This window comes from Symphalangus syndactylus, chromosome 7, assembly GCF_028878055.3.
Source record: "Symphalangus syndactylus isolate Jambi chromosome 7, NHGRI_mSymSyn1-v2.1_pri, whole genome shotgun sequence".
In the NCBI taxonomy this organism is placed as follows: domain Eukaryota; kingdom Metazoa; phylum Chordata; class Mammalia; order Primates; family Hylobatidae; genus Symphalangus; species Symphalangus syndactylus.
Window position 1 is genome coordinate 1,116,470 of NC_072429.2, and position 144,179 is coordinate 1,260,648.

Below are 144,179 nucleotides of genomic sequence, written 5' to 3' on the forward strand. Positions count from 1 at the left end.
TACTACTCTCTTAGCAATCCAAATGTCCAGTTGCATTTTCTACAGAAAGAGTGTTCTGATCTGCTCAATCAAAAGTATGGTTTAACTCTGTTAGCTGATTGCACAGATCAGAAAGAAGTTTCACAGAATGATTCTGTGTAGTTTATATTTGGAGACATTCCTTTTTCCACTATTACCCTCTTAGCGCTCCGAATCTCCACTTGCATTTTCTACAGAAAGAGTGTTTCATAACTGCTCAATCAAAAATATGTTTTATCTGTGTTAACTGAATTTACAGATCAGAAATAAGTTTCACAGAATGCATCTGTGTAGTTTTTATTTGAAGATATTCTTTTTCCCAATATAGGCCTCTTAGCGCTTAGCATGTCCAATTGCAGTTTCTACAGAAAGAGTGTTTCAGAACGGCTCAATCAAAGTAAGGTTCAAATCTGTTAGTTGAATGCACAGAACAGAAAGAAGTTTCATACAATGCTTCTTTGTAGTTTATATTTGAACATATTCTTTTTTCCACTATTACCCACTTAGCGCTACGAATGTCCAGTTGCATTTTCTACAGACAGAGTGTTTCAAAACTGCTCAATCAAAAGTATGGTTTAACTCTGTTAGCTGAATGCTCAGATCAGAAAGAAGTTTCACAGAATGCTTCTGTGTAGTTTATATTTGAATATATTCCTTTTTCCACTACTAGTCTCTTAGCGCTCCAAATGTCCAGTTGCATTTTCTACAGAAAGAGTGTTCAGATCTGCTCAATCAAAGTATGGTTTAACTCTGTTAGCTGAATGCACAGATCAGAAAGAAGTTTCACAGAATGATTCTGTGTAGTTTATATTTGGAGACATTACTTTTTCCACTATTACCCTCTTAGCGCTCCGAATCTCCACTTGCATTTTCTACAGAAAGGGTGTTTCAGAACGGCTCAATCAAAACTAAGGTTCAAATCTTTTAGTTGAACAAACAGAACAGAAAGAAGTTTCACACAATTCTTCTGTGTAGTTTTTATTTGTAGACATTCTTTTTCCCAATATAGGCCTCTTAGCGCTCAGAATGTCCAATTGCAGTTTCTACAGAAAGAGTGTTTCAGAACGGCTCAATCAAACGTAAGGTTCAACTCTGTTAGTTGAATGCACAGAACAGAAAGAAGTTTCATACAATGCTTCTGTGTAGTTTATATTTGAACATATTCTTTTTTCCACTATTACCCACTTAGCGCTAAGAATGTCCAGTTGCATTTTCTACAGACAGAGTGTTTCCAAACTGCTCAATCAAAAGTATGGTTTAACTCTGTTAGCTGAATGCTCAGATCAGAAAGAAGTTTCACAGAATGCTTCTGTGTAGTTTATATTTGAATATATTCCTTTTTCCACTACTACTCTCTTAGGGCTCCAAATGTCCAGTTGCATTTTCTACAGAAAGAGTGTTCAGATCTGCTCAATCAAAAGTATGGTTTAACTCTGTTAGCTGAATGCACAGATCAGAAAGAAGTTTCACAGAATGATTCTGTGTAGTTTATATTTGGAGACATTCCTTTTTCCACTATTACCCACTTAGCGCTCCGAATCTCCACTTGCATTTTCTACAGAAAGAGTGTTTCATAACTGCTCAATCAAAAATATGTTTTATCTCTGTTAACTGAATTTACAGATCAGAAATAAGTTTCACAGAATGCATCTGTGTAGTTTTTATTTGAAGATATTATTTTTCCCAATATAGGCCTCTTAGCGCTTAGCATGTCCAATTGCAGTTTCTACAGAAAGAGTGTTTCAGAACGGCTCAATCAAAAGTAAGGTTCAACTCTGTTAGTTGAATGCACAGAACAGAAAGAATTTTCACTGAATGCTACTGTGTAGTTTATATTTGAATATATTCCTTTTTCCACTATTACCCTCTTAGCGCTCCGAATGTCCACTTGCATTTTCTACAGAAAGAGTGTTCAGAACTGCCCAATCAAAAGTATGGTTTAACTCTGTTAGCTTAATGAACATATCAGAAATAAGTTTCACACAATGCTTCTGTGTAGTTTTTATTTGAAGATATTTTTTTTCCCAATATTGGCCTCTTAGCGCTCAGAATGTCCAATTGCAGTTTCTACAGAAAGAGTGTTTAAGAACGGCTCAATCAAAAGTAAGGTTCAACCCTGTTAGTTGAATGCACAGAACAGAAAGAAGTTTCATACAATGCTTCTCTGTAGTTTATATTTGAACATATTCTTTTTTCCACTATTACCCACTTAGCGCTACGAATGTCCAGTTGCATTTTCTACAGACAGAGTGTTTCAAAACTGCTCAATCAAAAGTATGGTTTAACTCTGTTAGCTGAATGCTCAGATCAGAAAGAAGTTTCACAGAATGCTTCTGTGTAGTTTATATTTGAATATATTCCTTTTTCCACTACTAGTCTCTTAGCGCTCCAAATGTCCAGTTGCATTTTCTACAGAAAGAGTGTTCAGATCTGCTCAATCAAAAGTATGGTTTAACTCTGTTAGCTGAATCCACAGATCAGAAAGAAGTTTCACAGAATGATTCTGTGTAGTTTATATTTGGAGACATTCCTTTTTCCACTATTACCCCCTTAGCGCTCCGAATCTCCACTTGCATTTTCTACAGAAAGGGTGTTTCAGAACGGCTCAATCAAAACTAAGTTTCAACTCTTTTAGTTGAACAAACAGAACAGAAAGAAGTTTCACACAATTCTTCTGTGTAGTTTTTATTTGTAGACATTCTTTTTCCCAATATAGGCCTCTTAGCGCTCAGAATGTCCAATTGCAGTTTCTACAGAAAGAGTGTTTCAGAACGGCTCAATCAAACGTAAGGTTCAACTCTGTTAGTTGAATGCACAGAACAGAAAGAAGTTTCATACAATGCTTCTGTGTAGTTTATATTTGAACATATTCTTTTTTCCACTATTACCCACTTAGCGCTACGAATGTCCAGTTGCATTTCCTACAGACAGAGTGTTTCCAAACTGCTCAATCAAAAGTATGGTTTAACTCTGTTAGCTGAATGCTCAGATCAGAAAGAAGTTTCACAGAATGCTTCTGTGTAGTTTATATTTGAATATATTCCTTTTTCCACTACTACTCTCTTAGGGCTCCAAATGTCCAGTTGCATTTTCTACAGAAAGAGTGTTCAGATCTGCTCAATCAAAAGTATGGTTTAACTCTGTTAGCTGAATGCACAGATCAGAAAGAAGTTTCACAGAATGATTCTGTGTAGTTTATATTTGGAGACATTCCTTTTTCCACTATTACCCACTTAGCGCTCCGAATCTCCACTTGCATTTTCTACAGAAAGAGTGTTTCATAACTGCTCAATCAAAAATATGTTTTATCTCTGTTAACTGAATTTACAGATCAGAAATAAGTTTCACAGAATGCATCTGTGTAGTTTTTATTTGAAGATATTTTTTTTCCCAATATAGGCCTCTTAGCGCTTAGCATGTCCAATTGCAGTTTCTACAGAAAGAGTGTTTCAGAACGGCTCAATCAAAAGTAAGGTTCAACTCTGTTAGTTGAATGCACAGAACAGAAAGAATTTTCACAGAATGCTACTGTGTAGTTTATATTTGAATATATTCCTTTTTCCACTATTACCCTCTTAGCGTTCCGAATGTCCACTTGCATTTTCTACAGAAAGAGTGTTCAGAACTGCCCAATCAAAAGTATGGTTTAACTCTGTTAGCTTAATGAACATATCAGAAATAAGTTTCACACAATGCTTCTGTGTAGTTTTTATTTGAAGATATTATTTTTCCCAATATTGGCCTCTTAGCGCTCAGAATGTCCAATTGCAGTTTCTACAGAAAGAGTGTTTCAGAAAGGCTCAATCAAAAGTAAGGTTCAACTCTGTTAGTTGAATGCACAGAACAGAAAGAAGTTTCATACAATGCTTCTGTGTAGTTTATTTTTGAACATATTCTTTTTTCCACTATTACCCACTTAGCGCTACGAATGTCCAGTTGCATTTTCTACAGACAGAGTGTTTCAAAACTGCTCAATCAAAAGTATGGTTTTACTCTGTTAGCTGAATGCTCAGATCAGAAAGAAGTTTCACAGAATGCTTCTGTGTAGTTTATATTTGAATATATTCCTTTTTCCACTACTACTCTCTTAGCGCTCCAAATGTCCAGTTGCATTTTCTACAGAAAGAGTGTTCAGATCTGCTCAATCAAAAGTATGGTTTAACTCTGTTAGCTGAATGCACAGATCAGAAAGAAGTTTCACAGAATGATTCTGTGTAGTTTATATTTGGAGACATTCCTTTTTCCACTATTACCCTCTTAGCGCTCCGAATCTCCACTTTCATTTTCTACAGAAAGAGTGTTTCAGAACGGCTCAATCAAAACTAAGGTTCAACTCTTTTAGTTGAACAAACAGAACAGAAAGAAGTTTCACACAATTCTTCTGTGTAGTTTTTATTTGTAGACATTCTTTTTCCCAATATTGTCCTCTTAGCGCTGAGAATGTCCAATGGCAGTTACTACAGAAAGAGTGTTTCAGAACGGCTCAATCAAAAGTAAGGTTCAACTCTGTTAGTTGAATGCACAGAACAGAAAGAATTTTCACAGAATGCTACTGTGTAGTTTATATTTGAATATATTCCTTTTTCCACTATTACCCTCTTAGCGCTCCGAATGTCCACTTGCATTTTCTACAGAAAGAGTGTTCAGAACTGCGCAATCAAAAGTATGGTTTAACTCTGTCAGCTTAATGAACATATCAGAAATAAGTTTCACACAATGCTTCTGTGTAGTTTTTATTTGAAGATATTATTTTTCCCAATAGAGGCCTCTTATCGCTCAGAATGTCCAATTGCAGTTTCTACAGAAAGAGTGTTTCAGAAAGGCTCAATCAAAAGTAAGGTTCAACTCTGTTAGTTGAATGCACAGAACAGAAAGAAGTTTCATACAATGCTTCTGTGTAGTTTATATTTGAACATATTCTTTTTTCCACTATTACCCACTTAGCGCTACGAATGTCCAGTTGCATTTTCTACAGACAGAGTGTTTCAAAACTGCTCAATCAAAAGTATGGTTTAACTCTGTTAGCTGAATGCTCAGATCAGAAAGAAGTTTCACAGAATGCTTCTGTGTAGTTTATATTTGAATATATTCCTTTTTCCACTACTACTCTCTTAGCGCCCAAATGTCCAGTTGCATTTTCTACAGAAAGAGTGTTCAGATCTGCTCAATCAAAAGTATGGTTTAACTCTGTTAGCTGAATGCACAGATCAGAAAGAAGTTTCACAGAATGATTCTGTGTAGTTTATATTTGGAGACATTCCTTTTTCCACTATTACCCTCTTAGCGCTCCGAATCGCCACTTGCATTTTCTACAGAAAGAGTGTTTCAGAACGGCTCAATCAAAACTAAGGTTCAACTCTTTTAGTTGAACAAACAGAACAGAAAGAAGTTTCACACAATTCTTCTGTGTAGTTTTTATTTGTAGACATTCTTTTTCCCAATATAGGCCTCTTAGCGCTCAGAATGTCCAATTGCAGTTTCTACAGAAAGAGTGTTTCAGAACGGCTCAATCAAAAGTAAGGTTCAACTCTGTTAGTTGAATGCACAGAACAGAAAGAAGTTTCATACAATGCTTCTGTGTAGTTTATATTTGAACATATTCTTTTTTCCACTATTACCCACTTAGTGCTACGAATGTCCAGTTGCATTTTCTACAGACAGAATGTTTCAAAACTGCTCAATCAAAAGTATGGTTTAACTCTGTTAGCTGAATGCTCAGATCAGAAAAAGGTTTCACAGAATGCTTCTGTGTAGTTTATATTTGAATATATTCCTTTTTCCACTACTACGCTCTTAGCGCTCCAAATGTCCAGTTGCATTTTCTACAGAAAGAGTGTTCAGATCTGCTCAATCAAAAGTATGGTTTAACTCTGTTAGCTGCATGCACAGATCAGAAAGAAGTTTCACCGAATGATTCTGTGTAGTTTATATTTGAAGACATTCCTTTTTCCACTATTACCTTCTTAGCGCTCCGAATCTCCACTTGCATTTTCTACAAAAAGAGTGTTTCATAACTGCTCAATCAAAAATATGTTTTATCTCTGTTAACTGAATTTACAGATCAGAAATAAGTTTCACAGAATGCATCTGTGTAGTTTTTATTTGAAGATATTATTTTTCCCAATAGAGGCCTCTTAGCGCTCAGAATGTCCAATTGCAGTTTCTACAGAAAGAGTGTTTCAGAAAGGCTCAATCAAAAGTAAGGTTCAACTCTGTTAGTTGAATGCACAGAACAGAAAGAAGTTTCATACAATGCTTCTGTGTAGTTTATATTTGAACATATTCTTTTTTCCACTATTACCCACTTAGCGCTACGAATGTCCAGTTGCATTTTCTACAGACAGAGTGTTTCAAAACTGCTCAATCAAAAGTATGGTTTAACTCTGTTAGCTGAATGCTCAGATCAGAAAGAAGTTTCACAGAATGCTTCTGTGTAGTTTATATTTGAATATATTCCTTTTTCCACTACTACTCTCTTAGCAATCCAAATGTCCAGTTGCATTTTCTACAGAAAGTGTGTTCAGATCTGCTCAATCAAAAGTATGGTTTAACTCTGTTAGCTGAATGCACAGATCAGAAAGAAGTTTCACAGAATGATTCTGTGTAATTTATATTTGGAGACATTCCTTTTTCCACTATTACACTCTTAGCGCTCCGAATCTCCACTTGCATTTTCTACAGAAAGAGTGTTTCAGAACGGCTCAATCAAAACTAAGGTTCAACTCTTTTAGTTGAACAAACAGAACAGAAAGAAGTTTCACACAATTCTTCTGTGTAGTTTTTATTTGTAGACATTCTTTTTCCCAATATAGTCCTCTTAGCGCTCAGAATGTCCAATGGCAGTTACTACAGAAAGAGTGTTTCAGAACGGCTCAATCAAAAGTAAGGTTCAACTCTGTTAGTTGAATGCACAGAACAGAAAGAAGTTTCATACAATGCTTCTGTGTAGTTTATATTTGAACATATTCTTTTTTCCACTATTACCCACTTAGCGCTACGAATGTCCAGTTGCATTTTCTACAGACAGAGTGTTTCAAAACTGCTCAATCAAAAGTATGGTTTAACTCTGTTAGCTGAATGCTCAGATCAGAAAGAAGTTTCACAGAATGATTCTGTGTAGTTTATATTTGAATATATTCCTTTTTCCACTACTACGCTCTTAGCGCTCCAAATGTCCAGCTGCATTTTCTACAGAAAGAGTGTTCAGATCTGCTCAATCAAAAGTATGGTTTAACTCTGTTAGCTGAATGCACAGATCAGAAAGAAGTTTCACAGAATGATTCTGTGTAGTTTATATTTGGAGACATTCCTTTTTCCACTATTACCCCCTTAGCGCTCCGAATCTCCACTTGCATTTTCTACAGAAAGAGTGTTTCATAACTGCTCAATCAAAAATATGTTTTATCTCTGTTAACTGAATTTACAGATCAGAAATAAGTTTCACAGAATGCATCTGTGTAGTTTTTATTTGAAGATATTCTTTTTCCCAATATAGGCCTCTTAGCGCTTAGCATGTCCAATTGCAGTTTCTACAGAAAGAGTGTTTCAGAACGGCTCAATCAAAAGTAAGGTTCAACTCCGTTAGTTGAATGCACAGAACAGAAAGAATTTTCACAGAATGCTACTGTGTAGTTTATATTTGAATATATTCCTTTTTCCACTATTACCCTCTTAGCGCTCCGAATGTCCACTTGCATTATCTACAGAAAGAGTGTTCAGAACTGCGCAATCAAAAGTATGGTTTAACTCTGTTAGCTTAATGAACATATCGGAAATAAGTTTCACACAATGCTTCTGTGTAGTTTTTATTTGAAGATATTATTTTTCCCGATATAGGCCTCTTAGCGCTCCGAATGTCCAATTGCAGTTTCTACAGAAAGAGTGTTTCAAAAAGGCTCAATCAAAAGTAAGGTTCAACTCTGTTAGTTGAATGCACAGAACAGAAATAAGTTTCATACAATGCTTCTGTGTAGTTTATATTTGAACATATTCTTTTTTCCACTATTACCCACTTAGCGCTAAGAATGTCCAGTTGCATTTTCTACAGACAGAGTGTTTCAAAACTGCTCAATCAAAAGTATGGTTTAACTCTGTTAGCTGAATGCTCAGATCAGAAAGAAGTTTCACAGAATGCTTCTGTGTAGTTTATATTTGTATATATTCCTTTTTCCACTACTACTCTCTTAGCGCTCCAAATGTCCAGTTGCATTTTCTACAGAAAGAGTGTTCAGATCTGCTCAATCAAAAGTATGGTTTAACTCTGTTAGCTGATTGCACAGATCAGAAAGAAGTTTCACAGAATGATTCTGTGTAGTTTATATTTGGAGACTTTCCTTTTTCCTCTATTACCCTCTTAGCGCTCCGAATCTCCACTTGCATTTTCTACAGAAAGAGTGTTTCATAACTGCTCAATCAAAAATATGTTTTATCTCTGTTAACTGAATTTACGGATCAGAAATAAGTTTCACAGAATGCATCTGTGTAGTTTTTATTTGAAGATATTCTTTTTCCCAATATAGGCCTCTTAGCGCTTAGCTTGTCCAATTGCAGTTTCTACAGAAAGAGTGTTTCAGAACGGCACAATAAAACGTAAGGTTCAACTCTGTTAGTTGAATGCACAGAACAGAAAGAAGTTTCATACAATGCTTCTGTGTAGTTTATATTTGAACATATTCTTTTTTCCACTATTACCCACTTAGCGCTACGAATGTCCAGTTGCATTTTCTACAGACAGAGTGTTTCAAAACTGCTCAATCAAAAGTATGGTTTAACTCTGTTAGCTGAATGCTCAGATCAGAAAGAAGTTTCACAGAATGCTTCTGTGTAGTTTATATTTGAATATATTCCTTTTTCCACTACTACTCTCTTAGCGCCCAAATGTCCAGTTGCATTTTCTACAGAAAGAGTGTTCAGATCTGCTCAATCAAAAGTATGGTTTAACTCTGTTAGCTGAATGCACAGATCAGAAAGAAGTTTCACAGAATGATTCTGTGTAGTTTATATTTGGAGACATTCCTTTTTCCACTATTACCCTCTTAGCGCTCCGAATCGCCACTTGCATTTTCTACAGAAAGAGTGTTTCAGAACGGCTCAATCAAAACTAAGGTTCAACTCTTTTAGTTGAACAAACAGAACAGAAAGAAGTTTCACACAATTCTTCTGTGTAGTTTTTATTTGTAGACATTCTTTTTCCCAATATAGGCCTCTTAGCGCTCAGAATGTCCAATTGCAGTTTCTACAGAAAGAGTGTTTCAGAACGGCTCAATCAAAAGTAAGGTTCAACTCTGTTAGTTGAATGCACAGAACAGAAAGAAGTTTCATACAATGCTTCTGTGTAGTTTATATTTGAACATATTCTTTTTTCCACTATTACCCACTTAGTGCTACGAATGTCCAGTTGCATTTTCTACAGACAGAATGTTTCAAAACTGCTCAATCAAAAGTATGGTTTAACTCTGTTAGCTGAATGCTCAGATCAGAAAAAGGTTTCACAGAATGCTTCTGTGTAGTTTATATTTGAATATATTCCTTTTTCCACTACTACGCTCTTAGCGCTCCAAATGTCCAGTTGCATTTTCTACAGAAAGAGTGTTCAGATCTGCTCAATCAAAAGTATGGTTTAACTCTGTTAGCTGCATGCACAGATCAGAAAGAAGTTTCACCGAATGATTCTGTGTAGTTTATATTTGAAGACATTCCTTTTTCCACTATTACCTTCTTAGCGCTCCGAATCTCCACTTGCATTTTCTACAAAAAGAGTGTTTCATAACTGCTCAATCAAAAATATGTTTTATCTCTGTTAACTGAATTTACAGATCAGAAATAAGTTTCACAGAATGCATCTGTGTAGTTTTTATTTGAAGATATTATTTTTCCCAATAGAGGCCTCTTAGCGCTCAGAATGTCCAATTGCAGTTTCTACAGAAAGAGTGTTTCAGAAAGGCTCAATCAAAAGTAAGGTTCAACTCTGTTAGTTGAATGCACAGAACAGAAAGAAGTTTCATACAATGCTTCTGTGTAGTTTATATTTGAACATATTCTTTTTTCCACTATTACCCACTTAGCGCTACGAATGTCCAGTTGCATTTTCTACAGACAGAGTGTTTCAAAACTGCTCAATCAAAAGTATGGTTTAACTCTGTTAGCTGAATGCTCAGATCAGAAAGAAGTTTCACAGAATGCTTCTGTGTAGTTTATATTTGAATATATTCCTTTTTCCACTACTACTCTCTTAGCAATCCAAATGTCCAGTTGCATTTTCTACAGAAAGTGTGTTCAGATCTGCTCAATCAAAAGTATGGTTTAACTCTGTTAGCTCAATGCACAGATCAGAAAGAAGTTTCACAGAATGATTCTGTGTAATTTATATTTGGAGACATTCCTTTTTCCACTATTACACTCTTAGCGCTCCGAATCTCCACTTGCATTTTCTACAGAAAGAGTGTTTCAGAACGGCTCAATCAAAACTAAGGTTCAACTCTTTTAGTTGAACAAACAGAACAGAAAGAAGTTTCACACAATTCTTCTGTGTAGTTTTTATTTGTAGACATTCTTTTTCCCAATATAGTCCTCTTAGCGCTCAGAATGTCCAATGGCAGTTACTACAGAAAGAGTGTTTCAGAACGGCTCAATCAAAAGTAAGGTTCAACTCTGTTAGTTGAATGCACAGAACAGAAAGAAGTTTCATACAATGCTTCTGTGTAGTTTATATTTGAACATATTCTTTTTTCCACTATTACCCACTTAGCGCTACGAATGTCCAGTTGCATTTTCTACAGACAGAGTGTTTCAAAACTGCTCAATCAAAAGTATGGTTTAACTCTGTTAGCTGAATGCTCAGATCAGAAAGAAGTTTCACAGAATGATTCTGTGTAGTTTATATTTGAATATATTCCTTTTTCCACTACTACGCTCTTAGCGCTCCAAATGTCCAGCTGCATTTTCTACAGAAAGAGTGTTCAGATCTGCTCAATCAAAAGTATGGTTTAACTCTGTTAGCTGAATGCACAGATCAGAAAGAAGTTTCACAGAATGATTCTGTGTAGTTTATATTTGGAGACATTCCTTTTTCCACTATTACCCCCTTAGCGCTCCGAATCTCCACTTGCATTTTCTACAGAAAGAGTGTTTCATAACTGCTCAATCAAAAATATGTTTTATCTCTGTTAACTGAATTTACAGATCAGAAATAAGTTTCACAGAATGCATCTGTGTAGTTTTCATTTGAAGATATTCTTTTTCCCAATGTAAGCCTCTTAGCGCTTAGCATGTCGAATTGCAGTTTCTACAGAAAGAGTGTTTCAGAACGGCTCAATCAAAAGTAAGGTTCAACTCTGTTAGTTGAATGCACAGAACAGAAAGAATTTTCACAGAATGCTACTGTGTAGTTTATATTTGAATATATTCCTTTTTCCACTATTACCCTCTTAGCGCTCCGAATGTCCACTTGCATTTTCTACAGAAAGAGTGTTCAGATCTGCGCAATCAAAAGTATGGTTTAACTCTGTTAGCTTAATGAACCTATCAGAAATAAGTTTCACACAATGCTTCTGTGTAGTTTTTATTTGAAGATATTATTTTTCCCAATATAGGCCTCTTAGCGCTCAGAATGTCCAATTGCAGTTTCTACAGAAAGAGTGTTTCAGAAAGGCTCAATCAAAAGTAAGGTTCAACTCTGTTAGTTGAATGCACAGAACAGAAAGAATTTTCACAGAATGCTACTGTGTAGTTTATATTTGAATATATTCCTTTTTCCACTATTACCCTCTTAGCGCTCCGAATGTCCGCTTGCATTTTCTACAGAAAGAGTGTTCAGAACTGCGCAATCAAAAGTATGGTATAACTCTGTTATCTTAATGAACATATCAGAAATAAGTTTCACACAATGCTTCTGTGTAGTTTTTATTTGAAGATATTATTTTTCCCAATAGAGGCCTCTTAGCGCTCAGAATGTCCAATTGCAGTTTCTACAGAAAGAGTGTTTCAGAAAGGCTCAATCAAAAGTAAGGTTCAACTCTGTTAGTTGAATGCACAGAACAGAAAGAAGTTTCATACAATGCTTCTGTGTAGTTTATATTTGAACATATTCTTTTTTCCACTATTACCCACTTAGCGCTACGAATGGCCAGTTGCATTTTCTTCAGACAGAGTGTTTCAAAACTGCTCAATCAAAAGTATGGTTTAACTCTGTTAGCTGAATGCTCAGATCAGAAAGAAGTTTCACAGAATGCTTCTGTGTAGCTTATATTTGAATATATTCCTTTTTCCACTACTACTCTCTTAGCGCTCCAAAAGTCCAGTTGCATTTTCTACAGAAAGAGTGTTCAGATCTGCTCAATCAAAAGTATGGTTTAACTCTGTTAGCTGAATGCACAGATCAGAAAGAAGTTTCACAGAATGATTCTGTGTAGTTTATATTTGGAGACATTCCTTTTTCCACTATTACCCTCTTAGAGCTCCGAATCTCCACTTGCATTTTCTACAGAAAGAGTGTTTCAGAACGGCTCAATCAAAACTAAGGTTCAACTCTTTTAGTTGAACAAACAGAACAGAAAGAAGTTTCACACAATTCTTCTGTGTAGTTTTTATTTGTAGACATTCTTTTTCCCAATATAGGCCTCTTAGCGCTCAGAATGTCCAATTGCAGTTTCTACAGAAAGAGTGTTTCAGAACGGCTCAATCAAAAGTAAGGTTCAACTCTGTTAGTTGAATGCACAGAACAGAAAGAAGTTTCATACAATGCTTCTGTGTAGTTTATATTTGAACATATTCTTTTTTCCACTATTACCCACTTAGCGCTACGAATGTCCAGTTGCATTTTCTACAGACAGAGTGTTTCAAAACTGCTCAATCAAAAGTATGGTTTAACTCTGTTAGCTGAATGCTCAGATCAGAAAGAAGTTTCACAGAATGCTTCTGTGTAGTTTATATTTGAATATATTCCTTTTTCCACTACTACGCTCTTAGCGCTCCAAATGTCCAGTTGCATTTTCTACAGAAAGAGTGTTCAGATCTGCTCAATCAAAAGTATGGTTTAACTCTGTTAGCTGAATGCACAGATCAGAAAGAAGTTTCACCGAATGATTCTGTGTAGTTTATATTTGAAGACATTCCTTTTTCCACTATTACCCTCTTAGCGCTCCGAATCTCCACTTGCATTTTCTACAAAAAGAGTGTTTCATAACTGCTCAATCAAAAATATGTTTTATCCCTGTTAACTGAATTTACAGATCAGAAATAAGTTTCACAGAATGCATCTGTGTAGTTTTTATTTGAAGATATTCTTTTTCCCAATGTAGGCCTCTTAGCGCTTAGCATGTCGAATTGCAGTTTCTACAGAAAGAGTGTTTCAGAACGGCTCAATCAAAAGTAAGGTTCAACTCTGTTAGTTGAATGCACAGAACAGAAAGAATTTTCACAGAATGCTACTGTGTAGTTTATATTTGAATATATTCCTTTTTCCACTATTACCCTCTTAGCGCTCCGAATGTCCACTTGCATTTTCTACAGAAAGAGTGTTCAGATCTGCGCAATCAAAAGTATGGTTTAACTCTGTTAGCTTAATGAACTTATCAGAAATAAGTTTCACACAATGCTTCTGTGTAGTTTTTATTTGAAGATATTATTTTTCCCAATATAGGCCTCTTAGCGCTCAGAATGTCCAATTGCAGTTTCTACAGAAAGAGTGTTTCAGAAAGGCTCAATCAAAAGTAAGGTTCAACTCTGTTAGTTGAATGCACAGAACAGAAAGAATTTTCACAGAATGCTACTGTGTAGTTTATATTTGAATATATTCCTTTTTCCACTATTACCCTCTTAGCGCTCCGAATGTCCACTTGCATTTTCTACAGAAAGAGTGTTCAGAACTGCGCAATCAAAAGTATGGTTTAACTCTGTTAGCTTAATGAACATATCAGAAATAAGTTTCACACAATGCTTCTGTGTAGTTTTTATTTGAAGATATTATTTTTCCCAATAGAGGCCTCTTAGCGCTCAGAATGTCCAATTGCAGTTTCTACAGAAAGAGTGTTTCAGAAAGGCTCAATCAAAAGTAAGGTTCAACTCTGTTAGTTGAATGCACAGAACAGAAAGAAGTTTCATACAATGCTTCTGTGTAGTTTATATTTGAACATATTCTTTTTTCCACTATTACCCACTTAGCGCTACGAATGGCCAGTTGCATTTTCTACAGACAGAGTGTTTCAAAACTGCTCAATCAAAAGTATGGTTTAACTCTGTTAGCTGAATGCTCAGATCAGAAAGAAGTTTCACAGAATGCTTCTGTGTAGTTTATATTTGAATATATTCCTTTTTCCACTACTACTCTCTTAGCGCTCCAAATGTCCAGTTGCATTTTCTACAGAAAGAGTGTTCAGATCTGCTCAATCAAAAGTATGGTTTAACTCTGTTAGCTGAATGCACAGATCAGAAAGAAGTTTCACAGAATGATTCTGTGTAGTTTATATTTGGAGACATTCCTTTTTCCACTATTACCCTCTTAGAGCTCCGAATCTCCACTTGCATTTTCTACAGAAAGAGTGTTTCAGAACGGCTCAATCAAAACTAAGGTTCAACTCTTTTAGTTGAACAAACAGAACAGAAAGAAGTTTCACACAATTCTTCTGTGTAGTTTTTATTTGTAGACATTCTTTTTCCCAATATAGGCCTCTTAGCGCTCAGAATGTCCAATTGCAGTTTCTACAGAAAGAGTGTTTCAGAACGGCTCAATCAAAAGTAAGGTTCAACTCTGTTAGTTGAATGCACAGGACAGAAAGAAGTTTCACAGAATGCTTCTGTGTAGTTTATATTTGAACATATTCTTTTTTCCACTATTACCCACTTAGCGCTACGAATGTCCAGTTGCATTTTCTACAGACAGAGTGTTTCAAAACTGCTCAATCAAATGTATGGTTTAACTCTGTTAGCTGAATGCTCAGATCAGAAAGAAGTTTCACAGAATGCTTCTGTATAGTTTATATTTGAATATATTCCTTTTTCCACTACTACTCTCTTAGCGCTCCAAATGTCCAGTTGCATTTTCTACAGAAAGAGTGTTCAGATCTGCTCAATCAAAAGTATGGTTTAAATCTGTTAGCTGAATGCACAGATCAGAAAGAAGTTTCACCGAATGATTCTGTGTAGTTTATATTTGGAGACATTCCTTTTTCCACTATTACCCTCTTAGCGCTCCGAATCTCCACTTGCATTTTCTACAAAAAGAGTGTTTCATAACTGCTCAATCAAAAATATGTTTTATCTCTGTTAACTGAATTTACAGATCAGAAATAAGTTTCACAGAATGCATCTGTGTAGTTTTCATTTGAAGATATTCTTTTTCCCAATGTAAGCCTCTTAGCGCTTAGCATGTCGAATTGCAGTTTCTACAGAAAGAGTGTTTCAGAACGGCTCAATCAAAAGTAAGGTTCAACTCTGTTAGTTGAATGCACAGAACAGAAAGAATTTTCACAGAATGCTACTGTGTAGTTTATATTTGAATATATTCCTTTTTCCACTATTACCCTCTTAGCGCTCCGAATGTCCACTTGCATTTTCTACAGAAAGAGTGTTCAGAACTGCGCAATCAAAAGTATGGTTTAACTCTGTTAGCTTAATGAACATATCAGAAATAAGTTTCACACAATGCTTCTGTGTAGTTTTTATTTGAAGATATTATTTTTCCCAATATAGGCCTCTTAGCGCTCAGAATGTCCAATTGCAGTTTCTACAGAAAGAGTGTTTCAGAAAGGCTCAATCAAAAGTAAGGTTCAACTCTGTTAGTTGAATGCACAGAACAGAAAGAATTTTCACAGAATGCTACTGTGTAGTTTATATTTGAATATATTCCTTTTTCCACTATTACCCTCTTAGCGCTCCGAATGTCCACTTGCATTTTCTACAGAAAGAGTGTTCAGAACTGCGCAAACAAAAGTATGGTTTAACTCTGTTAGCTTAATGAACATATCAGAAATAAGTTACACACAATGCTTCTGTGTAGTTTTTATTTGAAGATATTATTTTTCCCAATAGAGTCCTCTTAGCGCTCAGAATGTCCAATTGCAGTTTCTACAGAAAGAGTGTTTCAGAAAGGCTCAATCAAAAGTAAGGTTCAAGTCTGTTAGTTGAATGCACAGAACAGAAAGAAGTTTCATACAATGCTTCTGTGTAGTTTATATTTGAACATATTCTTTTTTCCACTATTACCCACTTAGCGCTACGAATGTCCCGTTGCATTTTCTACAGACAGAGTGTTTCAAAACTGCTCAATCAAAAGTATGGTTTAACTCTGTTAGCTGAATGCTCAGATCAGAAAGAAGTTTCACAGAATGCTTCTGTGTAGTTTATATTTGAATATATTCCTTTTTCCACTACTACTCTCTTAGCGCTCCAAATGTCCAGTTGCATTTTATACAGAAAGAGTGTTCAGATCTGCTCAATCAAAAGTATGTTTTAACTCTGTTAGCTGAATGCACAGATAAGAAAGAAGTTTCACAGAATGATTCCGTGTAGTTTATATTTGGAGACATTCCTTTTTCCACTATTACCCTCTTAGCGCTCCGAATCTCCACTTGCATTTTCTACAGAAAGAGTGTTTCAGAACGGCTCAATCAAAACTAAGGTTCAACTCTTTTAGTTGAACAAACAGAACAGAAAGAAGTTTCACACAATTCTTCTGTGTAGTTTTTATTTGTAGACATTCTTTTTCCCAATATAGGCCTCTTAGCGCTCAGAATGTCCAATTGCAGTTTCTACAGAAAGAGTGTTTCAGAACGGCTCAATCAAAAGTAAGGTTCAACTCTGTTAGTTGAATGCACAGAACAGAAAGAAGTTTCATACAATGCTTCTGTGTAGTTTATATTTGAACATATTCTTTTTTCCACTATTACCCACTTAGCGCTACGAATGTCCAGTTGCATTTTCTACAGACAGAGTGTTTCAAAACTGCTCAATCAAAAGTATGGTTTAACTCTGTTAGCTGAATGCTCAGATCAGAAAGAAGTTTCACAGAATGCTTCTGTGTAGTTTATATTTGAATATATTCCTTTTTCCACTACTACGCTCTTAGCGCTCCAAATGTCCAGTTGCATTTTCTACAGAACGAGTGTTCAGATCTGCTCAATCAAAAGTATGGTTTAACTCTGTTAGCTGAATGCACAGATCAGAAACAAGTTTCACCGAATGATTCTGTGTAGTTTATATTTGAAGACATTCCTTTTTCCAATATTACCCTCTTAGCGCTCCGAATCTCCACTTGCATTTTCTACAAAAAGAGTGTTTCATAACTGCTCAATCAAAAATATATTTTATCCCTGTTAACTGAATTTACAGATCAGAAATAAGTTTCACAGAATGCATCTGTGTAGTTTTTATTTGAAGATATTCTTTTTCCCAATGTAGGCCTCTTAGCGCTTAGCATGTCGAATTGCAGTTTCTACAGAAAGAGTGTTTCAGAACGGCTCAATCAAAAGTAAGGTTCAACTCTGTTAGTTGAATGCACAGAACAGAAAGAATTTTCACAGAATGCTACTGTGTAGTTTATATTTGAATATATTCCTTTTTCCACTATTACCCTCTTAGCGCTCCGAATGTCCACTTGCATTTTCTACAGAAAGAGTGTTCAGATCTGCGCAATCAAAAGTATGGTTTAACCCTGTTAGCTTAATGAACCTATCAGAAATAAGTTTCACACAATGCTTCTGTGTAGTTTTTATTTGAAGATATTATTTTTCCCAATATAGGCCTCTTAGCGCTCAGAATGTCCAATTGCAGTTTCTACAGAAAGAGTGTTTCAGAAAGGCTCAATCAAAAGTAAGGTTCAACTCTGTTAGTTGAATGCACAGAACAGAAAGAATTTTCACAGAATGCTACTGTGTAGTTTATATTTGAATATATTCCTTTTTCCACTATTACCCTCTTAGCGCTCCGAATGTCCACTTGCATTTTCTACAGAAAGAGTGTTCAGAACTGCGCAATCAAAAGTATGGTTTAACTCTGTTAGCTTAATGAACATATCAGAAATAAGTTTCACACAATGCTTCTGTGTAGTTTTTATTTGAAGATATTATTTTTCCCAATAGAGGCCTCTTAGCGCTCAGAATGTCCAATTGCAGTTTCTACAGAAAGAGTGTTTCAGAAAGGCTCAATCAAAAGTAAGGTTCAACTCTGTTAGTTGAATGCACAGAACAGAAAGAAGTTTCATACAATGCTTCTGTGTAGTTTATATTTGAACATATTCTTTTTTCCACTATTACCCACTTAGCGCTACGAATGGCCAGTTGCATTTTCTACAGACAGAGTGTTTCAAAACTGCTCAATCAAAAGTATGGTTTAACTCTGTTAGCTGAATGCTCAGATCAGAAAGAAGTTTCACAGAATGCTTCTGTGTAGTTTATATTTGAATATATTCCTTTTTCCACTACTACTCTCTTAGCGCTCCAAAAGTCCAGTTGCATTTTCTACAGAAAGAGTGTTCAGATCTGCTCAATCAAAAGTATGGTTTAACTCTGTTAGCTGAATGCACAGATCAGAAAGAAGTTTCACAGAATGATTCTGTGTAGTTTATATTTGGAGACATTCCTTTTTCCACTATTACCCTCTTAGAGCTCCGAATCTCCACTTGCATTTTCTACAGAAAGAGTGTTTCAGAACGGCTCAATCAAAACTAAGGTTCAACTCTTTTAGTTGAACAAACAGAACAGAAAGAAGTTTCACACAATTCTTCTGTGTAGTTTTTATTTGTAGACATTCTTTTTCCCAATATAGGCCTCTTAGCGCTCAGAATGTCCAATTGCAGTTTCTACAGAAAGAGTGTTTCAGAACGGCTCAATCAAAAGTAAGGTTCAACTCTGTTAGTTGAATGCACAGAACAGAAAGAAGTTTCATACAATGCTTCTGTGTAGTTTATATTTGAACATATTCTTTTTTCCACTATTACCCACTTAGCGCTACGAATGTCCAGTTGCATTTTCTACAGACAGAGTGTTTCAAAACTGCTCAATCAAAAGTATGGTTTAACTCTGTTAGCTGAATGCTCAGATCAGAAAGAAGTTTCACAGAATGCTTCTGTGTAGTTTATATTTGAATATATTCCTTTTTCCACTACTACGCTCTTAGCGCTCCAAATGTCCAGTTGCATTTTCTACAGAAAGAGTGTTCAGATCTGCTCAATCAAAAGTATGGTTTAACTCTGTTAGCTGAATGCACAGATCAGAAAGAAGTTTCACCGAATGATTCTGTGTAGTTTATATTTGAAGACATTCCTTTTTCCACTATTACCCTCTTAGCGCTCCGAATCTCCACTTGCATTTTCTACAAAAAGAGTGTTTCATAACTGCTCAATCAAAAATATGTTTTATCCCTGTTAACTGAATTTACAGATCAGAAATAAGTTTCACAGAATGCATCTGTGTAGTTTTTATTTGAAGATATTCTTTTTCCCAATGTAGGCCTCTTAGCGCTTAGCATGTCGAATTGCAGTTTCTACAGAAAGAGTGTTTCAGAACGGCTCAATCAAAAGTAAGGTTCAACTCTGTTAGTTGAATGCACAGAACAGAAAGAATTTTCACAGAATGCTACTGTGTAGTTTATATTTGAATATATTCCTTTTTCCACTATTACCCTCTTAGCGCTCCGAATGTCCACTTGCATTTTCTACAGAAAGAGTGTTCAGATCTGCGCAATCAAAAGTATGGTTTAACTCTGTTAGCTTAATGAACTTATCAGAAATAAGTTTCACACAATGCTTCTGTGTAGTTTTTATTTGAAGATATTATTTTTCCCAATATAGGCCTCTTAGCGCTCAGAATGTCCAATTGCAGTTTCTACAGAAAGAGTGTTTCAGAAAGGCTCAATCAAAAGTAAGGTTCAACTCTGTTAGTTGAATGCACAGAACAGAAAGAATTTTCACAGAATGCTACTGTGTAGTTTATATTTGAATATATTCCTTTTTCCACTATTACCCTCTTAGCGCTCCGAATGTCCACTTGCATTTTCTACAGAAAGAGTGTTCAGAACTGCGCAATCAAAAGTATGGTTTAACTCTGTTAGCTTAATGAACATATCAGAAATAAGTTTCACACAATGCTTCTGTGTAGTTTTTATTTGAAGATATTATTTTTCCCAATAGAGGCCTCTTAGCGCTCAGAATGTCCAATTGCAGTTTCTACAGAAAGAGTGTTTCAGAAAGGCTCAATCAAAAGTAAGGTTCAACTCTGTTAGTTGAATGCACAGAACAGAAAGAAGTTTCATACAATGCTTCTGTGTAGTTTATATTTGAACATATTCTTTTTTCCACTATTACCCACTTAGCGCTACGAATGGCCAGTTGCATTTTCTACAGACAGAGTGTTTCAAAACTGCTCAATCAAAAGTATGGTTTAACTCTGTTAGCTGAATGCTCAGATCAGAAAGAAGTTTCACAGAATGCTTCTGTGTAGTTTATATTTGAATATATTCCTTTTTCCACTACTACTCTCTTAGCGCTCCAAATGTCCAGTTGCATTTTCTACAGAAAGAGTGTTCAGATCTGCTCAATCAAAAGTATGGTTTAACTCTGTTAGCTGAATGCACAGATCAGAAAGAAGTTTCACAGAATGATTCTGTGTAGTTTATATTTGGAGACATTCCTTTTTCCACTATTACCCTCTTAGAGCTCCGAATCTCCACTTGCATTTTCTACAGAAAGAGTGTTTCAGAACGGCTCAATCAAAACTAAGGTTCAACTCTTTTAGTTGAACAAACAGAACAGAAAGAAGTTTCACACAATTCTTCTGTGTAGTTTTTATTTGTAGACATTCTTTTTCCCAATATAGGCCTCTTAGCGCTCAGAATGTCCAATTGCAGTTTCTACAGAAAGAGTGTTTCAGAACGGCTCAATCAAAAGTAAGGTTCAACTCTGTTAGTTGAATGCACAGGACAGAAAGAAGTTTCACAGAATGCTTCTGTGTAGTTTATATTTGAACATATTCTTTTTTCCACTATTACCCACTTAGCGCTACGAATGTCCAGTTGCATTTTCTACAGACAGAGTGTTTCAAAACTGCTCAATCAAATGTATGGTTTAACTCTGTTAGCTGAATGCTCAGATCAGAAAGAAGTTTCACAGAATGCTTCTGTATAGTTTATATTTGAATATATTCCTTTTTCCACTACTACGCTCTTAGCGCTCCAAATGTCCAGTTGCATTTTCTACAGAAAGAGTGTTCAGATCTGCTCAATCAAAAGTATGGTTTAACTCTGTTAGCTGAATGCACAGATCAGAAAGAAGTTTCACCGAATGATTCTGTGTAGTTTATATTTGGAGACATTCCTTTTTCCACTATTACCCTCTTAGCGCTCCGAATCTCCACTTGCATTTTCTACAAAAAGAGTGTTTCATAACAGCTCAATCAAAAATATGTTTTATCTCTGTTAACTGAATTTACAGATCAGAAATAAGTTTCACAGAATGCATCTGTGTAGTTTTCATTTGAAGATATTCTTTTTCCCAATGTAAGCCTCTTAGCGCTTAGCATGTCGAATTGCAGTTTCTACAGAAAGAGTGTTTCAGAACGGCTCAATCAAAAGTAAGGTTCAACTCTGTTAGTTGAATGCACAGAACAGAAAGAATTTTCACAGAATGCTACTGTGTAGTTTATATTTGAATATATTCCTTTTTCCACTATTACCCTCTTAGCGCTCCGAATGTCCACTTGCATTTTCTACAGAAAGAGTGTTCAGAACTGCGCAATCAAAAGTATGGTTTAACTCTGTTAGCTTAATGAACATATCAGAAATAAGTTTCACACAATGCTTCTGTGTAGTTTTTATTTGAAGATATTATTTTTCCCAATATAGGCCTCTTAGCGCTCAGAATGTCCAATTGCATTTTCTACAGAAAGAGTGTTTCAGAAAGGCTCAATCAAAGGTAAGGTTCAACTCTGTTAGTTGAATGCACAGAACAGAAAGAATTTTCACAGAATGCTACTGTGTAGTTTATATTTGAATATATTCCTTTTTCCACTATTACCCTCTTAGCGCTCCGAATGTCCACTTGCATTTTCTACAGAAAGAGTGTTCAGAACTGCGCAAACAAAAGTATGGTTTAACTCTGTTAGCTTAATGAACATATCAGAAATAAGTTACACACAATGCTTCTGTGTAGTTTTTATTTGAAGATATTATTTTTCCCAATAGAGTCCTCTTAGCGCTCAGAATGTCCAATTGCAGTTTCTACAGAAAGAGTGTTTCAGAAAGGCTCAATCAAAAGTAAGGTTCAAGTCTGTTAGTTGAATGCACAGAACAGAAAGAAGTTTCATACAATGCTTCTGTGTAGTTTATATTTGAACATATTCTTTTTTCCACTATTACCCTCTTAGCGCTACGAATGTCCCGTTGCATTTTCTACAGACAGAGTGTTTCAAAACTGCTCAATCAAAAGTATGGTTTAACTCTGTTAGCTGAATGCTCAGATCAGAAAGAAGTTTCACAGAATGCTTCTGTGTAGTTTATATTTGAATATATTCCTTTTTCCACTACTACTCTCTTAGCGCTCCAAATGTCCAGTTGCATTTTATACAGAAAGAGTGTTCAGATCTGCTCAATCAAAAGTATGTTTTAACTCTGTTAGCTGAATGCACAGATAAGAAAGAAGTTTCACAGAATGATTCCGTGTAGTTTATATTTGGAGACATTCCTTTTTCCACTATTACCCTCTTAGCGCTCCGAATCTCCACTTGCATTTTCTACAGAAAGAGTGTTTCAGAACGGCTCAATCAAAACTAAGGTTCAACTCTTTTAGTTGAACAAACAGAACAGAAAGAAGTTTCACACAATTCTTCTGTGTAGTTTTTATTTGTAGACATTCTTTTTCCCAATATAGGCCTCTTAGCGCTCAGAATGTCCAATTGCAGTTTCTACAGAAAGAGTGTTTCAGAACGGCTCAATCAAAAGTAAGGTTCAACTCTGTTAGTTGAATGCACAGAACAGAAAGAAGTTTCATACAATGCTTCTGTGTAGTTTATATTTGAACATATTCTTTTTTCCACTATTACCCACTTAGCGCTACGAATGTCCAGTTGCATTTTCTACAGACAGAGTGTTTCAAAACTGCTCAATCAAAAGTATGGTTTAACTCTGTTAGCTGAATGCTCAGATCAGAAAGAAGTTTCACAGAATGCTTCTGTGTAGTTTATATTTGAATATATTCCTTTTTCCACTACTACGCTCTTAGCGCTCCAAATGTCCAGTTGCATTTTCTACAGAACGAGTGTTCAGATCTGCTCAATCAAAAGTATGGTTTAACTCTGTTAGCTGAATGCACAGATCAGAAACAAGTTTCACCGAATGATTCTGTGTAGTTTATATTTGAAGACATTCCTTTTTCCAATATTACCCTCTTAGCGCTCCGAATCTCCACTTGCATTTTCTACAAAAAGAGTGTTTCATAACTGCTCAATCAAAAATATATTTTATCCCTGTTAACTGAATTTACAGATCAGAAATAAGTTTCACAGAATGCATCTGTGTAGTTTTTATTTGAAGATATTCTTTTTCCCAATGTAGGCCTCTTAGCGCTTAGCATGTCGAATTGCAGTTTCTACAGAAAGAGTGTTTCAGAACGGCTCAATCAAAAGTAAGGTTCAACTCTGTTAGTTGAATGCACAGAACAGAAAGAATTTTCACAGAATGCTACTGTGTAGTTTATATTTGAATATATTCCTTTTTCCACTATTACCCTCTTAGCGCTCCGAATGTCCACTTGCATTTTCTACAGAAAGAGTGTTCAGATCTGCGCAATCAAAAGTATGGTTTAACCCTGTTAGCTTAATGAACCTATCAGAAATAAGTTTCACACAATGCTTCTGTGTAGTTTTTATTTGAAGATATTATTTTTCCCAATATAGGCCTCTTAGCGCTCAGAATGTCCAATTGCAGTTTCTACAGAAAGAGTGTTTCAGAAAGGCTCAATCAAAAGTAAGGTTCAACTCTGTTAGTTGAATGCACAGAACAGAAAGAATTTTCACAGAATGCTACTGTGTAGTTTATATTTGAATATATTCCTTTTTCCACTATTACCCTCTTAGCGCTCCGAATGTCCACTTGCATTTTCTACAGAAAGAGTGTTCAGAACTGCGCAATCAAAAGTATGGTTTAACTCTGTTAGCTTAATGAACATATCAGAAATAAGTTTCACACAATGCTTCTGTGTAGTTTTTATTTGAAGATATTATTTTTCCCAATAGAGGCCTCTTAGCGCTCAGAATGTCCAATTGCAGTTTCTACAGAAAGAGTGTTTCAGAAAGGCTCAATCAAAAGTAAGGTTCAACTCTGTTAGTTGAATGCACAGAACAGAAAGAAGTTACATACAATGCTTCTGTGTAGTTTATATTTGAACATATTTTTTTTCCACTATTACCCACTTAGCGCTACGAATGGCCAGTTGCATTTTCTACAGACAGAGTGTTTCAAAACTGCTCAATCAAAAGTATGGTTTAACTCTGTTAGCTGAATGCTCAGATCAGAAAGAAGTTTCACAGAATGCTTCTGTGTAGTTTATATTTGAATATATTCCTTTTTCCACTACTACTCTCTTAGCGCTCCAAATGTCCAGTTGCATTTTCTACAGAAAGAGTGTTCAGATCTGCTCAATCAAAAGTATGGTTTAACTCTGTTAGCTGAATGCACAGATCAGAAAGAAGTTTCACAGAATGATTCTGTGTAGTTTATATTTGGAGACATTCCTTTTTCCACTATTACCCTCTTAGAGCTCCGAATCTCCACTTGCATTTTCTACAGAAAGAGTGTTTCAGAACGGCTCAATCAAAACTAAGGTTCAACTCTTTTAGTTGAACAAACAGAACAGAAAGAAGTTTCACACAATTCTTCTGTGTAGTTTTTATTTGTAGACATTCTTTTTCCCAATATAGGCCTCTTAGCGCTCAGAATGTCCAATTGCAGTTTCTACAGAAAGAGTGTTTCAGAACGGCTCAATCAAAAGTAAGGTTCAACTCTGTTAGTTGAATGCACAGAACAGAAAGTAGTTTCATACAATGCTTCTGTGTAGTTTATATTTGAACATATTCTTTTTTCCACTATTACCCACTTAGCGCTACGAATATCCAGTTGCATTTTCTACAGACAGAGTGTTTCAAAACTGCTCAATCAAAAGTATGGTTTAACTCTGTTAGCTGAATGCTCAGATCAGAAAGAAGTTTCACAGAATGCTTCTGTGTAGTTTATATTTGAATATATTCCTTTTTCCACTACTACTCTCTTAGCGCTCCAAATGTCCAGTTGCATTTTCTACAGAAAGAGTGTTCAGATCTGCTCAATCAAAAGTATGGTTTAACTCTGTTAGCTGAATGCACAGATCAGAAAGAAGTTTCACAGAATGATTCTGTGTAGTTTATATTTGGAGACATTCCTTTTTCCACTATTACCCTCTTAGCGCTCCGAATCTCCACTTGCATTTTCTACAGAAAGAGTGTTTCAGAACGGCTCAATCAAAACTAAGGTTCAACTCTTTTAGTTGAGCAAACAGAACAGAAAGTAGTTTCACACAATTCTTCTGTGTAGTTTTTATTTGTTGACATTCTTTTTCCCAATATAGGCCTCTTAGCGCTCAGAATGTCCAATTGCAGTTTCTACAGAAAGAGTGTCTCAGAACGGCTCAATCAAAAGTAAGGTTCAACTCTGTTAGTTGAATGCACAGAACAGAAAGATGTTTCATACAATGCTTCTGTGTAGTTTATATTTGAACATATTCTTTTTTCCACTATTACCCACTTAGCGCTACGAATGTCCAGTTGCATTTTCTACAGACAGAGTGTTTCAAAACTGCTCAACCAAAAGTATGGTTTAACTCTGTTAGCTGAATGCTCAGATCAGAAAGAAGTTTCACAGAATGCTTCTGTGTAGTTTATATTTGAATATATTCCTTTTTCCACTACTACCCTCTAAGCGCTCAAAATGTCCATTTGCATTTTCTACAGAAAGAGTGTTCAGATCTGCTCAATCAAAAGTATGGTTTAATTCTGTTAGCTGAATGCACAGATCAGAAAGAAGTTTCACCGAATGATTCTGTGTAGTTTATATTTGAAGACATTCCTTTTTCCACTATTACCCACTTAGCGCTCCGAATCTCCACTTGCATTTTCTTCAAAAAGAGTGTTTCATAACTGCTCAATCAAAAATATGTTTTATCTCTGTTAACTGAATTTACAGATCAGAAATAAGTTTCACAGAATGCATCTGTTTAGTTTTTATTTGAAAATATTCTTTTTCCCAATTTAGGCCTCTTAGCGCTTAGCATGTCCAATTGCAGTTTCTACAGAAAGAGTGTTTCAGAACGGCTCAATCAAAAGTAAGGTTCAACTCTGTTAGTTGAATGCACAGAACAGAAAGAATTTTCACAGAATGCTACTGTGTAGTTTATATTTGAATATATTCCTTTTTCCACTATTACCCTCTTAGCGCTCCGAATGTCCACTTGCATTTTCTACAGAAAGAGTGTTCAGAACTGCGCAATCAAAAGTATGGTTTAACTCTGTTAGCCTAATGAGCATATCAGAAATAAGTTTCACACAATGCTTCTGTGTAGTTTTTATTTGAAGATATTATTTTTCCCAATATAGGCCTCTTAGCGCACAGAATGTCCAATTGCAGTTTCTACAGAAAGAGTGTTTCAGAAAGGCTCAATCAAAAGTAAGGTTCAACTCTGTTAGTTGAATGCACAGAACAGAAAGTAGTTTCATACAATGCTTCTGTGTAGTTTATATTTGAACATATTCTTTTTTCCACTATTACCCACTTAGCGCTACGAATGTCCAGTTGCATTTTCTACAGACAGAGTGTTTCAAAACTACTCAATCAAAAGTATGGTTTAACTCTGTTAGCTGAATGCTCAGATCAGAAAGAAGTTTCACAGAATGCTTCTGTGTAGTTTATATTTGAATATATTCCTTTTTCCACTACTACTCTCTTAGCGCTCCAAATGTACAGTTGCATTTTCTACAGAAAGAGTGTTCAGATCTGCTCAATCAAAAGTATGGTTTAACTCTGTTAGCTGAATGCACAGATCAGAAAGATGTTTCACAGAATGATTCTGTGTAGTTTATATTTGGAGACATTCCTTTTTCCACTATTACCCTCTTAGCGCTCCGAATCTCCACTTGCATTTTCTACAGAAAGACTGTTTCAGAACGGCTCAATCAAAACTAAGGTTCAACTCTTTTAGTTGAACAAACAGAACAGAAAGAGGTTTCACACAATTCTTCTGTGTAGTTTTTATTTGTAGACATTCTTTTTCCCAATATAGGCCTCTTAGCGCTCAGAATGTCCAATTGCAGTTTCTACAGAAAGAGTGTCTCAGAACGGCTCAATCAAAAGTAAGGTTCAACTCTGTTAGTTGAATGCACAGAACAGAAAGAATTTTCACAGAATGCTACTGTGTAGTTTATATTTGAATATATTCCTTTTTCCACTATTACCCTCTTAGCGCTCCGAATGTCCACTTGCATTTTCTACAGAAAGAGTGTTCAGAACTGCGTAATCAAAAGTATCATTTAACTCTGTCAGCTTAATGAACATATCAGAAATAAGTTTCACACAATGCTTCTGTGTAGTTTTTATTTGAAGATATTATTTTTCCCAATAGAGGCCTCTTAGCGCTCCGAATGTCCAATTGCAGTTTCTACAGAAAGAGTGTTTCAGAAAGGCTCAATCAAAAGTAAGGTTCAACTCTGTTAGTTGAATGCACAGAACAGAAAGAAGTTTCATACAATGCTTCTGTGTAGTTTCTATTTGAACATATTCTTTTTTCCACTATTACCCACTTAGCGCTACGAATGTCCAGTTGCATTTTCTACAGACAGAGTGTTTCAAAACTGCTCAATCAAAAGTATGGTTTAACTCTGTTAGCTGAATGCTCAGATCAGAAAGAAGTTTCACAGAATGCTTCTGTGTAGTTTCTATTTGAATATATTCCTTTCTCCACTACTACTCTCTTAGCGCTCCAAATGTCCAGTTACATTTTCTACAGAAAGAGTGTTCAGATCTGCTCAATCAAAAGTATGGTTTAACTCTGTTAGCTGAATGCACAGATCAGAAAGAAGTTTCACCGAATGATTCTGTGTAATTTATATTTGGAGACATTCCTTTTTCCACTATTACCCTCTTAGCGCTCCAAATCTCCACCTGCATTTTCTACAGAAAGAGTGTTTCAGAACGGCTCAATCAAAACTAAGGTTCAACTCTTTTAGTTGAACAAACAGAACCGAAAGAAGTTTCACACAATTCTTCTGTGTAGTTTTTATTTGTAGACATTCTTTTTCCCAATATAGGCCTCTTAGCGCTCAGAATGTCCAATTGCAGTTTCTACAGAAAGAGTGTTTCAGAACGGCTCAATCAAAAGTAAGGTTCAACTCTGTTAGTTGAATGCACAGAACAGAAAGAAGTTTCATACAATGATTCTGTGTAGTTTATATTTGAACATATTCTTTTTTCCACTATTACCCACTTAGCGCTACGAATGTCCAGTTGCATTTTCTACAGACAGAGTGTTTCAAAACTCCTCAATCAAAAGTATGGTTTAACTCTGTTAGCTGAATGCTCAGATCAGAAAGAAGTTTCACAGAATGCTTCTGTGTAGTTTATATTTGAATATATTCCTTTTTCCACTACTACGCTCTTAGCGCTCCAAATGTCCAGTTGCATTTTCTACAGAAAGAGTGTTCAGATCTGCTCAATCAAAAGTATGGTTTAACTCTGTTAGCTGAATGCACAGATCAGAAAGAAGTTTCACCGAATGATTCTGTGTAGTTTATATTTGAAGACATTCCTTTTTCCACTATTACCCACTTAGCGCTCCGAATCTCCACTTGCATTTTCTACAAAAAGAGTGTTTAATAACTGCTCAATCAAAAATATGTTTTATCTCTGTTAACTGAATTTACAGATCAGAAATAAGTTTCACAGAATGCATCTGTGTAGTTTTTATTTGAAGATATTCTTTTTCCCAATGTAGGCCTCTTAGCGCTTAGCATGTCCAATTGCAGTTTCTACTGAAAGAGCGTTTCAGAACGGCTCAATCAAAAGTAAGGTTCAACTCTGTTAGTTGAATGCACAGAACAGAAAGAATTTTCACAGAATGCTACTGTGTAGGTTATATTTGAATGTATTCCTTTTTCCACTATTACCCTCTTAGCGCTCCGAATGTCCACTTGCATTTTCTACAGAAAGAGTGTTCAGAACTGCGCAATCAAAAGAATGGTTTAACTCTGTTAGCTTAATGAACATATCAGAAATAAGTTTCACACAATGATTCTGTGTAGTTTTTATTTGAAGATATTACTTTTCCCAATATAGGCCTCTTAGCGCTCAGAATGTCCAATTGCAGTTTCTACAGAAAGAGTGTTTCAGAAAGGCTCAATCAAAAGTAAGGTTCAACTCTGTTAGTTGAATGCACAGAACAGAAAGAAGTTTCATACAATGCTTCTGTGTAGTTTATATTTGAACATATTCTTTTTTCCACTATTACCCACTTAGCGCTACGAATGTCCAGTTGCATTTTCTACAGACAGAGTGTTTCAAATCTGCTCAATCAAAAGTATGGTTTAACTCTGTTAGCTGAATGCTCAGATCAGAAAGAATTTTCACAGAATGCTTCTGTGTAGTTTATATTTGAATATATTCCTTTTTCCACTACTACGCTCTTAGCGCTCCAAATGTCCAGTTGCATTTTCTACAGAAAGAGTGTTCAGATCTGCTCAATCAAAAGTATGGTTTAACTCTGTTAGCTGAATGCACAGATCAGAAAGAAGTTTCACAGAATGTTTCTGTGTAGTTTATATTTGGAGACATTCCTTTTTCCACTATTACCCTCTTAGCGCTCCGAATCTCCACTTGCATTTTCTACAGAAAGAGTGTCTCAGAACGGCTCAATCAAAACTAAGGTTCAACTCTTTTAGTTGAACAAACAGAACAGAAAGAAGTTTCTCACAATTCTTCTGTGTAGTTTTTATTTGTAGACATTCTTTTTCCCAATATAGGCCTCTTAGCGCTCAGAATGTCCAATTACAGTTTCTACAGAAAGAGTGTTTCAGAACGGCTCAATCAAAAGTAAGGTTCAACTCTGTTAGTTGAATGCACAGAACAGAAAGAAGTTTCATACAATGCTTCTGTGTAGTTTATATTTGAACATATTCTTTTTTCCACTATTACCCACTTAGCGCTACGAATGTCCAGTTGCATTTTCTACAGACAGAGTGTTTCAAAACTGCTCAATCAAAAGTATGGTTTAACTCTGTTAGCTGAATGCTCAGATCAGAAAGAAGTTTCACAGAATGCTTCTGTGTAGTTTATATTTGAATATATTCCTTTTTCCACTACTACGCTCTTAGCGCTCCAAATGTCCAGTTGCATTTTCTACAGAAAGAGTGTTCAGATCTGCTCAATCAAAAGTATGGTTTAACTCTGTTAGCTGAATGCACAGATCAGAAAGAAGTTTCACCGAATGATTCTGTGTAGTTTATATTTGAAGACATTCCTTTTTCCACTATTACCCAGTTAGCGCTCCGAATCTCCACTTGCATTTTCTACAAAAAGAGTGTTTCATAACTGCTCAGTCAAAAATATGTTTTATCTCTGTTAACTGAATTTCCAGATCAGAAATAAGTTTCACAGAATGCATCTGTGTAGTTTTAATTTGAAGATATTCTTTTTCCCAATGTAGGCCTCTTAGCGCTTAGCATGTCCAATTGCACTTTCTACTGAAAGAGTGTTTCAGAACGGCTCAATCAAAAGTAAGGTTCAACTCTGTTAGTTGAATGCACAGAACAGAAAGAATTTTCACAGAATGCTACTGTGTAGTTTATATTTGAATATATTCCTTTTTCCACTATTACCCTCTTAGCGCTCCGAATGTCCACTTGCATTTTCTACAGAGAGAGTGTTCAGAACTGCGCAATCAAAAGTATGGTTTAACTCTGTTAGCTTAATGAACATATCAGAAATAAGTTCCACACAATGCTTCTGTGTAGTTTTTATTTGAAGATATTATTTTTCCCAATATAGGCCTCTTAGCGCTCAGAATGTCCAATTGCAGTTTCTACAGAAAGAGTGTTTCAGAAAGGCTCAATCAAAAGTAAGGTTCAACTCTGTTAGTTGAATGCACAGAACAGAAAGAAGTTTCATACAATGCTTCTGTGTAGTTTCTATTTGAACATATTCTTTTTTCCACTATTACCCACTTAGCGCTACGAATGTCCAGTTGCATTTTCTACAGACAGAGTGTTTCAAAACTGCTCAATCAAAAGTATGGTATAACTCTGTTAGCTGAATGCTCAGATCCGAAAGAAGTTTCACAGAATGCTTCTGTGTAGTTTATATTTGAATATATTCCTTTTTCCACTACTACTCTCTTAGCGCTCCAAATGTCCAGTTGCATTTTCTACAGAAAGAGTGTTCAGATCTGCTCAATCAAAAGTATGGTTTAACTCTGTTAGCTGAATGCACAGATCAGAAAGAAGTTTCACAGAATGATTCTTTGTAGTTTATATTTGGAGACATTCCTTTTTCCACTATTACCCTCTTAGCGCTCCGAATCTCCACTTGCATTTCCTACAGAAAGAGTGTTTCAGAACGGCTCAAGCAAAACTAAGGTTCAACTCTTTTAGTTGAACAAACAGAACAAAAGAAGTTTCACACAATTCTTCTGTGTAGTTTTTATTTGTAGACATTCTTTTTCCCAATATAGGCCTCTTAGCGCTCAGAATGTCCAATTGCAGTTTCTACAGAAAGAGTGTTTCAGAACGGCTCAATCAAAAGTAAGGTTCAACTCTGTTAGTTGAATGCACAGAACAGAAAGAAGTTTCATACAATGCTTCTGTGTAGTTTATATTTGAACATATTCTTTTTTCCACTATTACCCACTTAGCGCTACGAATGTCCAGTTGCATTTTCTACAGACAGAGTGTTTCAAAACTGCTCAATCAAAAGTATGGTTTAACTCTGTTAGCTGAATGCTCAGATCAGAAAGAAGTTTCACAGAATGCTTCTGTTTAGTTTATATTTGAATATATTCCTTTTTCCACTATTACGCTCTTAGCTCTCCAAATGTCCAATTGCATTTTCTACAGAAAGTGTGTTCAGATCTGCTCAATCAAAAGTATGGTTTAACTCTGTTAGCTGAATGCACAGATCAGAAAGAAGTTTCACAGAATGCTACTGTGTAGTTTATATTTGAATATATTCCTTTTTCCACTATTACCCTCTTAGCGCTCCGAATGTCCACTTGCATTTTCTACAGAAAGAGTGTTCAGAACTGCGCAATCAAAAGTATGGTTTAACTCTGTTAGCTTAATGAACATATCAGAAATAAGTTTCACACAATGCTTCTGTGTAGTTTTTATTTGAAGATATTATTTTTCCCAATAGAGGCCTCTTAGCGCTCAGAATGTCCAATTGCAGTTTCTACAGAAAGAGTGTTTCAGAAAGGCTCAATCAAAAGTAAGGTTCAACTCTGTTAGTTGAATGCACAGAACAGAAAGAAGTTTCATACAATGCTTCTGTGTAGTTTATATTTGAACATATTCTTTTTTCCACTATTACCCACTTAGCGCTACGAATGTCCAGTTGCATTTTCTACAGACAGAGTGTTTCAAAACTGCTCAATCAAAAGTATGGTTTAACTCTGTTAGCTGAATGCTCAGATCAGAAAGAAGTTTCACAGAATGCTTCTGTGTAGTTTATATTTGAATATATTCCTTTTTCCACTACTACTCTCTTAGCGCTCCAAATGTCCAGTTGCATTTTCTACAGAAAGAGTGTTCAGATCTGCTCAATCAAAAGTATGTTTTAACTCTGTTAGCTGAATGCACAGATCAGAAAGAAGTTTCACAGAATGATTCTGTGTAGTTTATATTTGGAGACATTCCTTTTTCCACTATTACCCTCTTAGAGCTCCGAATCTCCACTTGCATTTTCTACAGAAAGAGTGTTTCAGAACGGCTCAATCAAAACTAAGGTTCAACTCTTTTAGTTGAACAAACAGAACAGAAAGAAGTTTCACACAATTCTTCTGTGTAGTTTTTATTTGTAGACATTCTTTTTCCCAATATAGGCCTCTTAGCGCTCAGAATGTCCAATTGCAGTTTCTACAGAAAGAGTGTTTCAGAACGGCTCAATCAAAAGTAAGGTTCAACTCTGTTAGTTGAATGCACAGAACAGAAAGAAGTTTCATACAATGCTTCTGTGTAGTTTATATTTGAACATATTATTTTTTCCACTATTACCCACTTAGCGCTACGAATGTCCAGTTGCATTTTCTACAGAAAGAGTGTTCAGATCTGCTCAATCAAAAGTATGGTTTAACTCTGTTAGCTGAATGCACAGATCAGAAAGAAGTTTCACCGAATGATTCTGTGTAGTTTATATTTGAAGACATTCCTTTTTCCACTATTACCGAGTTAGCGCTCCGAATCTCCACTTGCATTTTCTACAAAAAGAGTGTTTCATAACTGCTCAATCAAAAATATGTTTTATCTCTGTTAACTGAATTTCCAGATCAGAAATAAGTTTCACAGAATGCATCTGTGTAGTTTTAATTTGAAGATATTCTTTTTCCCAATGTAGGCCTCTTAGCGCTTAGCATGTCCAATTGCACTTTCTACTGAAAGAGTGTTTCAGAACGGCTCAATCAAAAGTAAGGTTCAACTCTGTTAGTTGAATGCACAGAACAGAAAGAATTTTCACAGAATGCTACTGTGTAGTTTATATTTGAATATATTCCTTTTTCCACTATTACCCTCTTAGCGCTCCGAATGTCCACTTGCATTTTCTACAGAAAGAGTGTTCAGAACTGCGCAATCAAAAGTATGGTTTAACTCTGTTAGCTTAATGAACATATCAGAAATAAGTTTCACACAATGCTTCTGTGTAGTTTTTATTTGAAGATATTATTTTTCCCAATATAGGCCTCTTACCGCTCAGAATGTCCAATTGCAGTTTCTACAGAAAGAGTGTTTCAGAAAGGCTCAATCAAAAGTAAGGTTCAACTCTGTTAGTTGAATGCACAGAACAGAAAGAAGTTTCATACAATGCTTCTGTGTAGTTTATATTTGAACATATTCTTTTTTCCACTATTACCCACTTAGCGCTACGAATGTCCAGTTGCATTTTCTACAGACAGAGTGTTTCAAAACTGCTCAATCAAAAGTATGGTATAACTCTGTTAGCTGAATGCTCAGATCAGAAAGAAGTTTCACAGAATGCTTCTGTGTAGTTTATATTTGAATATATTCCTTTTTCCACTACTACTCTCTTAGCGCTCCAAATGTCCAGTTGCATTTTCTACAGAAAGAGTGTTCAGATCTGCTCAATCAAAAGTATGGTTTAACTCTGTTAGCTGAATGCACAGATCAGAAAGAAGTTTCACAGAATGATTCTGTGTAGTTTATATTTGGAGACATTCCTTTTTCCACTATTACCCTCTTAGCGCTCCGAATCTCCACTTGCATTTCCTACAGAAAGAGTGTTTCATTTTTTTTTTTTTTTTTTTTTTTTTGTGTGTGTTTTTTTTTTTTTTTTTTAATTATACTTTAGGGTTTTAGGGTACATGTGCACAATGTGCAGTTTTGTTACATATGTATCCATGTGCCATGTTGATTTCCTGCACCCATTAACTCGTCATTTAGCATTAGGTGTATCTTCTAATGCTGTCCCTCCCCCCTCCCCCCACCCCACAACAGTCCCCGGAGTGTGATGTTCCCCTTCCTGTGTCCATGAGTTCTCATTGTTCAATTCCCACCTATGAGTGAGAACATGCGGTGTTTGGTTTTTTGTCCTTGCGATAGTTTACTGAGAATGATGTTTTCCAGTTTCATCCATGTCCCTACAAAGGACACGAACTCATCATTTTTTATGGCTGCATAGTATTCCATGGTGTATATGTGCCACATTTTCTTAATCCAGTCTATCGTTGTTGGACATTTGGGTTGGTTCCAACTCTTTGCTATTGTGAATAGTGCCGCAATAAACATACGTGTGCATGTGTCTTTATAGCAGCATGATTTATAGTCCTTTGGGTATATACCCAGTAATGGGATGGCTGGGTCAAATGGTATTTCTAGTTCGAGATCCCTGAGGAATCGCCACACTGACTTCCACAATGGTTGAACTAGTTTACAGTCCCACCCACAGTGTAAAAGTGTTCCTATTTCTCCACATCCTCTCCAGCACCTGTTGTTTCCTGATTTTTTAATGATGGCCATTCTAACTGGTGTGAGATGGTATCTCACTGTGGTTTTGATTTGCATTTCTCTGATGGCCAGTGATGAGGAGCATTTCTTCATGTGTTTTTTGGCTGCATAAATGTCTTCTTTTGAGAAGTGTCTGTTCATGTCCTCTGCCCACTTTTTGATGGGGTTGTTTGTTTTTTTCTTGTAAATTTGTTTGAGTTCATTGTAGATTCTGGATATTAGCCCTTTGTCAGATGAGTAGGTTGCAAAAATTTTCTCCCATTGTGTAGGTTGCCTGTTCACTCTAATGATAGTTTCTTTTGCTGTGCAGAAGCTCTTTAGTTTAATGAGATCCCATTTGTCGATTTTGGCTTTTGTTGCCATTGCTTTTGGTGTTTTAGACATGAAGTCCTTGCCCACGCCTATGTCCTGAATGGTATTGCCTAGGTTTTCTTGTAGGATTTTAATGGTTTTAGGTCTAACATATAAGTCTTTAATCCATCTTGAATTAATTTTTGTATAAGGTGTAAGGAAGGGATCCAGTTTCAGCTTTCTACATATGGCTAGCCAGTTTTCCCAGCACCATTTATTAAATAGGGAATCATTTCCCCATTTCTTGTTTTTGTCAGGTTTGTCAAAGATCAGATAGTTGTAGCTATGCGGCATCATTTCTGAGGGCTCTGTTCTGTTCCATTGATCTATGTCTCTGTTGTGGTACCAGTACCATGCTGTTTTGGTTACTGTAGCCTTGTAGTATAGTTTAAAGTCAGGTAGCGTGATGCCTCCAGCTTTGTTCTTTTGGCTTAGGATTGACTTGGCGATGCGGGCTCTTTTTTGGTTCCATATGAACTTTAAAGTAGTTTTTTCCAATTCTGTGAAGAAAGTCATTGGTAGCTTGATGGGGATGGCATTGAATCTATAAATTAGCTTGGGCAGTATGGCCATTTTCACGATATTGATTCTTCCAACCCATGAGCATGGAATGTTCTTCCATTTGTTTGTATCCTCTTTGATTTCATTGAGCAGTGGTTTGTAGTTCTCCTTGAAGAGGTCCTTCACATCCCTTGTAAGTTGGATTCCTAGGTATTTTATTCTCTTTGAAGCAATTGTGAATGGGAGTTCACTCATGATTTGGCTCTCTGTTTGTCGGTTATTGGTGTACAAGAATGCTTGTGATTTTTGTACATTAATTTTGTATCCTGAGACTTTGCTGAAGTTGCTAATCAGCTTAAGGAGATTTTGGGCTGAGACAATGGGGTTTTCTAGATATACAATCATGTCATCTGCAAACAGGGACAATTTGACTTCCTCTTTTCCTAATTGAATACCCTTTATTTCCTTCTCCTGCCTGATTGCTCTGGCCAGAACTTCCAGCACTATGTTGAATAGGAGCGGTGAGAGAGGGCATCCCTGTCTTGTGCCAGTTTTCAGAGGGAATGCTTCCAGTTTTTGCCCATTCAGTATGATATTGGCTGTGGGTTTGTCGTAGATAGCTCTTATTATTTTGAGATACGTCCCATCAATACCTAATTTATTGAGAGTTTTTAGCATGAAGGGTTGTTGAATTTTGTCAAAGGCCTTTTCTGCATCTATTGAGATAATCATGTGGTTTTTGTCTTTGGTTCTGTTTATATGCTGGATTACATTTATTGATTTGCGTATGTTGAACCAGCCTTGCATCCCAGGGATGAAGCCCACTTGATCATGGTGGATAAGCTTTTTGATGTGCTGCTGGATTCGGTTTGCCAGTATTTTATTGAGGATTTTTGCATCAATGTTCATCAAGGATATTGGTCTGAAATTCTCTTTTTTGGTTAAGTCTCTGCCAGGTTTTGGTATCAGGACGATGCTGGCTTCGTAAAATGTGTTAGGGAGGATTCCCTCTTTTTCTATCGATTGGAATAGTTTCAGAAGGAATGGTACCAGTTCCTCCTTGTACCTCTGGTAGAATTCAGCTGTGAATCCATCAGGTCCTGGACTCTTTTTGGTTGGTAAGCTATTGATTATTGCCACAATTTCAGAACCTGTTATTGGTCTATTCAGAGATTCAACTTCTTCCTGGTTTAGTCTTGGGAGGGTGTATTTGTCGAGGAATTTATCCATTTCTTCTAGATTTTCTAGTTTATTTGCATAGAGGTGTTTGTAGTATTCTCTGATGGTAGATTGTATTTCTGTGGGATCGGTGGTGATATCCCCTTTTTCGTTTTTTATTGCATCTATTTGATTCTTCTCTCTTTTCTTCTTTATTAGTCTTGCTAGCGGTCCATCAATTTTGTTGATCTTTTCAAAAAACCAGCTCCTGGATTCATTAATTTTTTGAAGGGTTTTTTGTGTCTCTATTTCCTTCAGTTCTGCTCTGATTTTAGTTATTTCTAGCCTTCTGCTAGCTTTTGAATGTGTTTGCTCTTGCTTTTCTAGTTCTTTTAATTGTGATGTTAGGGTGTCAATTTTGGATCTTTCCTGCTTTCTCTTGTGGGCATTTAGTGCTATAAATTTCCCTCTACACACTGCTTTGAACGTGTCCCAGAGATTCTGGTATGTTGTGTCTTTGTTCTCGTTGGTTTCAAAGAACATCTTTATTTCTTCCTTCATTTCATTATGTACCCAATAGTCATTCAGGAGCAGGTTGTTCAGTTTCCATGTAGTTGAGCGGTTTTGACTGAGTTTCTTAATCCTGAGTTCTAGTTTGATTGCACTGTGGTCTGAGAGACAGTTTGTTATAATCTCTGTTCTTTTACATTTGCTGAGAAGAGCTTTACTTCCAACTATGTGGTCAATTTTGGAATAGGTGCGGTGTGGTGCTGAAAAAAATGTATATTCTGTTGATTTGGGGTGGAGAGTTCTGTAGATGTCTATTAGGTCCACTTTATGTAGAGCTGAGTTCAATTCCTGGATATCCTTGTTAACTTTCTGTCTCGTTGATCTGTCTAATGCTGACAGTGGGGTGTTAAAATCTCCCATTATTATTGTGTGGGAGTTTAAGTCCCTTTGTAGGTCACTCAGGACTTGCTTTATGAATCTGGGTGCTCCTGTGTTGGGTGCATATATATTTAGGATAGTTAGCTCTTCTTGTTGAATTGATCCCTTTACCATTATGTAATGGCCTTCTTTGTCTCTTTTGATCTTTGTTGGTTTAAAGTCTATTTTATCAGAGACTAGGATTGCAACCCCTGCCTTTTTTTGTTTTCCAGTTGCTTGATAGATCTTCCTCCATCCCTTTATTTTGAGTCTATGTGTGTCTCTGCACGTGAGATGGGTTTCCTGAATACAGCACACTGATGGGTCCTGACTCCTTATCCAGTTTGCCAGTCTGTGTCTTTTGATTGGAGCATTTAGCCCATTTACATTTAACGTGAATATTGTTATGTGTGAATCTGATCCTGTCATTATGATGTTAGTTGGTTATTTTGCTCGTTAGTTGCTATAGTTTCTTCCTAGCCTCGATGGTCTTTACAATTTGGCATGTTTTTGCAGGGGCTGGTACCGGTTGTTCCTTTCCATGTTTAGTGCTTCCTTCAGGAGCTCTTTTAGGGCAGGCCTGGTGGTGACAAAATCACTCAGCGTTTGCTTGTCTGTAAAGTATTTTATTTCTCCTTCACTTATGAAGCTTAGTTTGGCGGGATAGGAAATTCTGGGCTGAAAATTCTTTTCTTTAAGAATGTTGAATATCGGCCCCCACTCTCTTCTGGCTTGTAGAGTTTCTGCTGAGAGATCAGCTGTTAGTCTGATGGGCTTCCCTTTGTGGGTAACCCGACCTTTCTCTCTGGCTGCCCTTAACATTTTTTCCTTCATTTCAACTTTGGTGAATCTGACAATTATGTGTCTTGGAGTTGCCCTTCTTGAGGAGTATCTTTGTGGCGTTCTCTGTATTTCCTGAATCTGAATGCTGGCCTGCCTTGCTAGATTGGGGAAGTTCTCCTGGATAATATCTTGCAGAGTGTTTTCCAACTTGGTTCCATTCTCCCCATCATTTTCAGGTACACCAATCAGACGTAGGTTTGGTCTTTTCACATAGTCCCAAATTTCTTGGAGGCTTTGTTCATTTCTTTTTATTCTTTTTTCTCTAAACTTCCCTTCTCTCTTCATTTCATTCATTTCATCTTCTATCAGTGATACCCTTTCTTCCAGTTGAACGCATCTGCTACTGAGGCTTCAAAAAAAAAAAAAAAAAAAAAAAAAAAAAAAAAAAAAAAAAAAAAAAAAAGAAAAAAGCAAGAAGCGTGGGGACAAGGTTGATAGTAAGGTACCTTTCTTTTGGTAAGAGAGGGGGAGGGGAGAAATATATCTAAGGCTCTGTCAAACTCCAAGTAACCTGGCATTTGACTTGATACACTACGTGTTATTAATTAATTGATAAAAATACATGTTTGCCTTTGGGAGGCTAAGGCAGGAGGATTACTTGAGGCCAGGAGTTCAAGACCAGCCTGGGCAACAAAGCAAGACCTTGTCTTTATGAAAGATAAAAAATATAATTAGCCAAGCATGGTGGCATGCACCTGTAGTCCCAGCTGCTTGGGAGGCTGAGGCAGGAAAATCGTTTGAGCCCAGGAGTTTGAGGCTGCAGTGAGCCATTAATGTGCAATTGTACTACAGCCTGGGCAATAAAGCAAGATGCTCTCTCTAAAAATAAATAAATTTATCCTGGTCAACTGGTTGAAAGGCCATATATGTGTGTATATGTTCACTTTTATTTTTATATATATTTACACATATGTATATAGATATACACACATACGTATATGTTTGCTTTTATTTTCAAAAAAGTAAAAAGCAAGGGATAATCCAAAACCTTAAAAAAAAGTTACCTGTAAGGGAAGAAGGGGACAAGTTAGAAGGAATTGGGAAAGAAGCTAGACTTCTTTATGTATTTTATTGTGTAGTTTTGACTTTGAAACTGTATTAATGTTTTATATACTTACAATTTTTAAATAAAAAAGAAAACATTTACTGCAAAAAAAAAAAAAAAAAAGAAAAAAGAAAATGTTAATCTGACTCTAAGACAGGGGTTAGGTGTGTTTACTAGTGAACAGAGTCACTGTATTTAAATTAATAAATAAAAGAAGAGTTCATAAAAAAAAAAAAAAAAAGAAAGAGTGTTTCAGAACGGCTCAAGCAAAACTAAGGTTCAACTCTTTTAGTTGAACAAACAGAACAGAAAGAAGTTTCACACAATTCTTCTGTGTAGTTTTTATTTGTAGACATTCTTTTTCCCAATATAGGCCTCTTAGCGCTCAGAATGTCCAATTGCAGTTTCTACAGAAAGAGTGATTCAGAACGACTCAATCAAAAGTAAGGTTCAACTCTGTTAGTTGAATGCACAAAACAGAAAGAAGTTTCATACAATGCTTCTGTGTAGTTTATATTTGAACATATTATTTTTTCCACTATTACCCACTTAGCGCTACGAATGTCCAGTTGCATTTTCTACAGACGGAGTGTTTCAAAACTGCCCAATCAAAAGTATGGTTTAACTCTGTTAGCTGAATGCTCAGATCAGAAAGAAGTTTCACAGAATGCTTCTGTGTAGTTTATATTTGAATATATTCCTTTTTCCACTATTACGCTCTTAGCTCTCCAAAGGTCCAGTTGCATTTTCTACAGAAAGAGTGTTCAGATCTGCTCAATCAAAAGTATGGTTTAACTCTGTTAGCTGAATGCACAGATCAGAAAGAAGTTTCACAGAATGCTACTGTGTAGTTTATATTTGAATATATTCCTTTTTCCACTATTACCCTCTTAGCGCTCCGAATGTCCACTTGCATTTTCTACAGAAAGAGTGTTCAGAACTGCGCAATCAAAAGTATGGTTTAACTCTGTTAGCTTAATGAACATATCAGAAATAAGTTTCACACAATTCTTCTGTGTAGTTTTTATTTGAAGATATTATTTTTCCCAATAGAGGCCTCTTACCGCTCAGAATGTCCAATTGCAGTTCCTACAGAAAGAGTGTTTCAGAAAGGCTCAATCAAAAGTAAGGTTCAACTCTGTTAGTTGAATGCACAGAACAGAAAGAAGTTTCATACAATGCTTCTGTGTAGTTTATATTTGAACATATTCTTTTTTCCACTATTACCCACTTAGCGCTACGAATGTCCAGTTGCATTTTCTACAGACAGAGTGTTTCAAAACTGCTCAATCAAAAGTATGGTTTAACTCTGTTAGCTGAATGCTCAGATCAGAAAGAAGTTTCACAGAATGCTTCTGTGTAGTTTATATTTGGAGACATTCCTTTTTCCACTATTACCCTCTTAGCGCTCCGAATCTCCACTTGCATTTCCTACAGAAAGAGTGTTTCAGAACGGCTCAATCAAAACTAAGGTTCAACTCTTTTAGTTGAACAAACAGAACAGAAAGAAGTTTAACACAATTCTTCTGTGTAGTTTTTATTTGTAGACATTCTTTTTCCCAATATAGGCCTCTTAGCGCTCAGAATGTCCAATTGCAGTTTCTACAGAATGAGTGTTTCAGAAAGGCTCAATCAAAAGTAAGGTTCAACTCTGTTAGTTGAATGCACAGAACAGAAAGAAGTTTCATACAATGCTTCTGTGTAGTTTATATTTGAACATATTCTTTTTTCCACTATTACCCACTTAGCGCTACGAATGTCCAGTTGCATTTTCTACAGACAGAGTGTTTCAAAACTGCTCAATCAAAAGTATGGTTTAACTCTGTTAGCTGAATGCTCAGATCAGAAAGAAGTTTCACAGAATGCTTCTGTGTAGTTTCTATTTGAATATATTCCTTTTTCCACTACTACTCTCTTAGCGCTCCAAATGTCCAGTTGCATTTTCTACAGAAAGAGTGTTCAGATCTGCTCAATCAAAAGTATGGTTTAAATCTGTTAGCTGAATGCACAGATCAGAAAGAAGTTTCACAGAATGATTCTGTGTAGTTTATATTTGGAGACATTCCTTTTTCCACAATTACCCTATTAGCGCTCCGAATATCCACTTGCATTTTCTACAGAAAGAGTGTTTCAGAACGGCTCAATCAAAACTAAGGTTCAACTCTTTTAGTTGAACAAACAGAACAGAAAGAAGTTTCACACAATTCTTCTGTGTAGTTTTTATTTGTAGACATTCTTTTTCCCAATATAGGCCTCTTAGCGCTCAGAATGTCCAATTGCAGTTTCTACAGAAAGAGTGTTTCAGAACGGCTCAATAAAAAGTAAGGTTCAACTCTGTTATTTGAATGCACAGAACAGAAAGAAGTTTCATACAATGCTTCTGGGTAGTTTATATTTGAACATATTCTTTTTTCCACTATTACCCACTTAGCGCTACGAATGTCCAGTTGCATTTTCTACAGACAGTGTGTTTCCAAACTGCTCAATCAAAAGTATGGTTTAACTCTGTTAGCTGAATGCTCAGATCAGGAAGAAGTTTCACAGAATGCTTCTGTGTAGTTTATATTTGAATATATTCCTTTTTCCACTATTACGCTCTTAGCGCTCCAAATGTCCAGTTGCATTTTCTACAGAAAGAGTGTTCAGATCTGCTCAATCAAAAGTATGGTTTAACTCTGTTAGCTGAATGCACAGATCAGAAAGAAGTTTCACTGAATGATTCTGTGTAGTTTATATTTGAAGACATTCCTTTTTCCACTATTACCCTCTTAGCGCTCCGAATCTCCACTTGCATTTTCTACAAAAAGAGTGTTTCATAACTGCTCAATCAAAAATATGTTTTATCTCTGTTAACTGAATTTACAGATCAGAAATAAGTTTCACAGAATGCATCTGTGTAGTTTTTATTTGAAGATATTCTTTTTCCCAATGTAGGCCTCTTAGCGCTTAGCATGTCCAATTGCAGTTTCTAAAGAAAGAGTGTTTCAGAACGGCTCAATCAAAAGTAAGGTTCAACTCTGTTAGTTGAATGCACAGAACCGAAAGAATTTTCATAGAATGCTACTCTGTAGTTTATATTTGAATATATTCCTTTTTCCACTATTACCCTCTTAGCGCTCCGAATGTCCACTTGCATTTTCTACAGAAAGAGTGTTCAGAACTGCGCAATCAAAAGTATGGTTTAACTCTGTTAGCTTAATGAACATATCAGAAATAAGTTTCACACAATGCTTCTGTGTAGTTTTTATTTGAAGATATTATTTTTCCCAATATAGGCCTCTTAGCGCTCAGAATGTCCAATTGCAGTTTCTACAGAAAGAGTGTTTCAGAAAGGCTCAATCAAAAGTAAGGTTCAACTCTGTTAGTTGAATGCACAGAACAGAAAGAAGTTTCATACAATGCTTCTGTGTAGTTTATATTTGAACATATTTTTTTTCCACTATTACCCACTTAGCGCTACGAATGTCCAGTTGCATTTTCTACAGACAGAGTGTTTCAAAACTGCTCAATCAAAAGTATGGTTTAACTCTGTTAGCTGAATGCTCAGAACAGAAAGAAGTTTCACAGAATGCTTCTGTGTAGTTTATATTTGAATATATTCCTTTTTCCACTACTACTCTCTTAGCGATCCAAATGTCCAGTTGCATTTTCTACAGAAGGAGTGTTCAGATCTGCTCAATCAAAAGTATGGTTTAACTCTGTTAGCTGAATGCACAGATCAGAAAGAAATTTCACAGAATTATTCTGTGTAGTTTATATTTGGAGACATTCCTTTTTCCACTATTACCCTCTTAGCGCTCCGAATCTCCACTTGCATTTTCTACAGAAAGAGTGTTTCAGAACGGCTCAATCAAAACTAAGGTTCAACTCTTTTAGTTGAACAAACAGAACAGAAAGAAGTTTCACACAATTCTTCTGTGTAGTTTTTATTTGTAGACATTCTTTTTCCCAATATAGGCCTCTTAGCGCTCAGAATGTCCAATTGCAGTTTCTACAGAAAGAGTGTTTCAGAACGGCTCAATCAAAAGTAAGGTTCAACTCTGTTAGTTGAATGCACAGAACAGAAAGAAGTTTCATACAATGCTTCTGTGTAGTTTATATTTGAACATATTCTTTTTTCCACTATTACCCACTTAGCGCTACGAATGTCCAGTTGCATTTTCTACAGACAGAGTGTTTCAAAACTGCTCAATCAAAAGTATGGTTTAACTCTGTTAGCTGAATGCTCAGATCAGAAAGAAGTTTCACAGAATGCTTCTGTGTAGTTTATATTTGAATATATTCCTTTTTCCACTATTACGCTCTTAGCGCTCCAAATGTCCAGTTGCATTTTCTACAGAAAGAGTGTTCAGATCTGCTCATTCAAAAGTATGGTTTAACTCTGTTAGCTGAATGCACAGATCAGAAAGAAGTTTCACAGAATGCTACTGTGTAGTTTATATTTGAATATATTCCTTTTTCCACTATTACCCTCTTAGCGCTCCGAATCTCCACTTGCATTTTCTACAAAAAGAGTGTTTCATAACTGCTCAATCAAAAATATGTTTTATCTCTGTTAACTGAATTTACAGAACAGAAATAAGTTTCACAGAATGCATCTGTGTAGTTTTTATTTGAAGATATTCTTTTTCCCAATGTAGGCCTCTTAGCGCTTAGCATGTCCAATTGCAGTTTCTACAGAAAGAGTGTTTCAGAACGGCTCAATCAAAAGTAAGGTTCAACTCTGTTAGTTGAATGCACAGAACAGAAAGAATTTTCACAGAATGCTACTGTGTAGTTTATATTTGAATATATGCCTTTTTCCACTATTACCCTCTTAGCGCTCCGAATGTCCACTTGCATTTTCTACAGAAAGAGTGTTCAGAACTGCGCAATCAAAAGTATGGTTTAACTCTGTTAGCTTAATGAACATATCAGAAATAAGTTTCACACAATGCTTCTGTGTAGTTTTTATTTGAAGATATTATTTTTCCCAATATAGGCCTCTTAGCGCTCAGAATGTCCAATTGCAGTTTCTACAGAAAGAGTGTTTCAGAAAGGCTCAATCAAAAGTAAGGTTCAACTCTGTTAGTTGAATGCACAGAACAGAAAGAAGTTTCATACAATGCTTCTGTGTAGTTTATATTTGAACATATTCTTTTTTCCACTATTACCCACTTAGCGCTACGAATGTCCAGTTGCATTTTCTACAGAGTGTTTAAAAACTGCTCAATCAAAAGTATGGTTTAACTCTGTTAGCTGAATGCTCAGATCAGAAAGAAGTTTCACAGAATGCTTCTGTGTAGTTTATATTTGAATATATTCCTTTTTCCACTACTACTCTCTTAGCGTCCCAAATGACCAGTTGCATTTTCTACAGAAAGAGTGTTCAGATCTGCTCAATCAAAAGTATGGTTTAACTCTGTTAGCTGAATGCACAGATCAGAAAGAAGTTTCACCGAATTATTCTGTGTAGTTTATATTTGGAGACATTCCTTTTTCCACTATTACCCTCTTAGCGCTCCGAATCTCCACTTGCATTTTCTACAGAAAGAGTGTTTCAGAACGGCTCAATCAAAACTAAGGTTCAACTCTTTTAGTTGAACAAACAGAACAGAAAGGAGTTTCACACAATTCTTCTGTGTAGTTTTTATTTGTAGACATTCTTTTTCCCAATATAGGCCTCTTAGCGCTCAGAATGTCAAATTGCAGTTTCTACAGAAAGAGTGTTTCAGAACGGCTCAATCAAAAGTAAGCTTCAACTCTGTTAGTTGAATGCACAGAACAGAAAGAAGTTTCATACAATGCTTCTGTGTAGTTTATATTGGAACATATTCTTTTTTCCACTATTACCCACTTAGCGCAACGAATGTCCAGTTGCATTTTCTGCAGACAGAGTGTTTCAAAACTGCTCAATCAAAAGTTTGGTTTAACTCTGTTAGCTGAATGCTCAGATCAGAAAGAAGTTTCACAGAATGCTTCTGTGTAGTTTATATTTGAATATATTCCTTTTTCCACTACTACGCTCTTAGCGCTCCAAATGTCCAGTTGCATTTTCTACAGAAAGAGTGTTCAGATCTGCTCAATCAAAAGTATGGTTTAACTCTGTTAGCTGAATGCACAGATCAGAAAGAAGTTTCACCGAATTATTCTGTGTAGTTTATATTTGAAGACATTCCTTTTTCCATTATTACCCTCTTATCGCTCCGAATCTCCACTTGCATTTTCTACAAAAAGAGTGTTTCATAACTGCTCAATCAAAAATATGTTTTATCTCTGTTAACTGAATTTACAGATCAGAAATAAGTTTCACAGAATGCATCTGTGTAGTTTTTATTTGAAGATATTCTTTTTCCCAATGTAGGCCTCTTAGCGCTTAGCATGTCCAATTGCAGTTTCTAAAGAAAGAGTGTTTCAGAACGGCTCAATCAAAAGTAAGGTTCAACTCTGTTAGTTGAATGCACAGAACAGAAAGAATTTTCACAGAATGCTACTCTGTAGTTTATATTTGAATATATTCCTTTTTCCACTATTACCCTCTTAGCGCTCCGAATGTCCACATGCATTTTCTACAGAAAGAGTGTTCAGAACTGCGCAATCAAAAGTATGGTTTAACTCTGTTAGCTTAATGAACATATCAGAAATAAGTTTCACACAATGCTTCTGTGTAGTTTTTATTTGAAGATATTATTTTTCCCAATATAGGCCTCTTAGCGCTCAGAATGTCCAATTGCAGTTTCTACAGAAAGAGTGTTTCAGAAAGGCTCAATCAAAAGTAAGGTTCAACTCTGTTAGTTGAATGCACAGAACAGAAAGAAGTTTCATACAATGCTTCTGTGTAGTTTATATTTGAACATATTTTTTTTCCACTATTACCCACTTAGCGCTACGAATGTCCAGTTGCATTTTCTACAGACAGAGTGTTTCAAAACTGCTCAATCAAAAGTATGGTTTAACTCTGTTAGCTGAATGCTCAGAACAGAAAGAAGTCTCACAGAATGCTTCTGTGTAGTTTATATTTGAATATATTCCTTTTTCCACTACTACTCTCTTAGCGATCCAAATGTCCAGTTGCATTTTCTACAGAAGGAGTGTTCAGATCTGCTCAATCAAAAGTATGGTTTAACTCTGTTAGCTGAATGCACAGATCAGAAAGAAGTTTCACAGAATGATTCTGTGTAGTTTATATTTGGAGACATTCCTTTTTCCACTATTACCCTCTTAGCGCTCCGAATCTCCACTTGCATTTTCTACAGAAAGAGTGTTTCAGAACGGCTCAATCAAAACTAAGGTTCAACTCTTTTAGTTGAACAAACAGAACAGAAAGAAGTTTCACACAATTCTTCTGTGTAGTTTTTATTTGTAGACATTCTTTTTCCCAATATAGGCCTCTTAGCGCTCAGAATGTCCAATTGCAGTTTCTACAGAAAGAGTGTTTCCGAACGGCTCAATCAAAAGTAAGGTTCAACTCTGTTAGTTGAATGCACAGAACAGAAAGAAGTTTCATACAATGCTTCTGTGTAGTTTATATTTGAACATATTCTTTTTTCCACTATTACCCACTTAGCGCTACGAATGTCCAGTTGCATTTTCTACAGACAGAGTGTTTCAAAACTGTTCAATCAAAAGTATGGTTTAACTCTGTTAGCTGAATGCTCAGATCAGAAAGAATTTTCACAGAATGCTTCTGTGTAGTTTATATTTGAATATATTCCTTTTTCCACTATTACGCTCTTAGCGCTCCAAATGTCCAGTTGCATTTTCTACAGAAAGAGTGTTCAGATCTGCTCAATCAAAAGTATGGTTTAACTCTGTTAGCTGAATGCACAGATCAGAAAGAAGTTTCACAGAATGCTACTGTGTAGTTTATATTTGAATATATTCCTTTTTCCACTATTACCCTCTTAGCGCTCCGAATGTCCACTTGCATTTTCTACAGAAAGAGTGTTCAGAACTGCGCAATCAAAAGTATGGTTTAACTCTGTTAGCTTAATGAACATATCAGAAATAAGTTTCACACAATGCTTCTGTGTAGTTTTTATTTGAAGATATTATTTTTCCCAATATAGGCCTCTTACCGCTCAGAATGTCCAATTGCAGTTTCTACAGAAAGAGTGTTTCAGAAAGGCTCAATCAAAAGTAAGGTTCAACTCTGTTAGTTGAATGCACAGAACAGAAAGAAGTTTCATACAATGCTTCTGTGTAGTTTATATTTGAACATATTCTTTTTTCCACTATTACCCACTTAGCGCTACGAATGTCCAGTTGCATTTTCTACAGACAGAGTGTTTCAAAACTGCTCAATCAAAAGTATGGTTTAACTCTGTTAGCTGAATGCTAAGAACAGAAAGAAGTTTCACAGAATGCTTCTGTGTAGTTTATATTTGAATATATTCCTTTTTCCACTACTACTCTCTTAGCGCTCCAAATGTCCAGTTGCATTTTCTACAGAAAGAGTGTTCAGATCTGCTCAATCAAAAGTATGGTTTAACTCTGTTAGCTGAATGCACAGATCAGAAAGTAGTTTCACAGAATTATTCTGTGTAGTTTATATTTGGAGACATTCCTTTTTCCACTATTACCCTCTTAGCGCTCCGAATCTCCACTTGCATTTTCTACAGAAAGAGTGTTTCAGAACGGCTCAATCAAAACTAAGGTTCAACTCTTTTAGTTGAACAAACAGAACAGAAAGAAGTTTCACACAATTCTTCTGTGTAGTTTTTATTTGTAGACATTCTTTTTCCCAATATAGGCCTCTTAGCGCTCAGAATGTCCAATTGCAGTTTCTACAGAAAGAGTGTTTCAGAACGGCTCAATCAAAAGTAAGGTTCAACTCTGTTAGTTGAATGCACAGAATAGAAAGAAGTTTCATACAATGCTTCTGTGTAGTTTATATTTGAACATATTCTTTTTTCCACTATTACCCACTTAGCGCTACGAATGTCCAGTTGCGTTTTCTACAGACAGAGTGTTTCAAAACTGCTCAATCAAAAGTATGGTTTAACTCTGTTAGCTGAATGCTCAGATCAGAAAGAAGTTTCACAGAATGCTTCTGTGTAGTTTATATTTGAATATATTCCATTTTCCACTACTATGCTCTTAGCGCTCCAAATATCCAGTTGCATTTTCTACAGAAAGAGTGTTCAGATCTGCTCAATCAAAAGTATGGTTTAACTCTGTTACCTGAATGCACAGATCAGAAAGAAGTTTCACCGAATGATTCTGTGTAGTTTATATTTGAAGACATTCCTTTTTCCACTATTACCCTCTTAGCGCTCAGAATCTCCACTTGCATTTTCTACAAAAAGAGTGTTTCATAACTGCTCAATCAAAAATATGTTTTATCTGTGTTAACTGAATTTACAGATCAGAAATAAGTTTCACAGAATGCATCTGTGTAGTTTTTATTTGAAGATATTCTTTTTCCCAATGTAGGCCTCTTAGCGCTTAGCATGTCCAATTGCAGTTTCTACAGAAAGAGAGTTTCAGAACGGCTCAATCAAAAGTAAGGTTCAACTCTGTTAGTTGAATGCACAGAACAGAAAGAAGTTTCACAGAATGCTACTGTGTAGTTTATATTTGAATATATTCCTTTTTCAACTATTACCTTCTTAGCGCTCAGAATGTCCACTTGCATTTTCTACAGAAAAAGTGTTCAGAACTGCGCAATCAAAAGTATGGTTTAACTCTGTTAGCTTAATGAACATATCAGAAATAAGTTTCACACAATGCTTCAGTGTAGTTTTTATTTGAAGATATTATTTTTCCCAATATAGGCCTCTTAGCGCTCAGAATGTACAATTGCAGTTTCTACAGAAAGAGTGTTTCAGAAAGGCTCAATCAAAAGTAAGGTTCAACTCTGTTAGTTGAATGCACAGAACAGAAAGAAGTTTCATACAATGCTTCTGTGTAGTTTATATTTGAACATATTCTTTTTTCCACTATTACCCACTTAGCGCTACGAATGTCCAGTTGCATTTTCTACAGACAGAGTGTTTCAAAACTGCTCAATCAAAAGTAAGGTTCAACTCTGTTAGTTGAATGCACAGAACAGAAAGAAGTTTCATACAATGCTTCTGTGTAGTTTATATTTGAACATATTCTTTTTTGCACTATTACCCACTTAGCGCTACGAATGTCCAGTTGCATTTCCTACAGACAGAGTGTTTCAAAACTGCTCAATCAAAAGTATGGTTTAACTCTGTTAGCTGAATGCTCAGATCAGAAATAAGTTTCACAGAATGCTTCTGTGTAGTTTATATCTGAATATATTCCTTTTTCCACTACTATGCTCTTAGCACTCCAAATGTCCAGTTGCATTTGCTACAGAAAGAGTGTTCAGATCTGCTCAATCAAAAGTATGGTTTAACTCTGTTAGCTGAATGCACAGATCAGAAAGAAGTTTCACCGAATGATTCTGTGTAGTTTATATTTGAAGACATTCCTTTTTCCACTATTACCTTCTTAGCGCTCTGAATCTCCACTTGCATTTTCTACAGAAAGAGTGTTTCATAACTGCTCAATCAAAAATATGTTTTATCTCTGTTAACTGAATTTACAGATCAGAAATAAGTTTCACAGAATGCATCTGTGTAGTTTTTATTTGAAGATATTCTTTTTCCCAATGTAGGCCTCTTAGCGCTTAGCATGTCCAATTGCAGTTTCTACAGAAAGAGTGTTTCAGAACGGCTCAATCAAAAGTAAGGTTCAACTCTGTTAGTTGAATGCACAGAACAGAAAGAATTTTCACAGAATGCTACTGTGTAGTTTATATTTGAATATATTCCTTTTTCCACTATTACCCTCTTAGCGCTCCGAATGTCCACTTGCATTTTCTACAGAGTGTTCAGAACGGCGCAATCAAATGTATGGTTTAACTCTGTTAGCTTAATGAACATATCAGAAATAAGTTTCACACAATGAATCTGTGTAGTTTTTATTTGAAGATATTATTTTTCCCAATAGAGGCCTCTTAGCGCTCAGAATGTCCAATTGCAGTTTCTACAGAAAGAGTGTTTCAGAAAGGCTCAATCAAAAGTAAGGTTCAACTCTGTTAGTTGAATGCACAGAACAGAAAGGAGTTTCATACAATGCTTCTGTGTAGTTTATATTTGAACATATTCTTTTTTCCACTCTTACCCACTTAGCGCTACGAATGTCCAGTTGCATTTTCTACAGACAGAGTGTTTCAAAACTGCTCAATCAAAATTATGGTTAAACTCTGTTAGCTGAATGCTCAGAACAGAAAGAAGTTTCACAGAATGCTTCTGTGTAGTTTATATTTGAATATATTCCTTTTTCCACTACTACGCTCTTAGCGCTCCAAATGTCCAGTTGCATTTTGTACAGAAGGAGTGTTCAGATCTGCTCAATCAAAAGTATGGTTTAACTCTGTTAGCTGAATGCACAGATCAGAAAGAAGTTTCACAGAATGATTCTGTGTAGTTTATATTTGGAGACATTCCTTTTTCCACTATTACCCTCTTAGCGCTCCGAATCTCCACTTGCATTTTCTACAGAAAGAGAGTTTCAGAACGGCTCAATCAAAACTAAGGTTCAGCTCTTTTAGTTGAACAAACAGAACAGAAAGGAGTTTCACACAATTCTTCTGTGTAGTTTTTATTTGTAGACATTCTTTTTCCCAATATAGGCCTCTTAGCGCTCAGAATGTCCAATTGCAGTTTCTACAGAAAGAGTGTTTCAGAACGGCTCAATCAAAAGTAAGCTTCAACTCTGTTAGTTGAATGCACAGAACAGAAAGAAGTTTCATACAATGCTTCTGTGTAGTTTATATTTGAACATATTCTTTTTTCCACTATTACCCACTTAGCGCTACGAATGTCCAGTTGCGTTTTCTACAGACAGAGTGTTTCAAAACTGCTCAATCAAAAGTATGGTTTAACTCTGTTAGCTGAATGCTCAGATCAGAAAGAAGTTTCACAGAATGCTTCTGTGTAGTTTATATTTGAATATATTCCATTTTCCACTACTATGCTCTTAGCGCTCCAAATATCCAGTTGCATTTTCTACAGAAAGAGTGTTCAGATCTGCTCAATCAAAAGTATGGTTTAACTCTGTTAGCTGAATGCACAGATCAGAAAGAAGTTTCACCGAATGATTCTGTGTAGTTTATATTTGAAGACATTCCTTTTTCCACTATTACCCTCTTAGCGCTCAGAATCTCCACTTGCATTTTCTACAAAAAGAGTGTTTCATAACTGCTCAATCAAAAATATGTTTTATCTCTGTTAACTGAATTTACAGATCAGAAATAAGTTTCACAGAATGCATCTGTGTAGTTTTTATTTGAAGATATTCTTTTTCCCAATGTAGGCCTCTTAGCGCTTAGCATGTCCAATTGCAGTTTCTACAGAAAGAGAGTTTCAGAACGGCTCAATCAAAAGTAAGGTTCAACTCTGTTAGTTGAATGCACAGAACAGAAAGAAGTTTCACAGAATGCTACTGTGTAGTTTATATTTGAATATATTCCTTTTTCAACTATTACCTTCTTAGCGCTCAGAATGTCCACTTGCATTTTCTACAGAAAAAGTGTTCAGAACTGCGCAATCAAAAGTATGGTTTAACTCTGTTAGCTTAATGAACATATCAGAAATAAGTTTCACACAATGCTTCAGTGTAGTTTTTATTTGAAGATATTATTTTTCCCAATATAGGCCTCTTAGCGCTCAGAATGTACAATTGCAGTTTCTACAGAAAGAGTGTTTCAGAAAGGCTCAATCAAAAGTAAGGTTCAACTCTGTTAGTTGAATGCACAGAACAGAAAGAAGTTTCATACAATGATTCTGTGTAGTTTATATTTGAACATATTCTTTTTTCCACTATTACCCACTTAGCGCTACGAATGTCCAGTTGCATTTTCTACAGACAGAGTGTTTCAAAACTGCTCAATCAAAATTATGGTTTAACTCTGTTAGCTGAATGCTCAGAAAAGAAAGAAGTTTCACAGAATGCTTCTGTGTAGTTTATATTTGAATATATTCCTTTTTCCACTACTACGCACTTAGCGCTCCAAATGTCCAGTTGCATTTTGTACAGAAGGAGTGTTCAGATCTGCTCAATCAAAAGTATGGTTTAACTCTGTTAGCTGAATGCACAGATCAGAAAGAAGTTTCACAGAATGATTCTGTGTAGTTTATATTTGGAGACATTCCTTTTTCCACTATTACCCTCTTAGCGCTCCGAATCTCCACTTGCATTTTCTACAGAAAGAGTGTTTCAGAATGGCTCAATGAAAACTAAGGTTCAACTCTTTTAGTTGAACAAACAGAACAGAAAGAAGTTTCACACAATTCTTCTGTGTAGTTTTTATTTGTAGACATTCTTTTTCCCAATATAGGCCTCTTAGCGCTCAGAATGTCCAATTGCAGTTTCTACAGAAAGAGTGTTTCAGAACGGCCCAATCAAAAGTAAGGTTCAACTCTGTTAGTTGAATGCACAGAACAGAAAGAAGTTTCATACAATGCTTCTGTGTAGTTTATATTTGAACATATTCTTTTTTCCACTATTACCCACTTAGCGCTACGAATGTCCAGTTGCATTTTCTACAGACAGAGTGTTTCAAAACTGCTCAATCAAAAGTATGGTTTAACTCTGTTAGCTGAATGCTCAGATCAGAAAGAAGTTTCACAGAATGCTTCTGTGTAGTTTATATCTGAATATATTCCTTTTTCCACTACTACGCTCTGAGCGCTCCAAATGTCCAGTTGCATTATCTCCAGAAAGAGTGTTCAGATCTGCTCAATCAAAATTATAGTTTAAATCTGTTAGCTGAATGCACAGATCAGAAAGAAGTTTCACAGAATGATTCTGTGTAGTTTATATTTGAAGACATTCCTTTTTCCACTATTACCCTCTTAGCGCTCCGAATCTCCACTTGAATTTTCTACAAAAAGAGTGTTTCATAACTGCTCAATCAAAAATATGTTTTATCTCTGTTAACTGAATTTACAGATCAGAAATAAGTTTCACAGAATGCATCTGTGTAGTTTTTATTTGAAGATATTCTTTTTCCCAATGTAGGCCTCTTAGCGCTTAGCATGTCCAATTGCAGTTTCTACAGAAAGAGTGTTTCAGAACGGCTCAATCAAAAGTAAGGTTCAACTCTGTTAGTTGAATGCAAAGAACAGAAAGAATTTTCACAGAGTGCTACTGTGTAGTTTATATTTGAATATATTCCTTTTTCCACTATTACCCTCTTAGCGCTCCGAATATCCACTTGCATTTTCTACAGAAAGAGTGTTCAGAACTGCGCAATCAAAAGTATGGTTTAACTCTGTTAGCTTAATGAACATATCAGAAATAAGTTTCACACAATGCTTCTGTGTAGTTTTTATTTGAAGATATTATTTTTCCCAATATAGGCCTCTTAGCGCTCAGAATGTCCAATTGCAGTTTCTACAGAAAGAGTGTTTCAGAAAGGCTCAATCAAAAGTAAGGTTCAACTCTGTTAGTTGAATGCACAGAACAGAAAGAAGTTTCATACAATGCTTCTGTGTAGTTTATATTTGAACATATTCTTTTTTCCACTATTACCCACTTAGCGCTACGAATGTCCAGTTGCATTTTCTACAGACAGAGTGTTTCAAAACTGCTCAATCAAAAGTATGGTTTAACTCTGTTAGCTGAATGCTCAGATCAGAAAGAAGTTTCACAGAATGCTTCTGTGTAGTTTATATTTGAATATATTCCTTTTTCCACTACTACTCTCTTAGCGCTCCAAATGTCCAGTTGCATTTTCTACAGAAAGAGTGTTCAGATCTGCTCAATCAAAAGTATGGTTTAACTCTGTTAGCTGAATGCACAGATCAGAAAGTAGTTTCACAGAATGATTCTGTGTAGTTTATATTTTGAGACATTCCGTTTTCCACTATTACCCTCTTAGCGCTCCGAATCTCCACTTGCATTTTCTACAGAAAGAGTGTTTCAGAACGGCTCAATCAAAACTAAGGTTCAACACTTTTAGTGGAACAAACAGAACAGAAAGAAGTTTCACACAAATCTTCTGTGTAGTTTTTATTTGTAGACATTCTTTTTCCCAATATAGGCCTCCTAGCGCTCAGAATGTCCAATTGCAGTTTCTACAGAAAGAGTGTTTCAGAACGGCTCAATCAAAAGTAAGGTTCAACTCTGTTAGTTGAATGCACAGAACAGAAAGAAGTTTCATACAATGCTTCTGTGCAGTTTATATTTGAACATATTCTTTTTTCCAATATTACCCACTTAGCGCTACGAATGTCCAGTTGCATTTTCTACAGACAGAGTGTTTCAAAACTGCTCAATCAAAAGTATGGTTTAACTCTGTTAGCTGAATGCTCAGATCAGAAAGAAGTTTCACAGAATGCTTCTGTGTAGTTTATATTTGAATATATTCCTTTTTCCACTACTACGCTCTTAGCGCTCCAAATGTCCAGTTGCATTTTCTACAGAAAGAGTGTTCAGATCTGCTCAATCAAAAGTATGGTTTAACTCTGTTAGCTGAATGCACAGATCAGAAAGAAGTTTCACCGAATGATTCTGTGTAGTTTATATTTGAAGACATTCCTTTTTCCACTATTACCCTCTTAGCGCTCCGAATCTCCACTTGCATTTTCTACAAAAAGAGTGTTTCATAACTGCTCAATCAAAAATATGTTTTATCTCTGTTAACTGAATTTACAGATCAGAAATAAGTTTCACAGAATGCATCTGTGTAATTTTTATTTGAAGATATTCTTTTTCCCAATGTAGGCCTCTTAGCGCTTAGCATGTCCAATTGCAGTTTCTACAGAAAGAGTGTTTCAGAACGGCTCAATCAAAAGTAAGGTTCAACTCTGTTAGTTGAATGCACAGAACAGAAAGAATTTTCACAGAATGCTACTGTGTAGTTTATATTGAATATATTCCTTTTTCCACTACTACCCTCTTAGCGCTCCGAATGTCCACTTGCATTTTCTACAGAAAGAGTGTTCAGAACTGCGCAATCAAAAGTATGGTTTAACTCTGTTAGCTTAATGAACATATCAGAAATAAGTTTCACACAATGCTTCTGTGTAGTTTTTATTTGAAGATATTATTTTTCCCAATATAGGCCTCTTAGCGCTCAGAATGTCCAATTGCAATTTCTACAGAAAGAGTGTTTCCGAAAGGCTCAATCAAAAGTAAGGTTCAACTCTGTTAGTTGAATGCACAGAAGAGAAAGAAGTTTCATACAATGCTTCTGTGTAGTTTATATTTGAACATATTCTTTTTTCCACTATTATCCAATTAGCGCTACGAATGTCCAGTTGCATTTTCTACAGACAGAGTGTTTCAAAACTGCTCAATCAAAAGTATGGTTTAACTCTGTTAGCTGAATGCACAGATCAGAAAGAAGTTTCACAGAATGATTCTGTGTAGTTTATATTTGGAGACATTCCTTTTTCCACTATTACCCTCTTAGCGCTCCGAATCTCCACTTGCATTTTCTACAGAAAGAGTGTTTCAGAACGGCTCAATCAAAACTAAGGTTCAACTCTTTTAGTTGAACAAACAGAACAGAAAGAAGTTTCACACAATTCTTCTGTGTAGTTTTTATTTGTAGACATTCTTTTTCCCAATATAGGCCTCCTAGCGCTCAAAATGTCCAATTGCAGTTTCTACAGAAAGAGTGTTTCAGAAAGGCTCAATCAAAAGTAAGGTTCAACTCTGTTAGTTGAATGCACAGAACAGAAAGAAGTTTCATACAATCCTTCTGTGTAGTTTATATTTGAACATATTCTTTTTTCCACTATTACCCACTTAGCGCTACGAATGTCCAGTTGCATTTTCTACAGACAGAGTGTTTCAAAACTGCTCAATCAAAAGTATGGTTTAACTCTGTTAGCTGAATGCTCAGATCAGAAAGAAGTTTCACAGAATGCTTCTGTGTAGTTTATATTTGAATATATTCCTTTCTCCACTACTACGCTCTTAGCGCTCCAATTGTCCAGTTGCATTTTCTACAGAAAGAGTGTTCAGATCTGCTCAATCAAAAGTATGGTTTAACTCTGTTAGCTGAATGCACAGATCAGAAAGAAGTTTCACCGAATGATTCTTTGTAGTTTATATTTGAAGACATTCCTTTTTCCACTATTACCCTCTTAGCGCTCCGAATCTCCACTTGCATTTTCTACAGAAAGAGTGTTTCAGAACGGCTCAATCAAAACTAAGGTTCAACTCTTTTAGTTGAACAAACAGAAGAGAAAGAAGATTCACACAATTCTTCTGTGTAGTTTTTATTTGAAGATATTATTTTTCCCAATATAGGCCTCTTAGCGCTCAGAATGTCCAATTGCAGTTTCTACAGAAAGAGTATTTCAGAAAGGCTCAATCAAAAGCAAGGTTCAACTCTGTTAGTTGAATGCACAGAACAGAAAGAAGTTTCATACAATGCTTCTGTGTAGCTTATATTTGAACATATTCTTTTTTCCACTATTACCCACTTAGCGCTACGAATGTCCAGTTGCATTTTCTACAGACAGAGTGTTTCAAAACTGCTCAATCAAAAGTATGGTTTAACTCTGTTAGCTGAATGCTCAGATCAGATAAATGTTTCACAGAATGCTTCTGTGTAGTTTATATTTGAATATATTCCTTTTTCCACTACTACTCTCTTAGCGCTCCAAATGTCCAGTTGCATTTTCTACAGAAAGAGTGTTCAGATCTGCTCAATCAAAAGTATGGTTTAACTCTGTTAGCTGAATGCACAGATCAGAAAGAAGTTTCACAGAATGATTCTGTGTAGTTTATATTTGGAGACATTCCTTTTTCCACTATTACCCTCTTAGCGCTCCGAATCTGCACTTGCATTTTCTACAGAAACAGTGTTTCAGAACGGCTCAATCAAAACTAAGGTTCAACTCTTTTAGTTGAACAAACAGAACAGAAAGAAGTTTCACACAATTCTTCTGTGTAGTTTTTATTTGTAGACATTCTTTTTCCCAATATAGGCCTCTTAGCGCTCAGAATGTCCAATTGCAGTTTCTACAGAAAGAGTGTTTCAGAACGGCTCAATCAAAAGTAAGGTTCAACTCTGTTAGTTGAATGCACAGAACAGAAAGAAGTTTCACAGAATGCTTCTGTGTAGTTTATATTTGAACATATTCTTTTTTCCACTATTACCCACTTAGCGCTACGAATGTGCAGTTGCATTTTGTACAGACAGAGTGTTTCAAAACTGCTCAATACAAAGTATGGTTTAACTCTGTTAGCTGAATGCTCAGATCAGAAAGAAGTTTCACAGAATGCTTCTGTGTAGTTTATATTTGAATATATTCCTTTTTCCACTACTACGCTGTTAGCGCTCCAAATGTCCAGTTGCATTTTCTACAGAAAGAGTGTTCAGTTCTGCTCAATCAAAAGTATGGTTTAACTCTGTTAGCTGAATGCACAGATCAGAAAGAAGTTTCACCGAATGATTCTGTGTAGTTTATATTTGAAGACATTCCTTTTTCCACTATAACCCTCTTAGCGCTCCGAATCTCCACTTGCATTTTCTAGAAAAAGAGTGTTTCATAACTGCTCAATCAAAAATATGTTTTATTTCTGTTAACTGAATTTACAGATCAGAAATAAGTTTCACAGAATGCATCTGTGTTGTTTTTATTTGAAGATATTCTTTTTCCCAATGTAGACCTCTTAGCGCTTAGCATGTCCAATTGCAGTTTCTACAGAAAGAGTGTTTCAGAACGGCTCAATCAAAAGTAAGGTTCAACTCTGTTAGTTGAATGCACAGAACAGAAAGAAGTTTCATACAATGTTTCTGTGTAGTTTATATTTGAACATATTCTTTTTTCCACTATTACCAACTTAGCGCTACGAATGTCCAGTTGCATTTTCTACAGACAGAGTGTTTCAAAACTGCTCAATCAAAAGTATGGTTTAACTCTGTTAGCTGAATGCTCAGATCAGATAAAAGTTTCACAGAATGCTTCTGTGTAGTTTATATTTGAATATATTCCTTTTTCCACTACTACTCTCTTAGCGCTCCAAATGTCCAGTTGCATTTTCTAAAGAAAGAGTGTTCAGATCTGCTCAATCAAAAGTATGGTTTAACTCTGTTAGCTGAATGCACAGATCAGAAAGAAGTTTCACAGAATGATTCTGTGTAGTTTATATTTGGAGACATTCCTTTTTCCACTATTACCCTCTTAGCGCTCCGAATCTGCACTTGCATTTTCTACAGAAAGAGTGTTTCAGAACGGCTCAATCAAAACTAAGGTTCAACTCTTTTAGTTGAACAAACAGAACAGAAAGAAGTTTCACACAATTCTTCTGTGTAGTTTTTATTTTTAGACATTCTTTTTCCCAATATAGGCCTCTTAGCGCTCAGAATGTCCAATTGCAGTTTCTACAGAAAGAGTGTTTCAGAACGGCTCAATCAAAAGTAAGGTTCAACTCTGTTAGTTGAATGCACAGAACAGAAAGAAGTTTCACAGAATGCTTCTGTGTAGTTTATATTTGAACATATTCTTTTTTCCACTATTACCCACTTAGCGCTACGAATGTGCAGTAGCATTTTGTACAGACAGAGTGTTTCAAAACTGCTCAATACAAAGTATGGTTTAACTCTGTTAGCTGAATGCTCAGATCAGAAAGAAGTTTCACAGAATGCTTCTGTGTAGTTTATATTTGAATATATTCCTTTTTCCACTACTACGCTCTTAGCGCTCCAAATGTCCAGTTGCATTTTCTACAGAAAGAGTGTTCAGATCTGCTCAATCAAAAGTATGGTTTAACTCTGTTAGCTGAATGCACAGATCAGAAAGAAGTTTCACCGAATGATTCTGTGTAGTTTATATTTGAAGACATTCCTTTTTCCACTATTACCCTCTTAGCGCTCCGAATCTCCACTTGCATTTTCTAGAAAAAGAGTGTTTCATAACTGCTCAATCAAAAATATGTTTTATTTCTGTTAACTGAATTTACAGATCAGAAATAAGTTTCACAGAATGCATCTGTGTAGTTTTTATTTGAAGATATTCTTTTTCCCAATGTAGACCTCTTAGCGCTTAGCATGTCCAATTGCAGTTTCTACAGAAAGAGTGTTTCAGAACGGCTCAATCAAAAGTAAGGTTCAACTCTGTTAGTTGAATGCACAGAACAGAAAGAAGTTTCATACAATGCTTCTGTGTAGTTTATATTTGAACATATTCCTTTTTCCACTATTACCCTCTTAGTGCTCCGAATGTCCACTTGCATTTTCTACAGAAAGAGTGTTCAGATCTGCGCAATCAAAAGTATGGTTTAACTCTGTTAGCTTAATGAACATATCAGAAATAAGTTTCACACAATGCTTCTGTGTAATTTTTATTTGAAGATATTATTTTTCCCAATATAGGCCTCTTAGTGCTCAGAATGTCCAATTGCAGTTTCTGCAGAAAGAGGGTTTCAGAAAGGCTCAATCAAAAGTAAGGTTCAACTCTGTTAGTTGAATGCACAGAACAGAAAGAAGTTTCATACAGTGCTTCTGTGTAGTTTATATTTGAACATATTCTTTTTTCCACTATTACCCACTTAGCGCTACGAATGTCCAGTTGCATTTTCTACAGACAGAGTGTTTCAAAACTGCTCAATCAAAAGTATGGTTTAATTCTGTTAGCTGAATGCTCAGATCAGAAAGAAGTTTCACAGAATGCTTCTGTGTAGTTTATATTTGAATATATTCCTTTTTCCACTACTACTCTCTTAGGGCTCCAAATGTCCAGTTGCATTTTCTACAGAAACAGTGTTCAGATCTGCTCAATCAAAAGTATGGTTTAACTCTGTTAGCTGAATGCACAGATCAGAAAGAAGTTTCACAGAATGATTCTGTGTAGTTTATATTTGGAGACATTCCTTTTTCCACTATAACCCTCTTAGCGCTCCGAATCTCCACTTGCATTTTCTACAGAAAGAGTGTTTCAGAACGGCTCAATCAAAACTAAGGTTCAACTCTTTTAGTTGAACAAACAGAACAGAAAGAAGTTTCACACAATTCTTCTGTGTATTTTTTATGTGTAGACATTCTTTTTCCCAATATAGGCCTCCTAGCGCTCAGAATGTCCAATTGCAGTTTCTACTGAAAGAGTGTTTCAGAACGGCTCAATCAAAAGTAAGGTTCAACTCTGTTAGTTGAATGCACAGAACAGAAAGAAGTTTCATACAATGCTTCTGTGTAGTTTATGTTTGAACATATTCTTTTTTCCACTATTACCCACTTAGCGCTACGAATGTCCAGTTGCATTTTCTACAGACAGAGTGTTTCAAAACTGCTCAATCAAAAGTATGGTTTAACTCTGTTAGCTGAATGCTCAGATCAGAAAGAAGTTTCACAGAATGCTTCTGTGTAGTTTATATTTGAATATATTCCTTTTTCCACTACTACGCTCTTAGCGCTCCAAATGTCCAGTTGCATTTTCTACAGAAAGAGTGTTCAGATCTGCTCAATCAAAAGTATGGTTTAACTCTGTTAGCTGAATGCACAGATCAGAAAGAAGTTTCACCGAATGATTCTGTGTAGTTTATATTTGAAGACATTCCTTTTTCCACTATTACCCTCTTAGCGCTCCGAATCTCCACTTGCATTTTCTACAAAAAGAGTGTTTCATAACTGCTCAATCAAAAATATGTTTTGTCTCTGTTAACTGAATTTACAGATCAGAAATAAGTTTCACAGAATGCATCTGTGTAGTTTTTATTTGAAGATATTGTTTTTCCCAATGTAGGCCTCTTAGCGCTTAGCATGACCAATTGCAGTTTCTACAGAAAGAGTGTTTCAGAACGGCTCAATCAAAAGTAAGGTTCAACTCTGTTAGTTGAATGCAAAGAACAGAAAGAATTTTCACAGAGTGCTACTGTGTAGTTTATATTTGAATATACTCCTTTTTCCACTATTACCCTCTTAGCGCTCCGAATGTCCACTTGCATTTTCTACAGAAAGAGTGTTCAGAACTGCGCAATCAAAAGTATGGTTTAACTCTGTTAGCTTAATGAACATATCAGAAATAAGTTTCACACAATGCTTCTGTGTAGTTTTTATTTGAAGATATTATTTTTCCCAACAGAGGCCTCTTAGCGCTCAGAATGTCCAATTGCAGTTTCTACAGAAAGAGTGGTTCAGAAAGGCTCAATCAAAAGTAAGGTTCAACTCTGTTAGTTGAATGCACAGAACAGAAAGAAGTTTCATACAATGCTTCTGTGTAGTTTATATTTGAACATATTCTTTTTTCCACTATTACCCACTTAGCGCTACGAATGTCCAGTTGCATTTTCTACAGACAGAGTGTTTCAAAACTGCTCAATCAAAAGTATGGTTTAACTCTGTTAGCTGAATGCTCAGATCAGAAAGAAGTTTCACAGAATGCTTCTGTGTAGTTTATATTTGAATATATTCCTTTTTCCACTACTACCCTCTTAGCGCTCCAAATGTCCAGTTGCATTTTCTACAGAAAGAGTGTTCAGATCTGCTCAATCAAAAGTATGGTTTAACTCTGTTAGCTGAATGCACAGATCAGAAAGAAGTTTCACAGAATGATTCTGTGTAGTTTATATTTGGAGACATTCCTTTTTCCACTATTACCCTCTTAGCGCTCCGAATCTCCACTTGCATTTTCTACAGAAAGAGTGTTTCAGAACGGCTCAATCAAAACTAAGGTTCAACTCTTTTAGTTGAACAAACAGAACAGAAAGAAGTTTCACACAATTCTTCTGTGTAGTTTTTATTTGTAGACATTCTTTTTCCCAATATAGGCCTCCTAGCGCTCAGAATGTCCAATTGCAGTTTCTACAGAAAGAGTGTTTCAGAACGGCTCAATCAAAAGTAAGGTTCAACTCTGTTAGTTGAATGCACAGAACAGAAAGAAGTTTCATACAATGCTTCTGTGTAGTTTATATTTGAACATATTCTTTTTTCCACTATTACCCACTTAGAGATACGAATGTCCAGTTGCATTTTCTACAGACAGAGTGTTTCAAAACTGCTCAATCAAAAGTATGGTTTAACTCTGTTAGCTGAATGCTCAGATCAGAAAGAAATTTCACAGAATGCTTCTGTGTAGTTTATATTTGAATATATTCCTTTTTCCACTACTACGCTCTTAGCGCTCCAAATGTCCAGTTGCATTTTCTACAGAAAGAGTGTTCAGATCTGCTCAATCAAAAGCATGGTTTAACTCTGTTAGCTGAATGCACAGATCAGAAAGAAGTTTCACCGAATGATTCTGTGTAGTTTATATTTGAAGACATTCCTTTTTCCACTATTACCCTCTTAGCGCTCCGAATCTCCACTTGCATTTTCTACAAAAAGAGTGTTTCATAACTGCTCAATCAAAAATATGTTTTATCTCTGTTAACTGAATTTACAGATCAGAAATAAGTTTCACAGAATGCATCTGTGTAGTTTTTATTTGAAGATAATCTTTTTCCCAATGTAGGCCTCTTAGCGCTTAGCATGTCCAATTGCAGTTTCTACAGAAAGAGTGTTTCAGAACGGCTCAATCAAAAGTAAGGTTCAACTCTGTTAGTTGAATGCACAGAACAGAAAGAATTTTCACAGAATGCTACTGTGTAGTTTATATTTGAATATATTACTTTTTCCACTATTACCCTCTTAGCGCTCCGAATGTCCACTTGCATTTTCTACAGAAAGAGAGTTCAGAACTGCGCAATCAAAAGTATGGTTTAACTCTGTTAGCTTAATGAACATATCAGAAATAAGTTTCACACAATGCTTCTGTGTAGTTTTTATTTGAAGATATTATTTTTCCCAATAGAGGCCTCTTAGCGCTCAGAATGTCCAATTGCAGTTTCTACAGAAAGAGTGTTTCACAAAGGCTCAATCAAAAGTAAGGTTCAACTCTGTTAGTTGAATGCACAGAACAGAAAAAAGTTTCACACAATGCTTCTCTGTAGTTTATATTTGAACATATTATTTTTTCCACTCTTACCCACTTAGCTCTACGAATGTCCAGTTGCATTTTCTACAGACAGAGTGTTTCAAAACAGCTCAATCAAAAGTATGGTTTAACTCTGTTAGCTGAATGCTCAGAACAGAAAGAAGTTTCACAGAATGCTTCTGTGTAGTTTATATTTGAATATATTCCTTTTTCCACTACTACTCTCTTAGCGCTCCAAATGTCCAGTTGCATTTTCTACAGAAAGAGTGTTCAGATCTGCTCAATCAAAAGTATGGTTTAACTCTGTTAGCTGAATGCACAGATCAGAAAGAAGTTTCACAGAATGATTCTGTGTAGTTTATATTTGGAGACATTCCTTTTTCCACTATTACCCTCTTAGCGCTCCGAATCTCCACTTGCATTTTCTACAGAAAGAGTGTTTCAGAACGGCTCAATCAAAACTAAGGTTCAACTCTTTTAGTTGAACAAACAGAACAGAAAGAAGTTTCACACAATTCTTCTGTGTAGTTTTTATTTGTAGACATTCTTTTTCCCAATATAGGCCTCTTAGCGCTCAGAATTTCCAATTGCAGTTTCTACAGAAAGAGTGTTTCAGAACGGCTCAATCAAAAGTAAGGTTCAACTCTGTTAGTTGAATGCACAGAACAGAAAGAAGTTTCATACAATGCTTCTGTGTAGTTTATATTTGAACATATTCTTTTTTCCACTATTACCCACTTAGCGCTACGAATGTCCAGTTGCATTTTCTACAGACAGAGTGTTTCAAAACTGCTCAATCAAAAGTATGGTTTAACTCTGTTAGCTGAATGCTCAGATCAGAAAGAAGTTTCACAGAATGCTTCTGTGTAGTTTATATCTGAATATATTCCTTTTTCCACTACTACGCTCTGAGCGCTCCAAATGTCCAGTTGCATTTTCTACAGAAAGAGTGTTCAGATCTGCTCAATCAAAAGTATGGTTTAACTCTGTTAGCTGAATGCACAGATCAGAAAGAAGTTTCACCGAATGATTCTGTGTAGTTTATATTTGAAGACATTCCTTTTTCCACTATTACCCCCTTAGCGCTCCGAATCTCCACTTGCATTTTCTACAAAAAGAGTGTTTCATAACTGCTCAATCAAAAATATGTTTTATCTCTGTTAACTGAATTTACAGATCAGAAATAAGTTTCACAGAATGCATCTGTGTAGTTTTTATTTGAAGATATTCTTTTTCCCAATGTAGGCCTCTTAGCGCTTAGCATGTCCAATTGCAGTTTCTACAGAAAGAGTGTTTCATAACGGCTCAATCAAAAGTAAGGTTCAACTCTGTTAGTTGAATGCAAAGTACAGAAAGAATTTTCACAGAGTGCTACTGTGTAGTTTATATTTGAATATATTCCTTTTTCCACTATTACCCTCTTAGCGCTCCGAATGTCCACTTGCATTTTCTACAGAAAGAGTGTTCAGAACTGCGCAATCAAAAGTATGGTTTAACTCTGTTAGCTTAATGAACATATCAGAAATAAGTTTCACAAAATGCTTCTGTGTAGTTTTAATTTGAAGATATTATTTTTCCCAATATAGGCCTCTTAGCACTCAGAATGTCCAATTGCAGTTTCTACAGAAAGAGTGTTTCAGAAAGGCTCAATCAAAAGTAAGGTTCAACTCTGTTAGTTGAATGCACAGAACAGAAAGAAGTTTCATACAATGCTTCTGTGTAGTTTATATTTGAACATATTCTTTTTTCCACTACTACCCACTTAGCGCTACGAATGTCCAGTTGCATTTTCTACAGACAGAGTGTTTCAAATCTGCTCAATCAAAAGTATGGTTTAACTCTGTTAGCTGAATGCTCAGATCAGAAAGAAGTTTCACAGAATGCTTCTGTGTAGTTTATATTTGAATATATTCCTTTTTCCACTACTACTCTCTTAGCGCTCCAAATGTCCAGTTGCATTTTCTACAGAAACAGTGTTCAGATCTGCTCAATCAAAAGTATGGTTTAACTCTGTTAGCTGAATGCACAGATCAGAAAGAAGTTTCACAGAATGATTCTGTGTAGTTTATATTTGGAGACATTCCTTTTTCCACTATTACCCTCTTAGCGCTCCGAATCTCCACTTGCATTTTCTACAGAAGGAGTGTTTCAGAACGGCTCAATCAAAACTAAGGTTCAACTCTTTTAGTTGAACAAACAGAAGAGAAAGAAGTTTCACACAATTCTTCTGTGTAGTTTTTATTTGAAGATATTATTTTTCCCAATATAGGCCTCTTAGCGCTCAGAATGTCCAATTGCAGTTTCTACAGAAAGAGTGTTTCAGAAAGGCTCAATCAAAAGTAAGGTTCAACTCTGTTAGTTGAATGCACAGAACAGAAAGAAGTTTCATACAATGCTTCTGTGTAGTTTATATTTGAACATATTCTTTTTTCCACTATTACCCACTTAGCGCTACGAATGTCCAGTTGCATTTTCTACAGACAGAGTGTTTCAAAACTGCTCAATCAAAAGTATGGTTTAACTCTGTTAGCTGAATGCTCAGATCAGAAAGAAGTTTCACAGAATGCTTCTGTGTAGTTTATATTTGAATATATTCCTTTTTCCACTACTACTCTCTTAGCGCTCCAAATGTCCAGTTGCATTTTCTACAGAAAGAGTGTTCAGATCTGCTCAATCAAAAGTATGGTTTAACTCTGTTAGCTGAATGCACAGATCAGAAAGAAGTTTCACAGAATGATTCTGTGTAGTTTATATTTGGAGACATTCCTTTTTCCACTATTACCCTCTTAGCGCTCCGAATCTCCACTTGCATTTTCTACAGAAAGAGTGTTTCAGAACGGCTCAATCAAAACTAAGGTTCAACTCTTTTAGTTGAACAAACAGAACAGAAAGAGGTTTCACACAATTCTTCTGTGTAGTTTTTATTTGTAGACATTCTTTTTCCCAATATAGGCCTCCTAGCGCTCAGAATGTCCAATTGCAGTTTCTACAGAAAGAGTGTTTCACAACGGCTCAATCAAAAGTAAGGTTCAACTCTGTTAGTTGAATGCACAGAACAGAAAGAAGTTTCATACAATGCTTCTGTGTAGTTTATATTTGAACATATTCTTTTTTCCACTATTACCCACTTAGCGCTACGAATGTCCAGTTGCATTTTCTACAGACAGAGTGTTTCAAAACTGCTCAATCAAAAGTATGGTTTAACTCTGTTAGCTGAATGCTCAGATCAGAAAGAAGTTTCACAGAATGCTTCTGTGTAGTTTATATTTGAATATATTCCTTTTTCCACTACTACGCTCTTAGCGCTCCAAATGTCCAGTTGCATTTTCTACAGAAAGAGTGTTCAGATCTGCTCAATCAAAAGTATGGTTTAACTCTGTTAGCTGAATGCACAGATCAGAAAGAAGTTTCACCGAATGATTCTGTGTAGTTTATATTTGAAGACATTCCTTTTTCCACTATTACCCTCTTAGCGCTCCGAATCTCCACATGCATTTTCTACAAAAAGAGTGTTTCATAACTGCTCAATCAAAAATATGTTTTGTCTCTGTTAACTGAATTTACAGATCAGAAATAAGTTTCACAGAATGCATCTGTGTAGTTTTTATTTGAAGATATTCTTTTTCCCAATGTAGGCCTCTTAGCGCTTAGCATGTCCAATTGCAGTTTCTACAGAAAGAGTGTTTCAGAACGGCTCAATCAAAAGTAAGGTTCAACTCTGTTAGTTGAATGCACAGAACAGAAAGAATTTTCACAGAATGCTACTGTGTAGTTTATATTTGAATATATTCCTTTTTCCACTATTACCCTCTTAGCGCTCCGAATGTCCACTTGCATTTTCTACAGAAAGAGTGTTCAGAACTGCGCAATCAAAAGTATGGTTTAACTCTGTTAGCTTAATGAACATATCAGAAATAAGTTTCACACAATGCTTCTGTGTAGTTTTTATTTGAAGATATTATTTTTCCCAATAGAGGCCTCTTAGCGCTCAGAATGTCCAATTGCAGTTTCTACAGAAAGAGTGTTTCAGAAAGGCTCAATCAAAAGTAAGGTTCAACTCTGTTAGTTGAATGCACAGAACAGAAAAAAGTTTCACACAATGCTTCTGTGTAGTTTATATTTGAACATATTCTTTTTTCCACTCTTACCCACTTAGCTCTACGAATGTCCAGTTGCATTTTCTACAGACAGAGTGTTTCAAAACAGCTCAATCAAAAGTATGGTTTAACTCTGTTAGCTGAATGCTCAGAACAGAAAGAAGTTTCACAGAATGCTTCTGTGTAGTTTATATTTGAATATATTCCTTTTTCCACTACTACTCTCTTAGCGCTCCAAATGTCCAGTTGCATTTTCTACAGAAAGAGTGTTCAGATCTGCTCAATCAAAAGTATGGTTTAACTCTGTTAGCTGAATGCACAGATCAGAAAGAAGTTTCACAGAATGATTCTGTGTAGTTTATATTTGGAGACATTCCTTTTTCCACTATTACCCTCTTAGCGCTCCGAATCTCCACTTGCATTTTCTACAGAAAGAGTGTTTCAGAACGGCTCAATCAAAACTAAGGTTCAACTCTTTTAGTTGAACAAACAGAACAGAAAGAAGTTTCACGCAATTCTTCTGTGTAGTTTTTATTTGTAGACATTCTTTTTCCCAATATAGGCCTCTTAGCGCTCAGAATTTCCAATTGCAGTTTCTACAGAAAGAGTGTTTCAGAACGGCTCAATCAAAAGTAAGGTTCAACTCTGTTAGTTGAATGCACAGAACAGAAAGAAGTTTCATACAATGCTTCTGTGTAGTTTATATTTGAACATATTCTTTTTTCCACTATTACCCACTTAGCGCTACGAATGTCCAGTTGCATTTTCTACAGACAGAGTGTTTCAAAACTGCTCAATCAAAAGTATGGTTTAACTCTGTTAGCTGAATGCTCAGATCAGAAAGAAGTTTCACAGAATGCTTCTGTGTAGTTTATATCTGAATATATTCCTTTTTCCACTACTACGCTCTGAGCGCTCCAAATGTCCAGTTGCATTTTCTACAGAAAGAGTGTTCAGATCTGCTCAATCAAAAGTATGGTTTAACTCTGTTAGCTGAATGCACAGATCAGAAAGAAGTTTCACCGAATGATTCTGTGTAGTTTATATTTGAAGACATTCCTTTTTCCACTATTACCCTCTTAGCGCTCCGAAACTCCACTTGCATTTTCTACAAAAAGAGTGTTTCATAACTGCTCAATCAAAAATATGTTTTATCTCTGTTAACTGAATTTACAGATCAGAAATAAGTATCACAGAATGCATCTGTGTAGTTTTTATTTGAAGATATTCTTTTTCCCAATGTAGGCCTCTTAGCGCTTAGCATGTCCAATTGCAGTTTCTACAGAAAGAGTGTTTCATAACGGCTCAATCAAAAGTAAGGTTCAACTCTGTTAGTTGAATGCAAAGAACAGAAAGAATTTTCCCAGAGTGCTACTGTGTAGTTTATATTTGAATATATTCCTTTTTCCACTATTACCCTCTTAGCGCTCCGAATGTCCACTTGCATTTTCTACAGAAAGAGTGTTCAGAACTGCGCAATCAAAAGTATGGTTTAACTCTGTTAGCTTAATGAACATATCAGAAATAAGTTTCACACAATGCTTCTGTGTAGTTTTTATTTGAAGATATTATTTTTCCCAATATAGGCCTCTTAGCACTCAGAATGTCCAATTGCAGTTTCTACAGAAAGAGTGTTTCAGAAAGGCTCAATCAAAAGTAAGGTTCAACTCTGTTAGTTGAATGCACAGAACAGAAAGAAGTTTCATACAATGCTTCTGTGTAGTTTATATTTGAACATATTCTTTTTTCCACTATTACCCACTTAGCGCTACGAATGTCCAGTTGCATTTTCTACAGACAGAGTGTTTCAAATCTGCTCAATCAAAAGTATGGTTTAACTCTGTTAGCTGAATGCTCAGATCAGAAAGAAGTTTCACAGAATGCTTCTGTGTAGTTTATATTTGAATATATTCTTTTTCCACTACTACTCTCTTAGCGCTCCAAATGTCCAGTTGCATTTTCTACAGAAACAGTGTTCAGATCTGCTCAATCAAAAATATGGTTTAACTCTGTTAGCTGAATGCACAGATCAGAAAGAAGTTTCACAGAATGATTCTGTGTAGTTTATATTTGGAGACATTCCTTTTTCCACTATTACCCTCTTAGCGCTCCGAATCTCCACTTGCATTTTCTACAGAAGGAGTGTTTCAGAACGGCTCAATCAAAACTAAGGTTCAACTCTTTTGGTTGAACAAACAGAAGAGAAAGAAGTTTCACACAATTCTTCTGTGTAGTTTTTATTTGAAGATATTATTTTTCCCAATATAGGCCTCTTAGCGCTCAGAATGTCCAATTGCAGTTTCTACAGAAAGAGTGTTTCAGAAAGGCTCAATCAAAAGTAAGGTTCAACTCTGTTAGTTGAATGCACAGAACAGAAAGAAGTTTCATACAATGCTTCTGTGTAGTTTATATTTGAACATATTCTTTTTTCCACTATTACCCACTTAGCGCTACGAATGTCCAGTTGCATTTTCTACAGACAGAGTGTTTCAAAACTGCTCAATCAAAAGTATGGTTTAACTCTGTTAGCTGAATGCTCAGATCAGAAAGAAGTCTCACAGAATGCTTCTGTGTAGTTTATATTTGAATATATTCCTTTTTCCACTACTACTCTCTTAGCGCTCCAAATGTCCAGTTGCATTTTCTACAGAAAGAGTATTCAGATCTGCTCAATCAAAAGTATGGTTTAACTCTGTTAGCTGAATGCACAGATCAGAAAGAAGTTTCACAGAATGATTCTGTGTAGTTTATATTTGGAGACATTCCTTTTTCCACTATTACCCTCTTAGCGCTCCGAATCTCCACTTGCATTTTCAACAGAAAGAGTGTTTCAGAACGGCTCAATCAAAACTAAGGTTCAACTCTTTTAGTTGAACAAACAGAACAGAAAGAAGTTTCACACAATTCTTCTGTGTAGTTTTTATTTGTAGACATTCTTTTTCCCAATATAGGCCTCCTAGCGCTCAGAATGTCCAATTGCAGTTTCTACAGAAAGAGTGTTTCAGAACGGCTCAATCAAAAGTAAGGTTCAAATCTGTTAGTTGAATGCACAGAACAGAAAGAAGTTTCATACAATGCTTCTGTGTAGTTTATATTTGAACATATTCTTTTTTCCACTATTACCCACTTAGCGCTACGAATGTCCAGTTGCATTTTCTACAGACAGAGTGTTTCAAAACTGCTCAATCAAAAGTATGGTTTAACTCTGTTAGCTGAATGCTCAGATCAGAAAGAAGTTTCACAGAATGCTTCTGTGTAGTTTATATTTGAATATATTCCTTTTTCCACTACTACGCTCTTAGCGCTCCAAATGTCCAGTTGCATTTTCTACAGAAAGAGTGTTCAGATCTGCTCAATCAAAAGTATGGTTTAACTCTGTTAGCTGAATGCACAGATCAGAAAGAAGTTTCACCGAATGATTCTGTGTAGTTTATATTTGAAGACATTCCTTTTTCCACTATTACCCTCTTAGCGCTCCAAATCTCCACTTGCATTTTCTACAAAAAGAGTGTTTCATAACTGCTCAATCAAAAATATGTTTTATCTCTGTTAACTGAATTTACAGATCAGAAATATGTTTCACAGAATGCATCTGTGTAGTTTTTATTTGAAGATATTCTTTTTCCCAATGTAGGCCTCTTAGCGCTTAGCATGTCCAATTGCAGTTTCTACAGAAAGAGTGTTTCAGAACGGCTCAATCAAAAGTAAGGTTCAACTCTGTTAGTTGAATGCACAGAACAGAAAGAATTTTCACAGAATGCTACTGTGAAGTTTATATTTGAATATATTCCTTTTTCCACTATTACCCTCTTACCGCTCCGAATGTCCACTTGAATTTTCTACAGAAAGAGTGTTCAGAACTGCGCAATCAAAAGTATGGTTTAACTCTGTTAGCTTAATGAACATATCAGAAATAAGTTTCACACAATGCTTCTGTGTAGTTTTTATTTGAAGATATTATTTTTCCCAATAGAGGCCTCTTAGCGCTCAGAATGTCCAATTGCAGTTTCTACAGAAAGAGTGTTTCAGAAAGGCTCAATCAAAAGTAAGTTTCAACTCTGTTAGTTGAATGCACAGAACAGAAAGAAGTTTCACACAATGCTTCTGTGTAGTTTATATTTGAACATATTCTTTTTTCCACTCTTACCCACTTAGCTCTACGAATGTCCAGTTGCATTTTCTACAGACAGAGTGTTTCAAAACTGCTCAATCAAAAGTATGGTTTAACTCTGTTAGCTGAATGCTCAGAACAGAAAGAAGTTTCACAGAATGCTTCTGTGTAGTTTATATTTGAATATATTCCTTTTTCCACTACTACTCTCTTAGCGCTCCAAATGTCCAGTTGCATTTTCTACAGAAAGAGTGTTCAGATCTGCTCAATCAAAAGTATGGTTTAACTCTGTTAGCTGAATGCACAGATCAAAAAGAAGTTTCACAGAATGATTCTGTGTAGTTTATATTTGGAGACATTCCTTTTTCCACTATTACCCTCTTAGCGCTCCGTATCTCCACTTGCATTTTCTACAGAAAGAGTGTTTCAGAACGGCTCAATCAAAACTAAGGTTCAACTCTTTTATTTGAACAAACAGAACAGAAAGAAGTTTCACACAATTCTTCTGTGTAGTTTTTATTTGTAGACATTCTTTTTCCCAATATAGGCCTCTTAGCGCTCAGAATTTCAAATTGCAGTTTCTACAGAAAGAGTGTTTCAGAACGGCTCAATCAAAAGTAAGGTTCAACTCTGTTAGTTGAATGCACAGAACAGAAAGAAGTTTCATACAATGCTTCTGTGTAGTTTATATTTGAACATATTCTGTTTTCCACTTATACCCACTTAGCGCTACGAATGTCCAGTTGCATTTTCTACAGACAGAGTGTTTCAAAACTGCTCAATCAAAAGTATGGTTTAACTCTGTTAGCTGAATGCTCAGATCAGAAAGAAGTTTCACAGAATGCTTCTGTGTAGTTTATATCTGAATATATTCCTTTTTCCACTACTACGCTCTGAGCGCTCCAAACGTCCAGTTGCATTTTCTACAGAAAGAGTGTTCAGATCTGCTCAATCAAAAGTATGGTTTAACTCTGTTAGCTGAATGCACAGATCAGAAAGAAGTTTCACCGAATGATTCTGTGTAGTTTATATTTGAAGACATTCCTTTTTCCACTATTACCCCCTTAGCGCTCCGAATCTCCACTTGCATTTTCTACAAAAAGAGTGTTTCATAACTGCTCAATCAAAAATATATTTTATCTCTGTTAACTGAATTTACAGATCAGAAATAAGTTTCACAGAATGCATCTGTGTAGTTTTTATTTGAAGATATTCTTTTTCCCAATGTAGGCCTCTTAGCGCTTAGCATGTCCAATTGCAGTTTCTACAGAAAGAGTGTTTCATAACGGCTCAATCAAAAGTAAGGTTCAACTCTGTTAGTTGAATGCAAAGAACAGAAAGAATTTTCACAGAGTGCTACTGTGTAGTTTATATTTGAATATATTCCTTTTTCCACTATTACCCTCTTAGCGCTCCGAATGTCCACTTGCATTTTCTACAGAAAGAGTGTTCAGAACTGCGCAATCAAAAGTATGGTTTAACTGTGTTAGCTTAATGAACATATCAGAAATAAGTTTCACACAATGCTTCTGTGTAGTTTTTATTTGAAGATATTATTTTTCCCAATATAGGCCTCTTAGCGCTCAGAATGTCCAATTGCAGTTTCTACAGAAAGAGTGTTTCAGAAAGGCTCAATCAAAAGTAAGGTTCAACTCTGTTAGTTGAATGCACAGAACAGAAAGAAGTTTCATACAATGCTTCTGTGTAGTTTATATTTGAACATATTCTTTTTTCCACTATTACCCACTTAGCGCTACGAATGTCCAGTTGCATTTTCTACAGACAGAGTGTTTCAAAACTGCTCAATCAAAAGTATGGTTTAACTCTGTTAGCTGAATGCTCAGATCAGAAAGAAGTTTCACAGAATGCTTCTGTGTAGTTTATATTTGAATATATTCCTTTTTCCACTACTACTCTCTTAGCGCTCCAAATGTCCAGTTGCATTTTCTACAGAAAGAGTGTTCAGATCTGCACAATCAAAAGTATGGTTTAACTCTGTTAGCTGAATGCACAGATCAGAAAGAAGTTTCACAGAATGATTCTGTGTAGTTTATATTTGGAGACATTCCTTTTTCCACTATTACCCTCTTAGCGCTCCGAATCTCCACTTGCATTTTCTACAGAAAGAGTGTTTCAGAACGGCTCAATCAAAACTAAGGTTCAACTCTTTTAGTTGAACAAACAGAACAGAAAGAAGTTTCACACAATTCTTCTGTGTAGTTTTTATTTGTAGACATTCTTTTTCCCAATATAGGCCTCCTAGCGCTCAGAATGTCCAATTGCAGTTTCTACAGAAAGAGTGTTTCAGAACGGCTCAATCAAAAGTAAGGTTCAACTCTGTTAGTTGAATGCACAGAACAGAAAGAAGTTTCATACAATGCTTCTGTGTAGTTTATATTTGAACATATTCTTTTTTCCACTATTACCCACTTAGCGCTACGAATGTCCAGTTGCATTTTCTACAGACAGAGTGTTTCAAAACTGCTCAATCAAAAGTATGGTTTAACTCTGTTAGCTGAATGCTCAGATCAGAAAGAAGTTTCACAGAATGCTTCTGTGTCGTTTATATCTGAATATATTCCTTTTTCCACTACTATGCTCTAAGCGCTCCAAATGTCCAGTTGCATTTTCTACAGAAAGAGTGTTCAGATCTGCTCAATCAAAAGTATGGTTTAACTCTGTTAGCTGAATGCACAGATCAGAAAGAAGTTTCACCGAATGATTCTGTGTAGTTTATATTTGAAGACATTCCTTTTTCCACTATTTCCCTCTTAGCGCTCCGAATCTCCACTTGCATTTTCTACAAAAAGAGTGTTTCATAACTGCTCAATCAAAAATATGTTTTATCTCTGTTAACTGAATTTACAGATCAGAAATAAGTTTCACAGAATGCATCTGTGTAGTTTTTATTTGAAGATATTCTTTTTCCCAATGTAGGCCTCTTAGCGCTTAGCATGTCCAATTGCAGTTTCTACAGAAAGAGTGTTTCAGAACGGCTCAAAGAAAAGTAAGGTTCAACTCTGTTAGTTGAATGCACAGAACAGAAAGAATTTTCACAGAATGCTACTGTGAAGTTTATATTTGAATATATTCCTTTTTCCACTATTACCCTCTTAGCGCTCCGAATGTCCACTTGAATTTTCTACAGAAAGAGTGTTCAGAACTGCGCAATCAAAAGTATGGTTTAACTCTGTTAGCTTAATGAACATATCAGAAATAAGTTTCACACAATGCTTCTGTGTAGTTTTTATTTGAAGATATTATTTTTCCCAATAGTGGCCTCTTAGCGCTCAGAATGTCCAATTGCAGTTTCTACAGAAAGAGTGTTTCAGAAAGGCTCAATCAAAAGTAAGGTTCAACTCTGTTAGTTGAATGCACAGAACAGAAAGAAGTTTCACACAATGCTTCTGTGTAGTTTATATTTGAACATATTCTTTTTTCCACTCTTACCCACTTAGCTCTACGAATGTCCAGTTGCATTTTCTACAGACAGAGTGTTTCAAAACTGCTCAATCAAAAGTATGGTTTAACTCTGTTAGCTGAATGCTGAGAACAGAAAGAAGTTTCACAGAATGCTTCTGTGTAGTTTATATTTGAATATGTTCCTTTTTCCACTACTACTCTCTTAGCGCTCCAAATGTCCAGTTGCATTTTCTACAGAAAGAGTGTTCAGATCTGCTCAATCAAAAGTATGGTTTAACTCTGTTAGCTGAATGCACAGATCAAAAAGAAGTTTCACAGAATGATTCTGTGTAGTTTATATTTGGAGACATTCCTTTTTCCACTATTACCCTCTTAGCGCTCCGTATCTCCACTTGCATTTTCTACAGAAAGAGTGTTTCAGAACGGCTCAATCAAAACTAAGGTTCAACTCTTTTAGTTGTACAAACAGAACAGAAAGAAGTTTCACACAATTCTTCTGTGTAGTTTTTATTTGTAGACATTCTTTTTCCCAATATAGGCCTCTTAGCGCTCAGAATTTCAAATTGCAGTTTCTACAGAAAGAGTGTTTCAGAACGGCTCAATCAAAAGTAAGGTTCAACTCTGTTAGTTGAATGCACAGAACAGAAAGAAGTTTCATACAATGCTTCTGTGTAGTTTATATTTGAACATATTCTTTTTTCCACTAATACCCACTTAGCGCTTCGAATGTCCAGTTGCATTTTCTACAGACAGAGTGTTTCAAAACTGCTCAATCAAAAGTATGGTTTAACTCTGTTAGCTGAATGCTCAGATCAGAAAGAAGTTTCACAGAATGTTTCTGTGTAGTTTATATCTGAATATATTCCTTTTTCCACTACTACGCTCTGAGCGCTCCAAATGTCCAGTTGCATTTTCTACAGAAAGAGTGTTCAGATCTGCTCAATCAAAAGTATGGTTTAACTCTGTTAGCTGAATGCACAGATCAGAAAGAAGTTTCACCGAATGATTCTGTGTAGTTTATATTTGAAGACATTCCTTTCTCCACTATTACCCTCTTAGCGCTCCGAAACTCCACTTGCATTTTCTACAAAAAGAGTGTTTCATAACTGCTCAATCAAAAATATGTTTTATCTCTGTTAACTGAATTTACAGATCAGAAATAAGTTTCACAGAATGCATCTGTGTAGTTTTTATTTGAAGATATTCTTTTTCCCAATGTAGGCCTCTTAGCGCTTAGCATGTCCAATTGCAGTTTCTACAGAAAGAGTGTTTCATAACGGCTCAATCAAAAGTAAGGTTCAACTCTGTTAGTTGAATGCAAAGAACAGAAAGAATTTTCACAGAGTGCTACTGTGTAGTTTATATTTGAATATATTCCTTTTTCCACTATTACCCTCTTAGCGCTCCGAATGTCCACTTGCATTTTCTACAGAAAGAGTGTTCAGAACTGCGCAATCAATAGTATGGTTTAACTCTGTTAGCTTAATGAACATATCAGAAATAAGTTTCACACAATGCTTCTGTGTAGTTTTTATTTGAAGATATTATTTTTCCCAATATAGGCCTCTTAGCACTCAGAATGTCCAATTGCAGTTTCTACAGAAAGAGTGTTTCAGAAAGGCTCAATCAAAAGTAAGGTTCAACTCTGTTAGTTGAATGCACAGAACAGAAAGAAGTTTCATACAATGCTTCTGTGTAGTTTATATTTGAACATATTCTTTCTTCCACTATTACCCACTTAGCGCTACGAATGTCCAGTTGCATTTTCTACAGACAGAGTGTTTCAAATCTGCTCAATCAAAAGTATGGTTTAACTCTGTTAGCTGAATGCTCACATCAGAAAGAAGTTTCACAGAATGCTTCTGTGTAGCTTATATTTGAATATATTCTTTTTCCACTACTACTCTCTTAGCGCTCCAAATGTCCAGTTGCATTTTCTACAGAAACAGTGTTCAGATCTGCTCAATCAAAAATATGGTTTAACTCTGTTAGCTGAATGCACAGATCAGAAAGAAGTTTCACAGAATGATTCTGTGTAGTTTATATTTGGAGACATTCCTTTTTCCACTATTACCCTCTTAGCGCTCCGAATCTCCACTTGCATTTTCTACAGAAGGAGTGTTTCAGAACGGCTCAATCAAAACTAAGGTTCAACTCTTTTGGTTGAACAAACAGAAGAGAAAGAAGTTTCACACAATTCTTCTGTGTAGTTTTTATTTGAAGATATTATTTTTCCCAATATAGGCCTCTTAGCGCTCAGAATGTCCAATTGCAGTTTCTACAGAAAGAGTGTTTCAGAAAGGCTCAATCAAAAGTAAGGTTCAACTCTGTTAGTTGAATGCACAGAACAGAAAGAAGTTTCATACAATGCTTCTGTGTGGTTTATATTTGAACATATTCTTTTTTCCACTATTACCCACTTAGCGCTACGAATGTCCAGTTGCATTTTCTACAGACAGAGTGTTTCAAAACTGCTCAATCAAAAGTATGGTTTAACTCTGTTAGCTGAATGCTCAGATCAGAAAGAAGTTTCACAGAATGCTTCTGTGTAGTTTATATTTGAATATATTCCTTTTTCCACTACTACTCTCTTAGCGCTCCAAATGTCCAGTTGAATTTTCTACAGAAAGAGTGTTCAGATCTGCTCAATCAAAAGTATGGTTTAACTCTGTTAGCTGAATGCACAGATCAGAAAGAAGTTTCACAGAATGATTCTGTGTAGTTTATATTTGGAGACATTGTTTTTCCACTATTACCCTCTTAGCGCTCCGAATCTCCACTTGCATTTTCTACAGAAAGAGTGTTTCAGAACGGCTCAATCAAAACTAAGTTTCAACTCTTTTAGTTGAACAAACAGAACAGAAAGAAGTTTCACACAATTCTTCTGTGTAGTTTTTATTTGTAGACATTCATTTTCCCAATATAGGCCTCCTAGCGCTCAGAATGTCCAATTGCAGTTTCTACAGAAAGAGTGTTTCAGAACGGCTCAATCAAAAGTAAGGTTCAAATCTGTTAGTTGAATGCACAGAACAGAAAGCAGTTTCATACAATGCTTCTGTGTAGTTTATATTTGAACATATTCTTTTTTCCACTATTACCCACTTAGCGCTACGAATGTCCAGTTGCATTTTCTACAGACAGACTGTTTCAAAACTGCTCAATCAAAAGTATGGTTTAAATCTGTTAGCTGAATGCTCAGATCAGAAAGAAGTTTCACAGAATGCTTCTGTGTAGTTTATATTTGAATATATTCCTTTTTCCACTACTACGCTCTTAGTGCTCCAAATGTCCAGTTGCATTTTCTACAGAAAGAGTGTTCAGATCTGCTCAATCAAAAGTATGGTTTAACTCTGTTAGCTGAATGCACAGATCAGAAAGAAGTTTCACCGAATGATTCTGTGTAGTTTATATTTGAAGACATTCCTTTTTCCACTGTTACCCTCTTAGCGCTCCAAATCTCCACTTGCATTTTCTACAAAAAGAGTGTTTCATAACTGCTCAATCAAAAATATGTTTTATCTCTGTTAACTGAATTTACAGATCAGAAATAAGTTTCACAGAATGCATCTGTGTAGTTTTTATTTGAAGATATTCTTTTTCCCAATGTAGGCCTCTTAGCGCTTAGCATGTCCAATTGCAGTTTCTACAGAAAGAGTGTTTCAGAACGGCTCAATCAAAAGTAAGGTTCAACTCTGTTAGTTGAATGCACAGAACAGAAAGAATTTTCACAGAATGCTACTGTGTAGTTTATATTTGAATATATTCCTTTTTCCACTATTACCCTCTTAGCGCTCCAAATGTCCACTTGCATTTTCTACAGAAAGAGTGTTCAGATCTGCGCAATCAAAAGTATGGTTTAACTCTGTTAGCTTAATGAACATATCAGAAATAAGTTTCACACAATGCTTCTGTGTAGTTTTTATTTGAAGATATTATATTTCCCAATAGAGGCCTCTTAGCGCTCAGAATGTCCAATTGCAGTTTCTACAGAAAGAGTGTTTCAGAAAGGCTCAATCAAAAGTAAGTTTCAACTCTCTTAGTTGAATGCACAGAACAGAAAGAAGTTTCACACAATGCTTCTGTGTAGTTTATATTTGAACATATTCTTTTTTCCACTCTTACCCACTTAGCTCTACGAATGTCCAGTTGCATTTTCTACAGACAGAGTGTTTCAAAACTGCTCAATCAAAAGTATGGTTTAACTCTGTTAGCTGAATGCTCAGAACAGAAAGAAGTTTCACAGAATGCTTCTGTGTAGTTTATATTTGAATATATTCCTTTTTCCACTACTACTCTCTTAGCGCTCCAAATGTCCAGTTGCATTTTCTACAGAAAGAGTGTTCAGATCTGCTCAATCAAAAGTATGGTTTAACTCTGTTAGCTGAATGCACAGATCAAAAAGAAGTTTCACAGAATGATTCTGTGTAGTTTATATTTGGAGACATTCCTTTTTCCACTATTACCCTCTTAGCGCTCCGTATCTCCACTTGCATTTTCTACAGAAAGAGTGTTTCAGAACGGCTCAATCAAAACTAAGGTTCAACTCTTTTAGTTGAACAAACAGAACAGAAAGAAGTTTCACACAATTCTTCTGTGTAGTTTTTATTTGTAGACATTCTTTTTCCCAATATAGGCCTCTTAGCGCTCAGAATTTCAAATTGCAGTTTCTACAGAAAGAGTGTTTCAGAACGGCTCAATCAAAAGTAAGGTTCAACTCTGTTAGTTGAATGCACAGAACAGAAAGAAGTTTCATACAATGCTTCTGTGTAGTTTATATTTGAACATATTCTGTTTTCCACTTATACCCACTTAGCGCTACGAATGTCCAGTTGCATTTTCTACAGACAGAGTGTTTCAAAACTGCTCAATCAAAAGTATGGTTTAACTCTGTTAGCTGAATGCTCAGATCAGAAAGAAGTTTCACAGAATGCTTCTGTGTAGTTTATATCTGAATATATTCCTTTTTCCACTACTACGCTCTGAGCGCTCCAAACGTCCAGTTGCATTTTCTACAGAAAGAGTGTTCAGATCTGCTCAATCAAAAGTATGGTTTAACTCTGTTAGCTGAATGCACAGATCAGAAAGAAGTTTCACCGAATGATTCTGTGTAGTTTATATTTGAAGACATTCCTTTTTCCACTATTACCCCCTTAGCGCTCCGAATCTCCACTTGCATTTTCTACAAAAAGAGTGTTTCATAACTGCTCAATCAAAAATATATTTTATCTCTGTTAACTGAATTTACAGATCAGAAATAAGTTTCACAGAATGCATCTGTGTAGTTTTTATTTGAAGATATTCTTTTTCCCAATGTAGGCCTCTTAGCGCTTAGCATGTCCAATTGCAGTTTCTACAGAAAGAGTGTTTCATAACGGCTCAATCAAAAGTAAGGTTCAACTCTGTTAGTTGAATGCAAAGAACAGAAAGAATTTTCACAGAGTGCTACTGTGTAGTTTATATTTGAATATATTCCTTTTTCCACTATTACCCTCTTAGCGCTCCGAATGTCCACTTGCATTTTCTACAGAAAGAGTGTTCAGAACTGCGCAATCAAAAGTATGGTTTAACTCTGTTAGCTTAATGAACATATCAGAAATAAGTTTCACACAATGCTTCTGTGTAGTTTTTATTTGAAGATATTATTTTTCCCAATATAGGCCTCTTAGCGCTCAGAATGTCCAATTGCAGTTTCTACAGAAAGAGTGTTTCAGAAAGGCTCAATCAAAAGTAAGGTTCAACTCTGTTAGTTGAATGCACAGAACAGAAAGAAGTTTCATACAATGCTTCTGTGTAGTTTATATTTGAACATATTCTTTTTTCCACTATTACCCACTTAGCGCTACGAATGTCCAGTTGCATTTTCTACAGACAGAGTGTTTCAAAACTGCTCAATCAAAAGTATGGTTTAACTCTGTTAGCTGAATGCTCAGATCAGAAAGAAGTTTCACAGAATGCTTCTGTGTAGTTTATATTTGAATATATTCCTTTTTCCACTACTAATCTCTTAGCGCTCCAAATGTCCAGTTGCATTTTCTACAGAAAGAGTGTTCAGATCTGCACAATCAAAAGTATGGTTTAACTCTGTTAGCTGAATGCACAGATCAGAAAGAAGTTTCACAGAATGATTCTGTGTAGTTTATATTTGGAGACATTCCTTTTTCCACTATTACCCTCTTAGCGCTCCGAATCTCCACTTGCATTTTCTACAGAAAGAGTGTTTCAGAACGGCTCAATCAAAACTAAGGTTCAACTCTTTTAGTTGAACAAACAGAACAGAAAGAAGTTTCACACAATTCTTCTGTGTAGTTTTTATTTGTAGACATTCTTTTTCCCAATATAGGCCTCCTAGCGCTCAGAATGTCCAATTGCAGTTTCTACAGAAAGAGTGTTTCAGAACGGCTCAATCAAAAGTAAGGTTCAACTCTGTTAGTTGAATGCACAGAACAGAAAGAAGTTTCATACAATGCTTCTGTGTAGTTTATATTTGAACATATTCTTTTTTCAACTATTACCCACTTAGCGCTACGAATGTCCAGTTGCATTTTCTACAGACAGAGTGTTTCAAAACTGCTCAATCAAAAGTATGGTTTAACTCTGTTAGCTGAATGCTCAGATCAGAAAGAAGTTTCACAGAATGCTTCTGTGTAGTTTATATCTGAATATATTCCTTTTTCCACTACTACGCTCTAAGCGCTCCAAATGTCCAGTTGCATTTTCTACAGAAAGAGTGTTCAGATCTGCTCAATCAAAAGTATGGTTTAACTCTGTTAGCTGAATGCACAGATCAGAAAGAAGTTTCACCGAATGATTCTGTGTAGTTTATATTTGAAGACATTCCTTTTTCCACTATTTCCCTCTTAGCGCTCAGAATCTCCACTTGCATTTTCTACAAAAAGAGTGTTTCATAACTGCTCAATCAAAAATATGTTTTATCTCTGTTAACTGAATTTACAGATCAGAAATAAGTTTCACAGAATGCATCTGTGTAGTTTTTATTTGAAGATATTCTTTTTCCCAATGTAGGCCTCTTAGCGCTTAGCATGTCCAATTGCAGTTTCTACAGAAAGAGTGTTTCAGAACGGCTCAAAGAAAAGTAAGGTTCAACTCTGTTAGTTGAATGCACAGAACAGAAAGAATTTTCACAGAATGCTACTGTGAAGTTTATATTTGAATATATTCCTTTTTCCACTATTACCCTCTTAGCGCTCCGAATGTCCACTTGAATTTTCTACAGAAAGAGTGTTCAGAACTGCGCAATCAAAAGTATGGTTTAACTCTGTTAGCTTAATGAACATATCAGAAATAAGTTTCACACAATGCTTCTGTGTAGTTTTTATTTGAAGATATTATTTTTCCCAATAGTGGCCTCTTAGCGCTCAGAATGTCCAATTGCAGTTTCTACAGAAAGAGTGTTTCAGAAAGGTTCAATCAAAAGTAAGGTTCAACTCTGTTAGTTGAATGCACAGAACAGAAAGAAGTTTCACACAATGCTTCTGTGTAGTTTATATTTGAACATATTCTTTTTTCCACTCTTACCCACTTAGCTCTACGAATGTCCAGTTGCATTTTCTACAGACAGAGTGTTTCAAAACTGCTCAATCAAAAGTATGGTTTAACTCTGTTAGCTGAATGCTGAGAACAGAAAGAAGTTTCACAGAATGCTTCTGTGTAGTTTATATTTGAATATGTTCCTTTTTCCACTACTACTCTCTTAGCGCTCCAAATGTCCAGTTGCATTTTCTACAGAAAGAGTGTTCAGATCTGCTCAATCAAAAGTATGGTTTAACTCTGTTAGCTGAATGCACAGATCAAAAAGAAGTTTCACAGAATGATTCTGTGTAGTTTATATTTGGAGACATTCCTTTTTCCACTATTACCCTCTTAGCGCTCCGTATCTCCACTTGCATTTTCTACAGAAAGAGTGTTTCAGAACGGCTCAATCAAAACTAAGGTTCAACTCTTTTAGTTGTACAAACAGAACAGAAAGAAGTTTCACACAATTCTTCTGTGTAGTTTTTATTTGTAGACATTCTTTTTCCCAATATAGGCCTCTTAGCGCTCAGAATTTCAAATTGCAGTTTCTACAGAAAGAGTGTTTCAGAACGGCTCAATCAAAAGTAAGGTTCAACTCTGTTAGTTGAATGCACAGAACAGAAAGAAGTTTCATACAATGCTTCTGTGTAGTTTATATTTGAACATATTCTTTTTTCCACTAATACCCACTTAGCGCTTCGAATGTCCAGTTGCATTTTCTACAGACAGAGTGTTTCAAAACTGCTCAATCAAAAGTATGGTTTAACTCTGTTAGCTGAATGCTCAGATCAGAAAGAAGTTTCACAGAATGTTTCTGTGTAGTTTATATCTGAATATATTCCTTTTTCCACTACTACGCTCTGAGCGCTCCAAATGTCCAGTTGCATTTTCTACAGAAAGAGTGTTCAGATCTGCTCAATCAAAAGTATGGTTTAACTCTGTTAGCTGAATGCACAGATCAGAAAGAAGTTTCACCGAATGTTTCTGTGTAGTTTATATTTGAAGACATTCCTTTTTCCACTATTACCCTCTTAGCGCTCCGAAACTCCACTTGCATTTTCTACAAAAAGAGTGTTTCATAACTGCTCAATCAAAAATATGTTTTATCTATGTTAACTGAATTTACAGATCAGAAATAAGTTTCACAGAATGCATCTGTGTAGTTTTTATTTGAAGATATTCTTTTTCCCAATGTAGGCCTCTTAGCGCTTAGCATGTCCAATTGCAGTTTCTACAGAAAGAGTGTTTCATAACGGCTCAATCAAAAGTAAGGTTCAACTCTGTTAGTTGAATGCAAAGAACAGAAAGAATTTTCACAGAGTGCTACTGTGTAGTTTATATTTGAATATATTCCTTTTTCCACTATTACCCTCTTAGCGCTCCGAATGTCCACTTGCATTTTCTACAGAAAGAATGTTCAGAACTGCGCAATCAAAAGTATGGTTTAACTCTGTTAGCTTAATGAACATATCAGAAATAAGTTTCACACAATGCTTCTGTGTAGTTTTTATTTGAAGATATTATTTTTCCCAATATAGGCCTCTTAGCGCTCAGAATGTCCAATTGCAGTTTCTACAGAAAGAGTGTTTCAGAAAGGCTCAATCAAAAGTAAGGTTCAACTCTGTTAGTTGAATGCACAGAACAGAAAGAAGTTTCATACAATGCTTCTGTGTAGTTTATATTTGAACATATTCTTTTTTCCACTATTACCCACTTAGCGCTACGAATGTCCAGTTGCATTTTCTACAGACAGAGTGTTTCAAAACTGCTCAATCAAAAGTATGGTTTAACTCTGTTAGCTGAATGCTCAGATCAGAAAGAAGTTTCACAGAATGCTTCTGTGTAGTTTATATTTGAATATATTCCTTTTTCCACTACTAATCTCTTAGCGCTCCAAATGTCCAGTTGCATTTTCTACAGAAAGAGTGTTCAGATCTGCACAATCAAAAGTATGGTTTAACTCTGTTAGCTGAATGCACAGATCAGAAAGAAGTTTCACAGAATGATTCTGTGTAGTTTATATTTGGAGACATTCCTTTTTCCACTATTACCCTCTTAGCGCTCCGAATCTCCACTTGCATTTTCTACAGAAAGAGTGTTTCAGAACGGCTCAATCAAAACTAAGGTTCAACTCTTTTAGTTGAACAAACAGAACAGAAAGAAGTTTCACACAATTCTTCTGTGTAGTTTTAATTTGTAGACATTCTTTTTCCCAATATAGGCCTCCTAGCGCTCAGAATGTCCAATTGCAGTTTCTACAGAAATAGTGTTTCAGAACGGCTCAATCAAAAGTAAGGTTCAACTCTGTTAGTTGAATGCACAGAACAGAAAGAAGTTTCATACAATGCTTCTGTGTAGTTTATATTTGAACATATTCTTTTTTCAACTATTACCCACTTAGCGCTACGAATGTCCAGTTGCATTTTCTACAGACAGAGTGTTTCAAAACTGCTCAATCAAAAGTATGGTTTAACTCTGTTAGCTGAATGCTCAGATCAGAAAGAAGTTTCACAGAATGCTTCTGTGTAGTTTATATCTGAATATATTCCTTTTTCCACTACTACGCTCTAAGCGCTCCAAATGTCCAGTTGCATTTTCTACAGAAAGAGTGTTCAGATCTGCTCAATCAAAAGTATGGTTTAACTCTGTTAGCTGAATGCACAGATCAGAAAGAAGTTTCACCGAATGATTCTGTGTAGTTTATATTTGAAAACATTCCTTTTTCCACTATTTCCCTCTTAGCGCTCAGAATCTCCACTTGCATTTTCTACAAAAAGAGTGTTTCATAACTGCTCAATCAAAAATATGTTTTATCTCTGTTAACTGAATTTACAGATCAGAAATAAGTTTCACAGAATGCATCTGTGTAGTTTTTATTTGAAGATATTCTTTTTCCCAATGTAGGCCTCTTAGCGCTTAGCATGTCCAATTGCAGTTTCTACAGAAAGAGTGTTTCAGAACGGCTCAAAGAAAAGTAAGGTTCAACTCTGTTAGTTGAATGCACAGAACAGAAAGAATTTTCACAGAATGCTACTGTGAAGTTTATATTTGAATATATTCCTTTTTCCACTATTACCCTCTTAGCGCTCCGAATGTCCACTTGAATTTTCTACAGAAAGAGTGTTCAGAACTGCGCAATCAAAAGTATGGTTTAACTCTGTTAGCTTAATGAACGTATCAGAAATAAGTTTCACACAATGCTTCTGTGTAGTTTTTATTTGAAGATATTATTTTTCCCAATAGTGGCCTCTTAGCGCTCAGAATGTCCAATTGCAGTTTCTACAGAAAGAGTGTTTCAGAAAGGTTCAATCAAAAGTAAGGTTCAACTCTGTTAGTTGAATGCACAGAACAGAAAGAAGTTTCACACAATGCTTCTGTGTAGTTTATATTTGAACATATTCTTTTTTCCACTCTTACCCACTTAGCTCTACGAATGTCCAGTTGCATTTTCTACAGACAGAGTGTTTCAAAACTGCTCAATCAAAAGTATGGTTTAACTCTGTTAGCTGAATGCTGAGAACAGAAAGAAGTTTCACAGAATGCTTCTGTGTAGTTTATATTTGAATATGTTCCTTTTTCCACTACTACTCTCTTAGCGCTCCAAATGTCCAGTTGCATTTTCTACAGAAAGAGTGTTCAGATCTGCTCAATCAAAAGTATGGTTTAACTCTGTTAGCTGAATGCACAGATCAAAAAGAAGTTTCACAGAATGATTCTGTGTAGTTTATATTTGGAGACATTCCTTTTTCCACTATTACCCTCTTAGCGCTCCGTATCTCCACTTGCATTTTCTACAGAAAGAGTGTTTCAGAACGGCTCAATCAAAACTAAGGTTCAACTCTTTTAGTTGTACAAACAGAACAGAAAGAAGTTTCACACAATTCTTCTGTGTAGTTTTTATTTGTAGACATTCTTTTTCCCAATATAGGCCTCTTAGCGCTCAGAATTTCAAATTGCAGTTTCTACAGAAAGAGTGTTTCAGAACGGCTCAATCAAAAGTAAGGTTCAACTCTGTTAGTTGAATGCACAGAACAGAAAGAAGTTTCATACAATGCTTCTGTGTAGTTTATATTTGAACATATTCTTTTTTCCACTAATACCCACTTAGCGCTTCGAATGTCCAGTTGCATTTTCTACAGACAGAGTGTTTCAAAACTGCTCAATCAAAAGTATGGTTTAACTCTGTTAGCTGAATGCTCAGATCAGAAAGAAGTTTCACAGAATGTTTCTGTGTAGTTTATATCTGAATATATTCCTTTTTCCACTACTACGCTCTGAGCGCTCCAAATGTCCAGTTGCATTTTCTACAGAAAGAGTGTTCAGATCTGCTCAATCAAATGTATGGTTTAACTCTGTTAGCTGAATGCACAGATCAGAAAGAAGTTTCACCGAATGTTTCTGTGTAGTTTATATTTGAAGACATTCCTTTTTCCACTATTACCCTCTTAGCGCTCCGAAACTCCACTTGCATTTTCTACAAAAAGAGTGTTTCATAACTGCTCAATCAAAAATATGTTTTATCTATGTTAACTGAATTTACAGATCAGAAATAAGTTTCACAGAATGCATCTGTGTAGTTTTTATTTGAAGATATTCTTTTTCCCAATGTAGGCCTCTTAGCGCTTAGCATGTCCAATTGCAGTTTCTACAGAAAGAGTGTTTCATAACGGCTCAATCAAAAGTAAGGTTCAACTCTGTTAGTTGAATGCAAAGAACAGAAAGAATTTTCACAGAGTGCTACTGTGTAGTTTATATTTGAATATATTCCTTTTTCCACTATTACCCTCTTAGCGCTCCGAATGTCCACTTGCATTTTCTACAGAAAGAGTGTTCAGAACTGCGCAATCAATAGTATGGTTTAACTCTGTTAGCTTAATGAACATATCAGAAATAAGTTTCACACAATGCTTCTGTGTAGTTTTTATTTGAAGATATTATTTTTCCCAATATAGGCCTCTTAGCACTCAGAATGTCCAATTGCAGTTTCTACAGAAAGAGTGTTTCAGAAAGGCTCAATCAAAAGTAAGGTTCAACTATGTTAGTTGAATGCACAGAACAGAAAGAAGTTTCATACAATGCTTCTGTGTAGTTTATATTTGAACATATTCTTTTTTCCACTATTACCCACTTAGCGCTACGAATGTCCAGTTGCATTTTCTACAGACAGAGTGTTTCAAATCTGCTCAATCAAAAGTATGGTTTAACTCTGTTAGCTGAATGCTCACATCAGAAAGAAGTTTCACAGAATGCTTCTGTGTAGTTTATATTTGAATATATTCTTTTTCCACTACTACTCTCTTAGCGCTCCAAATGTCCAGTTGCATTTTCTACAGAAACAGTGTTCAGATCTGCTCAATCAAAAATATGGTTTAACTCTGTTAGCTGAATGCACAGATCAGAAAGAAGTTTCACAGAATGATTCTGTGTAGTTTATATTTGGAGACATTCCTTTTTCCACTATTACCCTCTTAGCGCTCCGAATCTCCACTTGCATTTTCTACAGAAGGAGTGTTTCAGAACGGCTCAATCAAAACTAAGGTTCAACTCTTTTGGTTGAACAAACAGAAGAGAAAGAAGTTTCACACAATTCTTCTGTGTAGTTTTTATTTGAAGATATTATTTTTCCCAATATAGGCCTCTTAGCGCTCAGAATGTCCAATTGCAGTTTCTACAGAAAGAGTGTTTCAGAAAGGCTCAATCAAAAGTAAGGTTCAACTCTGTTAGTTGAATGCACAGAACAGAAAGAAGTTTCATACAATGCTTCTGTGTGGTTTATATTTGAACATATTCTTTTTTCCACTATTACCCACTTAGCGCTACGAATGTCCAGTTGCATTTTCTACAGACAGAGTGTTTCAAAACTGCTCAATCAAAAGTATGGTTTAACTCTGTTAGCTGAATGCTCAGATCAGAAAGAAGTTTCACAGAATGCTTCTGTGTAGTTTATATTTGAATATATTCCTTTTTCCACTACTACTCTCTTAGCGCTCCAAATGTCCAGTTGAATTTTCTACAGAAAGAGTGTTCAGATCTGCTCAATCAAAAGTATGGTTTAAATCTGTTAGCTGAATGCACAGATCAGAAAGAAGTTTCACAGAATGATTCTGTGTAGTTTATATTTGGAGACATTGTTTTTCCACTATTACCCTCTTAGCGCTCCGAATCTCCACTTGCATTTTCTACAGAAAGAGTGTTTCAGAACGGCTCAATCAAAACTAAGGTTCAACTCTTTTAGTTGAACAAACAGAACAGAAAGAAGTTTCACACAATTCTTCTGTGTAGTTTTTATTTGTAGACATTCTTTTTCCCAATATAGGCCTCCTAGCGCTCAGAATGTCCAATTGCAGTTTCTACAGAAAGAGTGTTTCAGAACGGCTCAATCAAAATTAAGGTTCAAATCTGTTAGTTGAATGCACAGAACAGAAAGCAGTTTCATACAATGCTTCTGTGTAGTTTATATTTGAACATATTGTTTTTTCCACTATTACCCACTTAGCGCTACGAATGTCCAGTTGCATTTTCTACAGACAGACTGTTTCAAAACTGCTCAATCAAAAGTATGGTTTAAATCTGTTAGCTGAATGCTCAGATCAGAAAGAAGTTTCACAGAATGCTTCTGTGTAGTTTATATTTGAATATATTCCTTTTTCCACTACTACGCTCTTAGCGCTCCAAATGTCCAGTTGCATTTTCTACAGAAAGAGTGTTCAGATCTGCTCAATCAAAAGTATGGTTTAACTCTGTTAGCTGAATGCACAGATCAGAAAGAAGTTTCACCGAATGATTCTGTGTAGTTTATATTTGAAGACATTCCTTTTTCCACTATTACCCTCTTAGCGCTCCAAATCTCCACTTGCATTTTCTACAAAAAGAGTGTTTCATAACTGCTCAATCAAAAATATGTTTTATCTCTGTTAACTGAATTTACAGATCAGAAATAAGTTTCACAGAATGCATCTGTGTAGTTTTTATTTGAAGATATTCTTTTTCCCAATGTAGGCCTCTTAGCGCTTAGCATGTCCAATTGCAGTTTCTACAGAAAGAGTGTTTCAGAACGGCTCAATCAAAAGTAAGGTTCAACTCTGTTAGTTGAATGCACAGAACAGAAAGAATTTTCACAGAATGCTACTGTGTAGTTTATATTTGAATATATTCCTTTTTCCACTATTACCCTCTTAGCGCTCCGAATGTCCACTTGCATTTTCTACAGAAAGAGTGTTCAGATCTGCGCAATCAAAAGTATGGTTTAACTCTGTTAGCTTAATGAACATATCAGAAATAAGTTTCACACAATGCTTCTGTGTAGTTTTTATTTGAAGATATTATTTTTCCCAATAGAGCCCTCTTAGCGCTCAGAATGTCCAATTGCAGTTTCTACAGAAAGAGTGTTTCAGAAAGGCTCATTCAAAAGTAAGGTTCAACTCTGTTAGTTGAATGCACAGAACAGAAAGGAGTTTCACACAATGCTTCTGTGTAGTTTATATTTGAACATATTCTTTTTTCCACTCTTACCCACTTAGCTCTACGAATGTCCAGTTGCATTTTCTACAGACAGAGTGTTTCAAAACTGCTCAATCAAAAGTATGGTTTAACTCTGTTAGCTGAATGCTCAGAACAGAAAGAAGTTTCACAGAATGCTTCTGTGTAGTTTATATTTGAATATATTCCTTTTTCCACTACTACTCTCTTAGCGCTCCAAATGTCCAGTTGCATTTTCTACAGAAAGAGTGTTCAGATCTGCTCAATCAAAAGTATGGTTTAACTCTGTTAGCTGAATGCACAGATCAAAAAGAAGTTTCACAGAATGATTCTGTGTAGTTTATATTTGGAGACATTCCTTTTTCCACTATTACCCTCTTAGCGCTCCGTATCTCCACTTGCATTTTCTACAGAAAGAGTGTTCAGATCTGCTCAACCAAAAGTATGGTTTAACTCTGTTAGCTGAATGCACAGATCAGAAAGAAGTTTCACACAATTCTTCTGTGTAGTTTTTATTTGTAGACATTCTTTTTCCCAATATAGGCCTCTTAGCGCTCAGAATTTCAAATTGCAGTTTCTACAGAAAGAGTGTTTCAGAACGGCTCAATCAAAAGTAAGGTTCAACTCTGTTAGTTGAATGCACAGAACAGAAAGAAGTTTCATACAATGCTTCTGTGTAGTTTATATTTGAACATATTCTGTTTTCCACTAATACCCACTTAGCGCTACGAATGTCCAGTTGCATTTTCTACAGACAGAGTGTTTCAAAACTGCTCAATCAAAAGTATGGTTTAACTCTGTTAGCTGAATGCTCAGATCAGAAAGAAGTTTCACAGAATGCTTCTGTGTAGTTTATATCTGAATATATTCCTTTTTCCACTACTACGCTCTGAGCGCTCCAAATGTCCAGTTGCATTTTCTACAGAAAGAGTGTTCAGATCTGCTCAATCAAAAGTATGGTTTAACTCTGTTAGCTGAATGCACAGATCAGAAAGAAGTTTCACCGAATGATTCTGTGTAGTTTATATTTGAAGACATTCCTTTTTCCACTATTACCCCCTTAGCGCTCCGAATCTCCACTTGCATTTTCTACAAAAAGAGTGTTTCATAACTGCTCAATCAAAAATATGTTTTATCTCTGTTAACTGAATTTACAGATCAGAAATAAGTTTCACAGAATGCATCTGTGGAGTTTTTATTTGAAGATATTCTTTTTCCCAATGTAGGCCTCTTAGCGCTTAGCATGTCCAATTGCAGTTTCTACAGAAAGAGTGTTTCATAACGGCTCAATCAAAAGTAAGGTTCAACTCTGTTAGTTGAATGCAAAGAACAGAAAGAATTTTCACAGAGTGCTACTGTGTAGTTTATATTTGAATATATTCCTTTTTCCACTATTACCCTCTTAGCGCTCCGAATGTCCACTTGCATTTTCTACAGAAAGAGTGTTCAGAACTGCGCAATCAATAGTATGGTTTAACTCTGTTAGCTTAATGAACATATCAGAAATAAGTTTCACACAATGCTTCTGTGTAGTTTTTATTTGAAGATATTATTTTTCCCAATATAGGCCTCTTAGCACTCAGAATGTCCAATTGCAGTTTCTACAGAAAGAGTGTTTCAGAAAGGCTCAATCAAAAGTAAGGTTCAACTCTGTTAGTTGAATGCACAGAACAGAAAGAAGTTTCATACAATGCTTCTGTGTAGTTTATATTTGAACATATTCTTTTTTCCACTATTACCCACTTAGCGCTACGAATGTCCAGTTGCATTTTCTACAGACAGAGTGTTTCAAATCTGCTCAATCAAAAGTATGGTTTAACTCTGTTAGCTGAATGCTCACATCAGAAAGAAGTTTCACAGAATGCTTCTGTGTAGTTTATATTTGAATATATTCTTTTTCCACTACTACTCTCTTAGCGCTCCAAATGTCCAGTTGCATTTTCTACAGAAACAGTGTTCAGATCTGCTCAATCAAAAATATGGTTTAACTCTGTTAGCTGAATGCACAGATCAGAAAGAAGTTTCACAGAATGATTCTGTGTAGTTTATATTTGGAGACATTCCTTTTTCCACTATTACCCTCTTAGCGCTCCGAATCTCCACTTGCATTTTCTACAGAAGGAGTGTTTCAGAACGGCTCAATCAAAACTAAGGTTCAACTCTTTTGGTTGAACAAACAGAAGAGAAAGAAGTTTCACACAATTCTTCTGTGTAGTTTTTATTTGAAGATATTATTTTTCCCAATATAGGCCTCTTAGCGCTCAGAATGTCCAATTGCAGTTTCTACAGAAAGAGTGTTTCAGAAAGGCTCAATCAAAAGTAAGGTTCAACTCTGTTAGTTGAATGCACAGAACAGAAAGAAGTTTCATACAATGCTTCTGTGTGGTTTATATTTGAACATATTCTTTTTTCCACTATTACCCACTTAGCGCTACGAATGTCCAGTTGCATTTTCTACAGACAGAGTGTTTCAAAACTGCTCAATCAAAAGTATGGTTTAACTCTGTTAGCTGAATGCTCAGATCAGAAAGAAGTTTCACAGAATGCTTCTGTGTAGTTTATATTTGAATATATTCCTTTTTCCACTACTACTCTCTTAGCGCTCCAAATGTCCAGTTGAATTTTCTACAGAAAGAGTGTTCAGATCTGCTCAATCAAAAGTATGGTTTAACTCTGTTAGCTGAATGCACAGATCAGAAAGAAGTTTCACAGAATGATTCTGTGTAGTTTATATTTGGAGACATTGTTTTTCCACTATTACCCTCTTAGCGCTCCGAATCTCCACTTGCATTTTCTACAGAAAGAGTGTTTCAGAACGGCTCAATCAAAACTAAGGTTCAACTCTTTTAGTTGAACAAACAGAACAGAAAGAAGTTTCACACAATTCTTCTGTGTAGTTTTTATTTGTAGACATTCTTTTTCCCAATATAGGCCTCCTAGCGCTCAGAATGTCCAATTGCAGTTTCTACAGAAAGAGTGTTTCAGAACGGCTCAATCAAAAGTAAGGTTCAAATCTGTTAGTTGAATGCACAGAACAGAAAGCAGTTTCATACAATGCTTCTGTGTAGTTTATATTTGAACATATTGTTTTTTCCACTATTACCCACTTAGCGCTACGAATGTCCAGTTGCATTTTCTACAGACAGACTGTTTCAAAACTGCTCAATCAAAAGTATGGTTTAAATCTGTTAGCTGAATGCTCAGATCAGAAAGAAGTTTCACAGAATGCTTCTGTGTAGTTTATATTTGAATATATTCCTTTTTCCACTACTACGCTCTTAGCGCTCCAAATGTCCAGTTGCATTTTCTACAGAAAGAGTGTTCAGATCTGCTCAATCAAAAGTATGGTTTAACTCTGTTAGCTGAATGCACAGATCAGAAAGAAGTTTCACCGAATGATTCTGTGTAGTTTATATTTGAAGACATTCCTTTTTCCACTATTACCCTCTTAGCGCTCCAAATCTCCACTTGCATTTTCTACAAAAAGAGTGTTTCATAACTGCTCAATCAAAAATATGTTTTATCTCTGTTAACTGAATTTACAGATCAGAAATAAGTTTCACAGAATGCATCTGTGTAGTTTTTATTTGAAGATATTCTTTTTCCCAATGTAGGCCTCTTAGCGCTTAGCATGTCCAATTGCAGTTTCTACAGAAAGAGTGTTTCAGAACGGCTCAATCAAAAGTAAGGTTCAACTCTGTTAGTTGAATGCACAGAACAGAAAGAATTTTCACAGAATGCTACTGTGTAGTTTATATTTGAATATATTCCTTTTTCCACTATTACCCTCTTAGCGCTCCGAATGTCCACTTGCATTTTCTACAGAAAGAGTGTTCAGATCTGCGCAATCAAAAGTATGGTTTAACTCTGTTAGCTTAATGAACATATCAGAAATAAGTTTCACACAATGCTTCTGTGTAGTTTTTATTTGAAGATATTATTTTTCCCAATAGAGCCCTCTTAGCGCTCAGAATGTCCAATTGCAGTTTCTACAGAAAGAGTGTTTCAGAAAGGCTCATTCAAAAGTAAGGTTCAACTCTGTTAGTTGAATGCACAGAACAGAAAGGAGTTTCACACAATGCTTCTGTGTAGTTTATATTTGAACATATTCTTTTTTCCACTCTTACCCACTTAGCTCTACGAATGTCCAGTTGCATTTTCTACAGACAGAGTGTTTCAAAACTGCTCAATCAAAAGTATGGTTTAACTCTGTTAGCTGAATGCTCAGAACAGAAAGAAGTTTCACAGAATGCTTCTGTGTAGTTTATATTTGAATATATTCCTTTTTCCACTACTACTCTCTTAGCGCTCCAAATGTCCAGTTGCATTTTCTACAGAAAGAGTGTTCAGATCTGCTCAATCAAAAGTATGGTTTAACTCTGTTAGCTGAATGCACAGATCAAAAAGAAGTTTCACAGAATGATTCTGTGTAGTTTATATTTGGAGACATTCCTTTTTCCACTATTACCCTCTTAGCGCTCCGTATCTCCACTTGCATTTTCTACAGAAAGAGTGTTCAGATCTGCTCAACCAAAAGTATGGTTTAACTCTGTTAGCTGAATGCACAGATCAGAAAGAAGTTTCACACAATTCTTCTGTGTAGTTTTTATTTGTAGACATTCTTTTTCCCAATATAGGCCTCTTAGCGCTCAGAATTTCAAATTGCAGTTTCTACAGAAAGAGTGTTTCAGAACGGCTCAATCAAAAGTAAGGTTCAACTCTGTTAGTTGAATGCACAGAACAGAAAGAAGTTTCATACAATGCTTCTGTGTAGTTTATATTTGAACATATTCTGTTTTCCACTAATACCCACTTAGCGCTACGAATGTCCAGTTGCATTTTCTACAGACAGAGTGTTTCAAAACTGCTCAATCAAAAGTATGGTTTAACTCTGTTAGCTGAATGCTCAGATCAGAAAGAAGTTTCACAGAATGCTTCTGTGTAGTTTATATCTGAATATATTCCTTTTTCCACTACTACGCTCTGAGCGCTCCAAATGTCCAGTTGCATTTTCTACAGAAAGAGTGTTCAGATCTGCTCAATCAAAAGTATGGTTTAACTCTGTTAGCTGAATGCACAGATCAGAAAGAAGTTTCACCGAATGATTCTGTGTAGTTTATATTTGAAGACATTCCTTTTTCCACTATTACCCCCTTAGCGCTCCGAATCTCCACTTGCATTTTCTACAAAAAGAGTGTTTCATAACTGCTCAATCAAAAATATGTTTTATCTCTGTTAACTGAATTTACAGATCAGAAATAAGTTTCACAGAATGCATCTGTGTAGTTTTTATTTGAAGATATTCTTTTTCCCAATGTAGGCCTCTTAGCGCTTAGCATGTCCAATTGCAGTTTCTACAGAAAGAGTGTTTCATAACGGCTCAATCAAAAGTAAGGTTCAACTCTGTTAGTTGAATGCAAAGAACAGAAAGAATTTTCACAGAGTGCTACTGTGTAGTTTATATTTGAATATATTCCTTTTTCCACTATTACCCTCTTAGCGCTCCGAATGTCCACTTGCATTTTCTACAGAAAGAGTGTTCAGAACTGCGCAATCAAAAGTATGGTTTAACTCTGTTAGCTTAATGAACATATCAGAAATAAGTTTCACACAATGCTTCTGTGTAGTTTTTATTTGAAGATATTATTTTTCCCTATATAGGCCTCTTAGCGCTCAGAATGTCCAATTGCAGTTTCTACAGAAAGAGTGTTTCAGAAAGGCTCAATCAAAAGTAAGGTTCAACTCTGTTAGTTGAATGCACAGAACAGAAAGAAGTTTCATACAATGCTTCTGTGTAGTTTATATTTGAACATATTCTTTTTTCCACTATTACCCACTTAGCGCTACGAATGTCCAGTTGCATTTTCTACAGACAGAGTGTTTCAAACTGCTCAATCAAAAGTATGGTTTAACTCTGTTAGCTGAATGCTCAGATCAGAAAGAAGTTTCACAGAATGCTTCTGTGTAGTTTATATTTGAATATATTCCTTTTTCCACTACTACTCTCTTAGCGCTCCAAATGTCCAGTTGCATTTTCTACAGAAAGAGTGTTCAGATCTGCTCAATCAAAAGTATGGTTTAACTCTGTTAGCTGAATGCGCAGATCAGAAAGAAGTTTCACAGAATGATTCTGTGTAGTTTATATTTGGAGACATTCCTTTTTCCACTATTACCCTCTTAGCGCTCCGAATCTCCACTTGCATTTTCTACAGAAAGAGTGTTTCAGAACGGCTCAATCAAAACTAAGGTTCAACTCTTTTAGTTGAACAAACAGAACAGAAAGAGGTTTCACACAATTCTTCTGTGTAGTTTTTATTTGTAGACATTCTTTTTCCCAATATAGGCCTCCTAGCGCTCAGAATGTCCAATTGCAGTTTCAACAGAAAGAGTGTTTCAGAACGGCTCAATCAAAAGTAAGGTTCAACTCTGTTAGTTGAATGCACAGAACAGAAAGAAGTTTCATGCAATGCTTCTGTGTAGTTTATATTTGAACATATTCTTTTTTCCACTATTACCCACTTAGCGCTACGAATGTCCAGTTGCATTTTCTACAGACAGAGTGTTTCAAAACTGCTCAATCAAAAGTATGGTTTAACTCTGTTAGCTGAATGCTCAGATCAGAAAGAAGTTTCACAGAATGCTTCTGTGTAGTTTATATCTGAATATATTCCTTTTTCCACTACTACGCTCTGAGCGCTCCAAATGTCCAGTTGCATTTTCTACAGAAAGAGTGTTCAGATCTGCTCAATCAAAAGTATGGTTTAACTCTGTTAGCTGAATGCACAGATCAGAAAGAAGTTTCACAGAATGATTCTGTGTAGTTTATATTTGGAGACATTGTTTTTCCACTATTACCCTCTTAGCGCTCCGAATCTCCACTTGCATTTTCTACAGAAAGAGTGTTTCAGAACGGCTCAATCAAAACTAAGGTTCAACTCTTTTAGTTGAACAAACAGAACAGAAAGAAGTTTCACACAATTCTTCTGTGTAGTTTTTATTTGTAGACATTCTTTTTCCCAATATAGGCCTCCTAGCGCTCAGAATGTCCAATTGCAGTTTCTACAGAAAGAGTGTTTCAGAACGGCTCAATCAAAAGTAAGGTTCAAATCTGTTAGTTGAATGCACAGAACAGAAAGCAGTTTCATACAATGCTTCTGTGTAGTTTATATTTGAACATATTGTTTTTTCCACTATTACCCACTTAGCGCTACGAATGTCCAGTTGCATTTTCTACAGACAGACTGTTTCAAAACTGCTCAATCAAAAGTATGGTTTAAATCTGTTAGCTGAATGCTCAGATCAGAAAGAAGTTTCACAGAATGCTTCTGTGTAGTTTATATTTGAATATATTCCTTTTTCCACTACTACGCTCTTAGCGCTCCAAATGTCCAGTTGCATTTTCTACAGAAAGAGTGTTCAGATCTGCTCAATCAAAAGTATGGTTTAACTCTGTTAGCTGAATGCACAGATCAGAAAGAAGTTTCACCGAATGATTCTGTGTAGTTTATATATGAAGACATTCCTTTTTCCACTATTACCCTCTTAGCGCTCCAAATCTCCACTTGCATTTTCTACAAAAAGAGTGTTTCATAACTGCTCAATCAAAAATATGTTTTATCTCTGTTAACTGAATTTACAGATCAGAAATAAGTTTCACAGAATGCATCTGTGTAGTTTTTATTTGAAGATATTCTTTTTCCCAATGTAGGCCTCTTAGCGCTTAGCATGTCCAATTGCAGTTTCTACAGAAAGAGTGTTTCAGAACGGCTCAATCAAAAGTAAGGTTCAACTCTGTTAGTTGAATGCACAGAACAGAAAGAATTTTCACAGAATGCTACTGTGTAGTTTATATTTGAATATATTCCTTTTTCCACTATTACCCTCTTAGCGCTCCGAATGTCCACTTACATTTTCTACAGAAAGAGTGTTCAGATCTGCGCAATCAAAAGTATGGTTTAACTCTGTTAGCTTAATGAACATATCAGAAATAAGTTTCACACAATGCTTCTGTGTAGTTTTTATTTGAAGATATTATTTTTCCCAATAGAGCCCTCTTAGCGCTCAGAATGTCCAATTGCAGTTTCTACAGAAAGAGTGTTTCAGAAAGGCTCATTCAAAAGTAAGGTTCAACTCTGTTAGTTGAATGCACAGAACAGAAAGGAGTTTCACACAATGCTTCTGTGTAGTTTATATTTGAACATATTCTTTTTTCCACTCTTACCCACTTAGCTCTACGAATGTCCAGTTGCATTTTCTACAGACAGAGTGTTTCAAAACTGCTCAATCAAAAGTATGGTTTAACTCTGTTAGCTGAATGCTCAGAACAGAAAGAAGTTTCACAGAATGCTTCTGTGTAGTTTATATTTGAATATATTCCTTTTTCCACTACTACTCTCTTAGCGCTCCAAATGTCCAGTTGCATTTTCTACAGAAAGAGTGTTCAGATCTGCTCAATCAAAAGTATGGTTTAACTCTGTTAGCTGAATGCACAGATCAAAAAGAAGTTTCACAGAATGATTCTGTGTAGTTTATATTTGGAGACATTCCTTTTTCCACTATTACCCTCTTAGCGCTCCGTATCTCCACTTGCATTTTCTACAGAAAGAGTGTTCAGATCTGCTCAACCAAAAGTATGGTTTAACTCTGTTAGCTGAATGCACAGATCAGAAAGAAGTTTCACACAATTCTTCTGTGTAGTTTTTATTTGTAGACATTCTTTTTCCCAATATAGGCCTCTTAGCGCTCAGAATTTCAAATTGCAGTTTCTACAGAAAGAGTGTTTCAGAACGGCTCAATCAAAAGTAAGGTTCAACTCTGTTAGTTGAATGCATAGAACAGAAAGAAGTTTCATACAATGCTTCTGTGTAGTTTATATTTGAACATATTCTGTTTTCCACTAATACCCACTTAGCGCTACGAATGTCCAGTTGCATTTTCTACAGACAGAGTGTTTCAAAACTGCTCATTCAAAAGTATGGTTTAACTCTGTTAGCTGAATGCTCAGATCAGAAAGAAGTTTCACAGAATGCTTCTGTGTAGTTTATATCTGAATATATTCCTTTTTCCACTACTACGCTCTGAGCGCTCCAAATGTCCAGTTGCATTTTCTACAGAAAGAGTGTTCAGATCTGCTCAATCAAAAGTATGGTTTAACTCTGTTAGCTGAATGCACAGATCAGAAAGAAGTTTCACCGAATGATTCTGTGTAGTTTATATTTGAAGACATTCCTTTTTCCACTATTACCCCCTTAGCGCTCCGAATCTCCACTTGCATTTTCTACAAAAAGAATGTTTCATAACTGCTCAATCAAAAATATGTTTTATCTCTGTTAACTGAATTTACAGATCAGAAATAAGTTTCACAGAATGCATCTGTGGAGTTTTTATTTGAAGATATTCTTTTTCCCAATGTAGGCCTCTTAGCGCTTAGCATGTCCAATTGCAGTTTCTACAGAAAGAGTGTTTCATAACGGCTCAATCAAAAGTAAGGTTCAACTCTGTTAGTTGAATGCAAAGAACAGAAAGAATTTTCACAGAGTGCTACTGTGTAGTTTATATTTGAATATATTCCTTTTTCCACTATTACCCTCTTAGCGCTCCGAATGTCCACTTGCATTTTCTACAGAAAGAGTGTTCAGAACTGCGCAATCAAAAGTATGGTTTAACTCTGTTAGCTTAATGAACATATCAGAAATAAGTTTCACACAATGCTTCTGTGTAGTTTTTATTTGAAGATATTATTTTTCCCTATATAGGCCTCTTAGCGCTCAGAATGTCCAATTGCAGTTTCTACAGAAAGAGTGTTTCAGAAAGGCTCAATCAAAAGTAAGGTTCAACTCTGTTAGTTGAATGCACAGAACAGAAAGAAGTTTCATACAATGCTTCTGTGTAGTTTATATTTGAACATATTCTTTTTTCCACTATTACCCACTTAGCGCTACGAATGTCCAGTTGCATTTTCTACAGACAGAGTGTTTCAAACTGCTCAATCAAAAGTATGGTTTAACTCTGTTAGCTGAATGCTCAGATCAGAAAGAAGTTTCACAGAATGCTTCTGTGTAGTTTATATCTGAATATATTCCTTTTTCCACTACTACGCTCTGAGCGCTCCAAATGTCCAGTTGCATTTTCTACAGAAAGAGTGTTCAGATCTGCTCAATCAAAAGTATGGTTTAACTCTGTTAGCTGAATGCACAGATCAGAAAGAAGTTTCACCGAATGATTCTGTGTAGTTTATATTTGAAGACATTCCTTTTTCCACTATTACCCCCTTAGCGCTCCGAATCTCCACTTGCATTTTCTACAAAAAGAGTGTTTCATAACTGCTCAATCAAAAATATGTTTTATCTCTGTTAACTGAATTTACAGATCAGAAATAAGTTTCACAGAATGCATCTGTGGAGTTTTTATTTGAAGATATTCTTTTTCCCAATGTAGGCCTCTTAGCGCTTAGCATGTCCAATTGCAGTTTCTACAGAAAGAGTGTTTCATAACGGCTCAATCAAAAGTAAGGTTCAACTCTGTTAGTTGAATGCAAAGAACAGAAAGAATTTTCACAGAGTGCTACTGTGTAGTTTATATTTGAATATATTCCTTTTTCCACTATTACCCTCTTAGCGCTCCGAATGTCCACTTGCATTTTCTACAGAAAGAGTGTTCAGAACTGCGCAATCAATAGTATGGTTTAACTCTGTTAGCTTAATGAACATATCAGAAATAAGTTTCACACAATGCTTCTGTGTAGTTTTTATTTGAAGATATTATTTTTCCCAATATAGGCCTCTTAGCACTCAGAATGTCCAATTGCAGTTTCTACAGAAAGAGTGTTTCAGAAAGGCTCAATCAAAAGTAAGGTTCAACTCTGTTAGTTGAATGCACAGAACAGAAAGAAGTTTCATACAATGCTTCTGTGTAGTTTATATTTGAACATATTCTTTTTTCCACTATTACCCACTTAGCGCTACGAATGTCCAGTTGCATTTTCTACAGACAGAGTGTTTCAAATCTGCTCAATCAAAAGTATGGTTTAACTCTGTTAGCTGAATGCTCAGATCAGAAAGAAGTTTCACAGAATGCTTCTGTGTAGTTTATATTTGAATATATTCTTTTTCCACTACTACTCTCTTAGCGCTCCAAATGTCCAGTTGCATTTTCTACAGAAACAGTGTTCAGATCTGCTCAATCAAAAATATGGTTTAACTCTGTTAGCTGAATGCACAGATCAGAAAGAAGTTTCACAGAATGATTCTGTGTAGTTTATATTTGGAGACATTCCTTTTTCCACTATTACCCTCTTAGCGCTCCGAATCTCCACTTGCATTTTCTACAGAAGGAGTGTTTCAGAACGGCTCAATCAAAACTAAGGTTCAACTCTTTTGGTTGAACAAACAGAAGAGAAAGAAGTTTCACACAATTCTTCTGTGTAGTTTTTATTTGAAGATATTATTTTTCCCAATATAGGCCTCTTAGCGCTCAGAATGTCCAATTGCAGTTTCTACAGAAAGAGTGTTTCAGAAAGGCTCAATCAAAAGTAAGGTTCAACTCTGTTAGTTGAATGCACAGAACAGAAAGAAGTTTCATACAATGCTTCTGTGTGGTTTATATTTGAACATATTCTTTTTTCCACTATTACCCACTTAGCGCTACGAATGTCCAGTTGCATTTTCTACAGACAGAGTGTTTCAAAACTGCTCAATCAAAAGTATGGTTTAACTCTGTTAGCTGAATGCTCAGATCAGAAAGAAGTTTCACAGAATGCTTCTGTGTAGTTTATATTTGAATATATTCCTTTTTCCACTACTACTCTCTTAGCGCTCCAAATGTCCAGTTGCATTTTCTACAGAAAGAGTGTTCAGATCTGCTCAATCAAAAGTATGGTTTAACTCTGTTAGCTGAATGCACAGATCAGAAAGAAGTTTCACAGAATGATTCTGTGTAGTTTATATTTGGAGACATTGTTTTTCCACTATTACCCTCTTAGCGCTCCGAATCTCCACTTGCATTTTCTACAGAAAGAGTGTTTCAGAACGGCTCAATCAAAACTAAGGTTCAACTCTTTTAGTTGAACAAACAGAACAGAAAGAAGTTTCACACAATTCTTCTGTGTAGTTTTTATTTGTAGACATTCTTTTTCCCAATATAGGCCTCCTAGCGCTCAGAATGTCCAATTGCAGTTTCTACAGAAAGAGTGTTTCAGAACGGCTCAATCAAAAGTAAGGTTCAAATCTGTTAGTTGAATGCACAGAACAGAAAGCAGTTTCATACAATGCTTCTGTGTAGTTTATATTTGAACATATTGTTTTTTCCACTATTACCCACTTAGCGCTACGAATGTCCAGTTGCATTTTCTACAGACAGACTGTTTCAAAACTGCTCAATCAAAAGTATGGTTTAAATCTGTTAGCTGAATGCTCAGATCAGAAAGAAGTTTCACAGAATGCTTCTGTGTAGTTTATATTTGAATATATTCCTTTTTCCACTACTACGCTCTTAGCGCTCCAAATGTCCAGTTGCATTTTCTACAGAAAGAGTGTTCAGATCTGCTCAATCAAAAGTATGGTTTAACTCTGTTAGCTGAATGCACAGATCAGAAAGAAGTTTCACCGAATGATTCTGTGTAGTTTATATTTGAAGACATTCCTTTTTCCACTATTACCCTCTTAGCGCTCCAAATCTCCACTTGCATTTTCTACAAAAAGAGTGTTTCATAACTGCTCAATCAAAAATATGTTTTATCTCTGTTAACTGAATTTACAGATCAGAAATAAGTTTCACAGAATGCATCTGTGTAGTTTTTATTTGAAGATATTCTTTTTCCCAATGTAGGCCTCTTAGCGCTTAGCATGTCCAATTGCAGTTTCTACAGAAAGAGTGTTTCAGAACGGCTCAATCAAAAGTAAGGTTCAACTCTGTTAGTTGAATGCACAGAACAGAAAGAATTTTCACAGAATGCTACTGTGTAGTTTATATTTGAATATATTCCTTTTTCCACTATTACCCTCTTAGCGCTCCGAATGTCCACTTGCATTTTCTACAGAAAGAGTGTTCAGATCTGCGCAATCAAAAGTATGGTTTAACTCTGTTAGCTTAATGAACATATCAGAAATAAGTTTCACACAATGCTTCTGTGTAGTTTTTATTTGAAGATATTATTTTTCCCAATATAGCCCTCTTAGCGCTCAGAATGTCCAATTGCAGTTTCTACAGAAAGAGTGTTTCAGAAAGGCTCATTCAAAAGTAAGGTTCAACTCTGTTAGTTGAATGCACAGAACAGAAAGGAGTTTCACACAATGCTTCTGTGTAGTTTATATTTGAACATATTCTTTTTTCCACTCTTACCCACTTAGCTCTACGAATGTCCAGTTGCATTTTCTACAGACAGAGTGTTTCAAAACTGCTCAATCAAAAGTATGGTTTAACTCTGTTAGCTGAATGCTCAGAACAGAAAGAAGTTTCACAGAATGCTTCTGTGTAGTTTATATTTGAATATATTCCTTTTTCCACTACTACTCTCTTAGCGCTCCAAATGTCCAGTTGCATTTTCTACAGAAAGAGTGTTCAGATCTGCTCAATCAAAAGTATGGTTTAACTCTGTTAGCTGAATGCACAGATCAAAAAGAAGTTTCACAGAATGATTCTGTGTAGTTTATATTTGGAGACATTCCTTTTTCCACTATTACCCTCTTAGCGCTCCGTATCTCCACTTGCATTTTCTACAGAAAGAGTGTTCAGATCTGCTCAACCAAAAGTATGGTTTAACTCTGTTAGCTGAATGCACAGATCAGAAAGAAGTTTCACACAATTCTTCTGTGTAGTTTTTATTTGTAGACATTCTTTTTCCCAATATAGGCCTCTTAGCGCTCAGAATTTCAAATTGCAGTTTCTACAGAAAGAGTGTTTCAGAACGGCTCAATCAAAAGTAAGGTTCAACTCTGTTAGTTGAATGCACAGAACAGAAAGAAGTTTCATACAATGCTTCTGTGTAGTTTATATTTGAACATATTCTGTTTTCCACTAATACCCACTTAGCGCTACGAATGTCCAGTTGCATTTTCTACAGACAGAGTGTTTCAAAACTGCTCAATCAAAAGTATGGTTTAACTCTGTTAGCTGAATGCTCAGATCAGAAAGAAGTTTCACAGAATGCTTCTGTGTAGTTTATATCTGAATATATTCCTTTTTCCACTACTACGCTCTGAGCGCTCCAAATGTCCAGTTGCATTTTCTACAGAAAGAGTGTTCAGATCTGCTCAATCAAAAGTATGGTTTAACTCTGTTAGCTGAATGCACAGATCAGAAAGAAGTTTCACCGAATGATTCTGTGTAGTTTATATTTGAAGACATTCCTTTTTCCACTATTACCCCCTTAGCGCTCCGAATCTCCACTTGCATTTTCTACAAAAAGAGTGTTTCATAACTGCTCAATCAAAAATATGTTTTATCTCTGTTAACTGAATTTACAGATCAGAAATAAGTTTCACAGAATGCATCTGTGGAGTTTTTATTTGAAGATATTCTTTTTCCCAATGTAGGCCTCTTAGCGCTTAGCATGTCCAATTGCAGTTTCTACAGAAAGAGTGTTTCAGAACGGCTCAATCAAAAGTAAGGTTCAACTCTGTTAGTTGAATGCAAAGAACAGAAAGAATTTTCACAGAGTGCTACTGTGTAGTTTATATTTGAATATATTCCTTTTTCCACTATTACCCTCTTAGCGCTCCGAATGTCCACTTGCATTTTCTACAGAAAGAGTGTTCAGAACTGCGCAATCAAAAGTATGGTTTAACTCTGTTAGCTTAATGAACATATCAGAAATAAGTTTCACACAATGCTTCTGTGTAGTTTTTATTTGAAGATATTATTTTTCCCTATATAGGCCTCTTAGCGCTCAGAATGTCCAATTGCAGTTTCTACAGAAAGAGTGTTTCAGAAAGGCTCAATCAAAAGTAAGGTTCAACTCTGTTAGTTGAATGCACAGAACAGAAAGAAGTTTCATACAATGCTTCTGTGTAGTTTATATTTGAACATATTCCTTTTTCCACTATTACCCACTTAGCGCTACGAATGTCCAGTTGCATTTTCTACAGACAGAGTGTTTCAAACTGCTCAATCAAAAGTATGGTTTAACTCTGTTAGCTGAATGCTCAGATCAGAAAGAAGTTTCACAGAATGCTTCTGTGTAGTTTATATTTGAATATATTCCTTTTTCCACTACTACTCTCTTAGCGCTCCAAATGTCCAGTTGCATTTTCTACAGAAAGAGTGTTCAGATCTGCTCAATCAAAAGTATGGTTTAACTCTGTTAGCTGAATGCGCAGATCAGAAAGAAGTTTCACAGAATGATTCTGTGTAGTTTATATTTGGAGACATTCCTTTTTCCACTATTACCCTCTTAGCGCTCCGAATCTCCACTTGCATTTTCTACAGAAAGAGTGTTTCAGAACGGCTCAATCAAAACTAAGGTTCAACTCTTTTAGTTGAACAAACAGAACAGAAAGTGGTTTCACACAATTCTTCTGTGTAGTTTTTATTTGTAGACATTCTTTTTCCCAATATAGGCCTCCTAGCGCTCAGAATGTCCAATTGCAGTTTCAACAGAAAGAGTGTTTCAGAACGGCTCAATCAAAAGTAAGGTTCAACTCTGTTAGTTGAATGCACAGAACAGAAAGAAGTTTCATGCAATGCTTCTGTGTAGTTTATATTTGAACATATTCTTTTTTCCACTATTACCCACTTAGCGCTACGAATGTCCAGTTGCATTTTCTACAGACAGAGTGTTTCAAAACTGCTCAATCAAAAGTATGGTTTAACTCTGTTAGCTGAATGCTCAGATCAGAAAGAAGTTTCACAGAATGCTTCTGTGTAGTTTATATCTGAATATATTCCTTTTTCCACTACTACGCTCTGAGCGCTCCAAATGTCCAGTTGCATTTTCTACAGAAAGAGTGTTCAGATCTGCTCAATCAAAAGTATGGTTTAACTCTGTTAGCTGAATGCACAGATCAGAAAGAAGTTTCACCGAATGATTCTGTGTAGTTTATATTTGAAGACATTCCTTTTTCCACTATTACCCCCTTAGCGCTCCGAATCTCCACTTGCATTTTCTACAAAAAGAGTGTTTCATAACTGATCAATCAAAAATATGTTTTATCTCTGTTAACTGAATTTACAGATCAGAAATAAGTTTCACAGAATGCATCTGTGGAGTTTTTATTTGAAGATATTCCTTTTCCCAATGTAGGCCTCTTAGCGCTTAGCATGTCCAATTGCAGTTTCTACAGAAAGAGTGTTTCAGAACGGCTCAATCAAAAGTAAGGTTCAACTCTGTTAGTTGAATGCAAAGAACAGAAAGAATTTTCACAGAGTGCTACTGTGTAGTTTATATTTGAATATATTCCTTTTTCCACTATTACCCTCTTAGCGCTCCGAATGTCCACTTGCATTTTCTACAGAAAGAGTGTTCAGAACTGCGCAATCAAAAGTATGGTTTAACTCTGTTAGCTTAATGAACATATCAGAAATAAGTTTCACACAATGCTTCTGTGTAGTTTTTATTTGAAGATATTATTTTTCCCAATATAGGCCTCTTAGCGCTCAGAATGTCCAATTGCAGTTTCTACAGAAAGAGTGTTTCAGAAAGGCTCAATCAAAAGTACGGTTCAACTCTGTTAGTTGAATGCACAGAACAGAAAGAAGTTTCATGCAATGCTTCTGTGTAGTTTATATTTGAACATATTCTTTTTTCCACTATTACCCACTTAGCGCTATGAATGTCCAGTTGCATTTTCTACAGACAGAGTGTTTCAAAACTGCTCAATCAAAAGTATGGTTTAACTCTGTTAGCTGAATGCTCAGATCAGAAAGAAGTTTCACAGAATGCTTCTGTGTAGTTTATATTTGAATATATTCCTTTTTCCACTACTACTCTCTTAGCGCTCCAAATGTCCAGTTGCATTTTCTACAGAAAGAGTGTTCAGATCTGCTCAATCAAAAGTATGGTTTAACTCTGTTAGCTGAATGCACAGATCAGAAAGAAGTTTCACAGAATGATTCTGTGTAGTTTATATTTGGAGACATTCCTTTTTCCACTATTACCCTCTTAGCGCTCCGAATCTCCACTTGCATTTTCTACAGAAAGAGTGTTTCAGAACGGCTCAATCAAAGCTAAGGTTCAACTCTTTTAGTTGAACAAACAGAACAGAAAGAGGTTTCACACAATTCTTCTGTGTAGTTTTTATTTGTAGACATTCTTTTTCCCAATATAGGCCTCCTAGCGCTCAGAATGTCCAATTGCAGTTTCAACAGAAAGAGTGTTTCAGAACGGCTCAATCAAAAGTAAGGTTCAACTCTGTTAGTTGAATGCACAGAACAGAAAGAAGTTTCATACAATGCTTCTGTGTAGTTTATATTTGAACATATTCTTTTTTCCACTATTACCCACTTAGCGCTACGAATGTCCAGTTGCATTTTCTACAGACAGAGTGTTTCAAAACTGCTCAATCAAAAGTATGGTTTAACTCTGTTAGCTGAATGCTCAGATCAGAAAGAAGTTTCACAGAATGCTTCTGTGTAGTTTATATCTGAATATATTCCTTTTTCCACTACTATGCTCTAAGCGCTCCAAATGTCCAGTTGCATTTTCTACAGAAAGAGTGTTCAGATCTGCTCAATCAAAAGTATGGTTTAACTCTGTTAGCTGAATGCACAGATCAGAAAGAAGTTTCACCGAATGATTCTGTGTAATTTATATTTGAAGACATTCCTTTTTCCACTATTACAATCTTAGCGCTCCGAATCTCCACTTGCATTTTCTACAAAAAGAGTGTTTCATAACTGCTCAATCAAAAATATGTTTTATCTCTGTTAACTGAATTTACAGATCAGAAATAAGTTTCACAGAATGCATCTGTGTAGTTTTTATTTGAAGATATTCTTTTTCCCAATGTAGGCGTCTTAGCGCTTAGCATGTCCAATTGCAGTTTCTACAGAAAGAGTGTTTCAGAACGGCTCAATCAAAAGTAAGGTTCAACTCTGTTAGTTGAATGCACAGAACAGAAAGAAGTTTCACAGAATGCTAATGTGTTGTTTATATTTGAATATATTCCTTTTTCCACTATTACCCTCTTAGCGCTCCGAATGTCCACTTGCATTTTCTACAGAAAGAGTGTTCAGAACTGCGCAATCAAAAGTATGGTTTAACTCTGTTAGCTTAATGAACATATCAGAAATAAGTTTCACACAATGCTTCTGTGTAGTTTTTATTTGAAGATATTATTTTTCCCAATATAGGCCTCTTAGCGCTCAGAATGTCCAATTGCAGTTTCTACAGAAAGAGTGTTTCAGAAAGGCTCAATCAAAAGTAAGGTTCAACTCTGTTAGTTGAATGCACAGAACAGAAAGAAGTTTCATACAATGATTCTGTGTAGTTTATATTTGAACATATTCTTTTTTCCACTCTTACCCACTTAGCGCTACGAATGTCCAGTTGCGTTTTCTACAGACAGAGTGTTTCAAAACTGCTCAATCAAAAGTATGGTTTAACTCTGTTAGCTGAATGCTCAGAACAGAAAGAAGTTTCACAGAATGCTTCTGTGTAGTTTATATTTGAAGACATTCCTTTTTCCACTATTACCCCCTTAGCGCTCCGAATCTCCACTTGCATTTTCTACAAAAAGAGTGTTTCATAACTGATCAATCAAAAATATGTTTTATCTCTGTTAACTGAATTTACAGATCAGAAATAAGTTTCACAGAATGCATCTGTGGAGTTTTTATTTGAAGATATTCTTTTTCCCAATGTAGGCCTCTTAGCGCTTAGCATGTCCAATTGCAGTTTCTACAGAAAGAGTGTTTCAGAACGGCTCAATCAAAAGTAAGGTTCAACTCTGTTAGTTGAATGCAAAGAACAGAAAGAATTTTCACAGAGTGCTACTGTGTAGTTTATATTTGAATATATTCCTTTTTCCAATATTACCCTCTTAGCGCTCCGAATGTCCACTTGCATTTTCTACAGAAAGAGTGTTCAGAACTGCGCAATCAAAAGTATGGTTTAACTCTGTTAGCTTAATGAACATATCAGAAATAAGTTTCACACAATGCTTCTGTGTAGTTTTTATTTGAAGATATTATTTTTCCCAATATAGGCCTCTTAGCGCTCAGAATGTCCAATTGCAGTTTCTACAGAAAGAGTGTTTCAGAAAGGCTCAATCAAAAGTACGGTTCAACTCTGTTAGTTGAATGCACAGAACAGAAAGAAGTTTCATGCAATGCTTCTGTGTAGTTTATATTTGAACATATTCTTTTTTCCACTATTACCCACTTAGCGCTACGAATGTCCAGTTGCATTTTCTACAGACAGAGTGTTTCAAAACTGCTCAATCAAAAGTATGGTTTAACTCTGTTAGCTGAATGCTCAGATCAGAAAGAAGTTTCACAGAATGCTTCTGTGTAGTTTATATTTGAATATATTCCTTTTTCCACTACTACTCTCTTAGCGCTCCAAATGTCCAGTTGCATTTTCTACAGAAAGAGTGTTCAGATCTGCTCAATCAAAAGTATGGTTTAACTCTGTTAGCTGAATGCACAGATCAGAAAGAAGTTTCACAGAATGATTCTGTGTAGTTTATATTTGGAGACATTCCTTTTTCCACTATTACCCTCTTAGCGCTCCGAATCTCCACTTGCATTTTCTACAGAAAGAGTGTTTCAGAACGGCTCAATCAAAACTAAGGTTCAACTCTTTTAGTTGAACAAACAGAACAGAAAGAGGTTTCACACAATTCTTCTGTGTAGTTTTTATTTGTAGACATTCTTTTTCCCAATATAGGCCTCCTAGCGCTCAGAATGTCCAATTGCAGTTTCAACAGAAAGAGTGTTTCAGAACGGCTCAATCAAAAGTAAGGTTCAACTCTGTTAGTTGAATGCACAGAACAGAAAGAAGTTTCATACAATGCTTCTGTGTAGTTTATATTTGAACATATTCTTTTTTCCACTATTACCCACTTAGCGCTACGAATGTCCAGTTGAATTTTCTACAGACAGAGTGTTTCAAAACTGCTCAATCAAAAGTATGGTTTAACTCTGTTAGCTGAATGCTCAGATCAGAAAGAAGTTTCACAGAATGCTTCTGTGTAGTTTATATCTGAATATATTCCTTTTTCCACTACTATGCTCTAAGCGCTCCAAATGTCCAGTTGCATTTTCTACAGAAAGAGTGTTCAGATCTGCTCAATCAAAAGTATGGTTTAACTCTGTTAGCTGAATGCACAGATCAGAAAGAAGTTTCACCGAATGATTCTGTGTAATTTATATTTGAAGACATTCCTTTTTCCACTATTACAATCTTAGCGCTCCGAATCTCCACTTGCATTTTCTACAAAAAGAGTGTTTCATAACTGCTCAATCAAAAATATGTTTTATCTCTGTTAACTGAATTTACAGATCAGAAATAAGTTTCACAGAATGCATCTGTGTAGTTTTTATTTGAAGATATTCTTTTTCCCAATGTAGGCGTCTTAGCGCTTAGCATGTCCAATTGCAGTTTCTACAGAAAGAGTGTTTCAGAACGGCTCAATCAAAAGTAAGGTTCAACTCTGTTAGTTGAATGCACAGAACAGAAAGAAGTTTCACAGAATGCTAATGTGTTGTTTATATTTGAATATATTCCTTTTTCCACTATTACCCTCTTTGCGCTCCGAATGTCCACTTGCATTTTCTACAGAAAGAGTGTTCAGAACTGCGCAATCAAAAGTATGGTTTAACTCTGTTAGCTTAATGAACATATCAGAAATAAGTTTCACACAATGCTTCTGTGTAGTTTTTATTTGAAGATATTATTTTTCCCAATATAGGCCTCTTAGCGCTCAGAATGTCCAATTGCAGTTTCTACAGAAAGAGTGTTTCAGAAAGGCTCAATCAAAAGTAAGGTTCAACTCTGTTAGTTGAATGCACAGAACAGAAAGAAGTTTCATACAATGCTTCTGTGTAGTTTATATTTGAACATATTCTTTTTTCCACTATTACCCACTTAGCGCTACGAATGTCCAGTTGCATTTTCTACAGACAGAGTGTTTCAAAACTGCTCAATCAAAAGTATGGTTTAACTCTGTTAGCTGAATGCTCAGATCAGAAAGAAGTTTCACAGAATGCTTCTGTGTAGTTTATATCTGAATATATTCCTTTTTCCACTACTACGCTCTGAGCGCTCCAAATGTCCAGTTGCATTTTCTACAGAAAGAGTGTTCAGATCTGCTCAATCAAAAGTATGGTTTAACTCTGTTAGCTGAATGCACAGATCAGAAAGAAGTTTCACCGAATGATTCTGTGTAGTTTATATTTGAAGACATTCCTTTTTCCACTATTACCCCCTTAGCGCTCCGAATCTCCACTTGCATTTTCTACAAAAAGAGTGTTTCATAACTGATCAATCAAAAATATGTTTTATCTCTGTTAACTGAATTTACAGATCAGAAATAAGTTTCACAGAATGCATCTGTGGAGTTTTTATTTGAAGATATTCTTTTTCCCAATGTAGGCCTCTTAGCGCTTAGCATGTCCAATTGCAGTTTCTACAGAAAGAGTGTTTCAGAACGGCTCAATCAAAAGTAAGGTTCAACTCTGTTAGTTGAATGCAAAGAACAGAAAGAATTTTCACAGAGTGCTACTGTGTAGTTTATATTTGAATATATTCCTTTTTCCAATATTACCCTCTTAGCGCTCCGAATGTCCACTTGCATTTTCTACAGAAAGAGTGTTCAGAACTGCGCAATCAAAAGTATGGTTTAACTCTGTTAGCTTAATGAACATATCAGAAATAAGTTTCACACAATGCTTCTGTGTAGTTTTTATTTGAAGATATTATTTTTCCCAATATAGGCCTCTTAGCGCTCAGAATGTCCAATTGCAGTTTCTACAGAAAGAGTGTTTCAGAAAGGCTCAATCAAAAGTACGGTTCAACTCTGTTAGTTGAATGCACAGAACAGAAAGAAGTTTCATGCAATGCTTCTGTGTAGTTTATATTTGAACATATTCTTTTTTCCACTATTACCCACTTAGCGCTACGAATGTCCAGTTGCATTTTCTACAGACAGAGTGTTTCAAAACTGCTCAATCAAAAGTATGGTTTAACTCTGTTAGCTGAATGCTCAGATCAGAAAGAAGTTTCACAGAATGCTTCTGTGTAGTTTATATTTGAATATATTCCTTTTTCCACTACTACTCTCTTAGCGCTCCAAATGTCCAGTTGCATTTTCTACAGAAAGAGTGTTCAGATCTGCTCAATCAAAAGTATGGTTTAACTCTGTTAGCTGAATGCACAGATCAGAAAGAAGTTTCACAGAATGATTCTGTGTAGTTTATATTTGGAGACATTCCTTTTTCCACTATTACCCTCTTAGCGCTCCGAATCTCCACTTGCATTTTCTACAGAAAGAGTGTTTCAGAACGGCTCAATCAAAACTAAGGTTCAACTCTTTTAGTTGAACAAACAGAACAGAAAGAGGTTTCACACAATTCTTCTGTGTAGTTTTTATTTGTAGACATTCTTTTTCCCAATATAGGCCTCCTAGCGCTCAGAATGTCCAATTGCAGTTTCAACAGAAAGAGTGTTTCAGAACGGCTCAATCAAAAGTAAGGTTCAACTCTGTTAGTTGAATGCACAGAACAGAAAGAAGTTTCATACAATGCTTCTGTGTAGTTTATATTTGAACATATTCTTTTTTCCACTATTACCCACTTAGCGCTACGAATGTCCAGTTGCATTTTCTACAGACAGAGTGTTTCAAAACTGCTCAATCAAAAGTATGGTTTAACTCTGTTAGCTGAATGCTCAGATCAGAAAGAAGTTTCACAGAATGCTTCTGTGTAGTTTATATCTGAATATATTCCTTTTTCCACTACTATGCTCTAAGCGCTCCAAATGTCCAGTTGCATTTTCTACAGAAAGAGTGTTCAGATCTGCTCAATCAAAAGTATGGTTTAACTCTGTTAGCTGAATGCACAGATCAGAAAGAAGTTTCACCGAATGATTCTGTGTAATTTATATTTGAAGACATTCCTTTTTCCACTATTACAATCTTAGCGCTCCGAATCTCCACTTGCATTTTCTACAAAAAGAGTGTTTCATAACTGCTCAATCAAAAATATGTTTTATCTCTGTTAACTGAATTTACAGATCAGAAATAAGTTTCACAGAATGCATCTGTGTAGTTTTTATTTGAAGATATTCTTTTTCCCAATGTAGGCGTCTTAGCGCTTAGCATGTCCAATTGCAGTTTCTACAGAAAGAGTGTTTCAGAACGGCTCAATCAAAAGTAAGGTTCAACTCTGTTAGTTGAATGCACAGAACAGAAAGAAGTTTCACAGAATGCTAATGTGTTGTTTATATTTGAATATATTCCTTTTTCCACTATTACCCTCTTAGCGCTCCGAATGTCCACTTGCATTTTCTACAGAAAGAGTGTTCAGAACTGCGCAATCAAAAGTATGGTTTAACTCTGTTAGCTTAATGAACATATCAGAAATAAGTTTCACACAATGCTTCTGTGTAGTTTTTATTTGAAGATATTATTTTTCCCAATATAGGCCTCTTAGCGCTCAGAATGTCCAATTGCAGTTTCTACAGAAAGAGTGTTTCAGAAAGGCTCAATCAAAAGTAAGTTTCAACTCTGTTAGTTGAATGCACAGAACAGAAAGAAGTTTCATACAATGCTTCTGTGTAGTTTATATTTGAACATATTCTTTTTTCCACTCTTACCCACTTAGCGCTACGAATGTCCAGTTGCGTTTTCTACAGACAGAGTGTTTCAAAACTGCTCAATCAAAAGTATGGTTTAACTCTGTTAGCTGAATGCTCAGAACAGAAAGAAGTTTCACAGAATGCTTCTGTGTAGTTTATATTTGAATATATTCCTTTTTCCACTAATACTCTCTTAGCGCTCCAAATGTCCAGTTGCATTTTCTACAGAAAGAGTGTTCAGATCTGCTCAATCAAAAGTATGGTTTAACTCTGTTAGCTGAATGCACAGATCAGAAAGAAGTTTCACAGAATGATTCTGTGTAGTTTATATTTGGAGACGTTCCTTTTTCCACTATTAACCTCTTAGCGCTCCGAATCTCCACTTGCATTTTCTACAGAAAGAGTGTTTCAGAACGGCTCAATCAAAACTAAGGTTCAACTCTTTTAGTTGAAAAAACAGAACAGAAAGAAGTTTCACACAATTCTTCTGTGTAGTTTTTATTTGTAGACATTCTTTTTCCCAATATAGGCCTCCTAGCGCTCAGAATGTCCAATTGCAGTTTCTACAGAAAGAGTGTTTCAGAACGGCTCAATCAAAAGTAAGGTTCAACTCTGTTAGTTGAATGCACAGAACAGAAAGAAGTTTCATACAATGCTTCTGTGTAGTTTATATTTGAACATATTCTTTTTTCCACTATTACCCACTTAGCGCTACGAATGTCCAGTTGCATTTTCTACAGACAGAGTGTTTCAAAACTGCTCAATCAAAAGTATGTTTTAACTCTGTTAGCTGAATGCTCAGATCAGAAAGAAGTTTCACAGAATGCTTCTGTGTAGTTTATATCTGAATATATTCCTTTTTCCACTACTACGCTCTGAGCGCTCCAAATGTCCAGTTGCATTTTCTACAGAAAGAGTGTTCAGATCTGCTCAATCAAAAGTATGGTTTAACTCTGTTAGCTGAATGCACAGATCAGAAAGAAGTTTCACCGAATGATTCTGTGTAGTTTATATATGAAGACATTACTTTTTCCACTATTACCCTCTTAGCGCTCCGAATCTCCACTTGCATTTTCTACAAAAAGAGTATTTCATAACTGCTCAATCAAAAATATGTTTTATCTCTGTTAACTGAATTTACAGATCAGAAATAAGTTTCACAGAATGCATCTGTGTAGTTTTTATTTGAAGATATTTTTTCCCAATGTAGGCCTCTTAGCCCTTAGCATGTCCAATTGCAGTTTCTACAGAAAGAGTATTTCAGAACGGCTCAATCAAAAGTAAGGTTCAACTCTGTTAGTTGAATGCAAAGAACAGAAAGTATTTTCACAGAGTGCTACTGTGTAGTTTATATTTGAATATATTCCTTTTTCCACTATTACCCTCTTAGCGCTCCGAATGTCCACTTGCATTTTCTACACAAAGATTGTTCAGAGGTGCGCAATCAAAAGTATGGTTTAACTCTGTTAGCTTAATGAACATATCAGAAATAAGTTTCACACAATGCTTCTGTGTAGTTTTTATTTGAAGATATTATTTTTCCCAATATAGGCCTCTTAGCGCTCAGAATGTCCAATTGCAGTTTCTACAGAAAGAGTGTTTCAGAAAGGCTCAATCAAAAGTAAGGTTCAACTCTGTTAGTTGAATGCACAGAACAGAAAGAAGTTTCATACAATGCTTCTGTGTAGTTTATATTTGAACATATTCTTTTTTCCACTATTACCCACTTAGCGCTACGAATGTCCAGTTGCATTTTCTACAGACAGAGTGTTTCAAAACTGCTCAATCAAATGTATGGTTTAACTCTGTTAGCTGAATGCTCAGATCAGAAAGAAGTTTCACAGAATGCTTCTGTGTAGTTTATATTTGAATATATTCCTTTTTCCACTACTACTCTCTTAGCGCTCCAAATGTCCAGTTGCATTTTCTACAGAAAGAGTGTTCAGATCTGCTCAATCAAAAGTATGGTTTAACTCTGTTAGCTGAATGCACAGATCAGACAGAAGTTTCACAGAACGATTCTGTGTAGTTTATATTTGGAGACATTCCTTTTTCCACTATTACCCTCTTAGCGCTCCGAATCTCACTTGCATTTTCTACAGAAAGAGTGTTTCAGAACGGCTCAATAAAAACTAAGGTTCAACTCTTTTAGTTGAACAAACAGAAGAGAAAGAAGTTTCACACAATTCTTCTGTGTAGTTTTTATTTGTAGACATTCTTTTTCCCAATATAGGCCTCTTAGCGCTCAGAATGTCCAATTCCAGTTTCTACAGAAAGAGTGTTTCAGAACGGCTCAATCAAAAGTAAGGTTCAACTCTGTTAGTTGAATGCACAGAACAGCAAGAAGTTTCATACAATGCTTCTGTGTAGTTTATATTTGAACATATTCTTTTTTGCGCTATTACCCACTTAGCGCTACGAATGTCCAGTTGCATTTTCTACAGACAGAGTGTTTCAAAACTGCTCAATCAAAAGTATGGTTTAACTCTGTTAGCTGAATGCTCAGATCAGAAAGAAGTTTCACAGAATGCTTCTGTGTAGTTTATATCTGAATATATTCCTTTTTCCACTACTACGCTCTTAGCGCTCCAAATGTCCAGTTGCATTTTCTACAGAAAGAGTGTTCAGATCTGCTGAATCAAAAGTATGGTTTAACTCTGTTAGCTGAATGCACAGATCAGAAAGAAGTTTCACCGAATGATTCTGTGTAGTTTATATTTGAAGACATTCCTTTTTCCACTATTACCCTCTTAGCGCTCCGAATCTCCACTTGCATTTTCTACAAAAAGAGTGTTTCATAACTGCTCAATCAAAAATATGTTTTATCTCTGTTAACTGAATTTACAGATCAGAAATAAGTTTCACAGAATGCATCTGTGTAGTTTTTATTTGAAGATATTCTTTTTCCCAATGTAGGCCTCTTAGCGCTCAGAATGTCCAATTGCAGTTTCTACAGAAAGAGTGTTTCAGAACGGCTCAATCAAAAGTAAGGTTCAACTCTGTTAGTTGAATGCACAGAACAGAAAGAATTTTCACAGAATGCTATTGTGTAGTTTATATTTGAATATATTCCTTTTTCCACTATTACCCTCTTAGCGCTCCGAATGTCCACTTGCATTTTATACAGAAAGAGTGTTCAGAACTGCGCAATCAAAAGTATGGTTTAAGTCTGTTAGCTTAATGAACATATCAGAAATAAGTTTCACACAATGCTTCTGTGTAGTTTTTATTTGAAGATATTATTTTTCCCAATATAGGCCTCTTAGCGCTCAGAATGTCCAATTGCAGTTTCTACAGAAAGAGTGTTTCAGAAAGGCTCAATCAAAAGTAAGGTTCAACTCTGTTAGTTGAATGCACAGAACAGAAAGAAGTTTCATACAATGCTTCTGTGTAGTTTATATTTGAACATATTCTTTTTTCCACTATTACCCACTTAGCGCTACGAATGTCCAGTTGCATTTTCTACAGACAGAGTGTTTCAAAACTGCTCAATCAAAAGTATGGTTTAACTCTGTTAGCTGAATGCTCAGATCAGAAAGAAGTTTCACAGAATGCTTCTGTGTAGTTTATATCTGAATATATTCCTTTTTCCACTACTACGCTCTTAGCGCTCCAAATGTCCAGTTGCATTTTCTACAGAAAGAGTGTTCAGATCTGCTCAATCAAAAGTATGGTTTAACTCTGTTAGCTGAATGCACAGATCAGAAAGAAGTTTCACCGAATGTTTCTGTGTAGTTTATATTTGAAGACATTCCTTTTTCCACTATTACCCTCTTAGCGCTCCGAATCTCCACTTGCATTTTCTACAAAAAGTGTGTTTCATAACTGCTCAATCAAAAATATGTTTTATCTCTGTTAACTGAATTTACAGATCAGAAATAAGTTTCACAGAATGCATCTGTGTATTTTTTATTTGAAGATATTCTTTTTCCCAATGTAGGCCTCTTAGCGCTTAGCATGTCCAATTGCAGTTTCTACAGAAAGAGTGTTTCAGAACGGCTCAATCAAAAGTAAGGTTCAACTCTGTTAGTTGAATGCACAGAACAGAAAGAAGTTTCACAGAATGCTACTGTGTAGTTTATATTTGAATATATTCCTTTTTCCACTATTACCCTCTTAGCGCTCCGAATGTCCACTTGCATTTTCTACAGAAAGAGTGTTCAGAACTGCGCAATCAAAAGTATGGTTTAACTCTGTTAGCTTAATGAACATATCAGAAATAAGTTTCACACAATGCTTCTGTGTAGTTTTTATTTGAAGATATTATTTTTCCCAATATAGGCCTCTTAGCGCTCAGAATGTCCAATTGCAGTTTCTACAGAAAGAGTGTTTCAGAAAGGCTCAATCAAAAGTAAGGTTCAACTCTGTTAGTTGAATGCACAGAACAGAAAGAAGTTTCATACAATGCTTCTGTGTAGTTTATATTAGAACATATTCTTTTTTCCACTATTACCCACTTAGCGCTACGAATGTACAGTTCCATTTTCAACAGACAGAGTGTTTCAAAACTGCTCAATCAAAAGTATGGTTTAACTCTGTTAGCTGAATGCTCAGATCACAAAGAAGTTTCACAGAATGCTTCTGTGTAGTTTATATTTGAATATATTCCTTTTTCCACTGCTACTCTCTTAGCGCTCCAAATGTCCAGTTGCATTTTCTACAGAAAGAGTGTTCAGATCTGCTCAATCAAAAGTATGGTTTAACCCTGTTAGCTGAATGCACAGATCAGAAAGAAGTTTCACAGAATGATTCTGTGTAGTTTATATTTGGAGACATTCCTTTTTCCACTATTACCCTCTTAGCGCTCCGAATCTCCACTTGCATTTTCTACAGAAAGAGTGTTTCAGAACGGCTCAATCAAAACTAAGGTTCATCTCTTTTAGTTGAACAAACAGAACAGAAAGAAGTTTCACACAATTCTTCTGTGTAGTTTTTATTTGTAGACATTCTTTTTCCCAATATAGGCCTCTTTGCGCTCAGAATGTCCAATTGCAGTTTCTACAGAAAGAGTGTTTCAGAACGGCTCAATCAAAAGTAAGGTTCAACTCTGTTAGTTGAATGCACAGAACAGAAAGAAGTTTCATACAATGCTTCTGTGTAGTTTATATTTGAACATATTCTTTTTTCCACTATTACCCACTTAGCGCTACGAATGTCCAGTTGCATTTTCTACAGACAGAGTGTTTCAAAACTGCTCAATCAAAAGTATGGTTTAACTCTGTTAGCTGAATGCTCAGATCAGAAAGAAGTTTCACAGAATGCTTCTGTGTAGTTTATATCTGAATATATTCCTTTTTCCACTACTATGCTCTGAGCGCTCCAAATGTCCAGTTGCATTTTCTACAGAAAGAGTGTTCAGATCTGCTCAATCAAAAGTATGGTTTAACTCTGTTAGCTGAATGCACAGATCAGAAAGAAGTTTCACCGAATGATTCTGTGTATTTTATATTTGAAGACATTCCTTTTTCCACTATTACCCTCTTAGCGCTCCGAATCTCCACTTGCATTTTCTACAAAAAGAGTGTTTCATAACTGCTCAATCAAAAATATGTTTTATCTCTGTTAACTGAATTTACAGATCAGAAATAAGTTTCACAGAATGCATCTGTGTAGTTTTTATTTGAAGATATTCTTTTTCCCAATGTAGGCCTCTTAGCGCTTAGCATGTCCAATTGCAGTTTCTACAGAAAGAGTGTTTCAGAACGGCTCAATCAAAAGTAAGGTTCAACTCTGTTAGTTGAATGCACAGAACAGAAAGAAGTTTCACAGAATGCTACTGTGTAGTTTATATTTGAATATATTCCTTTTTCCACTATTACCCTCTTAGCGCTCCGAATGTCCACTTGCATTTTCTACAGAAAGAGTGTTCAGAACTGCGCAATCAAAAGTATGGTTTAACTCTGTTAGCTTAATGAACATATCAGAAATAAGTTTCACACAATGCATCTGTGTAGTTTTTATTTGAAGATATTATTTTTCCCAATATAGGCCTCTTAGCGCTCAGAATGTCCAATTGCAGTTTCTACAGAAAGAGTGTTTCAGAAAGGCTCAATCAAAAGTAAGGTTCAACTCTGTTAGTTGAATGCACAGAACAGAAAGTAGTTTCATACAATGCTTCTGTGTAGTTTATATTTGAACATATTCTTTTTTCCACTATTACCCACTTAGCGCTACGAATGTCCAGTTGCATTTTCTACAGACAGAGTGTTTCAAAACTGCTCAATCAAAAGTATGGTTTAACTCTGTTAGCTGAATGCTCAGATCAGAAAGAAGTTTCACAGAATGCTTCTGTGTAGTTTATATCTGAATATATTCCTTTTTCCACTACTACGCTCTTAGCGCTCCAAATGTCCAGTTGCATTTTCTACAGAAAGAGTGTTCAGATCTGCTCAATCAAAAGTATGGTTTAACTCTGTTAGCTGAATGCACAGATCAGAAAGAAGTTTCACCGAATGTTTCTGTGTAGTTTATATTTGAAGACATTCCTTTTTCCACTATTACCCTCTTAGCGCTCCGAATCTCCACTTGCATTTTCTACAAAAAGTGTGTTTCATAACTGCTCAATCAAAAATATGTTTTATCTCTGTTAACTGAATTTACAGATCAGAAATAAGTTTCACAGAATGCATCTGTGTATTTTTTATTTGAAGATATTCTTTTTCCCAATGTAGGCCTCTTAGCGCTTAGCATGTCCAATTGCAGTTTCTACAGAAAGAGTGTTTCAGAACGGCTCAATCAAAAGTAAGGTTCAACTCTGTTAGTTGAATGCACAGAACAGAAAGAAGTTTCACAGAATGCTACTGTGTAGTTTATATTTGAATATATTCCTTTTTCCACTATTACCCTCTTAGCGCTCCGAATGTCCACTTGCATTTTCTACAGAAAGAGTGTTCAGAACTGCGCAATCAAAAGTATGGTTTAACTCTGTTAGCTTAATGAACATATCAGAAATAAGTTTCACACAATGCTTCTGTGTAGTTTTTATTTGAAGATATTATTTTTCCCAATATAGGCCTCTTAGCGCTCAGAATGTCCAATTGCAGTTTCTACAGAAAGAGTGTTTCAGAAAGGCTCAATCAAAAGTAAGGTTCAACTCTGTTAGTTGAATGCACAGAACAGAAAGAAGTTTCATACAATGCTTCTGTGTAGTTTATATTAGAACATATTCTTTTTTCCACTATTACCCACTTAGCGCTACGAATGTACAGTTCCATTTTCAACAGACAGAGTGTTTCAAAACTGCTCAATCAAAAGTATGGTTTAACTCTGTTAGCTGAATGCTCAGATCACAAAGAAGTTTCACAGAATGCTTCTGTGTAGTTTATATTTGAATATATTCCTTTTTCCACTGCTACTCTCTTAGCGCTCCAAATGTCCAGTTGCATTTTCTACAGAAAGAGTGTTCAGATCTGCTCAATCAAAAGTATGGTTTAACCCTGTTAGCTGAATGCACAGATCAGAAAGAAGTTTCACAGAATGATTCTGTGTAGTTTATATTTGGAGACATTCCTTTTTCCACTATTACCCTCTTAGCGCTCCGAATCTCCACTTGCATTTTCTACAGAAAGAGTGTTTCAGAACGGCTCAATCAAAACTAAGGTTCATCTCTTTTAGTTGAACAAACAGAACAGAAAGAAGTTTCACACAATTCTTCTGTGTAGTTTTTATGTGTAGACATTCTTTTTCCCAATATAGGCCTCTTTGCGCTCAGAATGTCCAATTGCAGTTTCTACAGAAAGAGTGTTTCAGAACGGCTCAATCAAAAGTAAGGTTCAACTCTGTTAGTTGAATGCACAGAACAGAAAGAAGTTTCATACAATGCTTCTGTGTAGTTTATATTTGAACATATTCTTTTTTCCACTATTACCCACTTAGCGCTACGAATGTCCAGTTGCATTTTCTACAGACAGAGTGTTTCAAAACTGCTCAATCAAAAGTATGGTTTAACTCTGTTAGCTGAATGCTCAGATCAGAAAGAAGTTTCACAGAATGCTTCTGTGTAGTTTATATCTGAATATATTCCTTTTTCCACTACTATGCTCTGAGCGCTCCAAATGTCCAGTTGCATTTTCTACAGAAAGAGTGTTCAGATCTGCTCAATCAAAAGTATGGTTTAACTCTGTTAGCTGAATGCACAGATCAGAAAGAAGTTTCACCGAATGATTCTGTGTATTTTATATTTGAAGACATTCCTTTTTCCACTATTACCCTCTTAGCGCTCCGAATCTCCACTTGCATTTTCTACAAAAAGAGTGTTTCATAACTGCTCAATCAAAAATATGTTTTATCTCTGTTAACTGAATTTACAGATCAGAAATAAGTTTCACAGAATGCATCTGTGTAGTTTTTATTTGAAGATATTCTTTTTCCCAATGTAGGCCTCTTAGCGCTTAGCATGTCCAATTGCAGTTTCTACAGAAAGAGTGTTTCAGAACGGCTCAATCAAAAGTAAGGTTCAACTCTGTTAGTTGAATGCACAGAACAGAAAGAAGTTTCACAGAATGCTACTGTGTAGTTTATATTTGAATATATTCCTTTTTCCACTATTACCCTCTTAGCGCTCCGAATGTCCACTTGCATTTTCTACAGAAAGAGTGTTCAGAACTGCGCAATCAAAAGTATGGTTTAACTCTGTTAGCTTAATGAACATATCAGAAATAAGTTTCACACAATGCATCTGTGTAGTTTTTATTTGAAGATATTATTTTTCCCAATATAGGCCTCTTAGCGCTCAGAATGTCCAATTGCAGTTTCTACAGAAAGAGTGTTTCAGAAAGGCTCAATCAAAAGTAAGGTTCAACTCTGTTAGTTGAATGCACAGAACAGAAAGTAGTTTCATACAATGCTTCTGTGTAGTTTATATTTGAACATATTCTTTTTTCCACTATTACCCACTTAGCGCTACGAATGTCCAGTTGCATTTTCTACAGACAGAGTGTTTCAAAACTGCTCAATCAAAAGTATGGTTTAACTCTGTTAGCTGAATGCTCAGATCAGAAAGAAGTTTCACAGAATGCTTCTGTGTAGTTTATATCTGAATATATTCCTTTTTCCACTACTACGCTCTTAGCGCTCCAAATGTCCAGTTGCATTTTCTACAGAAAGAGTGTTCAGATCTGCTCAATCAAAAGTATGGTTTAACTCTGTTAGCTGAATGCACAGATCAGAAAGAAGTTTCACCGAATGTTTCTGTGTAGTTTATATTTGAAGACATTCCTTTTTCCACTATTACCCTCTTAGCGCTCCGAATCTCCACTTGCATTTTCTACAAAAAGTGTGTTTCATAACTGCTCAATCAAAAATATGTTTTATCTCTGTTAACTGAATTTACAGATCAGAAATAAGTTTCACAGAATGCATCTGTGTATTTTTTATTTGAAGATATTCTTTTTCCCAATGTAGGCCTCTTAGCGCTTAGCATGTCCAATGGCAGTTTCTACAGAAAGAGTGTTTCAGAACGGCTCAATCAAAAGTAAGGTTCAACTCTGTTAGTTGAATGCACAGAACAGAAAGAAGTTTCACAGAATGCTACTGTGTAGTTTATATTTGAATATATTCCTTTTTCCACTATTACCCTCTTAGCGCTCCGAATGTCCACTTGCATTTTCTACAGAAAGAGTGTTCAGAACTGCGCAATCAAAAGTATGGTTTAACTCTGTTAGCTTAATGAACATATCAGAAATAAGTTTCACACAATGCTTCTGTGTAGTTTTTATTTGAAGATATTATTTTTCCCAATATAGGCCTCTTAGCGCTCAGAATGTCCAATTGCAGTTTCTACAGAAAGAGTGTTTCAGAAAGGCTCAATCAAAAGTAAGGTTCAACTCTGTTAGTTGAATGCACAGAACAGAAAGAAGTTTCATACAATGCTTCTGTGTAGTTTATATTAGAACATATTCTTTTTTCCACTATTACCCACTTAGCGCTACGAATGTACAGTTCCATTTTCAACAGACAGAGTGTTTCAAAACTGCTCAATCAAAAGTATGGTTTAACTCTGTTAGCTGAATGCTCAGATCACAAAGAAGTTTCACAGAATGCTTCTGTGTAGTTTATATTTGAATATATTCCTTTTTCCACTGCTACTCTCTTAGCGCTCCAAATGTCCAGTTGCATTTTCTACAGAAAGAGTGTTCAGATCTGCTCAATCAAAAGTATGGTTTAACCCTGTTAGCTGAATGCACAGATCAGAAAGAAGTTTCACAGAATGATTCTGTGTAGTTTATATTTGGAGACATTCCTTTTTCCACTATTACCCTCTTAGCGCTCCGAATCTCCACTTGCATTTTCTACAGAAAGAGTGTTTCAGAACGGCTCAATCAAAACTAAGGTTCATCTCTTTTAGTTGAACAAACAGAACAGAAAGAAGTTTCACACAATTCTTCTGTGTAGTTTTTATTTGTAGACATTCTTTTTCCCAATATAGGCCTCTTTGCGCTCAGAATGTCCAATTGCAGTTTCTACAGAAAGAGTGTTTCAGAACGGCTCAATCAAAAGTAAGGTTCAACTCTGTTAGTTGAATGCACAGAACAGAAAGAAGTTTCATACAATGCTTCTGTGTAGTTTATATTTGAACATATTCTTTTTTCCACTATTACCCACTTAGCGCTACGAATGTCCAGTTGCATTTTCTACAGACAGAGTGTTTCAAAACTGCTCAATCAAAAGTATGGTTTAACTCTGTTAGCTGAATGCTCAGATCAGAAAGAAGTTTCACAGAATGCTTCTGTGTAGTTTATATCTGAATATATTCCTTTTTCCACTACTATGCTCTGAGCGCTCCAAATGTCCAGTTGCATTTTCTACAGAAAGAGTGTTCAGATCTGCTCAATCAAAAGTATGGTTTAACTCTGTTAGCTGAATGCACAGATCAGAAAGAAGTTTCACCGAATGATTCTGTGTATTTTATATTTGAAGACATTCCTTTTTCCACTATTACCCTCTTAGCGCTCCGAATCTCCACTTGCATTTTCTACAAAAAGAGTGTTTCATAACTGCTCAATCAAAAATATGTTTTATCTCTGTTAACTGAATTTACAGATCAGAAATAAGTTTCACAGAATGCATCTGTGTAGTTTTTATTTGAAGATATTCTTTTTCCCAATGTAGGCCTCTTAGCGCTTAGCATGTCCAATTGCAGTTTCTACAGAAAGAGTGTTTCAGAACGGCTCAATCAAAAGTAAGGTTCAACTCTGTTAGTTGAATGCACAGAACAGAAAGAAGTTTCACAGAATGCTACTGTGTAGTTTATATTTGAATATATTCCTTTTTCCACTATTACCCTCTTAGCGCTCCGAATGTCCACTTGCATTTTCTACAGAAAGAGTGTTCAGAACTGCGCAATCAAAAGTATGGTTTAACTCTGTTAGCTTAATGAACATATCAGAAATAAGTTTCACACAATGCATCTGTGTAGTTTTTATTTGAAGATATTATTTTTCCCAATATAGGCCTCTTAGCGCTCAGAATGTCCAATTGCAGTTTCTACAGAAAGAGTGTTTCAGAAAGGCTCAATCAAAAGTAAGGTTCAACTCTGTTAGTTGAATGCACAGAACAGAAAGTAGTTTCATACAATGCTTCTGTGTAGTTTATATTTGAACATATTTTTTTTTCCACTATTACCCACTTAGCGCTACGAATGTCCAGTTGCATTTTCTACAGACAGAGTGTTTCAAAACTGCTCAATCAAAAGTATGGTTTAACTCTGTTAGCTGAATGCTCAGATCAGAAAGAAGTTTCACAGAATGCTTCTGTGTAGTTTATATTTGAATATATTCCTTTTTCCACTACTACTCTCTTAGCGCTCCAAATGTCCAGTTGCATTTTCTACAGAAAGAGTGTTCAGATCTGCTCAATCAAAAGTATGGTTTAACTCTGTTAGCTGAATGCACAGATCAGAAAGAAGTTTCACAGAATGATTCTGTGTAGTTTATATTTGGAGACATTCCTTTTTCCACTATTACCCTCTTAGCGCTCCGAATCTCCACTTGCATTTTCTACAGAAAGAGTGTTTCAGAACGGCTCAATCAAAACTAAGGTTCAACTCTTTTAGTTGAACAAACAGAACAGAAAGAAGTTTCACACAATTCTGTGTAGTTTTTATTTGTAGACATTCTTTTTCCCAATATAGGCCTCTTAGCGCTCAGAATGTCCAATTGCAGTTTCTACAGAAAGAGTGTTTCAGAACGGCTCAATCAAAAGTAAGGTTCAACTCTGTTAGTTGAATGCACAGAACAGAAAGGAGTTTCATACAATGCTTCTGTGTAGTTTATATTTGAACATATTCTTTTTTCCACTATTACCCACTTAGCGCTACGAATGTCCAGTTGCATTTTCTACAGACAGAGTGTTTCAAAACTGCTCAATCAAAAGTATGGTTTAACTCCGTTAGCTGTATGCTCAGATCAGAAAGAAGTTTCACAGAATGCTTCTGTGTAGTTTATATTTGAATATATTCCTTTTTCCACTACTACGCTCTTAGCGCTCCAAATGTCCAGTTGCATTTTCAACAGAAAGAGTGTTCAGATCTGCTCAATCAAAAGTATGGTTTAACTCTGTTAGCTGAATGCACAGATCAGAAAGAAGTTTCACCGAATGATTCTGTGTAGTTTATATTTGAAGACATTCCTTTTTCCACTATTACCCTCTTAGCGCTCCGAATCTCCACTTGCATTTTCTACAAAAAGAGTGTTTCATAACTGCTCAATCAAAAATATGTTTTATCTCTGTTAACTGAATTTACAGATCAGAAATAAGTTTCACAGAATGCATCTGTGTAGTTTTTATTTGAAGATATTCTTTTTCCCAATGTAGGCCTCTTAGCGCTTAGCATGTCCAATTGCAGTTTCTACAGAAAGAGTGTTTCAGAACGGCTCAATGAAAAGTAAGGTTCAACTCTGTTAGTTGAATGCACAGAACAGAAAGAATTTTCACAGAATGCTACTGTGTAGTTTATATTTGAATATATTCCTTTTTCCACTATTACCCTCTTAGCGCTCCGAATGTCCACTTGCATTTTCTACAGAAAGAGTTTTCAGAACTGCGCAATCAAAAGTATGGTTTAACTCTGTTAGCTTAATGAACATATCAGAAATAAGTTTCACACAATTCTTCTGTGTAGTTTTTATTTGAAGATATTATTTTTCCCAATATAGGCCTCTTAGCGCTCAGAATGTCCAATTGCAGTTTCTACAGAAAGAGTGTTTCAGAAAGGCTCAATCAAAAGTAAGGTTCAACTCTGTTAGTTGAATGCACAGAACAGAAAGAAGTTTCATACAATGCTTCTGTGTAGTTTATATTTGAACATATTCTTTTTTCCACTATTACCCACTTAGCGCTAAGAATGTCCAGTTGCATTTTCTACAGACAGAGTGTTTCAAAACTGCTCAATCAAAAGTATGGTTTAACTCTGTTAGCTGAATGCTCAGATCAGAAAGAAGTTTCACAGAATGCTTCTGTGTAGTTTATATCTGAATATATTCCTTTTTCCACTACTACGCTCTGAGCGCTCCAAATGTCCAGTTGCATTTTCTACAGAAAGAGTGTTCAGATCTGCTCAATCAAAAGTATGGTTTAACTCTGTTAGCTGAATGCACAGATCAGAAAGAAGTTTCACCGAATGATTCTGTGTAGTTTATATTTGAAGACATTCCTTTTTCCACTATTACCCCCTTAGCGCTCCGAATCTCCACTTGCATTTTCTACAAAAAGAGTGTTTCATAACTGATCAATCAAAAATATGTTTTATCTCTGTTAACTGAATTTACAGATCAGAAATAAGTTTCACAGAATGCATCTGTGGAGTTTTTATTTGAAGATATTCTTTTTCCCAATGTAGGCCTCTTAGCGCTTAGCATGTCCAATTGCAGTTTCTACAGAAAGAGTGTTTCAGAACGGCTCAATCAAAAGTAAGGTTCAACTCTGTTAGTTGAATGCAAAGAACAGAAAGAATTTTCACAGAGTGCTACTGTGTAGTTTATATTTGAATATATTCCTTTTTCCACTATTACCCTCTTAGCGCTCCGAATGTCCACTTGCATTTTCTACAGAAAGAGTGTTCAGAACTGCGCAATCAAAAGTATGGTTTAACTCTGTTAGCTTAATGAACATATCAGAAATAAGTTTCACACAATGCTTCTGTGTAGTTTTTATTTGAAGATATTATTTTTCCCAATATAGGCCTCTTAGCGCTCAGAATGTCCAATTGCAGTTTCTACAGAAAGAGTGTTTCAGAAAGGCTCAATCAAAAGTACGGTTCAACTCTGTTAGTTGAATGCACAGAACAGAAAGAAGTTTCATGCAATGCTTCTGTGTAGTTTATATTTGAACATATTCTTTTTTCCACTATTACCCACTTAGCGCTACGAATGTCCAGTTGCATTTTCTACAGACAGAGTGTTTCAAAACTGCTCAATCAAAAGTATGGTTTAACTCTGTTAGCTGAATGCTCAGATCAGAAAGAAGTTTCACAGAATGCTTCTGTGTAGTTTATATTTGAATATATTCCTTTTTCCACTACTACTCTCTTAGCGCTCCAAATGTCCAGTTGCATTTTCTACAGAAAGAGTGTTCAGATCTGCTCAATCAAAAGTATGGTTTAACTCTGTTAGCTGAATGCACAGATCAGAAAGAAGTTTCACAGAATGATTCTGTGTAGTTTATATTTGGAGACATTCCTTTTTCCACTATTACCCTCTTAGCGCTCCGAATCTCCACTTGCATTTTCTACAGAAAGAGTGTTTCAGAACGGCTCAATCAAAACTAAGGTTCAACTCTTTTAGTTGAACAAACAGAACAGAAAGAGGTTTCACACAATTCTTCTGTGTAGTTTTTATTTGTAGACATTCTTTTTCCCAATATAGGCCTCCTAGCGCTCAGAATGTCCAATTGCAGTTTCAACAGAAAGAGTGTTTCAGAACGGCTCAATCAAAAGTAAGGTTCAACTCTGTTAGTTGAATGCACAGAACAGAAAGAAGTTTCATACAATGCTTCTGTGTAGTTTATATTTGAACATATTCTTTTTTCCACTATTACCCACTTAGCGCTACGAATGTCCAGTTGCATTTTCTACAGACAGAGTGTTTCAAAACTGCTCAATCAAAAGTATGGTTTAACTCTGTTAGCTGAATGCTCAGATCAGAAAGAAGTTTCACAGAATGCTTCTGTGTAGTTTATATCTGAATATATTCCTTTTTCCACTACTATGCTCTAAGCGCTCCAAATGTCCAGTTGCATTTTCTACAGAAAGAGTGTTCAGATCTGCTCAATCAAAAGTATGGTTTAACTCTGTTAGCTGAATGCACAGATCAGAAAGAAGTTTCACCGAATGATTCTGTGTAATTTATATTTGAAGACATTCCTTTTTCCACTATTACAATCTTAGCGCTCCGAATCTCCACTTGCATTTTCTACAAAAAGAGTGTTTCATAACTGCTCAATCAAAAATATGTTTTATCTCTGTTAACTGAATTTACAGATCAGAAATAAGTTTCACAGAATGCATCTGTGTAGTTTTTATTTGAAGATATTCTTTTTCCCAATGTAGGCGTCTTAGCGCTTAGCATGTCCAATTGCAGTTTCTACAGAAAGAGTGTTTCAGAACGGCTCAATCAAAAGTAAGGTTCAACTCTGTTAGTTGAATGCACAGAACAGAAAGAAGTTTCACAGAATGCTAATGTGTTGTTTATATTTGAATATATTCCTTTTTCCACTATTACCCTCTTAGCGCTCCGAATGTCCACTTGCATTTTCTACAGAAAGAGTGTTCAGAACTGCACAATCAAAAGTATGGTTTAACTCTGTTAGCTTAATGAACATATCAGAAATAAGTTTCACACAATGCTTCTGTGTAGTTTTTATTTGAAGATATTATTTTTCCCAATATAGGCCTCTTAGCGCTCAGAATGTCCAATTGCAGTTTCTACAGAAAGAGTGTTTCAGAAAGGCTCAATCAAAAGTAAGTTTCAACTCTGTTAGTTGAATGCACAGAAGAGAAAGAAGTTTCATACAATGCTTCTGTGTAGTTTATATTTGAACATATTCTTTTTTCCACTCTTACCCACTTAGCGCTACGAATGTCCAGTTGCGTTTTCTACAGACAGAGTGTTTCAAAACTGCTCAATCAAAAGTATGGTTTAACTCTGTTAGCTGAATGCTCAGAACAGAAAGAAGTTTCACAGAATGCTTCTGTGTAGTTTATATTTGAATATATTCCTTTTTCCACTAATACTCTCTTAGCGCTCCAAATGTCCAGTTGCATTTTCTACAGAAAGAGTGTTCAGATCTGCTCAATCAAAAGTATGGTTTAACTCTGTTAGCTGAATGCACAGATCAGAAAGAAGTTTCACAGAATGATTCTGTGTAGTTTATATTTGGAGACGTTCCTTTTTCCACTATTAACCTCTTAGCGCTCCGAATCTCCACTTGCATTTTCTACAGAAAGAGTGTTTCAGAACGGCTCAATCAAAACTAAGGTTCAACTCTTTTAGTTGAAAAAACAGAACAGAAAGAAGTTTCACACAATTCTTCTGTGTAGTTTTTATTTGTAGACATTCTTTTTCCCAATATAGGCCTCCTAGCGCTCAGAATGTCCAATTGCAGTTTCTACAGAAAGAGTGTTTCAGAACGGCTCAATCAAAAGTAAGGTTCAACTCTGTTAGTTGAATGCACAGAACAGAAAGAAGTTTCATACAATGCTTCTGTGTAGTTTATATTTGAACATATTCTTTTTTCCACTATTACCCACTTAGCGCTACGAATGTCCAGTTGCATTTTCTACAGACAGAGTGTTTCAAAACTGCTCAATCAAAAGTATGGTTTAACTCTGTTAGCTGAATGCTCAGATCAGAAAGAAGTTTCACAGAATGCTTCTGTGTAGTTTATATCTGAATATATTCCTTTTTCCACTACTACGCTCTGAGCGCTCCAAATGTCCAGTTGCATTTTCTACAGAAAGAGTGTTCAGATCTGCTCAATCAAAAGTATGGTTTAACTCTGTTAGCTGAATGCACAGATCAGAAAGAAGTTTCACCGAATGATTCTGTGTAGTTTATATATGAAGACATTACTTTTTCCACTATTACCCTCTTAGCGCTCCGAATCTCCACTTGCATTTTCTACAAAAAGAGTATTTCATAACTGCTCAATCAAAAATATGTTTTATCTCTGTTAACTGAATTTACAGATCAGAAATAAGTTTCACAGAATGCATCTGTGTAGTTTTTATTTGAAGATATTTTTTCCCAATGTAGGCCTCTTAGCCCTTAGCATGTCCAATTGCAGTTTCTACAGAAAGAGTATTTCAGAACGGCTCAATCAAAAGTAAGGTTCAACTCTGTTAGTTGAATGCAAAGAACAGAAAGTATTTTCACAGAGTGCTACTGTGTAGTTTATATTTGAATATATTCCTTTTTCCACTATTACCCTCTTAGCGCTCCGAATGTCCACTTGCATTTTCTACACAAAGATTGTTCAGAAGTGCGCAATCAAAAGTATGGTTTAACTCTGTTAGCTTAATGAACATATCAGAAATAAGTTTCACACAATGCTTCTGTGTAGTTTTTATTTGAAGATATTATTTTTCCCAATATAGGCCTCTTAGCGCTCAGAATGTCCAATTGCAGTTTCTACAGAAAGAGTGTTTCAGAAAGGCTCAATCAAAAGTAAGGTTCAACTCTGTTAGTTGAATGCACAGAACAGAAAGAAGTTTCATACAATGCTTCTGTGTAGTTTATATTTGAACATATTCTTTTTTCCACTATTACCCACTTAGCGCTACGAATGTCCAGTTGCATTTTCTACAGACAGAGTGTTTCAAAACTGCTCAATCAAATGTATGGTTTAACTCTGTTAGCTGAATGCTCAGATCAGAAAGAAGTTTCACAGAATGCTTCTGTGTAGTTTATATTTGAATATATTCCTTTTTCCACTACTACTCTCTTAGCGCTCCAAATGTCCAGTTGCATTTTCTACAGAAAGAGTGTTCAGATCTGCTCAATCAAAAGTATGGTTTAACTCTGTTAGCTGAATGCACAGATCAGACAGAAGTTTCACAGAACGATTCTGTGTAGTTTATATTTGGAGACATTCCTTTTTCCACTATTACCCTCTTAGCGCTCCGAATCTCCACTTGCATTTTCTACAGAAAGAGTGTTTCAGAACGGCTCAATAAAAACTAAGGTTCAACTCTTTTAGTTGAACAAACAGAAGAGAAAGAAGTTTCACACAATTCTTCTGTGTAGTTTTTATTTGTAGACATTCTTTTTCCCAATATAGGCCTCTTAGCGCTCAGAATGTCCAATTCCAGTTTCTACAGAAAGAGTGTTTCAGAACGGCTCAATCAAAAGTAAGGTTCAACTCTGTTAGTTGAATGCACAGAACAGCAAGAAGTTTCATACAATGCTTCTGTGTAGTTTATATTTGAACATATTCTTTTTTGCGCTATTACCCACTTAGCGCTACGAATGTCCAGTTGCATTTTCTACAGACAGAGTGTTTCAAAACTGCTCAATCAAAAGTATGGTTTAACTCTGTTAGCTGAATGCTCAGATCAGAAAGAAGTTTCACAGAATGCTTCTGTGTAGTTTATATCTGAATATATTCCTTTTTCCACTACTACGCTCTTAGCGCTCCAAATGTCCAGTTGCATTTTCTACAGAAAGAGTGTTCAGATCTGCTGAATCAAAAGTATGGTTTAACTCTGTTAGCTGAATGCACAGATCAGAAAGAAGTTTCACCGAATGATTCTGTGTAGTTTATATTTGAAGACATTCCTTTTTCCACTATTACCCTCTTAGCGCTCCGAATCTCCACTTGCATTTTCTACAAAAAGAGTGTTTCATAACTGCTCAATCAAAAATATGTTTTATCTCTGTTAACTGAATTTACAGATCAGAAATAAGTTTCACAGAATGCATCTGTGTAGTTTTTATTTGAAGATATTCTTTTTCCCAATGTAGGCCTCTTAGCGCTTAGCATGTCCAATTGCAGTTTCTACAGAAAGAGTGTTTCAGAACGGCTCAATCAAAAGTAAGGTTCAACTCTGTTAGTTGAATGCACAGAACAGAAAGAATTTTCACAGAATGCTATTGTGTAGTTTATATTTGAATATAATCCTTTTTCCACTATTACCCTCTTAGCGCTCCGAATGTCCACTTGCATTTTATACAGAAAGAGTGTTCAGAACTGCGCAATCAAAAGTATGGTTTAAGTCTGTTAGCTTAATGAACATATCAGAAATAAGTTTCACACAATGCTTCTGTGTAGTTTTTATTTGAAGATATTATTTTTCCCAATATAGGCCTCTTAGCGCTCAGAATGTCCAATTGCAGTTTCTACAGAAAGAGTGTTTCAGAAAGGCTCAATCAAAAGTAAGGTTCAACTCTGTTAGTTGAATGCACAGAACAGAAAGAAGTTTCATACAATGCTTCTGTGTAGTTTATATTTGAACATATTCTTTTTTCCACTATTACCCACTTAGCGCTACGAATGTCCAGTTGCATTTTCTACAGACAGAGTGTTTCAAAACTGCTCAATCAAAAGTATGGTTTAACTCTGTTAGCTGAATGCTCAGATCAGAAAGAAGTTTCACAGAATGCTTCTGTGTAGTTTATATCTGAATATATTCCTTTTTCCACTACTACGCTCTTAGCGCTCCAAATGTCCAGTTGCATTTTCTACAGAAAGAGTGTTCAGATCTGCTCAATCAAAAGTATGGTTTAACTCTGTTAGCTGAATGCACAGATCAGAAAGAAGTTTCACCGAATGTTTCTGTGTAGTTTATATTTGAAGACATTCCTTTTTCCACTATTACCCTCTTAGCGCTCCGAATCTCCACTTGCATTTTCTACAAAAAGTGTGTTTCATAACTGCTCAATCAAAAATATGTTTTATCTCTGTTAACTGAATTTACAGATCAGAAATAAGTTTCACAGAATGCATCTGTGTATTTTTTATTTGAAGATATTCTTTTTCCCAATGTAGGCCTCTTAGCGCTTAGCATGTCCAATTGCAGTTTCTACAGAAAGAGTGTTTCAGAACGGCTCAATCAAAAGTAAGGTTCAACTCTGTTAGTTGAATGCACAGAACAGAAAGAAGTTTCACAGAATGCTACTGTGTAGTTTATATTTGAATATATTCCTTTTTCCACTATTACCCTCTTAGCGCTCCGAATGTCCACTTGCATTTTCTACAGAAAGAGTGTTCAGAACTGCGCAATCAAAAGTATGGTTTAACTCTGTTAGCTTAATGAACATATCAGAAATAAGTTTCACACAATGCTTCTGTGTAGTTTTTATTTGAAGATATTATTTTTCCCAATATAGGCCTCTTAGCGCTCAGAATGTCCAATTGCAGTTTCTACAGAAAGAGTGTTTCAGAAAGGCTCAATCAAAAGTAAGGTTCAACTCTGTTAGTTGAATGCACAGAACAGAAAGAAGTTTCATACAATGCTTCTGTGTAGTTTATATTAGAACATATTCTTTTTTCCACTATTACCCACTTAGCGCTACGAATGTCCAGTTCCATTTTCAACAGACAGAGTGTTTCAAAACTGCTCAATCAAAAGTATGGTTTAACTCTGTTAGCTGAATGCTCAGATCACAAAGAAGTTTCACAGAATGCTTCTGTGTAGTTTATATTTGAATATATTCCTTTTTCCACTGCTACTCTCTTAGCGCTCCAAATGTCCAGTTGCATTTTCTACAGAAAGAGTGTTCAGATCTGCTCAATCAAAAGTATGGTTTAACCCTGTTAGCTGAATGCACAGATCAGAAAGAAGTTTCACAGAATCATTCTGTGTAGTTTATATTTGGAGACATTCCTTTTTCCACTATTACCCTCTTAGCGCTCCGAATCTCCACTTGCATTTTCTACAGAAAGAGTGTTTCAGAACGGCTCAATCAAAACTAAGGTTCATCTCTTTTAGTTGAACAAACAGAACAGAAAGAAGTTTCACACAATTCTTCTGTGTAGTTTTTATTTGTAGACATTCTTTTTCCCAATATAGGCCTCTTTGCGCTCAGAATGTCCAATTGCAGTTTCTACAGAAAGAGTGTTTCAGAACGGCTCAATCAAAAGTAAGGTTCAACTCTGTTAGTTGAATGCACAGAACAGAAAGAAGTTTCATACAATGCTTCTGTGTAGTTTATATTTGAACATATTCTTTTTTCCACTATTACCCACTTAGCGCTACGAATGTCCAGTTGCATTTTCTACAGACAGAGTGTTTCAAAACTGCTCAATCAAAAGTATGGTTTAACTCTGTTAGCTGAATGCTCAGATCAGAAAGAAGTTTCACAGAATGCTTCTGTGTAGTTTATATCTGAATATATTCCTTTTTCCACTACTATGCTCTGAGCGCTCCAAATGTCCAGTTGCATTTTCTACAGAAAGAGTGTTCAGATCTGCTCAATCAAAAGTATGGTTTAACTCTGTTAGCTGAATGCACAGATCAGAAAGAAGTTTCACCGAATGATTCTGTGTATTTTATATTTGAAGACATTCCTTTTTCCACTATTACCCTCTTAGCGCTCCGAATCTCCACTTGCATTTTCTACAAAAAGAGTGTTTCATAACTGCTCAATCAAAAATATGTTTTATCTCTGTTAACTGAATTTACAGATCAGAAATAAGTTTCACAGAATGCATCTGTGTAGTTTTTATTTGAAGATATTCTTTTTCCCAATGTAGGCCTCTTAGCGCTTAGCATGTCCAATTGCAGTTTCTACAGAAAGAGTGTTTCAGAACGGCTCAATCAAAAGTAAGGTTCAACTCTGTTAGTTGAATGCACAGAACAGAAAGAAGTTTCACAGAATGCTACTGTGTAGTTTATATTTGAATATATTCCTTTTTCCACTATTACCCTCTTAGCGCTCCGAATGTCCACTTGCATTTTCTACAGAAAGAGTGTTTAGAACTGCGCAATCAAAAGTATGGTTTAACTCTGTTAGCTTAATGAACATATCAGAAATAAGTTTCACACAATGCATCTGTGTAGTTTTTATTTGAAGATATTATTTTTCCCAATATAGGCCTCTTAGCGCTCAGAATGTCCAATTGCAGTTTCTACAGAAAGAGTGTTTCAGAAAGGCTCAATCAAAAGTAAGGTTCAACTCTGTTAGTTGAATGCACAGAACAGAAAGTAGTTTCATACAATGCTTCTGTGTAGTTTATATTTGAACATATTCTTTTTTCCACTATTACCCACTTAGCGCTACGAATGTCCAGTTGCATTTTCTACAGACAGAGTGTTTCAAAACTGCACAATCAAAAGTATGGTTTAACTCTGTTAGCTGAATGCTCAGATCAGAAAGAAGTTTCACAGAATGCTTCTGTGTAGTTTATATTTGAATATATTCCTTTTTCCACTACTACTCTCTTAGCGCTCCAAATGTCCAGTTGCATTTTCTACAGAAAGAGTGTTCAGATCTGCTCAATCAAAAGTATGGTTTAACTCTGTTAGCTGAATGCACAGATCAGAAAGAAGTTTCACAGAATGATTCTGTGTAGTTTATATTTGGAGACATTCCTTTTTCCACTATTACCTTCTTAGCGCTCCGAATCTCCACTTGCATTTTCTACAGAAAGAGTGTTTCAGAACGGCTCAATCAAAACTAAGGTTCAAATCTTTTAGTTGAACAAACAGAACAGAAAGAAGTTTCACACAATTCTTCTGTGTAGTTTTTATTTGTAGACATTCTTTTTCCCAATATAGGCCTCTTAGCGCTCAGAATGTCCAATTGCAGTTTCTACAGAAAGAGTGTTTCAGAACGGCTCAATCAAAAGTAAGGTTCAACTCTGTTAGTTGAATGCACAGAACAGAAAGGAGTTTCATACAATGCTTCTGTGTAGTTTATATTTGAACATATTCTTTTTTCCACTATTACCCACTTAGCGCTACGAATGTCCAGTTGCATTTTCTACAGACAGAGTGTTTCAAAACTGCTCAATCAAAAGTATGGTTTAACTCCGTTAGCTGTATGCTCAGATCAGAAAGAAGTTTCACAGAATGCTTCTGTGTAGTTTATATTTGAATATATTCCTTTTTCCACTACTACGCTCTTAGCGCTCCAAATGTCCAGTTGCATTTTCAACAGAAAGAGTGTTCAGATCTGCTCAATCAAAAGTATGGTTTAACTCTGTTAGCTGAATGCACAGATCAGAAAGAAGTTTCACCGAATGATTCTGTGTAGTTTATATTTGAAGACATTCCTTTTTCCACTATTACCCTCTTAGCGCTCCGAATCTCCACTTGCATTTTCTACAAAAAGAGTGTTTCATAACTGCTCAATCAAAAATATGTTTTATCTCTGTTAACTGAATTTACAGATCAGAAATAAGTTTCACAGAATGCATCTGTGTAGTTTTTATTTGAAGATATTCTTTTTCCCAATGTAGGCCTCTTAGCGCTTAGCATGTCCAATTGCAGTTTCTACAGAAAGAGTGTTTCAGAACGGCTCAATGAAAAGTAAGGTTCAACTCTGTTAGTTGAATGCACAGAACAGAAAGAATTTTCACAGAATGCTACTGTGTAGTTTATATTTGAATATATTCCTTTTTCCACTATTACCCTCTTAGCGCTCCGAATGTCCACTTGCATTTTCTACAGAAAGAGTTTTCAGAACTGCGCAATCAAAAGTATGGTTTAACTCTGTTAGCTTAATGAACATATCAGAAGTAAGTTTCACACAATGCTTCTGTGTAGTTTTTATTTGAAGATATTATTTTTCCCAATATAGGCCTCTTAGCGCTCAGAATGTCCAATTGCAGTTTCTACAGAAAGAGTGTTTCAGAAAGGCTCAATCAAAAGTAAGGTTCAACTCTGTTAGTTGAATGCACAGAACAGAAAGAAGTTTCATACAATGCTTCTGTGTAGTTTATATTTGAACATATTCTTTATTCCACTATTACCCACTTAGCGCTACGAATGTCCAGTTGCATTTTCTACAGACAGAGTGTTTCAAAACTGCTCAATCAAAAGTATGGTTTAACTCTGTTAGCTGAATGCTCAGATCAGAAAGAAGTTTCACAGAATGCTTCTGTGTAGTTTATATTTGAATATATTCCTTTTTCCACTACTACTCTCTTAGCGCTCCAAATGTCCAGTTGCATTTTCTACAGAAAGAGTGTTCAGATCTGCTCAATCAAAAGTATGGTTTAACTCTGTTAGCTGAATGCACAGATCAGAAAGAAGTTTCACAGAATGATTCTGTGTAGTTTATATTTGGAGACATTCCTTTTTCCACTATTACCCTCTTAGCGCTCCGAATCTCCACTTGCATTTTCTACAGAAAGAGTGTTTCAGAACGGCTCAATCAAAACTAAGGTTCAACTCTTTTAGTTGATCAAACAGAACAGAAAGAAGTTTCACACAATTCTTCTGTGTAGTTTTTATTTGTAGACCTTCTTTTTCCCAATATAGGCCTCTTAGCGCTCAGAATGTCCAATTGCAGTTTCTACAGAAAGAGTGTTTCAGAACGGCTCAATCAAAAGTAAGGTTCAACTCTGTTAGTTGAATGCACAGAACAGAAAGAAGTTTCATACAATGCTTCTGTGTAGTTTATATTTGAACATATTCTTTTTTCCACTATTACCCACTTAGCGCTACGAATGTCCAGTTGCATTTTCTACAGACAGAGTGTTTCAAAACTGCTCAATCAAAAGTATGGTTTAACTCTGTTAGCTGAATGCTCAGATCAGAAAGAAGTTTCACAGAATGCTTCTGTGTAGTTTATATCTGAATATATTCCTTTTTCCACTACTACGCTCTGAGCGCTCCAAATGTCCAGTTGCATTTTCTACAGAAAGAGTGTTCAGATCTGCTAAATCAAAAGTATGGTTTAACTCTGTTAGCTGAATGCACAGATCAGAAAGAAGTTTCACCGAATGATTCTGTGTAGTTTATATTTGAAGACATTACTTTTTCCACTATTACCCTCTTAGCGCTCCGAATCTCCACTTGCATTTTCTACAAAAAGAGTATTTCATAACTGCTCAATCAAAAATATGTTTTATCTCTGTTAACTGAATTTACAGATCAGAAATAAGTTTCACAGAATGCATCTGTGTAGTTTTTATTTGAAGATATTTTTTCCCAATGTAGGCCTCTTAGCGCTTAGCATGTCCAATTGCAGTTTCTACAGAAAGAGTGTTTCAGAACGGCTCAATCAAAAGTAAGGTTCAACTCTGTTAGTTGAATGCACAGAACAGAAAGAATTTTCACAGAATGCTACTGTGTAGTTTATATTTGAATATATTCCTTTTTCCACTATTACCCTCTTAGCGCTCCGAATGTCCACTTGCATTTTCTACAGAAAGAGTGTTCAGAACTGCGCAATCAAATGTATGGTTTAAGTCTGTTAGCTTAATGAACATATCAGAAATAAGTTTCACACAATGCTTCTGTGTAGTTTTTATTTGAAGATATTATTTTTCCCAATATAGGCCTCTTAGCGCTCAGAATGTCCAATTGCAGTTTCTACAGAAAGAGTGTTTCAGAAAGGCTCAATCAAAAGTAAGGTTCAACTCTGTTAGTTGAATGCACAGAACAGAAAGAAGTTTCATACAATGCTTCTGTGTAGTTTATATTTGAACATATTCTTTTTTCCACTATTACCCACTTAGCGCTACGAATGTCCAGTTGCATTTTCTACAGACAGAGTGTTTCAAAACTGCTCAATCAAAAGTATGGTTTAACTCTGTTAGCTGAATGCTCAGATCAGAAAGAAGTTTCACAGAATGCTTCTGTGTAGTTTATATCTGAATATATTCCTTTTTCCACTACTACGCTCTTAGCGCTCCAAATGTCCAGTTGCATTTTCTACAGAAAGAGTGTTCAGATCTGCTCAATCAAAAGTATGGTTTAACTCTGTTAGCTGAATGCACAGATCAGAAAGAAGTTTCACCGAATGATTCTGTGTAGTTTATATTTGAAGACATTCCTTTTTCCATTATTACCCACTTAGCGCTCCGAATCTCCACTTGCATTTTCTACAAAAAGTGTGTTTCATAACTGCTCAATCAAAAATATGTTTTATCTCTGTTAACTGAATTTACAGATCAGAAATAAGTTTCACAGAATGCATCTGTGTAGTTTTTATTTGAAGATATTCTTTTTCCCAATGTAGGCCTCTTAGCGCTTAGCATGTCCAATTGCAGTTTCTACAGAAAGAGTGTTTCAGAACGGCTCAATCAAAAGTAAGGTTCAACTCTGTTAGTTGAATGCACAGAACAGAAAGAAGTTTCACAGAATGCTACTGTGTAGTTTATATTTGAATATATTCCTTTTTCCACTATTACCCTCTTAGCGCTCCGAATGTCCACTTGCATTTTCTACAGAAAGAGTGTTCAGAACTGCGCAATCAAAAGTATGGTTTAACTCTGTTAGCTTAATGAACATATCAGAAATAAGTTTCACACAATGCTTCTGTGTAGTTTTTATTTGAAGATATTATTTTTCCCAATATAGGCCTCTTAGCGCTCAGAATGTCCAATTGCAGTTTCTACAGAAAGAGTGTTTCAGAAAGGCTCAATCAAAAGTAAGGTTCAACTCTGTTAGTTGAATGCACAGAACAGAAAGTAGTTTCATACAATGCTTCTGTGTAGTTTATATTTGAACATATTCTTTTTTCCACTATTACCCACTTAGCGCTACGAATGTCCAGTTGCATTTTCTACAGACAGAGTGTTTCAAAACTGCTCAATCAAAAGTATGGTTTAACTCTGTTAGCTGAATGCTCAGATCAGAAAGAAGTTTCACAGAATGCTTCTGTGTAGTTTATATTTGAATATATTCCTTTTTCCACTACTACTCTCTTAGCGCTCCAAATGTCCAGTTGCATTTTCTACAGAAAGAGTGTTCAGATCTGCTCAATCAAAAGTATGGTTTAACTCTGTTAGCTGAATGCACAGATCAGAAAGAAGTTTCACAGAATGATTCTGTGTAGTTTATATTTGGAGACATTCCTTTTTCCACTATTACCCTCTTAGCGCTCCGAATCTCCACTTGCATTTTCTACAGAAAGAGTGTTTCAGAACGGCTCAATCAAAACTAAGGTTCAACTCTTTTAGTTGAACAAACAGAACAGAAAGAAGTTTCACACAATTCTGTGTAGTTTTTATTTGTAGACATTCTTTTTCCCAATATAGGCCTCTTAGCGCTCAGAATGTCCAATTGCAGTTTCTAAAGAAAGAGTGTTTCAGAACGGCTCAATCAAAAGTAAGGTTCAACTCTGTTAGATGAATGCACAGAACAGAAAGGAGTTTCATACAATGCTTCTGTGTAGTTTATATTTGAACATATTCTTTTTTCCACTATTACCCACTTAGCGCTACGAATGTCCAGTTGCATTTTCTACAGACAGAGTGTTTCAAAACTGCTCAATCAAAAGTATGGTTTAACTCCGTTAGCTGTATGCTCAGATCAGAAAGAAGTTTCACAGAATGCTTCTGTGTAGTTTATATTTGAATATATTCCTTTTTCCACTACTACGCTCTTAGCGCTCCAAATGTCCAGTTGCATTTTCAACAGAAAGAGTGTTCAGATCTGCTCAATCAAAAGTATGGTTTAACTCTGTTAGCTGAATGCACAGATCAGAAAGAAGTTTCACCGAATGATTCTGTGTAGTTTATATTTGAAGACATTCCTTTTTCCACTATTACCCTCTTAGCGCTCCGAATCTCCACTTGCATTTTCTACAAAAAGAGTGTTTCATAACTGCTCAATCAAAAATATGTTTTATCTCTGTTAACTGAATTTACAGATCAGAAATAAGTTTCACAGAATGCATCTGTGTAGTTTTTATTTGAAGATATTCTTTTTCCCAATGTAGGCCTCTTAGCGCTTAGCATGTCCAATTGCAGTTTCTACAGAAAGAGTGTTTCAGAACGGCTCAATGAAAAGTAAGGTTCAACTCTGTTAGTTGAATGCACAGAACAGAAAGAATTTTCACAGAATGCTACTGTGTAGTTTATATTTGAATATATTCCTTTTTCCACTATTACCCTCTTAGCGCTCCGAATGTCCACTTGCATTTTCTACAGAAAGAGTTTTCAGAACTGCGCAATCAAAAGTATGGTTTAACTCTGTTAGCTTAATGAACATATCAGAAATAAGTTTCACACAATGCTTCTGTGTAGTTTTTATTTGAAGATATTATTTTTCCCAATATAGGCCTCTTAGCGCTCAGAATGTCCAATTGCAGTTTCTACAGAAAGAGTGTTTCAGAAAGGCTCAATCAAAAGTAAGGTTCAACTCTGTTAGTTGAATGCACAGAACAGAAAGAAGTTTCATACAATGCTTCTGTGTAGTTTATATTTGAACATATTCTTTTTTCCACTATTACCCACTTAGCGCTACGAATGTCCAGTTGCATTTTCTACAGACAGAGTGTTTCAAAACTGCTCAATCAAAAGTATGGTTTAACTCTGTTAGCTGAATGCTCAGATCAGAAAGAAGTTTCACAGAATGCTTCTGTGTAGTTTATATTTGAATATATTCCTTTTTCCACTACTACTCTCTTAGCGCTCCAAATGTCCAGTTGCATTTTCTACAGAAAGAGTGTTCAGATCTGCTCAATCAAAAGTATGGTTTAACTCTGTTAGCTGAATGCACAGATCAGAAAGAAGTTTCACAGAATGATTCTGTGTAGTTTATATTTGGAGACATTCCTTTTTCCACTATTACCCTCTTAGCGCTCCGAATCTCCACTTGCATTTTCTACAGAAAGAGTGTTTCAGAACGGCTCAATCAAAACTAAGGTTCAACTCTTTTAGTTGATCAAACAGAACAGAAAGAAGTTTCACACAATTCTTCTGTGTAGTTTTTATTTGTAGACCTTCTTTTTCCCAATATAGGCCTCTTAGCGCTCAGAATGTCCAATTGCAGTTTCTACAGAAAGAGTGTTTCAGAACGGCTCAATCAAAAGTAAGGTTCAACTCTGTTAGTTGAATGCACAGAACAGAAAGAAGTTTCATACAATGCTTCTGTGTAGTTTATATTTGAACATATTCTTTTTTCCACTATTACCCACTTAGCGCTACGAATGACCAGTTGCATTTTCTACAGACAGAGTGTTTCAAAACTGCTCAATCAAAAGTATGGTTTAACTCTGTTAGCTGAATGCTCAGATCAGAAAGAAGTTTCACAGAATGCTTCTGTGTAGTTTATATCTGAATATATTCCTTTTTCCACTACTACGCTCTGAGCGCTCCAAATGTCCAGTTGCATTTTCTACAGAAAGAGTGTTCAGATCTGCTAAATCAAAAGTATGGTTTAACTCTGTTAGCTGAATGCACAGATCAGAAAGAAGTTTCACCGAATGATTCTGTGTAGTTTATATTTGAAGACATTACTTTTTCCACTATTACCCTCTTAGCGCTCCGAATCTCCACTTGCATTTTCTACAAAAAGAGTATTTCATAACAGCTCAATCAAAAATATGTTTTATCTCTGTTAACTGAATTTACAGATCAGAAATAAGTTTCACAGAATGCATCTGTGTAGTTTTTATTTGAAGATATTTTTTCCCAATGTAGGCCTCTTAGCGCTTAGCATGTCCAATTGCAGTTTCTACAGAAAGAGTGTTTCAGAACGGCTCAATCAAAAGTAAGGTTCAACTCTGTTAGTTGAATGCACAGAACAGAAAGAATTTTCACAGAATGCTACTGTGTAGTTTATATTTGAATATATTCCTTTTTCCACTATTACCCTCTTAGCGCTCCGAATGTCCACTTGCATTTTCTACAGAAAGAGTGTTCAGAACTGCGCAATCAAAAGTATGGTTTAAGTCTGTTAGCTTAATGAACATATCAGAAATAAGTTTCACACAATGCTTCTGTGTAGTTTTTATTTGAAGATATTATTT